General features: G+C 43.0%; 1 protein-coding gene across 1 annotated transcript; it reads left to right on the forward strand.

The window, feature by feature from the left end:
* The first annotated feature begins 30,395 nt into the window (after positions 1 to 30,395).
* Positions 30,396 to 79,824, forward strand: LRRC3C (leucine rich repeat containing 3C). The gene is made up of 2 exons (XM_073608016.1): positions 30,396 to 30,724; positions 71,797 to 79,824. The coding sequence occupies exon 2, from the start codon at positions 71,874 to 71,876 to the stop codon at positions 72,654 to 72,656; it is 783 nt and encodes a 260-aa protein (XP_073464117.1). The 5' UTR covers positions 30,396 to 30,724; positions 71,797 to 71,873; the 3' UTR covers positions 72,657 to 79,824.
* Positions 79,825 to 144,179: the final 64,355 nt, after the last annotated feature.

Raw genomic sequence — 144,179 nt, forward strand, 5'->3', positions numbered from 1 at the left:
CCTTACATCAGGGTCCCCAGAGAGTCCCCCCTTACATCAGGGTCCCCAGAGAGCCCCCCTTACATCAGGGTCCCCAGACAGCCTCCTCCTTACATCAGAGTCCTTAGAGAGCCTCCCCCTTACATCAGGGTACCCAGAGGGCCCACCCTTACATTAGGGTCCCCAGAGAGCCTCCCCCTTAAATCTGGGTCCTTAGAGAGCCTCTGCCTTAAAATCAGGGTCCCCAGAGAGCCTCTCCCTTGCATCAGGGTCCCCAGAGAGCCCCCCACTTACATAAGGGTCCCCAGAGAGCCTCCCCTCCCCTTTGGGGACCCCTGCAGAGACTCGGGGCTATTGGCCTCAGATTCGGGGCTATAGCCCCAAAAGCCACCCCCTAGCAACGCCCCTGCCTTTGTGACATTATCTTCAAATAAATATGTGAAACAAATCTATTTGGAGTTCTGGTGTGAATTTGCATCTTTGTATCTGGTGTATGGTTACCATAAATAGCAGATCACTTTGAGTACCCAGGTGTTAACTAAAGTCCAAGTGCTGTGAGGTGTTCAGCTTTTATTTTGATTGTATTAATGTACCTACAGAAGTCATAAAACGTGTGTCCATTTACGTCATTTATGGTCATACAGCAGAACTTTTTTTTGTCTGTAGGCCTGCCCTGATGGCAGCAAACATCCTTTTTTTGCCCAGAATAAGCAATAAAAAAGTGCTTGCTGTGGATTTATATTGCATATTTATTTTGCTATACTGATACTGAACTAGTTGAGATAAACAGTTGACTGTTTTAGTTGTAGCTGATACTAAAACATTATTACAAGCCTTTTTGCAAGTCAGAAGTAGCAGTTGCATGTGTGTTTTCACAGAACAGTTACCTAGTAAAAAGCTCATTCAGGTAGCCCCAGGAAATGCAAGAGGTCAACAATAATGTGCTTTCCTTAGCAACTACCGTTTCAACAGACCTTCCAGTTCTCCAGTATTACAAAGGAGAGCTGAAGTGGCCTATTGTATTATTGTAGATAGCCTAGTCACGAGAGTGAGAACTATAGACAGGCACAATCATACAGGAAGCCATATAGAATATAAGTCTAGCTCCTGACATTCCCTTCAGTTTTATGTTCACTTCCATTATTGAACATTCATATAATAAATACCCTTCAACACTCTATCCAAAAGTTAAAAAAAAACTGAGTCCCTGTCTGTAAAATCTACTGACACTGTCCACTGCACTACTAACACCAACCTCTGCCCTATTGACACCATTCTTTTCAGAGGAGGGGGGGCACCGAACTGAGTCTTAGCCCGGGTAAAAGAATGTCTAGCTTCGCCACTGAGCATCCGGATGGTGATAACTGGGAGCTTCAATGGCTGTCTGTGGAGGAGAGGAGGAAAAGGAGCCATTTAAAGGGTGGTGATAACATAACGCTTCACAAGATATAATAATGCGAAAATAAGGCTTTGGCAGAATATTGTTCAATTCATGTGAAAAAATAAAGATTACACATCTTGGTGACATTTATATTTATGAATTTAACACTTTTAGGTGAAAATTATTTTGATGTAAAATAAATAGTGGTGTTATAATAACTCACGTGATGTACACATAGTCCGTGCTACAGGTTTGACAACTTCCTGGCAGTCCAATCTTCATGAAGCTCAAATGGACAGATCTTCCACCTTGAACACCAAAATGGACCACTGTACTGTAGGTTTCCCTAAGCTTGAACCACCAATGTACAGTATGCACTGAGGCCTTGCTGCTCTCTTCAATGCGGGGAAAGCCAATGCTAAACCACAAACCTTCTTTTTTTGTGTTTTAGCATTTGTCATCCATCGTAATGAATCAAGCCTTCTGTCACAATCAGTAAATTCTTCTTACCTGCCCACTCACAGTGAGCTGTGCATGGGCATGCCTCCTCATTCTGAACCAGCCAACTTAGATGGCCAAAGATCCCAAACTTGGAAAAAACCTGGGCGAAGATGGTGATGGATTGAAGGTGAGGAGAGAGGTGTGGGGGGGGGGGGGCAAGTGCCCTAGTGCAGTGTTTTTATGTTGATGGTGGGACGTGCTGGGAACCTTCTAGCTGCCTGATTGACAAGAGTGATGGGGCAGCGGCACTCCTCCTAGGCAGAGCAAGGGCAATTCAAGCTGGTGGGAGACTTCTGTTCTTTGCTCCTTCTAATAGCAGTCCACTCTGGGCAGAAGGAAGTGGGGGGGGGGGGGGGCACTGAGAACATACCTCCTCCTCAGTATGTGCACCCACTGAGGAGTGAGGGCAGACTGCCCTTTTTCCTGTCTTCCTTTGCCATGTGCCATATGACATGAGCAGAGACAGGAAGGAAAGAGAAAGTGGACAGCCAATTAGGGTTCAGTATTCTCCTTTCTCTCCCTGAGCTGTCCATCAAGCAAAAAGGAGAAAAAAATACCCATACAGCCTGGGATTGTTTCAGTGCTTGTTGGGCAAAACTCAAATAGCCCAGTTAGCGCTACACATAGAAACAAGGTTTTTAAAATATTAACACAATTAATAATTAAATCATGCTCATCGTTTTTTTACATATTTAACACTATAAAGAATATTACATTCTGTAGCAGTGGAAAGACTCACACAGAAACTAGCAGGATAAATACACAAGCAGATTCCCCTGATGAGTGACGTGGGCACACCTGAGGCACGAGGTCTAAGCACTAACAGGTCTTCACCAGAGCTCCTGATGGTGGAGATGGGTTTCACTGTGTGCTAGTGCCAGTACACAGTCCCCTGGAACAGATGGTGAGCAAGCCGGGGTGCAGTAGCAGATATAACAGGTAGGGATCAAGCAGAAACGTAGACAATAAACAAGCCACAGGGCAGCAAGAAGGGGTTGCAGGTTGGGTTTAAACAGAAGCATAGTCAAGGAACAAGCAAAGGTCAGTAACAAATGGTTGCAGGTTGGGATCAAGCAGAAGCGTAGTTAAAGGAACTAGCTAAAGGTTGGTAATGGATAGTAATGAAGATGCAGACGGCAGCGGGAGTGTAAGGTGCAAGATATTGGCTGGAGAAGAGCACAATAATCTGGCAAAAAGGAAATGCAAAGGCATGGCTTAAGTAGGAAGTTCATGGGATGCACAAGGAATTCAAGGTTCACCAGAAACAAGAAAGAAAGTAAGTTTGTCCAAGAGATCAGGCAGGGAGCTGCATAGCATCTAAGGTGACTAAACAAGAATTACTGCAAGATGCAACAGAGGTCCTAGGTTCAGATCCAAGTCCTGACACAGTGGCTGTCAATTTAACACCAAAGAAACAGTTGCTAATTGGTATAATATGCAGGTGCCTACACATCCCACCAGCAGCTTTTAGTGTCCTTACTCTGCCCAAATGGCAGGGTTCTGATTGATAAATAGTGTTTTGTATTTGTGATAGGGTTGAAATATTTTGTCCTTTAGTCCAGAGAACTTTGAGCAGTTTTCTCCTCTAATAACCAGGGATGAGAACCCCCTTGTTGCCGGTGAAAGTTTATAGCGACAAGGTTTTGTCATTTATGATGGAGGTTCATGGATAGTGATCTGCACAGACATGATTCAGCATGCCAGCCAAACAACTAGTATTTGCAATGGCAGTCTACATATTTCTCTCCAGAAAGGCTTCCAGTGTGAATGGAAGGAATAAAACCCGGTATTACCTGTGCCTATACCTTACCAATGAATGGGTCTTGCAGCTCCCTGCTTCTTTCCAAAGATCTGAATGCAAAACACATTCGGAATGGATGCAGACTGTAAAACTCTCAACTAGTGCAGCTGCTGTCTTTATACAAGCTATGCATCAAAAATCCTTGGTTTCCATGGCAATCCTATTTTGATGTCACCTATTACCTCCCAGCTCCGGACCATATGTGACTAATAAAAAAAATTTCCAGCGGGTGTGTTCATAAAGCATTACAAAGAGCAAAGTAGTAGTAGTGGAGTGCGGTTAGGGGAAAATGAGTTTTGACAGCTAAAGTCAATCCCGTTAACGGCTAATGTTTTGCAGAAAGCTGTACAGATGCACCAAAGAGAATCAATATAAAGGATTTACCTGTTGACTGTTGGTTTGTAATACTGATGCTTATTTTCAGCAGCTGTCAGACAGCAGAAGGCATGTGTGTGTATGTATGTATGTATATATGTGTGTATTTTTATTTATTAAAAACAAAAAAACGTAACATTGCAAAAAGATTTGGACCCAACACTAAAGCCATTTACTGGCTAACGGGCAAACTGGCAGAAACAGATGGCTGCTAATGCCTAAGGAGGAAGATTGTCCGGAAAATTATGCAAGAATCAGAAAACATCACTCTATCAGCATTCATGATTATTTGGAAATATTATATTTGAGTTATTAGGGCACTTTTATTGTATTTTTTCTTTAAACTAGTAACAGTGAACCTGTATTAATGTAGTTACTACTAGTTTGTTTTCCTCTTCCCTAATGCCATGAAAATTCAAGATTTGCAGCCCTGAAAGGAACATATTCTCTTTAGCTACATGGAGTAATTTTTTTATGTTGGTGACCATGTGGCCTATTTTGTAAGTCGCTGGGAAGAATATTCTCAGCTGAGCAGCACCTGTATTCAATCAGGTGCAGGCAATGTTTGGGTATTCTGACGCCTCGAGTGCCAGCTCTTAGAATACAATACCCGGCACTGCAAATTCGTCCATCCACCCTGTTTAGCATGGATGGAGAAATTAAGTGATCGCTCTCATTTGGCCCTGTTGCTCCGGGAGCCTTCTCCAGCTTTTAGATGAAGATGATACAGTGTTATTGGTTATAAGTGTTTTTTTTTTCATCCTAACCAATCACTAGAGGGTTTATTGGCAGTGATGTGGGTTGGGAATGGAGATAAATATTCAAGTCCTTCCCATCCTGGAGAGGATGTGGTTATGGAGGCCTGCAGCCTGGGGAGAAGGTAGCTTTAGATGAGGCCAGTTGCCTGGGGAGGAAACCATTCAATTGTATGCCTGGGGAGGAAACCATTCAGTTTGCTGATCCCTTGTTACCTCTTTCATGCTTGCCTCCAGGACTTCCCCAGAGCCTCTTCCACCCTCTGGAACACCCTGTCCCAGTATGTTCGGTCAGTCTCTACCCTGTTTGAGTTTAGGCGATCCATGAAAACTCACTTATTCATGGAAGCCTACCCCACCTCCACCCAAGAACCGTACCCGAGTCACCTCCATCAGATCAACCAACAGAGCCTTTTCTACCACCTTCCTCTCTCTTTAGATTGTAAGCTCCACGAGCAGGGCCCTCCTATTCCATCTGTATCTCTATTGAACTGTATTGTAATTGTACTGTCCCCCATCTACATTGTAAAGTGCTGAACAAACTGTTATCGCTATATAAATCCTGTATAATAATAATAATTGTCAGGACCCAAGGATTGGACATGGACCTATGCTAGGAAGACAGGAAGGTGGCTGTTAATGAGGAGCCCCCTGAGAAAGAAAATTGCTCAGACCATTGCCAGTCTTGACTTAAAGACATATGATTAAAGATTGTCGATCTCTGATTAAAGGCACACCAATAGCCTGCAAGATGGCCCACAGAAGTTTTTTTTGACAGGAGGAATTACTATGCCACTACTTTTGAGTGTGCTATAATTCCTAACCCTCTGCCTCCTAAAGATTGAGCCAATAAAACCCTGCAAGAAGAAAGATGAAGTGGGTGCCAGTCATTGGATCACTATGGGTGGTTTGCTGAGTGCTTTGGGGCAAGAGTAAGCAGTGAGGCTAGGAGGGACCCAACATTCCAAAGACTCCTTAGGTGTAGAGTTCTAAATTTGTAAAAGAGATCATTTAATATACTGTACCTGAAGCTAGCAATACATGTTTTTAAAATCATAGTTTCTTTGCATAATTTGCAATTATATGTGAAAATTAAATATGCAGGCTCTGCTTTCTGTTTTAATGTGCTAAACAAAGGTTGTGCTTTCTCACAATGCAAGTCATTGACTCATTGAAAACAATGCACTCTTAACGTGGATGATCTCTTAACAACTGACAAAAGGACAAAGTAATTGTACTGTGCCCCTGATGGCATTGCAAGCTTGTAAATATGTCTGTATACAAAGATTTACTTTAAAAGGATTAGTTCACATTTACCAAAAAACTGCCTATGCATGTCAAGCTGGGTACAAAAATTGGTTCGGCAGAAGCCGACTAACTTTCGGCCCGTGTGTACAACCCCCTGTCCGACAGAAGCTGGTCTTATGACCAGTTTCTGTGAAATGAGCATGCTGATCACTGTGTTCTGGGGGGGGGCAGTAAGTCCCTCTGTCAGAACACAATAGTTCAACGGGAAGATCGCCGCACTAATATCGGATGTGGTAGTACAGCGTTCGGTAAGTTTTGATTCATCCAGCCCGCTCGGTTGAACGAGAAAAAACTTCCTGTGTGTACCCAGCATCAGGGGCACCTGTAAATAAAAAACAAACTGTGCAGCTTTGACTAAAGTTGAATAATGCCCTTGCTCTAGGTGTAGGCCACAACTCTCAGAGATGACATCCCTCTGTCCCGTGTTGTTGCTGGGACATTGATCAGACACTCCCAGCTATTACTGCTCACCTCTACCATCACAGGAGGGAGCTCTTTCTCCGATTCAAATCCCCTCACATGCAATTTCCCTCCCCTGACATAAGCATTTGAGAGCTTGCGCCTGTGATGGTGGAGGTGAGCAATAACACTGGGAGTGTCTTAGCAACATCCTAGCAACAAGGCAGGACAAGGGGACACCATCTCTGGGAGTTCTTCAGGCAGATCTAGGGAGGTACGTAAATGGTCTACATCTATAGCAAAGGATAGTTAAAGGTTAGGGTGGTTGCCATTTGTTTGCACAGTTTGTGAATTGGTGTGATACCTTCAGCTGCCATTGTGCCCTTGCTGGGTGTCCCATGTGTCCCTATACTTTTAAGGAGGGATGGGCTCCCTACAGGCAAACCTGCCCTTAATCTACTGCTATGTATGTGCTCCAATTTGGGAGACCCTCAAAATTATAGAGTTAAGACCGTAGTAAACTGGGGTGCCTTGACGTGGCCACTGTGACTTACACATATGTTTGCAAATGCGTGAGACTAAACCCCTTGTTCTTACCATGAACTGTTAGAGTCAATTTGGTTTTATTGCAGGCTTGCTGGTAAGTGAAATGGGAATTTTTGTTTGTTTTTGATGTACGTTGCCCTTCCATGTGCTCCTTGTTGCAAAGGCTAGTTATAGGTTGGGGTGGTTGCCATTTGTTTGTATCTATAGCAAGGGTATTATTCAAAGCTGCACAGTTTGATTTTATCGACAGGCACGCCTTATCTGCATAGGGAGATTTTTGGTAAAGGTGAACTAACCCTTTAAGGCAAACATTGCAATAATACACTATATTACCAAAAGTATTGGGACAACTGCCTTTACACGCACATGAACTTTAATGGCATTCCAGTCTTATGCCGTGTACACATGATCGGAAATGCCGCCAGCAAAAGACCCATGTGAGCTTTTGGTCGGAAAATGCGACCGTGTGTATGCTCTATCGGACTTTTGTTGGCGGAATTCCAGCCAGCAAAAGATTGAGAGCATGTTCTCTATTTTTCAGTCGGGAAAAGTTCCTATCCGAAAATGCGATCGTCTGTATGCAATTCGGACACGCAAAAAATCACGCATGCTCGGAAACAATTTGAAGCATGTTCAGAATCATTTAACTTAATTTTCTCAGCTCGTCGTAGTGTTGTAAGTCACCGCGTTCTTTTGTGTGAACGTGTGTATGCAAGGCAAGCTTGAGCGGAATTCCATCGGAAAAATTATCCAAGTTTTTTCTGGCGGAATTTCTAATCGTGTGTATGGGGCATTAGTCCATAGGGATCAATATTGAGTTGGCCCACCCTTTGCAGCTATAACAGCTTCAACACATCTGGGAAGGCTGTCCACAAGGTTTAGCAGTGTGTCTATGGGAATGTTTGACCATTCTTCCAGAAGCGCATTTGTGAGGTCAGGCACTGATGTTGGACGAGAAGACCAAAGGTGTTCTATCGGGTTGAGGTTAGGACTCTGTGCAAGCCAAGTTCCTCCACCCCAAACTCGCTCATCCATGTCTTTATGGACCTTGCTTTGTGCACTGGTGCACAGTCATTTTGGAACAGGAAGGGGCCATTCCCAAACTGTCCCCACAAGAGTTTCCTTCAATGGAACTAAGGAGCCAAGCCCAACCACTGAAAAACAACCCCACACCATAATCCCCCCTCCACCAAATGATTTGGACCAGTGCATAAAGTAAGGTCCATAAAGACATGGATGAGTGAGTTTGGGGTGGAGGAACTTGACTGGCCTGCACAAAGTCCTCACCTCAACCTGAACATCTTTGGGAGTAATTTGAGCGGAGACTGAGAGCCAGGCCTTCTCCTTCAACATCAGTGCCTGACCTCACAATGCGCTTCTGGAGAAATTGTCAAACATTCCCATAGACATACTCCTAAACCTTGTGGACAGCCTTCCCAGAAGAGCTGAAGCTGTAATAGCTGCTAAGGGTGCACCAAGTCAATATTGAATCCTATGGACTAAGACTGGTATGCCATTAAAGTTCATGTGCGTATAAAGGCAGGCGTCCCAAAACCTTTAGTAATATAGTGAACCTCAAACTATGCAGTCACTGCAAATACACTATATGTTGGCTTTAAGATAATTGTAAAATGAATGTAAATTGTAGGCCCAAATGCATGGCAGTATATGGAACAGATGGACATTTTCAACTAGTTTACATTTTATCCTAATAGACTGTAAGCTCCTTCATCTTTTGTATTACTCCTTATACACCTGGTAAGCTCTATTGAATTCCTGTCTTTAGTCCTCTGTATTGTTTTCTTATACCCTTATGGATTTGTGCTTTCAGCCCTCAGTAACCCTCCCCTGTACCCTAATGAGTTTATACGTTTCATCCCTCTGTATAGCTTCCTAATATCGTAATGAATTGATGTTTTTAAGTTCTCTGTATCACACCCCTATTCCCTAAAGGATTTACACTCTTCAATCCTCTCTATCACCCCCTATTTCTCTAATGGATTTACACTCTTAGATCCTCTGTATGGCACCCAGCACTTATACTCTAACGGATTGAAACTGTTCCATCTGGGCAACAATTAATTAATTAATATCTATGCCAATCTTCATTTCCACGTAGCTTCACACATCTGATGCCACAACCATCTGCCCTTTTACCCAATACATTCAGCTGGAAATATTGTTCCTGTGTCTGCCTCAAATACATGCAGGTAAAAAAAGAGACACAAAGTTACCATTCAGCTCAGGTAACATAATAGCTAGAAGCTCCGAGCCTCGTAAACGGTATGATACGGGTGGATGGTAATGTATTTACTTTCATTCATATTTTAGTACTGTTAGTACAGCTGTGTCGCACAATACTCAGAACAGCAGAAATCAATCTGGAAGTGAAAGGTTATGTAGCAAGCTGGATCTATTCCACTGGAGGTAGACTTGTCTAGACATAGAAGCCTCCATAGCTACATGCTTTAAATAGTGGTGTATACTTCTGGGTATACTATGGGTATACTGGGTATACTTCTGGGTATACTATGCAGCATAGGTGTCTAAAGGATTAGTGCGGCACCATAGAACTACACATTTAGAAATATAAAGTAGTAACTGTCCCTCGCGCCCAGAAATGGCAACAGCAAGGGACTTGTATAACGGACTTAGATAAGTAAAACATGCTTCACAAGGTTTGGTCTTACCATTACCCTTAACAACCTTCCTTTTGACTTGGATTTTTTTCTTAAAAACAACAGTGCACTACCCATGCCTAAGCTCTCCTGTTCTGTAGCCTCATAGTTGTACAGGAGTTGGACAAAATTATGGAAACAATTATGGTAAAAGAACAAAATTGTTACTTAATATAGTGTTGAACCACCTTTGGCATCCAAGATGGCCTGAATTCTCCTGGGAATTGACAAATATAAGTGTGACGCTTGCAGAGCAGCCTTGTGTGTCAAGCTAGGGACCCAGCAGAGAAGCAGGGGTGACGCTTAAGGAAGATACTACAGTGTAGATTGGAAGAGCTCAAGGGATTCAGTGGCAGAGAATCATCTAGTCTAGTGAGAGAGACTGGGGGCTCAGTGATCTGAAGAACTACAAGAAGTGATTGTAGTGGCATTGAAGAAACTGTTACAACTTGAGTTAGGAACTGTTAAAGACTGTGTCATAGGAGACAGCATTCCTACACATGCAGAAGTGGTGTCTTGCTGGATGCCTCTCCCTGCATGGCTGTTCTCCTGTTGAAGTCTCAGAGTCTGCCAATTACTCTTGCAACTACCAAAGGGTGTCCTGGCCCTAACCCTCTCTCCCAAAGTTCTATTGAGAGAAATAAAAATAAAAATCTCTTTTGCATTCAAGAAGTGTCTGGCGCCCAATGACTTTAACTACTTTGCACCCACTATGCCTCACAACCCACCACATACAGAAGGATGTCAGCTATCTCTGGCCCTGGTCCTTATTAGACCGAAGGAGGCCTGTAACCTTGCTATATTTGGCGCCCAACGTGGGGCTAAGGCTTTATTCTCGCAGCAGTCGCCCACAGCAACCGCCTTCAGATTCTTAAAGATTTCATCTAACTCTGTGGGAAGGTGGCAAGTAACATCTATACTTCTAATAGACTGTGTTGTCGTGTGTACTACCAATGTGGGGAAGAACCAACCAGTCTCATTGCTCATGGGAGAAGAAAAATGGACTCCAGTACAGTCCCTGACAAAAGTCTTGTCGCTTGTGTACAAATTGACCTGAAGTGCCGCTAAAATATATTTCTAATAAAGATGTTGTTACAAGAAATGGGTTATTTTAATCCCAACAGCTTTTGTAATAATGTTTCAGTGCAAAACGAAACTGACAAAAAGTATTCTAATATTCACAGCTTGGTAAAGCCCATTGAGTCAATTTTTGCCAAGACATAAGTGTTGTCGCCTTGTTATATGAGCTTCACCTGTGACTAATAATGAATCTCAGGTGTGTATAAAAAGAACACCAGTACACTAGGCCTTCTCAACTGCAACTAGACCTCTGCAAACATGCCTAAGATTCACCCGGAGACTAAAGTGTTGATTATCAAGAGGCTGAAGACCAGATCCACTGCTGATGTGGCAGACACCTTCAATGTGTCTCAGCGTCAAGTTCAGAGGATAAAAAAAAGATTTGAAGTGACTGGAGACATTTTGGACAAGGCCAGGTCAGGCCGACCCCGCAAGACAACTGCTCGAGAGGACCGTTTGTTGGCTCGAAAATATAAGGCCAGCCCATTTTCCGCTGCAGCAGAGCTCCACGAAACCTGGTCACCTGAAGTCCCTGTGTCAACCAGAACAGTTTGACAGATTCTGTCTCGAAATGGCCTCCATGGTCGAATCAGTGCCCACAAGCCAGCACTAAACAAAAGACAATTGAAAAACCGTGTGGCATTTGCCAAGGGTCACAGCCTGCTAAGAGGATGGACTCTGGAAAAGTGGCAGAAGGTGGATTTTTCAGATGACTCTTCTGTTGAATTACACCACAGTCGCCGCAAATATTGCAGGAGACCTACTGGAACCCGCATGGAGCCGAGATTTACCCAGAAAACAAAGTTTGGTGGAGGCAAAATCATGGTCTGGGGTTACATCCAGTATGGGGGTGTGCGAGGGATCTGCAGGGTGGAAGGCAACATCAATAGTCTAAAATACCAAGAAATCTTAGCTACCTCTTATATTCCCAAACATAAAAAAGGCCAAATTTTGCAGCAGGATGGTGTTTCATCGCATACTTCCATCTCCACATCAAAGTTCCTTAAGGCAAAGAAGATCAAGATGCTCCAGGATTGGCCAGCCCAGTCACCAGACATGAACATCATTGAGCATATGTGGTGTAGGATGAAATATGAAGCATGGAAAACGAAACGAAAGAATATTGATGAACTCTGGGGGCATGCAAGACCATGGATGCTGTCCTTCAAGCTCATGGAAGTCATACAAGATATTAAATTTGGATCTCACAGCACCACTACTTAATTTGCTGACATATTTTTGGATTTTCAGTAAAGTTGTTCAATTTCTGTATAGGCGACAAAACTTTTGTCTTGCCAAAATTTGACCTGTCTGTCTTGATTAAATGATAAATCTTTTTTCAGTGAAACTAATTTATTTCAGTGCATTAAACATAATTTGGGAGGGCTTTAGCTTTTCATATGTGCTATTTCTAATACCAATTGATTAATCAAAAGTCAGGTTAATAGCAGGAGTTTCTACAAAATAGAGAAGCGACAAGACTTTTGTCAGGGACTGTATGGTTTTTGCGTGCCGCAGCATGAAGTAGGTGGCACCACAGTTCTCTGAGAACATCCGCACAAATCCATTGGCAGGGGGAGGAGTTCCCGCTCTGCAGAGGAGGATAAGGAAGTGCTGCCACGTGTATCTGATGGTGGGATGGAGAGAAGGATGGCGCAGTTCGGAGGAGATATGGCGGATTGGAAGAAATATGCTCTGGGTGTTTGTTTCGGTCCGAGTGATGTGAAACCTGTCATAACAGACACCGGAGTGCGGTATACACCGAAGGGTAAGCTTGTCCTGTATATGGTAGACATGTACGATTAGTTACGTACAAATCGAAAATTCGTACGAATTTGCGTAAATTCGTACAGGATCCGAAATACGAATTGCTATGCTTCCGAATTTTGTATGAAATACGAAATTTCGGTTACGAATTTTGGATCCAAATTACTAACGAACATTCGTAATTGTTACCAAAAGTTAATGAACCTAAAAGTTAAAAACCCAGTAAGGCAGCACAGCACAGGGATGTTGGGAGCCCCTCATAATGATAAATTCATTATAACGAACATTCATAATTGTTACGAAAAGTTAACGAACCTAAAAGTTAAAAACCCAGGAAGTCAGCGCAGCACAGGGATGGTGGGAGCCCCTCATAATGTTAAATTCATCATAACGAACATTCGTAATTGTTATGAAAAGTTAACAAGCCTAAAAGTTATAAACCCAGGAACTCAGCACAGCACAGGGATGGTGGAAGTCCCTCATAATGATAAATTTATCATAACAAACATTCGTAATTGTTACGAAGAGTTAACGAACCTAAAAGTTAAAAACCCAGGAAGTCAGCACAGCACAGGGATGGTGGGAGCCCCTCATAATGATAAATTCATCATAACGAACATTCGTAATTGTTACGAAAAGTTATGCACCTTTCGTAACTACATCCCGACCGAAGAGTGCTCTACTATTTCAGATTCAGACATCCCGTCTAAAGGTCTATCTGAACTCTTTTCTGGTACGCTGTCTTGCAAGGGGAGTGTCGGGAAGGGGAAGGGGAGTGATAACGATGAGGAATGATTAAGTGATGTGCAGGAAGGTGAAGTTCCCCCTGTTGTCGCTGCCAACGTAGAGATTAAGCTGTTTGCCAATGCAGCCCCACTGATCAGCATTTCCAGATCTTTTGGGGAAGATCGTTGGGCTCAATGGATTCCACCCTATTACGGCCATGCCTAACATTAAGCCTGATCATAAGCCGGTTGTGGTTGCTGGGTGCTCGGTTCAGCATGCTCCAGATGCCCGGGTTCTACCCAGATATGGAGATCCCAAGACCCTGCCTCAGCTGTCAAAAATACAGTAGATAATCATAAAGAAAGTGGCAGAAGAATACGGGTACCTATACCTTACATACCTTACATACCCGCTCATCTAGAAGAGGAAATCTTGAAGAAAGAAACTCAATGGGTGGATGAGGCTGTGCGCAGTTTCCTCCAGATCCCTTTCAACACAGACTTTCTGAAATTGTCACCCAGGATGGCTGGAAAATACCTGTCAGTATTAAACACCTGGGGCTACGGCATGAAAATTAATCTTTGTCAGCGTGGTAATTCGCAGACCAGACAAAAAAGACATCAAACGTTTTTTCCACTACAATGAATGCCAAGGGAGAGTCAGTAATTTTGCCTGATCCCGGGTACTATTGGTAAATGCCATCCAGATGTTCCTGTTACCTTTACCGTGGATTACAAATATGTGTTGTGTGATGTTAAGGACGTTATGCTGACAACCACTTCACACTCACATTCAAGTTGCTGCTTGTGGAGAAAATTGCAGAGAGCTGTATTGCCCAAATTGTGCTAGACTGAAGGCTGCTGGCAGATACCTGGAGTGCCCACCCTAGCCATGTTGGCTAAAGTTGAAGTTGTTGGGGTGATCCTCCCTGAAGGGTGACCTGTGATCTTCAGCAGGTTGTTGCTTCTCAAGTGATGAAGAAAATCTTCTTTGTCCCCGGCTGTCATATGGACCTATGTCCCAAAGTGCGGTCCCTTGCACTGTGGCCTAGCTGCTGGTTGCCTGAAATGCAGCTTTGCCCTCTTGTCCCCGGAGCTGTCCCTGAAGAAGAAGGGAAACTGCTGGGAAGTATAGTCCATCCTGAGTGAAACTGATGGACTGTGACACGTCATGGACACTGGGTGTATAGTCAGTTAGACTAGGCTGTAGTAAAGGGGTAAATTCCCACCATTCATGTGAATAATGGACTAACCCATACATCTGAACTGTTTCTAGTGTTGGTCACCAGGTGGCGTGAGCAGTGCTGACCTGAGTGAATTTTATTCACATTATGTGCTAAGTAAAAGTTTTTCGGATTAATGGAAAGGGGGTGGCATCCTCCGTTGAGGATGGGGCCTGCTTTCACTGTGTAAATAATGCAGATATTTTATGTATATACACTGTTATGCTGTCTTCGGCTGAAGACAATTGAAAACTATTTTATCACGTATGTGTATATATATATATATATATATATATATTGCACCATGTTAACATAGGATAGGATGCCTTCGCATTGCTGTTGATCTTTCTCTTTCAGGTGCTGCTGTATCAGTGTGTCTTCCTTGGCTAAGGAGAGACAGGGGATCCAGCCTGTTAGCAACACTAATCCTTTTATATCGTTATTACTGTATATATTAGATAGATAGTCAGGAAGTAAGTAAGGTCATTGCTTATGCTTGGCTTTAAAGTTGTACATAGATATTTTTGATATTCCACTGTCATATGTGATCTACCATTTTCCATGTGTCTGATATTTATGTTTATTTCATGTGGCACGCCACATACAGTATATTGTTACATTGCTATTCCTTCCCTGTTTCTTCACCCATCCCATTTTTTGCCAGTACATTCGCTCTCAGGCTTGAGAGCTTAAAATTATTATTGCAAACTCTGAGACATAGGCAGGGGGAGGATGTAGCACCCTGGAGTTTAGGCAGGTTTGCACCTAAATTGTAGTGGAAGTGAAGGAACTGTTACAACTTGAGTTAGGAACTGCTAAAGACTGTGCCATAGGAGACAGCATTCCTAAACATGTAGAAGTGGTGTCTTGCTGGATGCCTTTCCCTGCATGGCTGTTCTCCTGTTGAAGTCTAGAAGTCTGCCAATTACTCTTACAACTACCAAAGGGTGTGCTGGCCCTAACCCTTTCTCCCAAAGTTCTTTTAAGAGAAATAAAAATCTCTTTTGCATTCAAGAAGTGTCTGGCGCCCAATGACTTTAACTACTTTGCACCCACTATGCCTCACAACCCACCATATACAGAAGGATGTCAGCTAGCTCTGGACCTAGAGGTCCTCATTAGACCTAAAAACAACCCCACATCATAATCCCCCCTCAACCAAATGATTTGGACCAGTGCATAAAGCAAGGTCCATGAAGACATGGATGAGCGAGTTTGGGGTGGAGGAACTTGACTGGCCTGCACAAAGTCCTCACCTCCACCCGATAGAACATCTTTGGGATGAATTTGAGCGGAGACTGAGAGCCAGGCCTTCTCTTCCAACGTTAGTGCCTGACCTCACAATTGCGCTTCTGGAAGAATGGTCAAACGTTCCCATAGACATACTCCTAAACCTTGTGGACAGCCTTCCCAGAAGAGCTGAAGCTGTTATAGCTGCTAAGGCTGCACCAACTCAATATTAAACCCTACGGACTAAGACTGGTATGCCATTAAAGTTCATGTGCGTGTAAAGGCAGGGGTCCCAAAACTTTTGGTAATATAGTGTACCTCAAACTATGCAGTCACTGCGAATACACTATATATTAGCTTTAAGATCATTGTAAAATGAATGTATGATAAATTGTAGGCCCAAATGCATGGCAGTATATGGAACAGATGGACATTTTCATCTAGTTTATATTTCATCCTAATAGACTGTAAGCTCCTTCATCTTTTGTATTACTCCTTATACGCCTAATAAGCTCTATTGACTTTCTGTCTATAATCCTCTGTATTGCTTTCTTATACCCGTATGGATTTGTGCTTTCAGCCTTCGGTAACCCTCCCCTGTACCCTAATGAGTTTATATGTTTCATCCCTCTCTATAGCTTCCTAATATCTTAACCGCTTGCCGACCGGCGCACGCCGATGTACGTCGGCAGAGCGGCACGGCTGGGCAAATGGGCGTACCTGTATGGGCGGCTGGGCAAATGGGCTTACCTGTATGGGCGTACCTCCATTTGAATTTCCCGCCGTGCCCGTGCGTGCGTGCCGCCGGAGCTCCGTGAGTCGGGTTGCGGGTCCCGCGGACTCGATCGCCGCGGGGATACCCGCGATCGCCTCACGGAGCGGATGAACGGGGAGATGCCGTTGTAAACAGCATCTCCCCGTTCTGCCTAGTGACAAGTGTCACTCGATCTCTGCTCCCTGTCATCGGAGCAGAGATCAGTGACGTCACCCACACAGCCCATCCCCCTACAGTTAGTAATCACTCCCTAGGTCACACTTAACCCCTCCCCGCCCCCTAGTGGTTAACCCCTTCACTGCCAGTGTCATTTACACAGTAATCAGTGCATTTTTAATCGCACTGATCGCTGTATAAATGACAATGGTCCCAAAAATGTGTCAAAAATGTCCGACATGTCCGCCATAACGTCGCAGTCACAATAAAAATCGCTGATCGCCGCCATTACTAGTAAAAAAAAAAATTATTAATAAAAATGCCATAAAACTATCCCCTATTTAGTAAACACTATAACGTTTGCGCAAACCAATTAATAAACGCTTATTGCGATTTTTTTTACCAAAAATATGTAGAAGAATACGATCGGCCTAAACTGAAGAAAAAAAATGTTTTTTTTTATATATTTTTGGGGGATATTTATTATAGCAAAATGTAAAAAATAATGCGTTTTTTTCAAAATTGTCGCTCTTATTTTATTTATAGCGCAAAAAATAAAAAGTGCAGAGGCGATCAAATACCACCAAAAGAAAGCTCTATTTGTGGGACAAAAAGGACATCAATTTTGTTTGGGAGCCACGTCGCACGACCGCGCAATTGTCAGTTAAAGCGACGCAGTGCCGAATCGCAAAAAACGCTCTGGTCAGGAAGGGGGTAAATCCTTCCGGGGCTGAAGTGGTTAATGAATTGATGTTTTTAAGTTCTCTGTATCACACCCTTATTCCCTAAAGGATTTACACTCTTCAGTCCTCTCTATCACCCCTATTTCCCTAATGGATTTACACTCTTAGGTCCTCTGTATGGTGCCCTTTACAGGGGCGGATCCAGAGTCTAGTCTCGGGAGGGACACTGCCAGGAAATAAGGTGTTGCTTACAGAACTGTATGCCATTTTGTGCAATAGACAGCGAAGACACGTGCTCTGATTGGCCAGAGGAGGAGCCAATCAGTGGGTCTGGTGGAAGCGATGTCCACCGGCCACCCGTGATCACTCCGCACAGAGATAGAACAGCGGTCTGACGATGTAAACAAGGCATATCGCCGTTCTGTCAGATATAATCAGAGTGATCTTGTGTTCCTGCTAATCCAGAACACGGATCACTCCATTCATCTAGTGAATCCATCCCCCACACAGTTAGCAAGCATCCCCTAGGGATACAGTTAACCCTTTGATTGCCCCTGATGTTAACCCCTTCCCAGCCAATGCCATTAGTACAGTGACAGTACATATTTTTAGCACTGATCACTGTATTAGTGTCATTGGTCCCCAAAAAGTGTCAAAAGTGTCAGTTAGGTGTCCGATCTGTCCGCTGCAATGTTGCAGTGCCGCCATTACTAGTAAAAAATAAATAAATAAAAATGCCATAAATGTATCTCCTATTTTGTACATGCTATAACTTTTGTGCAAACCAATCAATACATGCTTGTTGGGATTTCTTTTTTACCAAAAATATGTAGCCGAATACATATTGGCCTAAACTCATGAAGAAATTTTTTATAGCAAAAAGTAAAAAATATAGCTTTTTTTTCAAAATTGTTGGTCTTTTTTTGTTTATATCGCAAAAAATAAAAACGGCAGAGGTGATCAAATACCACCAAAAGAAAGCTCTATTTGTGGGAAAAAAAAGGACATCAATTTTACTTGGGTACAGCGTCGCATGACCGCTCAATTGTCAGTCAGTTAAAGTAACGCAGCGTAGTATCGCTAAAAATGGCTTGGTCATGAAGGGGGGTAAAACTTTTCGGAGCCGAAGGGGTTAAGATTGAACAAGACTAGAAGGGCATTTTTTTTTCATACATAATGGCACTCATGTATTTTGTGATTTGACACATGACATTCATTCATTCTTTTACTCACTTTTAGTAAAATATTTTGGTGCTCAGGTGGGGGGAGGGGCTCCCATGCATGAGCAATGGAGATGGATCCGGTAATTGCACTGTCTGCAGCCACAGGCAGTATTAGATGACTGCTTCTTCCTGTGTTCACGCTGCTCTGCAGTGTGGAGAATATGGAGGGAGGAGGTACCGGTGGGTGGGGCCAACACTCTCACTGAGGGGCGGAGAAGGAAGAATGCTGGCGCTCCCACTCTCCTCATCAGCAGCGGCTCCGACGTGACTCACTGATGTCACTGGTTGCTAGATGCCAGGTGGCCCAGGTGCTAGCAACCAGTGCAGGGAAGGAACACAGAGGCCAAGCCAGTGGCGCAGCTCTACCCACCTTCTCCTGGTCCAGGCGTCCAGCGTGGCATAATTATTACACTAACACAGTCTCTCTCTCGGCTCAGCTGATCGGCTGATGTGAGACAGAGAGAGAGACTCGGGAGTTGGGACTGCAGTCAGTGTCAGTCTGATGAGTGATATTTCCGGGGGGGGGGGGCAATTACCCCATTGCCCCCCCCCCTGGATCCGCCCCTGCGCCCTTATACTCTAACGGATTGAAACTGTTCCCTTTGGACAACAATTCATTCATGTCTCTGCCAATATTCATTTCTACGTAGCTTTACACATCTGATGCCACAACCATCTGCCCTTTTACCCAATACATTCAGCTGGAAATACTTTTCTTGTGTCTGCCTCAAATACATGCAGGTAAAAAAAAAAATATTAATGTGAAATTTTTATCTTTTTGTGCTATAAATATCAAGTATGTTGCATTTCTTGGGGCTTCTAATGTAAATGTTGAAAAAGAGACACAAAGTTACCATTCAGCTCAGGTAACATAATAGCTAGAAGCCCCAAGCCTTGTATACGGTATGATACGGGTGGATGGTAATGTATTTACTTTCATTCATATTTTAGTACTGGTAGTACAGCTGTTTAACACAATGCTCAGAACAGCATAAATCAGCCTGGAAGTGAAAGGTTATGTAGCAAGCTGGATCTATTCCACTGGTTACTGGAGGTAGAGTTGTCTGGCCTCCATAGCTACATGCTTTAAATAGTGGTGTCAACTTCTGGGTATACAATGCAGCATGGGTGTCTAAAGGATCAGTGCGGCACCATAGAACTACACATTTAGAAATATAAAGTGAGACCCATAGGAGAGAATGGACGCAGGGGCTGCATGACTATGGGAGGAACAGGGGTCAGGTAACGGTCAGTCAGGTCAGTAGTGGGGACATGAAGCATCTCTTACCTGATTGGAGGTAGAAGGCAGAAGGGGCAGGGTCCAGAGGTTGGGGTCCGGTGTAGGGGGTGGATTCTTCATCACTCAAGAGAAGTTGGAGAGGAGACATCTTCCCACCCTCCCGCCCTGGTGTTAGGGGTTAGAATGTTGGACAGGTTGGGGGCGTGTTGGTATTTAGGAATGGTGGGTAAATGTGTTTTGCTGTTTCACGTTTTGCTTTAAAAAAAAAAAGAAAAGGAACACACATAAGTTAAAAAAAAAAAACATAAAAAAAAAAAAAAAAAAGAAAAACAACTATAGTCATGGTTATGGTATAATTTCATGTTAAAGCGGGGGTCCACCTATCTATTGTTTTTTTTTTTTTTGAGTTCATTCACAAACTTTTCTTCTCAGCATTACATACTCACATATTGTGTGTAATATGTCCGCCTGTGTCAGATTTCGTCGGAAAGAATAACTTATATTATTCACTGCAGGCAGTTTCCATCTTCATTGTGGGCATTTGAAGCCCACAAGCATTTATTTCCTGGATGTGGTGAATGCTGTACTCCCAGCATTCACCGCTCATTCCCGCACATGCTCAGTGGCATCCTGGGAAGCCTGAGACTAGCTCCCAGGAGTCTGGGAGAGGCTAGAAACACGCCTACTCCCATGGGAGGAGAACCAGGAAGTGCAAAGAAGAATAGAAAAATAAAAGGTAATTACGGCGATTTAAATTTTTTTAAACGGCATGTCAGCATCTAGGCAAGGAAGAGAATACATACAGATATTGTTCAAAATTTGGGTGGAACCCCGCTTTAAGGTGTATTGTTTAATTTTGTCGCAGCAGTCGGCGGTTCAAGGGGTCTTTGGGGGGTCAGTGAAAATTTTGCATGGTCACAGGATTAGTGGGGCCCATCTAAGGATGGCGCTTACCTTTGATTAGCGGTGGTTCTCCCAGGAGATAAGTCCCCTGGGGGAGGTGAATATGGAAGTTGGTGTGATGTCCGAGCGTCCTCGAGCCAGTTGGGGCTCAGCTGAGGATATAGACCATTAAAGTCATTAAGTGTGCCTTTTTAATACACCCAAAGACCTCTTGCTGTTGGACATTATTTTTGTTCTTACGGGTATGTGTTACGTGTTTTTTCACGTTATGTTATTTATTATTTTGTTAATAAATTGGGCTGCTGTGGCCGTTAAAACCCATGTCATGCGGTCTGTGTCTTTAATCTAATGGTAAGGAGCCAAGGTTGACGAATCCTTTAGTCAAGTAGTAACTGTCCCTCGTGCCCAGAAATGGCAACAGCAAGGGACTACCTTCCTTTTTGACTTGGATTTTTTTCCTAAAACGGCAGTGCACTACCTATGTCTAAGCTCTCCTGTTCTGTAGCCTCATAGTTGTACAGGAGTTGGACAAAATTATGGAAACAATTATGGTAAAAGAACAAAATTGTTACCTAATATAGTGTTGGATCAACTTTGGCATCTAAGATGTCCTGAATTCTCCTGGGAATTGACAAATATAAGTGTGATGCTTGCAGAGCAGCCTTGTGTGTCAAGCTAGGGACCGAGCGGGCCAGTAGTGTGAAGCTTGAGGAGTATCTTGAGTGCCAAGCTAGGGACCCAGCTGAGAAGTGGTGGTGACGCTTGAGGAAGATACTACAGTGAAGATTGGAAGAGCTCAAGGGATTCAGTGGCAGAGAAACATCTAGTCTGGTGAGAGAGACTGGGAGCTCAGTGATCTGAAGAACTACAAGAACTGATTGTAGTGGAAGTGAAGGAACTGTTACAACTTGAGTTAGGAACTGCTAAAAACTGTGCCATAGAAGACAGCATTCCTACACATGCAGAAGTGGTGTCTTGCTGGATGCCTCTCCCTGCATGGCTGTTTTCCTGTTGAAGTCTCAGAGTCTGCTATTCCAAAGTTCTATTAAGAGAAATAAAAATCTCTTTTGCATTCAAGAAGTGTCTGGCGACCAATGACTTTAACTACTTTGCACCCACTATGCCTCACAACCCACCATATAAAGAAGGATGTCAGCTATCTCTGGCCCTGGAGGTTCTCATTAGACTGAAGGAGGCCTGGGACCTTGTTACATAAGTCTTGAATGGTGGATAATGCAATCTAATAACACGTCACAATCATGCACAATATCCTTTTGTCTCTTTCGGTCAGTTGACCATGTTGACCGCACTTATGCTTATCAGACGACGTTTTCCTGGAAACTGTATAGTAATAACCTTTGATACTGTACCTAGCGACACTGCAAATAAATTTGGCAACATCAGTCACAGAGACACCAGCTAAGCGGACACCAACAATTTGCCCTCTTTGATACTCAGTAAGCTCTGACATGACTCCATTATACTAGCAGTGCATGCAGTGAAAGACCAAAGTGAGGATTCCGATCTGTTAGCTAGATGTCTCATCACACAGCAGAAGCAAAAGAATGTTACATCACTATCGCTTTCAACGCAAAACATGTTGTCACAATCACACCTACAAATCATGAAGTGTTTCCATATTTTGTCCAACCCCTGTATATCTTCAGTGTGAGATCTGTCTCTGGCTGCTAGCCTGACAAAATTTGAAATGAGATTTGGTGATGTCACTATTGTGCTGCTCACTGTTCTTCTTGCTGGAGAGAAAGCTGTTTGTGAAGACTTGCACTGAAATGCTCTCCCTACCTCTGTTCCTTTCATTCTGTGGATCTGTGCTTCCTACAACCACCACTGCTTCTTAATCATAACTTCACCAGTGATGAGATCACAGATTACAGGGAGCACCCACCAGCATAAAGGAAACAAAGCTCTGCACCTCTATGAAGATGGCCATCTCCACACAGAATACAAGAAAATGGCACCCCTCTGCACTCAGTACTGTACATTGTGAACTCATCAGTTAAATGTGAATGGCTTCAACTCTCATTCCCCATCTATAGAGAGGTCCCCTAATATGTTTCACCCGTGTGGGGCTTAGTCGTAGAGGCTTCTCCATGCAGAGTCAGCATGGAACAAGACATAGTAAGTCAGTAGTGGAGAAGAAATCAGCTGCAGGTGCCTACAGGTAATGTTGTTGACTAACCCTTTTTTTCTTTGGCTTGTCTTTTTAAGTACAGCTTCCAGAGTTCAGGTCCTCTTTAATTAAACAGGTTTAAACTTTTATGGTTTTGTGATGTAAAACTGAATATGATAGCATCCATTAGAATAAATCATGCTTGAGAGGACCTGTTGAGATGTTTGCCTTGGGTTCACTAATGTCTTAAAGAGAATGTCCAGCCAGCCCAAACTTTTTTCCTGGTTTCGGACAAAGATTTTACTGCTATCTAGGGCTCTGACAGCAGTTTCATCAGACAGGAAGTGAGAAAAAACTACAACAGAAACACAGAAATAAAAATGTTTTTATGTGGCAGAGTAGGGGAAACCTAAAACCTTGGTCAGATTTTAGTTTTTATCCCTGTTGCAGACTTTCCCTCACTTCCTGTCTGGTAAAACTGTTATAACAGGGCAGGAAATAAGTGTACACAAGGCCAGGACAAGGGGAGGGCAGGAGGAGTGGCTACCCTGGGCACTGTGGTATCATGTGAAGTGGGGGGGGGGGGGGGGGGCACAGCAAGGAGATTGAGATGGAAGGGGTTTTGTGTTAAGAAGAGGAATTTTGGAGGCAGTGGGGGTAATTGTTCTAGGAAGGGAATTTGGCTGGGTGTGCTAGGAGTGGTGATTTGTGTTGGGAGGGGGATCGGAGAAGAGGATTTGTGCTAGGAGGGTTGATTTGGGGGGTTTGTGTTAGAAGAGGTGCTGTGGTAGAGGGGGGACGGGATTTGTGCTAGGAGGAGAATTTTTTTTGGGGGGGTTTGTGCTAGTAGCGATGATTTTGGGGGTGGAGTGTTTGTGCTAGGATGGGGGATGGGGAATATTTGTGCTAGGAGGGAGATTTGGAGTGGGGGGGGGATTTGAGGGGTGGAGGATTTGTGCTAGGAGGGGTGATTTTTTTGGGGGGAGGGCGATTTGGAGGATGGAGGGGCCAAGATTTGTGCTGGGAGGGGGGATTTCAGCAGGGGGTGGATTTGTACTGGGAGGAGGATGAATTTATGCTTAGGTGGTAATGTAGATTAGTGTCCAATTTTTTGGGGGGAGAGGGGACTTTTGCTGACACATATACTCATACATCTTGGTGGGGGGATGCGGCATGTTTGTCCTGGGCTCTAGGTAACCTTGTCCTGGCACTGTACATTTCTCCAATGGAACTCAAATCCTTCATCTACAGTATAATTACCTTTGGACCCTGTCCCCACTGCTAGGAAAAATAGTTTTTAGTAGAACTCTTCAGCACTATGTTGGTATCTACAGAGACTGATTGGTATCAAGAAATTGCGGTTTTATGACCTCCACTAAAAATAGTCAAGCACCGGCCCTGACTGTATGTACCCTCCTTCGCTTCCTTGGTGCTTGAGTCATAGAAAATACCCAGTACTTGCGGGTATGGGAGAGCATGTGACTTATTCTGTGTTTTAGAACTGGGGTAATCAGCAGAGCAAAGGTTTACTCAAAAGAGAAGTATGGGAATCTCCCAAAAAAATCATACTCACCTAGATGGTTGCAGCATGAATCCCAGCTACAGCTGTCCCCTGCTGACCAAATACTGAGCAATCAATTGTAGCACTACCCCTGCAGGAGCTGCTGATGAATAGGGATCCCCCACCCTGCACAGCCAGGCACACCAAATTTTCCACAGCACTCTAGAGTCAAGAAACAGTCCTTGCAGCTTTGTTTTTTTTTTGTTTTATTAGGGGTATTGAACTTGGATTGAATTAAGGGTATTATGGGATGCCCACTTGACTTTTCCAAGGACAACTTCTTCTGTACAATCTATTTACACACTCCTCAGCTCCACCAGCACAACACTTGCTTGAAGCACTACAACTTCCAGGACCAGCTGGCACACTTTTAGGCGATCTGACAATAGGGTTCTGTCAGATTGTAGCAAATACCCTTTAAAGGCAGGGACTGTGGGCCCCTTCGTTATGTAGTAAAGTCCTAGTGTCCCAGCTAGCTGTCCCTCTGTGGCTACTGATCTCAGCACCACCTCTTCAGGCACTGCCAGCCCACCTGGCTGCAGCTGCCCCTTTCTCAGGCCCTCCTCCTTAATATTCCACAGTCCTCCCAGACTGACTCTGCATCCATCTAAGACTGCTCTCACCCAGTCCTCTCAGGCTGCCTCTCAGTCCACCCCGACTGTATCACTTACCAGCCCACCTAGCTGTGTTCTCCTTGGAGATCTCTCAGATGTGCTCTCTGGCTCCTGCTAACACCTGCTGCCGTGCCACTGGACAGGATTCTTCCTTGGGATATCAGAGGATCCCTCCTGCACCCGAGCTCCTGAGGTCATCAACCCCGGACTAGGGGGTTACCTTTAAGGGCTCCCCGATAGCCTCCTAGCACTCCATCTCCAACTTCCACCCAAACTCCCTGCCCATCTGGGGATTGGTCGGGGCCCTCGTGAATACCCCAGGCACCTCCTCCTAACCTCCCTCCCATTCTTCTGGAAGTTTCCAGCAATTTCCAGAAGTAGGGGGAGGTACCAGAGATGCTGTCTGCTGAGTCATACAAGCCCTCAATGGATCACTCACCAGATTGACCCTAGTCAAGCCAAAACATTTTACCTACGCTAACAAAAACCTAACACTACCTATTTTAGCACACTACAGGGTGCTACACAAACACAGCTGATCACTCAGCTCTTGGTCCTCAGTCTGCAGAGAGCTGGGAACTGTCAGTCACTGGATCTCTGATCTGCTCCTCCAGCGCTCACTGGAGCCCTGGGCTGTGGAGGGGGCAGGAACACCTGGCTCAGGCTCTCGGCGGTTTGTTGAGAGCCTGAGCTAGCTGCCAGTCCAGGCTTCTGGGTGGATCCCAAACATATGCGTGGGATCTTTTCAGAGCCTGGACCGGGTCTGTGACGTCAGCCAACAGCAGGCTAAAGTCTGGATCACAGGAGTGCAGGAGAACTAATTGCATTCTTACCCCCAAGGGAGAAGTATAGCCAAAAAAGCTTTGGCTGTACTTCTCCTTTAAAAGTGATTATATGCCTTACAATTACATTGTACAATTATAAGAAGCAGAAAGTGCAATCAGCACAAAAATATAAATGTGAAGAATTATAAAACAAACCCCCCTCATATGCAAGCTGAACACTAAAGAATTTTCACAACAAATCCAAAGAAAAAATTAAGTAGGGTATAAGTGCAGCGCAAAACAGAAATTCAAAACATTGGTGAACTACAAGTCCAAAAATGATAACAATAATTTTCAATATAATAATGAACAAAATGATGAAAAAAAAAGTCCAGAAAGATGATGGACAATAAGTCCCAGAAAGCCTTCACCAGTGAGGAAACATTGACATTAGGTGACAGTCCCTCCACCTCTGGTCTAATTATCTACTCTCACCTCAGGGTATGGACTCCTGAGGTAACAGGTAGTCATAAAGGCAGATCCCAATATAACGAATGGGTTGAAGCAGATCATATGCTCATTTTCAGATTCCTCAGAAATAGATACGGACGTCCAACCATAAATGATAAAAAGGAAAGGATCAAAAAAGGAAGTGCTCACTGTATGTTAATAAAAGACTTTTAATTTGTCCAAGCACCGACTAGTCACATTTCAGCAGTTTGGTACAAGCATAAAAACACACACATATGTCGATCTGATTCTGAAGGGCAGCAGCGGGTGACGTCAGAAAGGGGGAAGGCTGCGTCTGACGTTACACCCTATCACACTGTCTTTCTTGGTATTGTAGCAGTACCCTTGTAGGGACTACTGGTGATTGTGATCCGTCTCTCACCCTGCACAGCCAGGCACACGAATTTCCAGACATACAGAAGTCAAGAAATAGTCCTTGTACTTGTTTTTTTTATTTTTTTATTGAGGGGATTATAACTTGGATGGGGATAGGGTACATATGGGATGCCCATGTGATTAATAGCAATTCCTCAGGGACACTATATACATTCGGTATATACACACTTCTCCTCTTTTATCTCTAGCACAGACTTGCTTGTAGAACTACAACTCTCAGAACCAGCTAGCACTGAATTACAGCTCTGACACTGGCTCAGCCAGGCCCAAAGCAAATGCCCTTTGCAGGCAGGGATCGCGGGTCCCTGTGGTGTAGCAAAATATGATAGTCCTAGTGCTAGCTGTCCCAGTAACACCTCTTCAGGCCCTGCCAGCCGTCCTGGCTGCAGCTGCCTCTTTCCACTGCCTATGCCACCACAGTCCTCCTGACTGGTTCTGCACCCATCCCAGACTGCTTGCACCCAGTCCCCTCATGCGTGCCTCCCAGAGCTCCTGACTGTGTGTCACTCACCAGCCCTCCAGGCTGTTCCTCCTGGAGACTTGCCTGGCAGTTTTCTCCCGCTGTCCTCTTTGCTCCCGTGCCTCCTGTCCAGAACATCCCTGTGTGTCCTGAGAGGATCCTGTCCGCACCCGAGCCAAGGCCCAAGGTCACCCCCCCCAGACTGGGGAGCTCCATCAAAGGCCATGACAGCCTAACACTCCATCTCCAGCTTCCACCCGAACAACTCCTCCCCAGCTGGGCTGACCCTGAATATTTGAGGGGGCCTGCCCTCTGCACTCCCAAGTTGGGGTTTGGTCAGGGCCCGCAGCATACTTTAGACAACTCCACCTTACCTCTCCTCCCATCTTTCCAGAAGGTTCTAGTGCATTCTAGAAAGAGAGGGGAGGTCTTAGTGCTTGCCTGTGAGTCATCCAGCTCTCCCTGGATTTTGGCCAAAACAGGAAAAACACAGACAGGCTTGGCTGCCAGCCAAGCCTGCATAAATTTAAGCCTTCCCAGAAGAGTGGAAGTTGGTATTGCTGCAAAGTGTGGGCCAACTAAATATTAAACTCTACGGACTAATGCCGCGTACACACGGTCGGACTTTCCGACGTAAAATGTGCGATCGGAGCTTGTTGCCGGAAATTCTGACCGTGTGCAGACAAGGAGTGCCTCCTTGTCTGCGATGTAAGTGGTCTCCTCACTGTTAGCCTCTTAGATGTTGCCCACATGTAGAGAGGAAAGAGACTCCATAGTGTGATACCGTACAAATATCCAAAAATGTATTAATAATACTGATGGGTACGTCCTACGCGTTTCATCAATGGGACGTCATCTGGAGAGCTCCAGACGAAGTCCCATTGACAAATCGCGTAGGGAGAGACTATACAGCGTCATTGCATCACTTCCGGTTTCAAGCATATCGCTCCTGTTTCCTGTTTTTGAACACTGTTTTTGCTTTTAATGATTTTTATTGAATGTGAGTACCCATCAGTATTATTAATACATTTTTGGATATTTCTACAGTATCACACTATGGAGTCTCTTTCCTCTCTACATGTGGGCAACATGTAAGAGGTTAACAGTGAGGAGAACACTTACATCGCAGACAAGGAGGCACTTGGAGAACACAGGACAGGAAGTTTCCTCGCACTCCACAGGCTACACAGTGGCTGATACTGTGAAGGTGAAATACCTCCTTGTGGGGTGAATAATAGCGGTGAGTGCGTTTCTTATGGGGCACTGTTTTCCAAGAAACACAGAACAATTTGAAGGAGCACATTGTCACTTTATTGGACTTTTTTTATACACCAGGGTTTAAGGACGGTATATGCATATTTCTGAACCCAGTTTCACAGCAACAATATGCACCAGTCATATATGTTGGGTTTTTTTGCACAGAAATGTCACTTTGAATTTCAGGTTTTGCACAGGATTGTGTTTATTTTATTTTCGTTTGAACATAACAATGTGTATTATATATAAGCAGTTAGGAAGTTTACACAGTGGATTTTTGTGAATATACAAATGTTTATTTTCTGCACTTTTATTGTCACTTTTTGCACTAAATGCACCTGTGACACGCACCCCTCAAATATTTAGAGGTTGTAGGTCACCTCTTAATAAGAGCAGCGCCATACCTATCCACTCTTTTTCATATTTCTTCTAGATTTACCTTAGAGTGAATTTATTGATAGAGGCTGCAGCTCCTCATTTTTCATTTTCACCATAAGCGCTGGGGTCTAATAATTTTTTCAAAAAATACATTTACCTCCTGCAAGGCTATTTAAAACACCTAAACATTTTCAAAAATATGAGGATTTGGTCACACCTTGTCACAGTAAGTGGGCTTAAGCACCATATAGTAATATGGTGTGACCAAATCCCCATACTTTTGAAAATGTCTAGGTGTTTTAAATAGCCTTGCAGGAGGTAAATGTCTTTTTTGCATGTGTGCGCTGTAATATTTTGTTGTGTTGTATGGTCTTATGGCTGCACCATCTTTGATGCATCTTTTGGGGTGTGCCCTCCAAATATTTTGTTTGTCTATTGTATGGATTCTGACCAAATCCCTTTGGGCAGGAGCACCCCACTCCCTCATCAGTGCCTCTCGTTAGTGTCCACCTATGTCATAGGTGGAGTCCTTTAGTTCTCCCATATAGAGGAGTGTATTGCTCCCATGGTTCACAGAAGCAGGATCTTCCATTCTATGGATAGCGTAGGACCCACTAACTATGGGGTACTTTTTCCCAGTAAGTGGGCTTAAGCACCATATAGCAATATGGTGTGACCAAATCCCCATATTTTTGAAAATGTTTAGGTGTTTCAAATAGCCTTGCAGGAGGTAAATGTCTTTTTTGCATGTGTGTGCTGTAATATTTTGTTCTGTTGTATGGTCTTATGGCTGCACAATCTTTGATGCATCTTTTGGGGTGTGCCCCCCAAATATTTTGTTTGAGCTTAGGGGTGCACACCCTAATGCAATACCTATGGTAGGGTCCCTTTTTTCACTCTCGATAAAAGGTTGCAAAGAGGTCCCTGAAAATCAGCCTGTGATGCTGATTGGTTTACATGAGTATAGGACAAGGTTGACACTATACCAAGGTGTGCTGGTGAATATCCTTATTTTCCTATACAATAATTGCATAGTGGTGCTATCCACCAATTCACTACAGCACCCTACACAAACTGTGGGCGAGCCTGTAGGAGTGCGACTGTTACAATACAACTTCTCTGCTTTCATTATCTAAAGTACAATTCCTACAAAACAGACAAGAAATGTAAAGAACTGCATTTTTGTATGCAGAAGATTACATACACAAAGTCATCAACCACACATACATTGACTCTTACTATTACACTTATTGTATTTTACTCAACAGTAGAGCAGAAAGGGTACTAGGCGTAACATTGGACTGCGTGAATCTTTGTGGTACCCTGAGATGCTGCATAAGTGACCAGAGCCAGTGCTATTATTCAAGGCTTATTATTCCCATTCCCAGTTCTCGCTGAACGTGACTGCAGATAAATCATTTACATATCCCCATCAGTTTTAATCCCACTCTTGAAACCTCTATTCTCCATGTTTCTGCTTTCCTTCCCCCCATAGACTCCTATCCAGTGTCTCCTGTCTTTTCTCCTTATCCACCTCACTCCCTCCCTCCTTCCTTTTCTCGCATCAGGCGGAGTTTCCAATCCCCAGCTGAGAGACCTCATTCTCGTGCAGGAAAACACACACACAGCTTGTTAGGAAGAGGTGAGGATGGGCCACAGTGGAGAGATCTGTGACTTCCCCTCAGCACTCTAATATTCCCAGCAGGACCTGGGAGGAACAGGCAAAGCTTCTGCTCTCACACCATCTCCTTGGTTGTCAGATGGATGCTCCGTGATCATGACTCCAACTTTCTATCTGCTCAATGCTTGTAGGGAACAAACCGCCTGTTGCTTATGAGTCAATCGGTGGGGACCAAGATCTTGAAGACCTCTGCTCTACTCTGCTTTCCTGGTCTTCTAAAGCAGCACCACAGGAAAAGATGTAGGTAATGCACTTGTTTTTTACTTATTGGTATTTTTGCGTATCAAGTCGGTCCACTTATACAGATTTCATTATTAGGGCATGAAATGTAGACATAAGTAAATGATTTTTCATGCAACAGTTCCCATGGAGCACAATATAATCTATTGCTTGATGGGCTGTCTCATAGATGTTATTCCTAGTGAAGGGAATTCCCTAAGGGATTGTTTCAACAGACATGAGGTGAGACTAGTCTTTCATGAAACGAACAATGATGATGCGAACAACCAATACTGATTGCTCCCGATCCAAGTTATTAGAGTAAAATCAGTTAAAAGCTTATTTCTGATTGGTTATCACACTTTGCGCTTCATTTTGGTACTAGATTTTCCCTATAGCCCCATAAACAAGAGCTCAAAGTGGAAAACCCTTGATTGGCTACCAGGAATGACAGTTTTGCTTCAGTTCCGGTTAAATGACAGTTTGTCTTTTTCCGCCAGGGTTCATAAATTAGATTGACATAGTAATATCTCAGTATATATCTCTGCTTTGATGCAAACTATTACCCCTCCCCCCCCTCCCACATTCGCACACATGAAAATAAGAGTCGGCAAGAATCGGAGGAGGTGGATTTGTGTCCGATAAGGTCTTCCCTTTCATTTGCTGTGAAAATGAAACAAGAAATCTAAATGGTTGCTATGGTTAGCTCCTCATTTTCCTCCCGTTTTCATCCTCCCAGGGTGTGCCTTTAGCCGGGGAATCTACTCTTAGACTTATTAGACTTTGAAGATGGAGCAGAGGCAAATTTAAAGAAGGCTTTCCAATTTAAAAATGGTCTGCTTCTGAATGTCCAACCCTGGAACCATTGTTTCATGGAATGTTGAGAGTTAATCCTACAGCCAAGTCAGGAAAAAAAAAGCAAGCAGCCATCGAACCACTAAATATCCAATTATACATTAATGAATCCATCAACCTGTCAGTGGTTACTGGCTATTACAAATCACTGTGCTGAACCATAGCAGGAAGGCTATACCCATGTGTACAAAAAAATGGAATAAGGAAAGGAGGAAATATCTGGATCCATGACATTGCAGTTGAGGGCTTAATTCAGAATTTGCTAACTAATCAACGGAAAGCCTGTCTCTAACATGCTTTAATTCGTTCCTTATTCATATGCCTACTGTCCCCTGTCCATTGCAGATTCTTCCTAGGCTACGCACAGTGACAGTTGTGGTAAAAACTTCTCCAATTACTCCTTGCCTACATGTTTCATGCATTCATTCTTCTAGCTCTTTACCGCAGATCCTTTTTAGATTCATTGACTCCTTAAAGCACTTTCTTAAAGTAGACCTTCCTGTATTTTGAGAAGTCTGTATGATTAGATTCATAACATCATGACATGTCACAATGTATAGTAACAGCATACTTTTTTCAAGCGAGCTCTACTTTTTTTTATCATTCTAAAGCAGCCCTTAACTTTGCCTAGGCTAAGATGATATCATTAAGATGATATCATGAGTCTGCTGCAAGTAGAAGAAAGCATTTCCTCAATCTTCTGTCCTCTAGTCATCAGATGGTAACACGGTACCTCTGTCACAAGGTGCAAGATTGCAGCAGAGAGAATGATCTGTTGTCAAACAGTTATGAACACAGCCGATAACTGCATAGACACCAGGGTTCATACAACTGCATATTCTCTGAGCCAGCATCTCAGTTTAGGATGTAGGTGCTGACCCTGAATGATGACTAAACAAACATGGTGCTGCCTTTCTGGAGAGAAAGGCAGTTGAAGGTATTATCTGAGGAAGACTGTGTTTTTATAATAAATGCTTTTAAAGCCCATATCTGAGCAAAAATAACACCCTCTACATAGCTCCCAACTGTCCCTGATATGGAGGGACTGTACCTGATTTGGAGCAATGTCCCTCTGTCCCTCTTTCCCCCTCATTTGTCCCTCATTTTGGTCTGATGCATATAGTTGTATAAAAAATGCACTTTTTTTCTTTCAAAAAGTGTTTCCCAGTGCTAAACCTTTCATCCAATTTCTAAATTGCTGCATTTGTACATTTTAAAAGCCAATATAAAGGGATAGTAGTGGTAAAAAAAGCCCTTGTGGATTTGATTAACCTTTTTTTTGTTGTTAATTCTCCTTTAAAGGGGTGTAGCAGGGGGCATGTCCTATGCCTACATACATTTGTTAGTAGGTGTCCCTCATTCCCATCGCAAAATTTTGGGATGTATGCTTCTATCCCTCCCATGTGGCTGCCACAGGACAGCCAGGCCCTTTCCAACTTCCACTGGGCACTCTTCAGTAAGCTCTCCAGACAGTCTGGAAATTCCCTTGATTATCTTCCAAAAATAATTTTAAGAAGTAGGCCCCCAGCTATGCCACAGCTGGGACTTCAATGAAAATGCAGCATACTCCAGTAATCTGACCAGAGGGACAAGGCCCCTTGGGCTGGGGACTCCTCCTGCAGGATTAGACCAAGAACTACTGTATCTCCCTCCCGGCTGCTCCAGGCTTCAGGCTATTTATGTGCTCTTCAGCCACCTACATTTTTTTATGTAGGGCTACCCCCAAAAGAGCCACTGTGTTCCACCTACTGGGCACACCATTTTTTGTGTAGTTCTACCCCCAAAGTAGTCACTGTGATTTAACTTGTAATTTTCCAAGATTAGGGCAGCCAGGCACACAGCAACAGTTCACTCACTCCAGCTCTATAATCAGTCTAGGACAGGGGCCTCCAAACTCTGGCCCAAGGGCCAGATGGGGCCCTTTGCTAGCCTTTATCTGGCCCTTTTGGTACTATTCCTCCCAATGATATGAGCCTTTATTCCTCCCACTGACACCTACTATGAGGCACTATTTGTTCCACTGATACTATTGTTGGTCTACTATTCCTCCCACTAATACCAATGATGAGGCACTACTCCTCCTCCTGCTGACCCCCAACCCTGCGGCCATGTTTATTCTCACTGTTGCTGGGCGCAGAACATTTTCTACCCCAACTGGCCCCCCTAAAGTCTAAAGGATAGTAAACTGGCCCTTTGTTTCAAATGTTTAGAGACCCCTGGTCTAGGGGATATCTTTTTATAATTTTTTTTGCTGAAGAACTTAGAGAGGGTGTAGGATGATATGGGATACTCCAGAACTACGGAATACTAGCAGGAACACACTTCATTTTGCTAAGCCTCCCTGAACAGTCTTTATGCAGGAGCAAATAAAGATGATCAGAGCTGAGTCCTTGTAAAAGCTATCTCAGTTAGAGCTCTACCACTAGCACTTCCACTCAAAGAAAACAGCACACAGTCACTAGGACCCTGAGTTCAGGTCAGTAATCTCAAAGTCATAGGATCACCAGATGCCTCCTTCCAGTACCTACCCACCAGATACTCTTCAGTGAGGGAGGGGTTAATGTCCACAATGCCACAGGACAGCCAGATCCTTTCCAACTTCCAGTAGGCACACATCAGTAAGCTCTCTACACTAAGTTCTTAGGAGAAATTCCCTTGATTAGCTTCCAAAAAGGATTTTAGAAGTACCCCACCCCCACCTTCAGCTATGCCACAACTTGAACTTCGATGGACACGCAGCATACTCCAGCAATCTGCCCAGGGGAACATAACCCATCAGGCTGGGGACTCCTCCTGCAGGATTAGCCCAAGAACTATCCCCCTTCCAGTTGCTCTAACCTTCAGACAATTTATGTGCTCTTCAGTCACCTACTGGGCACACATTGGCTGAAGTCCCATACATATTCAGACTGCCTATTTGTCATTCCAGCCCACTATGATTCTAGAATCCTCTAAAGTACAAGGGAAAACAATAAATCCTGAACCTTGAGAAACACAACAGCCCTTGAATGTGAACATGTGCTGAAAGGAAACATTTGGAGGGGGGAAGATGGGTACTGTGAGGGGGATTTCAGGGAGGGAATTTGTACTGCAAGAAGAAGGGAAATGTAGCATTTTTGTTTGGGGAAAATTTTGGCCTGCTGAAGCATTTTGTGCTGGAGGGGCAAGTGTGCAAGTTAATGCTGGATTTTGGTGGTAGGAGAAGGGGTATTTTTACTCAAAGTGGGGCATAATATTGCTTGCGTGGTATAATTTTGCACTTCCATGACCCATGTACTTGGTGCATAACATGCTCCTGATCCCTACACTTCCTGAGTTATATGCCCCTGACTTCTGCACTCTGTGCATTATGTAGATCCAACCCCTGTACTCTCTGCATTAACACTCCTGACCCCCGAACTCTGCATTATGTACTTCTGACCACTACACCTTGTGTGTTATGCACTCCTGACCCCTGCACCCTCCATGTTATGTACCATTGACCTCTACACTCTGTGTAATACATACCTCTGACCCCATACACTCTGTGCGTTAAGCACTCCTGACCCTTGCACTTTCTGCGTTATGTACTCCTGACCCCTGAATTCTGTGCATTACATATATCTGACCATTACACTCAGTGCATAATGTGCTCCAGACCCCTTCACTTCTTGTATAGTTTTCCTCTGGACTTCTGCACTCTGTGCATTATGTACATCCAACCCCTGTATTCTTTGCATCAACACTCCTAACCCCTGCACTCTCCATGTTATGTACCCTTGTCCCCTACACTCTGTGTGTTACATACTCCTGACCCCTACAATCTGTGCGTTAAGCACTCCTGACCATTGCACTCTCTGCGTTATGTGCTCCTGACCCCTGAATTCTGTGCATTACATATATCTGACCATTACACTCAATGCATAACGTGTTCCTAACTCCTACACTTCTTGTATAATTTTCTTTCGGACTTCTGCACTCTGTGCATTATGTACATCCAACCCCTGTATTCAATGCATTAACACTCCTGACCCCTGCACTCTCCATGTTATGTACCCTTGACCCCTACACTCTGTGTGTTACATACTCCTGACCCCTACAATATGTACGTTAAGCACTCCTGACCATTGCACTCTCTGCGTTATGTACTCCTGACCCCTGCATTCTGTGCATTGCATATACCTGACCACTACACTCAGTGTATAACGTGCTCCTGACCCCTGCACTTTCTGTGTTATATATACCTAACTTCTGCACTCTGTGCATTATGTATGTCCAACCCCTGTACTCTCTGCATTACATACTCCTGACCCCTGCACTCTGTACATTATGTACTTCTGACCACTACACACTGTGCCTTATGCACTCCTGACCCCTGCACTCTCCATGTTATGCACCCTTAAACCCTAGACTCTGTGTTACTTACTCCTGACCCCTACACTCTGTGCGTTAAGCACTCCTGACCCTTGCACTCTCTAATGTTACGTACTCCTGGCCCCTGCCTTCTGTGTGCTACTCACTACTGACCCCTGCACTTTGGGTGTTACATATCTCTGACTCCTGCACTCTGTGCTTTATACATTCCAGATGCCTGCACTCTGTGCATTATGTACTTCTGTCCCCTGCATTCGTTTTTTAGTGTACCTATTGCAGGCATACTATCACTTTAAGATCCATTGAACAAAAAAATGGCTCTTTTATAGAGTTCTTGTCTTTGGTGCCACAAAATCTGAAGTATGCCATTTTGTGGGGCAGCAGAGTGGTGTAGTGGTTAGCACATTTGCCTAGCAGCAAAAGTACGTAACGCAGAGAGTGCAAGAGTCAGGAGTGCTTAACGCACAGATTGTAGAGTTCAGGAGTATGTAAAACACAGAGTGTAGGGGTCAAGGGTACATAACATGGAGAGTGCAGGGGTCAGGTGTGCATAACGCACACAATGTAGTGGTCAGAAGTACATAATGCAGAGTTCAGGGGTCAGGAGTGTTAATGCAGAGAGTACAGGGGTTGGATTTACAGTGCAGAAGTCAGGGGCATATAACACAGAAAGTGTAGGGGTCAGAAGCATGTTATGCACCAAGTACATGGGTCAGGGAAGTGCAAAATTCCACCACGCAAGCAACATTATGCCCCACTTTGAGTAAAAATACCCCTTCTCCTGAAACCAAAATCCAGCATTAACTTGCACACTTGCCCCTCCAGCACAAAATGCTTCAGCAGGCCAAAATTCTCCCCAAACAAAAATGCTACGTTTCCCTTCTTGTCGCTGGTTTAAATCCCAACCACAACACTACCTGCCTGGAGTTTGCATGTTCTCCCTGTGCCTGCATGGGTTTCCTCCGGGTACTCCAGTTTCCTCCCACACTCCAAAGACATGCTGATAGGTTAATTGGTTCTTGTCTAAAATGGCCCTTGTATGTGTATGAATGAATGTGAGTTAGGGAATTTAGATTGTAAGCTCCTTGAGGGCAGGGACTGATGTGAATGTACAATGTATATGTAAAGCGCTGCGTAAACTGACAGCGCTATATAAGTACCTGAAATAAAATAAATAAATAAAATGTGCACTTCCCCATTTATCTGCCAAATTATATTCCCTACTATAGTAAATATAGCTTGTGAAGCACATACAAAGCAGTTCACAACACAGCTCCAGTGGGAGACGATTTTGTGTGCATGTGCACACTAATGCCCCATACACACGGTCGGATTTTCCGACAGAAAATGTGTGATAGGACCTTGTTGTTGGAAATTCTGACCGTGTGTAGGCTCCATCACACATTTTCCATCAGATTTTCCGACACACAAAGTTTGAGAGCAGGATATAAAATTTTCCGACAACAAAATCCGTTGTCGGAAATTCCGATCGTGTGTACACAAATCCGACAGACAAAGTGCCACGCATGCTCAGAATAAATAAAGAGATGAAAGCTATTGGCTACTGCCCCGTTTATAGTCCCGACGTACGTGTTTTACATCACCGCGTTTAGAACGATCGGATTTTCCGACAACTTTGTGTGACCGTGTGTATGCAAGACAAGTTTGAGCCAACATCCGTCTGAAAAAATCCTAGGATTTTGTTGTCGGAATGTCCGAACAAAGTCCGACCGTGTGTATGGGGCATAATTGTTCATGAATTCCCATAGAACTTTGCCACATGTTTGGAAAATGCTCCTCAACAATGAATATAATGGAAACACCATGTATTAACCCTTTGCCAACCGTATAACATAGAAGTGACCCTGCTGCGCCAGATCACATACCTAGTACATGATCTGACACCTTTGCGGTGTGCACGCCCCCGGGACGCCCCCAGCGAACTGGCTCTGCTGTGATTTTACACAGCAGATGCCAATCAACGGGTGCTGGCCAATAGATTACCGCAGGCACCCGCTGATCATCCAAAACACAGGCAGGACTGGGCTCTGCCTACGTAAACAAGGCAGAGCTCTGTCCTGTCAACAGGGAAGTAATGGATTTACTTTCCACGCAAAGCAAGGTATGAAATTGATTACTTTCCCTAGTAAAAGCACCTAACTGTGTACATATAAACACTGGCTAAGCACACATATAACCCTTTGATGACCCTAGATCTTTAACTCCTACCCAGCCAGTGTCAATAGTACAGTGACAGTGCATATTTTTAGCACGGATCACTGTATTAGTGTCACTGGTTCCCAAAAAGTGTCAGCTAGTGTCAGGATGTCCGCCAAAATATTGCAGTCCTGCTATAAGTCACGGATCGCCGCCATTACTAAATAAAAAAATAAAACAAAATAAACAAATAAATAAAAAATATCCCATAGTCGGTAGAAGCTATAACTTTTGCGCAAGCCAATCAATATACGTTTATTGGGATTTTTTTTTACCAAAAATATGTAGCAGAATACATATTGGCCTAAATTTATGAAGAGATTTGATTTTTTTTTTAAATTTTATTGGATATGTTTTATAGCAGAAAGTAAAAAATTGTGTTTTTTTTTTTAATCAACATTGTTGATCTTTTTTTGTTTATATCAAATAAAATAAAAATTGCAGAGGTGATCAAATACCACCAAAAGAAAGCTCTCTTTGTGGGAAAAAAAGGACATAAATATTATGTGGGTACAGCGTCACACATAAGCGTCTGCGTACCGCAGTGCCGCATCGCAAAAAATGGCCTGGTCATGAAGGGGGGGTGGGGGGTGGGGGGTTAAATCTTCCAGAGGTCAAGTGGTTATTTGGAAAACTGTTTTTTAAATTTTAGATAGGATAGACATTTTTTGTAGTTTGTGTCCCCACTTGGAAAAATCATCCCTGGAGACTAATCTTTCTGAGAACTCCTAAGGCTTGGAATTGTAATGAGAGGAAGAGGTGCGGGGAAATCTTCTAATGGGTACAAATATTCTGTGTGGGTCAGGCATTTGTGCATAATCACTTGTGTTCCTGATCTGAAGGCAAATAGCACTGCTCTGTAGCATATGCGTGGGGGAGCCACTAATTCTTAATGGTACCCCCCATGCATCGGAAAATGCAGTGCGTTTTCACAAGTGAAAAACCGCATGGTGCCGCTGCACCATGCCGTTCCGTGTAGCGGGTTTTATAAAAAAGTTTCGGGAACTTGCTTTTCTTGTGGGTACAGCAATGGGCTTCCTGGGAGAACTATGACATTGTTTGAATATGCTATTAAAGAATCCCAAATCCCCATCAAACCTCACAACGTTTGAAAACTGGTGCAGAGGGGATCCTTATTCTCCATGATTGATATCACTTAGCCTTTTCCTTAGTCATATCGGTTAGCTTGAACACCCATGACCGAATTTGCTGAGAAGAAGAATTAAGGGCTAGGCCACTTGATGGGGATTGGTTGGATATCTGGACCTCTATGACAAAAACTCTTTGAACATCTTAGCATTGGAAAATTCATAAAAAGTTTAATTTACATGGTATTACACTCCACTTCATTTAGCAAAATGTATGCCAACATTTCTCCTAACTTTTTTAGAGGATGTGTCGAACTAGATACCATAACACATGTGGTGACCTTGCCTGAAAGTTCATCAATTCTGGATCAAACTACCTTAAGAAGCGCTTCTCAATAAACAAATCTCACTGACATTCCTAGTAAACAGTGACTTTTATGGTCAATTAAATTTTGACTGCTATTCTTAACCACTTCAGCCCCGGAAGGATTTAACTCCTTCCTAACCAAGCCCTTTTTTGCGATACAGCACTGCGTCGCTTTAACTGACAATTGCGCGGCCGTGCGACGTTGTACCCAAACAAAATTGATGTCCTTTTTTTTCCCCCACAAATAGAGCTTTTTTTTTGGTGGTATTTGATTATCTCTGCGGTTTTTATTTTTTGCACTATAAACAAAAAAAAGAGCGACAATTTTGAAAACAAAAGCAATATTTTTAACTTTTTGCTATAATAAATTTCCCCCAAAAATATATATAAAAAAAAACAAATTTCTTCCTCAGTTTAGGCCAATATGTATTCTTCTACATATTTTTGGTAAAAAAAAAATTGCAACAAGCGTATATTGATTGGTTTGCATAAAAGTTATTGCGTCTACAAATTAGGGGATAGATTTATGGCATTTTTATTATTATTTTTTTTATTAGTAATGGTGGCGATCTGCGATTTGTATCGTGACTGCAACATTGCGGCGGACAGATCGGACACTTTTGACACTATTTTGGTACCATTGCCAGTTATACAGCGATCAGTGCTGTAAAAATGCACTGATTACTGTGTAAATGTCACTGGCAGGAAAGGGTTAAACGCTAGGGGGCGATCAAGGGGTTAAGTGTGTTCCCTCAGTGTGTTCTAACTGTCGGGGGGATGGGCTCACTAGAACATGACAGAGATCACTGCTCCCAATCACTGGGAGCAGTAGATCCCTGTCATGTTGCTAGGAAGAACAGGGAAATGCTTTGTTTACATAGGTATCTCCCCATTCTGCCTCTCCGTGTCATGATCGCGGGCCACCGGCAGACATCGGGCCCGCTAGCTGCCGATGACGGAGTGACGTACGGGTACGTAGTTTTGTGCACCCATGCCACTTTGCTGACGTATATCGGCGTGAGCCAGTCGGCAAGTGGTTAAACTAGAACTAAAGACATTTTTTCACCTTGGATCGGGTAAAGAATGGTAATAACCCCTTTAAGTTTGTTTTCCATTCGTGTCCAATTGGGATGTTTTCTCTTCACTTCCTGTCCCATAGCCAAAACAACAAATGAGAGGAAACCTCTCCAAAATGAGGGAGTCCCTGGTTGTCACCAGAACTAGTGTCCCTGTTCCTCTTCTGGTGACAACAGGGGCATATTTACCACGAGGCAAACAAGGCTTTGCCTTTGGCGGCATTTTTCAGGTGGGCAGCACCACCCCCAGGCAGAAGGGCAGAGACGGCTCTTTAACCACTTCCCATTCTTTTGGTGGCTGTACCAGATGATGCCTGCATCTTCAGGCATCACCCCAGTATGTTTTTTTTAGAACTGGCGGCTGGCTCTCTAGTGTAATAGCAATTGGAGCGGCTTACTAGCCGCTCAATTGCTATTACAAGCAGCGGGAGGGGATGAAACCATTGGCGCCAGTTTTTCAAAATCTAAGTACAAAAGAAGGATTTGGGGTCTTATAGTGCCCAGATCTCTTCCTAAAGAGTACCTACCACATACCTATTACTGTCACAAGCATGTTTACATTCCTTGTGACAGCAATAAAAGTGATAAAAGAAACATTGTAAAAATTAATAATTAAAAAAAAAATAGTAAAGTGCCCATGTCCTCCCGTGCTCGTGCGCAAAGGCGAATGCACGTGTCGGTCCTGCATGCACACTAACAATGATCATCCCACACATGTAAGGTATCACCACAAATGTCAGATCATGGACAGTAATTCTATATATGGCACTTGGACAAATCTTGTCTCAGGGTCTAATGAAAAAGCCGCAGCTGTTCACTGTGAATGGCTGCAGCTTCCCCATCAGACCCTGAGATGAGAACTGTATACCGTGGCTGGGGTGGGACAAATTTAGATGGGGGGGCTCCCAATTTTAATCTTGAATAGGGCATCACAAAAATAAAATACATCACTTGGTGTGACGACTCAAAATTTGGGATTTACGTTCACATTCAGCAATAACAGTAAACAAGACAAATAGAGAGGGTGAATCTTCCTAATTGGGGCACAGACAGCAATACAAACCAGACAGGTATTGTAATCCCTCTCCACTCTATCCAAAACAAAAAAAATGCCCTTAATTGTACTTTAGAGATTTCCATTTTTTAGGAGCATGGCAAGCTTGGATAGCTTCATCAAACCATTTGGGTGACAATACAGTCCTCTTGGCATTTGTATGAGATAATACTTTTCTTAAACCACACCTGAATTCTTCCTCAGGAGAACGCCATTCATTTACTTATTATGTTGATGTTAAAAAGGCAGGGGCGGATTAATGCACAGGCTGGTCTAGGCTGAAGCCTAGGACCCCACGTGTGCAAGGGCCCCTGATTGGCCATGATATTTTTATTAATCTATATATATTTATGTATATGTAGAATAAAAACCATGCCTGCATGTTATACGAATACGCCGATAAATGTTTTTTTACCAACAGGGGGGCGGGGATTGGGCGGTCCGCCCCGGGTGCCACCCATTGGGGGGGTTTCAGGCCAGCTGTACCGCCTCTCCTGCCCTGGTAAAAGCACTGCCAGCATACTTTAAAGTTGAGAAAACATTACTGCCAGCCCTTTCTCATGCACAGCTCCTCGTGTGTCGCTCTCAATGTAAATGGAAATCTCTTAATACCTCAATTAAAGTCGCTCTGTCTGGCCACTCTCCTCCTCCCGCTCCACCTCCTTCCCAACTGTAGCTTTTGATTGCAGGAGGAGAGCGGTCATGTGACCATCAATGAAACAGCAGAGGAGAGCAGTCACATGACCGGGTCACGAAGAACGGCGTTAATTGAGGTATTTAAAAGCTTTGATTTACAATGAGTGACACAGGAGGAGCGGTGTATGAGAAAGGGCTTTTTGTTTTCTCAACTTTAGAGTATTCTTTCCCAGGAGACTGGGGGTCTCCTGGGAGTGCAGGGGGGCTTTATAATGAAAGAGGCCTGTGTGATATGCAGGTAAAGGGGTCTGTGTACTATGCAGATGTCTGTGTACTGTGCAGGGAAAGGGGTCTGTGTACTGTGCAGGGAAAGGGGGCTGTGTTATGTGCAGGGAAAGGGGTCTGTGTACTATGCAGATGTCTGTGTACTGTGCAGGGAAAGGGGTCTGTGTACTGTGCAGGGAAAGGGGGCTGTGTTATGTGCAGGGGGGTCTGTGTACTGTGCAGGGAAAGGGGGCTGTGTTATGTGCAGGGGGTTCTGTGTACTGTGCAGGGAAAGGGGGCTGTGTTATGTGCAGGGGGTCTGTGTACTGTGCAGAGGGTTGTGTACTGTGCAGGGAAAGGGGTCTGTGTACTGCGCAGAGGGTTGTATACTGTGCAGGAAAAGGGGGCTGTGTACTGTGCAGGGGGGCTGTGTACTGTGCAGGTGGCTGTGGGAAGTTTTTTTTCCTGAAACTTCCCTCTTAATGTTAGGGTGCGTGTTATATGCACTCTGAAAATGAAACAAAGGCGCCACTCTAAGTGCAGTAAAAAACATGGAGTTTAATAAAACTGTAAAAAGATACTCACAAAGGTACATAGTGAACAAGCATGTTGGCAAAAGCTGCCGGATATCCTGGGAGTGAGTCTGGTCCGTTTCCTGGATTGCAGTGGTGTCCGATGGACAGGCTGCGCCGATGGATGCTGGCACTTCCTGCCGTTGGAAGGTATGATTGTTCTGCTGTTGATTATTGCTTGCTTTTATGTGCTGCTGCTGCTGTTTATGGTATTTGTATGGCTTTTATTTTATTAGAATATTACACAGTGTTTCGATTGGTCTCTGTCAGGATGTTGTGATTTTGCCTCAGTTAAACAGGAGCTGCTACAGACGTTTTTGGCCTAACTGTTGGTTTAGAAAGGTAAAATCTGTTACCAGTTTGCAGGTGTATTTTGAATGCTTTTTTTCTGTGGCATTGCTGTTTATAGTAGGCTCATGTCAATGTGTTTGGGCTGTAGACCTGAGAGTTGCACTTAAATAGGTCTACCCTTTTACACATGGCACTAAATAATTTATTTTCTGGTAAAGCATGCTTAGGAGGGGGCCACACAAAAAGTAGCCTAGGGGCCCATGACCACCTTCATCCTCCACTGTAAATAGGATAGGATACAATGTCCCACCTTCCTTTTTTTCTTTCTTCCTTTTCACCTTACACTCTTATTGTTTTTGTATTCTCTCCCTCTTTCTCATTTTTTAACTCTCCTTTCCCCTTCTCCTTTTTCTTGTTTGTTCCTACACTCTAATTTTCTTTCCAGCTGCCAATTCTTCCTGAATATCATCTTATTTTTATTATTTACCCTCCCTCGTGCTGTGGAAAATTCCGAGTAGGCACTCAAAGCTACATCAAGCCTACTTATAATAAACATTTTATTGCTTTGGATAAATATTGTCTCATCAAGGCCGGTTCCAACCTTTTTGATTTGAGGTGAGGCCAGTCTAACTCGATTGACCTATTTGCATGGTGAGTATCTTGCCATTTCCTTATTTTTTTTGTTATAGTCTTGCAATAGTTTTACTTGGCAACTAAATATTTACAGCAATCCTTTCCTTTATTAATATTTACAGAAACGGCTGCAAAAAAAAAAGAACTATTAAGTTTATAAATAGCAGTGCACGATCAATGAACATGGACTCTGGTTAAGTCTCTCCCCAGAGAACCAGTAATTTCCATTGGGTATCCCAAGCACATCAGAGGTGAAGCCAGGTTGTCAATCGTTGAAAAAAGAGACTCATTTGACTAAATGTGTTATTGCCACCATCCCTCCTAAATGTAGTTGTTATATAAACCTCACTATTGGGATTTTAAAGGCAATTCAAACAAAATTGATTATTCTTAAAAAATGCCTTTAATTATTAATTTTACATTTTTTTAGAGGATATTGTAAATATTAAAAACAGTAAACAATCTCTACAGAATATTTAATCGCAATATACATGGTGATATTCATGGTAACAAAACATGAGAACATGCTGAAGTGGTATTCCCCAGCTACTTGCTGTTCTGCCATCAATTGTGTATTAAACATGGTTTCCAATAGGTGGGGGTGTCAACACGTTTCAAAATATAGACATAAGTAATTTCTTCTTCAGGGATTAATACCACTTCTGAAATACAGAGTAATTATATTTTAACATCAATGCTTCTCAGATTTGTATATAGGTTTTTTTTTTCAGTGCATATATATATATATATATATATATATATATATATATACACACACTTCCATTCCATTCCAAAGATCAGCCAATAAGGTATATAGTGGCATTATTTGAATGTAAAAAAGAAGATTTATAAGCCGTGGGCACTGTAGGTGGGCAGATTAACTGTTTTCATATTACTGGGTTTAGTAACACTTTAAGGAATGTCCATGTTCCTCTTTAATCTTGGGCCGTCTCCCAACCATCCAGGTAGGCGGCACCAACTGAATTTTTTGTCCACATCTACGGTAGAGAGAGTAAGGGCGCCGACTGCAATCCTCAGCTTCCCTCTAAATCGTGCTTGTGTGTCGTGATGACGTCATGCGTTGCGGCACCATATCTGGTCTCAGTGATGATAACATCCAGAGACCGTTATAGTGGCCATATTGGAGACAAAAAGCCGCCGACACAGAGTGTCTCCAGTGTCTGGGTATGGACAATCTCTCCATTAGCCCCAATACATATTGGAGAAAAAAGCAAGCCCCAAACAAAATTGTAGGGTCCTTTCTGTGCTAGGTATGTACAGGAGAATACATAGATCCAGGAGATCCCTGCACTGAGGAGAGCACTCGCACTAGTACATCAAAACATTGATATTGATCATTTTACATATAAACATGTATGTGAAAAAAACCCCAAAAAAACAACAATATAGTATATATTCGTAACCCAAGGGTGTGTCATCTATTTCTCCACTAAAGGTACCCAGGATGCAAAACATCTATCATGTGAATGTACAAGGGGGAGTCCCTATTCAGATGTTTTATATTCCCTAACCATCAGTTAATTGAACTCAGAAAGAGGACTCTCAAAAGGAGTTTCATATATTGGTTAATCTATCTTCCCTGAGTTAAAACCCTCAAGGAATGGTCTTTATGCACATATCTAATCCAGTGCATTTTGCGCTGTAGTAGAATCTTATTCCAGTCCCCCGTCCCCCCGGGTGGAATATGAACACGACTGTAAAATTTATCTCGGGCATTCGATAATTGTGTTTCTTGGCAATATGTCGGCCTAGAGGCAGATATAAATTGCCAATTCTTTCGCTATGCATGTGTTTGCTGACACGAGGTCCAAGTTCCTGCTGTGTTTTGCCAATATAAAAGGAACCACACTGGCACTGCATTAGGTAGACTACACCCTCTGTTTTGCCATTTGCAAAATGTTTAACACCATTTGGCAGTGTCAGATGTGTCCTTTTGATTATAACTGAACATCGTGCACAGGATCCGCAAGGAAAGGTACCCCAAGTTTTGCAGGGATCCCTCCTTGATTCTCTTTTGTATTCACTTTGCACAAGTGATTCTCCAATGGACCCAGCTTTTTTATATGTGATTTGTGGATTTTTTGTTACTAGATTGCCAATGACTGGGTCTTCTGTGAGGATAGGCCAATATTTAGTCAGGATTTTCCTCACTTTGTCATGTTCCTTTGAATATTGTAATATTACTCTAGTGGTATTATCTTGCTTCTTTTTTTTGGGTTTAAAGTCCTGTCTCTTAGTGTCTTTTACACAATCGAAGGTTTTTTTTAAAGTTGATTTCTTATAGCCCCTTGCTAATAATCTCTTGGTCAGTTCATCTGCTTCCTGTTGGAAATCTTCATTTGTAGTGCAGTTTAGTTTAATATAAATATAGATATATCTATATAGATATAGATATATCTATATATATAGATATATATAGATTTATGTATAGATTTTATTAATGGTTCTGGGTGGAAACCATCGGCATGCAGCAAAGTGTTGCCGGCAGCCTCTTTTCTAAAGAGCCTACTAGTCAATTTACCATTTTTATCTTTAGAAATATCAAGAAAGTCCATCTTGTATTGGTCATACGTCATTGTGAAAAAAAAGGTTAAAATCATTACGGTTCATTTGGTAAAGACAGAGTTTTAATTTGTCTTCCGAGCCATTCCACACAAGTAGTACGTCATCTATGTACCTTTGCCACAAAATTATGTGTTTTGTGTACATAGATAACTGATCACTGGATAAAAAATCCTTCTCCCACTCCCCCAGGTACAGGTTTGCGTAGGAGGGGCACAACACATCCCCATAGCTACACCCTGTTCCTGGAGGTAGTGGGAGCCTTTGAAAAGAAAGACATTATGTTGTAAAAAAAAATGCTAACATTTGTATTATAAATCTATTGAATTTCCATTCTTGTGTTGCCCTTTGTTGAAGTACGCGTCCCACAGCAGTGATCCCCAGATCATGTGAAATGCTGCTGTAGAGCGATTCAACATCAAACATTACTAGTATTGCAGACTCTGGAATTTCTAGATTTTCCAGAATATGCAACAAGTGAATTATGTCTTTTGTGTAGGAAGCCAAATTCATGACATGAAGTTTCAAGTGTTGGTCAATGACTTGACTAATCCCCTCCAAAATGCACCCATTTCCCGAAAATGATGGGTCTTCCTGGCGGGCTATATACATCTTTGTGCACCTTGGGAAGTGTGTAGAAGGTGGGTGTATGGGGATGTTTGATACAAATAAATTCCCACATATCATTAGTGATTATGCCTTCTTTTTAGGCCTCATCTACCAATGAATAAAAATCCTGATTAAACCTATCAACTTGTCAATCATAGTCTGCATGTCACATCTGTCCTTTCTGTGATTATCATTTGTCACTGCCACTGGTGGAATTACCAGGGTCGCAACAGTCGCACTTGTGACAGGGCCCTGGCATTCCGTCACTGTTGGGGGGGGACCAGTGGGGTTGCGATTCACACGGCTCTGAGCGGAGAGTGTGTCTCTCATGGAACAGCAGCACAGACTCAGAGACACCGGCATTGACAGTTCTATTTCCCTCTATGTCCGCCCTCTCTCGCACAGGATGACAGAGGACACACAGCTGATCTGCGCCCCCTTCTCCCCTCTCCTGTGTGCTCTGCGAGCAGTCAAGTGTGAAGCTAACTTGCTCACATTTCCACACAGGAGCGGGGAGGGGGGAGAAGGGGGAGCAGATCGGCTGTGTATCCTCTGTCATCCCGTGCGAGAGAGGGTGGACAGAGAGGGAAATAGAACTGTCAATGTCTCTGTGCTATATATATAAAACAAGTTAGCGCTAAAGTGATGTTAAAATAAAAAAATTGTGAAATAAAAATATGATGTTTAACAAATATCTTTAAACATTTGATACATATCCATATTGGATAATTAATTAAAAGTCCATCTTTGTATGAACCGTTGTGATCACCACGTGAAAAAAACTGAATTAGTGGCAGTAATGTCCCAAAAGTGGATGAAGGTGTTCCAGAGATAATGGACCCGAAGTTGATATATACCATATGGGTCAAACAAACTTGACAGCACTTTGAAACACATATGCAATCATGAAGGCCTTCAAGGGGATCCAGTGTGTATAAACATAAAATTGTGTAAATACCACCACCCGAATGAATGGAGGCTTACCAGAGAGTTGGGACCCACAGAGCATATACTGTGTGAGTCAAACAGGCTTAAATTGCCAACTGGCAATACCAGGGGAGCCCCAAAGGCGAACTGAAGATGGAATCCTGGTGGTTCTTTCACAGGGATATCTTCTCCATATAGAGGTCAAAACGTCCTCGGACATAACCCACATAGAATGAAGAAGGGGCCATATAGTGTAATTCCGTAAAAAACGTAAATTTATTTAAAGAGAAACACTTACATTTCAGATGTATAAAAAAGCGCTTGGGTATAAAAATGGCGGCAGTGGAGTCCTCCCGACGCGTTTCTTCACACAGGACTTCGTCTGGGGTACTTACCCACTGCAGCCATACTCCTTTATATAGATGCCAAGACCCCTGTGATGAGAATCCAGCTCTTGAGAATTTTTTTAATTGGCACTTCCGGGTCCGTCAAAATGGCGGACCCGAGTGCGTTCCAAGCCTCTATATCAAATAATTCATCCCCCCTTGAGCTCCATGGCAACATGGCCGCGTGTCCCCGCGGCCGGAAGAATGCGACCTGACGTTGCGGCGTCTTAATTGTATTGCGGAATACATATCGTCTTGCATTCCGCAATACCTCGTACTGCGCGTACGCGCGGCGACGTCACCACGTCGTGGCGCACGCGCACAGCATACCATGACTCTTGTGTTTTGAAGAGAGAGCCGTGCGCCGGTCCGGAACAGGCAAAAAAAAGGAAGACAAGGGGGCGGATCACGCAAAGGACAACAGCCCGCCAGACCGGAAACCCCACAAAAGTGTACGCAATGGCTGTATATTATAATCGATGAGGATTGCTCAGGAAAATAGAGTGTAAATGAGAAGAAAAATTGGGTAATTTAATCCATATAATTAAAAATTATCCCAGAGATAAAAAAGGGATAAAAAAATGTTTAGAGTTAAGTTAAGCTAAGGTACAAGGAAAAAGAGATGGATTCTCCACAGATCAAATGGCTCACTCTTTAACCTATTGTGATGTATACATAAACATGTAAGATCAAAAATCACAAAAAAAATGACCATAAAAAATGAATTGGAAAATAAATTGAAAAAATATATGTTAAAAATTAAAAAATGTTTGTACAATAAAATAAATCACTAATAGAATAAAAAATATTATATAGGTATCCAACTGATGGGAGAATAATGTCCCGCATGTATTAGTTATGATTCATCTATAAAGGCATTGATATCTACCTCGACATTCATACCTTGTAGAGAAAAAGTCTGCAATTCGTATGCCCAAAACATTTCAAGACGGGAGACCCCTCTAATTTTGGCTCCCCCCCTCCATGGTGGGACATATTTGTCTATAATGACAAATTGGGACCCTGCAGGATTACTGTTATGGAATTGTTTGTAATGCCTGGGTACTGTATGCTTAGGGTCCCTGCCCTTGATTAGGGCTATATGTTCCCCCACTCTAGTGGAAAAGGTTCTGGTGGTGCGACCTATATATTGCTTGCGACACGGGCAAGTAATGAGGTACACTATGTATCTTGTACTACATGTGCAAAAAGATTTTACGGTATATCTCTTCCCAGTAACTGTAGAGGAGAATTCTGTTATTGTACGTCTATCAAGTGTGTTATGTAAACATACCACACACTTTCTACATGGATAGAAGCCTACCATGTTATGAAAGAAGGAGGGGCGAGAAGGTGGATTAATCACATTGGGAGCTATACGACCCTGTAAGGATGGTGCCCCCCTGAATATAACCTTGGCTTCTTCTGGCAATAATGTACCCAGTATGTTGTCCTGTCTCAAAACATCCCAATGTTTTTTCACGATGTTTTTAATCTGTTTGTGCTGATTTGAGAAGGATGTTAACATAGCCCATTTAAGTTTTTCATCCGGTTCTTTCTTTGGCTTCACTTCAAGCAAAGTTTTTCTCTCTATATTCGCAGCTCTTTGGATCTCAAGGTCCAAATTAGCATTATCGTATCCTTTGTCGATAAACAAAGGGAGAAGGGGGAGCAGATCGGCTGTGTATCCTCTGTCATCCCGTGCGAGAGAGGATGGACAGAGAGGGAAATAGAACTGTCAATGTCTCTGTGCTGCTGTTCCATGAGAGACATGCTCTCCCCTCAGAGCTGTGCTGTCCTGAGAAGGCAGACGGCACTGATGGGCACTGATAGGATTCACTGATGAACACTGATAGAAGGCACTGATGGGCACTGATAGAAGGCACTAATGGGCACTGATAGAAGGCACTAACGGGCACTGATAGAAGGCACTGATGAGCACTGATAGAAGGCACTGATGGGCACTGATAGAAGGCACTAATGGGCACTGATAGAAGGCACTGATAGGAGGCACTGATAGGAGGCATTTATGGGCACTGATAGGAGGCACTGATGAGCACTGATAGGAGGCACTGATGGGAGGCATTTATGGGCACTGATAGGCACTGTTAGGATTCACTGATGTGCACTGATAGAAGGCACTGATGGGCACTGATAGAAGGCAGTTATGGGCACTGATAGGAGGCACTGAGAGGAGGCACTGATAAGAGGCACCGATGAGCACTGATAGAAGGCACCGATGGGCACTGATAGGAGGCACTGATAGGAGGCACTGATGAGCACTGACAGGAGTCGTTTATGGGCACTGATAGGAGGCATTGATGGGCACTGATAGGCACTGATGAGCACTGATAGAAGGTACTGATGGGCACTGATAGGAGGCACTGATGGGCACTGTTAGGATTCACTGATGAGCACTGATAGAAGGCACTGATAGGAGGCATTTATGGGCATTGATAGGAGGCACTGATGGGCACTGATAGGAGGCACCAATGAGCACTGATAGGAGGCAGAGATGGACACTGATAGGAGGCACTAATGGGCACAGATAGGCCACATTAATGAGCACTGATATAAGGCACTAATGTGCACTGATAGGCTGCACTGACAGGTGGCATTGATAGACACTCATAGGTGGCACTGATGGGCACTAAGGAACAGTGATAGGCAGAACTCAGGCAATATTGATGGGCACTGATGGGCAGCATTGAAGAGTGTTGATAGGTGGCACTGATGAACGCTGTTAGGCGGCATTAATGAGCACTGATAAGTGGTGCTGATAGGCAGAATTGATGGGCACTGACAGGCGGCATTGATGAGCACTGATAGGCAGCATTGATGGGCACTAATAGGTGGCATTGATGAGCACTGATAGATGACACTGATGATTGGGGCACGGATTATCAGTGTAAACAATTTACTGACATTCTTGACAGTTAATGGCAGTCCTTTCCTAACACAGACACAGCGTGGAAGGAAAGGGCTGTGGATAACTGACAAGTCTGTTTACATGTGATCAGCTGATCACATGGTAAAGGGCTGCTATGATTGTGCTGGATGCATGTCCCAGTGGGCACGCGGGTAACACAGTTTTGGGAGGATGTCCATGGACACCCTCCCAAAATTGGAAGCTCAGAGCTCGGATGGAAGGGGGGCAGGGAGGCCCATCATGGTTTCTTGCACCGGGGCCCTAAAGGTTCTAGTTACGCCTCTGGTCACTGCCCTTTGTAAATGTCAGTGGCCAGGGAGAGTGGTTAGAGAAGACAAAGGTTTACCCGGAGACTGTTTCATTTTCATATCCTTAAAGTGTTACTAAACCCACAACAGTAAAAACAGGCTGTATATGCAGTAAAGCATTCTTGTTATACTCACTGTAGAACCTAAGGGGTTAATCCTCTGCATTGTGTAAAAAGGCTGTTTGATCCTGATCCTCACCTTCTTGCACAGTCCCCAATCCATCTCCTGATAGAACCAGAGGCTAGGGAACAAGCTGCACATGCTCAGTTTGGTGTGTATTGCTAGAGACTCTAGTTTTTTTTATTCTTGGGAGATTGCATGTGATCAGCACAGGACCAATCAACACTGTCCAGACAGAGGGTCAGGGGTCCTTCAGCCTCACAGGACAGTCAGAGCAGAAAGAAAACTCCTCCTACAAGCCTTAAGCAGACACTGATAGAAGTCACAAGACTGCTCTAACCATACATCCCATCTATTAGAAAAATGATGTAGGCATAGGACACACCCCATGTCACGCCCACTTAAAGGAGAATTATACAAACAAAAAAAGATTAGTTAAACTGCTTTTTTTTACCACTACAATTCCTTTATATTGGCTTTTGAAATTTACCAATGCAGCAATTTAGAAATTGGATGAAAGGTTTAGCACTGGGAAACGTTTTTTAAAAGATAAACAGTGCATTTTATATACAACTATATGAATCAGACCAAAATGGGGGCCAAATGAGGAGGAAACAGGGACAGAGGGACTTTGTTCCAAATCAGGGACATTCCCTCAAAATCAGGGACAGTTAGGAGCTATTCTCTAACTGCTGATGAAAAAAGTTTTTTTAACAGTTTACAGTATCTCACAAAGTGACCTCTAAGACGACCACTGCCTTGCTAAAGAAGCTGAGGGTAAAGGTGATGGACTGGCCAAGCATGTCTCCAGATCTAAACCCTATTGAGCATCTGTGGGGCATCCACAAACAGAAGGTGGAGAACCGCAAGGTCTCCAACATCCACCAGCTCCGTGATGTCGTCATGGATGAGTGGAAGAGGACTCCAGTGGCAACCTGTGAAGCTCTGGTGAACTCCATGCCCAAGAGGGTTAAGGCAGTGCTGGAAAATAATGGTGGCCACACAAAATATTGACACTTTGGGCCCAATTTGGACATTTACATGTAGGGGTGTACTCACTTTTGTTGCCAGTGGTTTAGATAATAATGGCTGTGTGTTGAGTTATTTGCCACTGGTGGAATTACCAGGGTCGCAACAGTCGCACTTGTGACAGGGCCCTGGCATTCCGTCACTGTTGGGGGGGGACCAGTGGGGTTGCGATTCACACGGCTCTGAGCGGAGAGTGTGTCTCTCATGGAACAGCAGCACAGACTCAGAGACACCGGCATTGACAGTTCTATTTCCCTCTATGTCCGCCCTCTCTCGCACAGGATGACAGAGGACACACAGCTGATCTGCGCCCCCTTCTCCCCTCTCCTGTGTGCTCTGCGAGCAGTCAAGTGTGAAGCTAACTTGCTCACATTTCCACACAGGAGCGGGGAGGGGGGAGAAGGGGGAGCAGATCGGCTGTGTATCCTCTGTCATCCCGTGCGAGAGAGGGTGGACAGAGAGGGAAATAGAACTGTCAATGTCTCTGTGCTATATATATAAAACAAGTTAGCGCTAAAGTGATGTTAAAATAAAAAAATTGTGAAATAAAAATATGATGTTTAACAAATATCTTTAAACATTTGATACATATCCATATTGGATAATTAATTAAAAGTCCATCTTTGTATGAACCGTTGTGATCACCACGTGAAAAAAACTGAATTAGTGGCAGTAATGTCCCAAAAGTGGATGAAGGTGTTCCAGAGATAATGGACCCGAAGTTGATATATACCATATGGGTCAAACAAACTTGACAGCACTTTGAAACACATATGCAATCATGAAGGCCTTCAAGGGGATCCAGTGTGTATAAACATAAAATTGTGTAAATACCACCACCCGAATGAATGGAGGCTTACCAGAGAGTTGGGACCCACAGAGCATATACTGTGTGAGTCAAACAGGCTTAAATTGCCAACTGGCAATACCAGGGGAGCCCCAAAGGCGAACTGAAGATGGAATCCTGGTGGTTCTTTCACAGGGATATCTTCTCCATATAGAGGTCAAAACGTCCTCGGACATAACCCACATAGAATGAAGAAGGGGCCATATAGTGTAATTCCGTAAAAAACGTAAATTTATTTAAAGAGAAACACTTACATTTCAGATGTATAAAAAAGCGCTTGGGTATAAAAATGGCGGCAGTGGAGTCCTCCCGACGCGTTTCTTCACACAGGACTTCGTCTGGGGTACTTACCCACTGCAGCCATACTCCTTTATATAGATGCCAAGACCCCTGTGATGAGAATCCAGCTCTTGAGAATTTTTTTAATTGGCACTTCCGGGTCCGTCAAAATGGCGGACCCGAGTGCGTTCCAAGCCTCTATATCAAATAATTCATCCCCCCTTGAGCTCCATGGCAACATGGCCGCGTGTCCCCGCGGCCGGAAGAATGCGACCTGACGTTGCGGCGTCTTAATTGTATTGCGGAATACATATCGTCTTGCATTCCGCAATACCTCGTACTGCGCGTACGCGCGGCGACGTCACCACGTCGTGGCGCACGCGCACAGCATACCATGACTCTTGTGTTTTGAAGAGAGAGCCGTGCGCCGGTCCGGAACAGGCAAAAAAAAGGAAGACAAGGGGGCGGATCACGCAAAGGACAACAGCCCGCCAGACCGGAAACCCCACAAAAGTGTACGCAATGGCTGTATATTATAATCGATGAGGATTGCTCAGGAAAATAGAGTGTAAATGAGAAGAAAAATTGGGTAATTTAATCCATATAATTAAAAATTATCCCAGAGATAAAAAAGGGATAAAAAAATGTTTAGAGTTAAGTTAAGCTAAGGTACAAGGAAAAAGAGATGGATTCTCCACAGATCAAATGGCTCACTCTTTAACCTATTGTGATGTATACATAAACATGTAAGATCAAAAATCACAAAAAAAATGACCATAAAAAATGAATTGGAAAATAAATTGAAAAAATATATGTTAAAAATTAAAAAATGTTTGTACAATAAAATAAATCACTAATAGAATAAAAAATATTATATAGGTATCCAACTGATGGGAGAATAATGTCCCGCATGTATTAGTTATGATTCATCTATAAAGGCATTGATATCTACCTCGACATTCATACCTTGTAGAGAAAAAGTCTGCAATTCGTATGCCCAAAACATTTCAAGACGGGAGACCCCTCTAATTTTGGCTCCCCCCCTCCATGGTGGGACATATTTGTCTATAATGACAAATTGGGACCCTGCAGGATTACTGTTATGGAATTGTTTGTAATGCCTGGGTACTGTATGCTTAGGGTCCCTGCCCTTGATTAGGGCTATATGTTCCCCCACTCTAGTGGAAAAGGTTCTGGTGGTGCGACCTATATATTGCTTGCGACACGGGCAAGTAATGAGGTACACTATGTATCTTGTACTACATGTGCAAAAAGATTTTACGGTATATCTCTTCCCAGTAACTGTAGAGGAGAATTCTGTTATTGTACGTCTATCAAGTGTGTTATGTAAACATACCACACACTTTCTACATGGATAGAAGCCTACCATGTTATGAAAGAAGGAGGGGCGAGAAGGTGGATTAATCACATTGGGAGCTATACGACCCTGTAAGGATGGTGCCCCCCTGAATATAACCTTGGCTTCTTCTGGCAATAATGTACCCAGTATGTTGTCCTGTCTCAAAACATCCCAATGTTTTTTCACGATGTTTTTAATCTGTTTGTGCTGATTTGAGAAGGATGTTAACATAGCCCATTTAAGTTTTTCATCCGGTTCTTTCTTTGGCTTCACTTCAAGCAAAGTTTTTCTCTCTATATTCGCAGCTCTTTGGATCTCAAGGTCCAAATTAGCATTATCGTATCCTTTGTCGATAAACAAAGGGAGAAGGGGGAGCAGATCGGCTGTGTATCCTCTGTCATCCCGTGCGAGAGAGGATGGACAGAGAGGGAAATAGAACTGTCAATGTCTCTGTGCTGCTGTTCCATGAGAGACATGCTCTCCCCTCAGAGCTGTGCTGTCCTGAGAAGGCAGACGGCACTGATGGGCACTGATAGGATTCACTGATGAACACTGATAGAAGGCACTGATGGGCACTGATAGAAGGCACTAATGGGCACTGATAGAAGGCACTAACGGGCACTGATAGAAGGCACTGATGAGCACTGATAGAAGGCACTGATGGGCACTGATAGAAGGCACTAATGGGCACTGATAGAAGGCACTGATAGGAGGCACTGATAGGAGGCATTTATGGGCACTGATAGGAGGCACTGATGAGCACTGATAGGAGGCACTGATGGGAGGCATTTATGGGCACTGATAGGCACTGTTAGGATTCACTGATGTGCACTGATAGAAGGCACTGATGGGCACTGATAGAAGGCAGTTATGGGCACTGATAGGAGGCACTGAGAGGAGGCACTGATAAGAGGCACCGATGAGCACTGATAGAAGGCACCGATGGGCACTGATAGGAGGCACTGATAGGAGGCACTGATGAGCACTGACAGGAGTCGTTTATGGGCACTGATAGGAGGCATTGATGGGCACTGATAGGCACTGATGAGCACTGATAGAAGGTACTGATGGGCACTGATAGGAGGCACTGATGGGCACTGTTAGGATTCACTGATGAGCACTGATAGAAGGCACTGATAGGAGGCATTTATGGGCATTGATAGGAGGCACTGATGGGCACTGATAGGAGGCACCAATGAGCACTGATAGGAGGCAGAGATGGACACTGATAGGAGGCACTAATGGGCACAGATAGGCCACATTAATGAGCACTGATATAAGGCACTAATGTGCACTGATAGGCTGCACTGACAGGTGGCATTGATAGACACTCATAGGTGGCACTGATGGGCACTAAGGAACAGTGATAGGCAGAACTCAGGCAATATTGATGGGCACTGATGGGCAGCATTGAAGAGTGTTGATAGGTGGCACTGATGAACGCTGTTAGGCGGCATTAATGAGCACTGATAAGTGGTGCTGATAGGCAGAATTGATGGGCACTGACAGGCGGCATTGATGAGCACTGATAGGCAGCATTGATGGGCACTAATAGGTGGCATTGATGAGCACTGATAGATGACACTGATGATTGGGGCACGGATTATCAGTGTAAACAATTTACTGACATTCTTGACAGTTAATGGCAGTCCTTTCCTAACACAGACACAGCGTGGAAGGAAAGGGCTGTGGATAACTGACAAGTCTGTTTACATGTGATCAGCTGATCACATGGTAAAGGGCTGCTATGATTGTGCTGGATGCATGTCCCAGTGGGCACGCGGGTAACACAGTTTTGGGAGGATGTCCATGGACACCCTCCCAAAATTGGAAGCTCAGAGCTCGGATGGAAGGGGGGCAGGGAGGCCCATCATGGTTTCTTGCACCGGGGCCCTAAAGGTTCTAGTTACGCCTCTGGTCACTGCCCTTTGTAAATGTCAGTGGCCAGGGAGAGTGGTTAGAGAAGACAAAGGTTTACCCGGAGACTGTTTCATTTTCATATCCTTAAAGTGTTACTAAACCCACAACAGTAAAAACAGGCTGTATATGCAGTAAAGCATTCTTGTTATACTCACTGTAGAACCTAAGGGGTTAATCCTCTGCATTGTGTAAAAAGGCTGTTTGATCCTGATCCTCACCTTCTTGCACAGTCCCCAATCCATCTCCTGATAGAACCAGAGGCTAGGGAACAAGCTGCACATGCTCAGTTTGGTGTGTATTGCTAGAGACTCTAGTTTTTTTTATTCTTGGGAGATTGCATGTGATCAGCACAGGACCAATCAACACTGTCCAGACAGAGGGTCAGGGGTCCTTCAGCCTCACAGGACAGTCAGAGCAGAAAGAAAACTCCTCCTACAAGCCTTAAGCAGACACTGATAGAAGTCACAAGACTGCTCTAACCATACATCCCATCTATTAGAAAAATGATGTAGGCATAGGACACACCCCATGTCACGCCCACTTAAAGGAGAATTATACAAACAAAAAAAGATTAGTTAAACTGCTTTTTTTTACCACTACAATTCCTTTATATTGGCTTTTGAAATTTACCAATGCAGCAATTTAGAAATTGGATGAAAGGTTTAGCACTGGGAAACGTTTTTTAAAAGATAAACAGTGCATTTTATATACAACTATATGAATCAGACCAAAATGGGGGCCAAATGAGGAGGAAACAGGGACAGAGGGACTTTGTTCCAAATCAGGGACATTCCCTCAAAATCAGGGACAGTTAGGAGCTATTCTCTAACTGCTGATGAAAAAAGTTTTTTTAACAGTTTACAGTATCTCACAAAGTGACCTCTAAGACGACCACTGCCTTGCTAAAGAAGCTGAGGGTAAAGGTGATGGACTGGCCAAGCATGTCTCCAGATCTAAACCCTATTGAGCATCTGTGGGGCATCCACAAACAGAAGGTGGAGAACCGCAAGGTCTCCAACATCCACCAGCTCCGTGATGTCGTCATGGATGAGTGGAAGAGGACTCCAGTGGCAACCTGTGAAGCTCTGGTGAACTCCATGCCCAAGAGGGTTAAGGCAGTGCTGGAAAATAATGGTGGCCACACAAAATATTGACACTTTGGGCCCAATTTGGACATTTACATGTAGGGGTGTACTCACTTTTGTTGCCAGTGGTTTAGATAATAATGGCTGTGTGTTGAGTTATTTTGAGGGGACAGCAAATTTACACTGTTATACAAGCTGTACACTCACTTATTATTGGCCCTGGTGCACAGGATGATTAGGGTGTGCCCTGGCACACCTGGCAAACCCCCTGTGCATGCCTATGGTAGTGTGTATGGACACATAGGATAAAACTATTTTGCTTCTAGGAGCAGGAAAAAATGCTAATAACAGCAGAGCTTAAAATAACACTAGTGTGCATGGAGCCTAAAGCTGAAATCCAGGAGAAGAAAAAATACTGCTTTTTAGGGGAGCTGCTCCTGTGCTGCAAAGGTTAAATGCTCTTTTTGGTCTAGGGTACTGGAAAAAGCAACTTTACTTACCCGATCCTCAGCTTCTGCAGGCTCCCTCCACACTGCTAAACTGGTCCATGCAGCCTCTTCTCCCCGAAACTCCAGTGGTCACAGGTCCTCCGACGTCATCAACTACAATGCAGGGACCATTGCTTTCTTGCAGCGGGAACACTGACTGTATGTAAATGGTAAGGGGTGCTGGGGTGTGCTGCAGGGTCTATTGATGCTGGCTGCTGAGGGAGCTATTCTACCTGGAGGGGATCTATTTTTGCAGGGGGGTCTATTCTTACTGGTGGGGGACCTATTGCTAGGGGTGGGTCTTATATCGCTGGGGGTCAGTTATGGTTGGGAGAGATCTACTGTTGAGGGAGGGGACTATTGTTGCTGGCTGCTGGAGAGTCTATTGATACTGGCTGTGAGGAGATCTGTTGTTGCTGCCAGGGGATTTAGTTTCAGGTGGCCCATTGTTAATGGGGGGCTCTATTGTTGCTAGAGGGGGCTTTATTGTTACTGGCTACAGGGGATCTATTTTACTGCTTTTCTTATTATCATTAACAAATTCCATATAAATTACTTATCACCACAAAATAATACTTGTTTCTGTATTCTCTAAAAGGACATTAATGGGAGGTAGGTAGGGGGTGCTCGGAGGTGGGTAGAGGAAATCAATAAGGCAGGGATTGGCAGTGTGTGCATAAACATTTAGTCCATCTGATCCAATGTATCAGCAAAAGAAAAACCTAGTGCTCAAGGCACGGTATAACCCCTCAGGATTTTAAATGACAGACCAAATGTAAGATAAAAAAGTATTTATTATACACAATATATAATTCCAATATCAAAAAAGTTTGTCATTAAAAGTATTAACATATATAGACATGAAACTTAGCTGCCCTATACAGAGATTTTGGCTTAGCAGGGATCCATGCCGAAATTGAATGTTTTTCGGACGATGACGGCCTTTCCTCAGAGGCTTAATGTCAATTAGAACAATCGTGTTATGTTGTTTGTTTTTCTACAATATGAATATGATAGAGATTACTACAACAAAGTAATAATATAAATCAAAATAGATTACTCATTGGAGTTACACTTTCAACAATGGTCTACATGCTAAACCATAGTTTTAAACCATTTTTTAAAATCCGGGAGAGCTAACCCCCCTCAGTTTTAATTTAGTGAGTAGGGCTCGTGAGATGCGGGTATTTGAACACCAATGAGGTCAGTGCAGTAAAGAAACCCGGTCAAACCCTGTAAGGAATCATTTGGAATAAGAACAGCAGTCTGGGTAAGATGTTCATTTTTACAAGGCTAATTCTTCCCAACCATGAGTGAACTAACTGGTTCCATTTAAGTAGGTCTTGACGAATAAAATTTAATCAGGGGATGTAATTCTCACGGAATAGTGACGCTGGGTTAGGTGTGAGAGCGATTCCTAAATATTTTGGTTTGTGAGGTTGCCAAGAGAAGGGTTTCAGGAGGGAGACTGTTGTGTGTGGTACAGACATATTAAGAATTTTGGATTTAGATAAATTGATTTTGAAGTTGGACAGAGATTCAAAGGTTTCAAAAGCTGACATAAGGTTAGGTAGAGTGACATTAGGCTGTTGGACATAGAACAATATGTCATCAGCAAAACAAGCGTACTCGTGTTCATAGGTCCCAACTTTGATCCCATGGATACTGGTGTTATGTCATACTGTCACGAGAAAGGGTTCTAAGGAAAGGGCAAATAGAATTGGGGAAAGGGGGCATCCCTGTCTAGTACCATTGTATAAAGTAAAGGCATTACTCAGAGTACCGTTAAAGCAAAATTGGGCCGTGGGGGAGTTATAAAGCACCAAGAGCCTGCTTAGCATGCTAGGGCCTATACCCAGAAAAGATAAGGTCGTCATTGGATATTCCCAGTTCATCATATCAAAAGCATTTTCAGCATCAGTGGAGAGTAAAAGGGTGGACTGGAAAGATCGTGCTACATGTTTTTGATAAAAAATCCCAATAAGTGTATATTGATTGGCTTGCATGAAAGTTAAAGGACGATCAAGGGGTTGGATATGTGCCTAACTATGTGTAATGTGTGTAATGTGTGTAAAGTGTGCTGCTTTTTACTAAAGATCTCACAGTTTCTCATCCCTGTTTTGCAGGGATGAGGAACTGACAGATCACTCCCTCTGTAAAGAGCTCTGTATTGTCTACCAACATAGTGCTCTGGGCTGTGATCATACGCAGCCGATCAGCAGGTCCCGGCCGTGAATCATTGGCCGGCACTTGCTGACAGGCTCCCGCTGTGTACGAGGGTGTGCATGTGCATGCCCAAAACCTGAGGTCTATTTGACCCCAGATCTCATATTTAAGAGGTCCTGTCATGCTTTTTTCTATTACAAGGGATGTTTACATTCCTTGTAATAGGAATAAAAGTGACATAATTTAAAAAAAAAAAAAAACAGTGTAAAAATAAAAAATAAAAGGTAAAATAAATAAGAAAAAAAAATTTTTTAAGTACGCCCTGTCCCGCCGAGCTCGCGTGCAGAAGTAAACGCATACGTGAGTAGCGCCAGCTTATGAAAACGGTGCCGCGATCGGTAGAGCGAGAGCAATAATTTTAGCCCTAGACCTCCTCTGTAACTCAAAACATGCAACTTTTTTAGACGTCGCCTATGGAGATTTTTAAGGGTAAAAGTTTGTCACCATTCCACGAGCGGGCGCAATTTTGAAGCGTGGCATGTTGGGTCTTAATTTACCAGGCGTAACATTACCTTTCACAATATAAAAAAAATTGGGCTAACTTTACTGTTGTCTTTTATTTTTTAATGCAAAAAAGTGTATTTTTTCCAAAAAAAAGTGCGCTTGTAAGACTGCTGTGCATTATATAATGTTTGGGGGTTCTAAGTAATTTTCTAGCAAAAAAAAATGTTTTTAACTTGTAAACAACAAATCTCAAAAAGAGGCTTGGTCCTTAAGTGGTTGAAACTACTTTAAGTATTTATTCCCACACTGAAATTCATCTATAGAATGTAACCATTAAAAAGGGCTGGATACATTTTTGAATACACAAAATCTATGTGATATTAATATTTATCGGAAATAACACTAGAGATTGTTGATCCAAGAAATATCCAATTGCCTCCTGGGGCAAGGAGGTTTTTTTTCCAGTGCCCTCACTGGAGCACATTGAACCATGCGTTATTGGGGTTTTGCCTTCCTCTGAATCAACTGTGGCTATAAGATTGTGTATATGGAGGTTTTCTATGTTTTTCTTTTTTTTTTTCTATTGGTTGAACTAGATGGACATGTGTCTTTTTTTTCACCCTGAATAGATATGTAATAATGTCTAGATAAGTTAGAGCTGATTTTGTATATCTAACGCACTCTGTACTTTACTTTGTTTGACCTGAAATCAATAAAACATTTGTAAAAGAAAAACTGAAGGAGATTTGAGTACAGGAAGCAATAGCAAGAAAAAGCACGTACAGGCCCAGGAATCTATATCTCTTATTTTGGAAAAAATAGAAGAAAAACAACTATAGAAGCAATGGGCAGTGTTTTCCGCAGTGGTATATTTTGGGTCACATGGGAGACTTGGCTGCCTGTTCAAACGAGTGAAAATATGATTTATATGGCTTTAAGTTTGATTTATGAATGTGCTTATATATTGATGGTGTGGAATGACACTGGTACAGTCTATTAATTCTAACTGAGGGAGTTATCCATTCATCATTTTATTCAGGTGGGCAGGGTGTCAGTTAAAGTGTTACTAAACCCACAACAGTAAAATCAGTCTGTATATGCAGTAAAGCATGCTTGTTATACTCACTGTGGAACCAAAGGGGTTAATTATCCGCATTGTGCAAAAAGGCTGCTTGATCTTGTATGCACAGACTCCCCTTCTTCCACTGTCCCCTGATAATTTCCTGATAACACAGAGCATATGGAGTCAGGCTGCACATGCTCAGTTTGGTGTGAGTTTTTTGTGCATGTGATTAGCACAGGGCCAATCAGCACTGTCCACACAGGGAGTCAGGGGTCTTGCAGTCTCATAGGGCAGTCAGAACACTCCTCCTACAAGCTTTAACCAGTGCTTGGCTGGACAATTCTAGAAGTCACAAGACTGCTTTATACTGCTAATGAGAAAAGGTATTTAGCAGTTTATATTCACTAAAATAATTGCATTTCCATGTTCTGTGTACTGTGGGAGACCTTATATATTAAATGCAGGGTCCTGGGTTTAGTAACACTTTAATGGTTGTTAATAAATGTGGCCAGTTCACCCCAATCTGTAATGTATTATTTTGGGGGGATGCTGTTGTGTGATTGTAACATCAAATGGCAGTGTGCATGGTTTGCTTAAAGGGTTAGTTCACCTTTACCAAAAATCTGCCTATGCAGATAAGTGGGCATCTGTAGATAAAAACAAACTGTGCAGCTATGTCTAGAACTGAATAATGCCCTTGCTATAGGCATAGGCCATGGGTGCTCAACCTGTGGCCCCCCAGTCGTGCAATACCTCATGGGACTTGTAGTTTTGCAACAGCTGAAGGGCCACAGGTTGAGCACCCATGGTGTAGGCTATTTACGCACCTCCTGAAGCCTGACTGGAATACTCCCAGGATGGTATTAAAACAGAGCTCCACCCAAAAGGGAAAGCTCCTTTTATCTGCCTCCTCCCCCTTCCACTGCCACATTTGGCACCTTTTGGGAGGAGCAGGTACCTGGTTTTCACAGGTACCCGCTCCCACTTCCAGCTCAGTTTGCCGTGGTGAAGTGAGCCGGAAGTTCGGCTCCCTCCTCCCGCAACCAGCCCATTGAGAAAGCTCAGTGCCATTCATGCATGCGCTTTAGGAAACCGGCTGTGAAGTCGCAAGGCTTCACTGCCAGTCTCTCTCAGCTAGAATGGCGGCTGCAGCACCTGAGGGCCGAGTCAAGAAGGACACCCCTGGATGCCTGGACAGGTAAGTACCCTAACAGTAAAAGTCAGCAGCTATAGTATTTGTAGCTGGTGACTTTAATTTTTTGGGGGGGCCTCGCTTACCGACCGACTCCTGTACATATACGTCAGCACTTTGAAGAGGGATATCTCGGTAACGGCAGCAGCTGCTGCCACAACCATGGTATCCATCTTTACAGGAGCCGGTTCTGTGTACGATAATGGTGGTCTCTGCGACGGGTTCGCCGCACGATCACCGTTATCGGCGGAGGGAGAGGTGCCACCCCCCCTCCTGCCGCTCTCCCACACTCTCCGCCGCTTACCGGAGCCATCAGTAGCGGCGGAGGCGATCAGGACCTTTCTGTGCTGTGGTATGGAGACGAGTGAGGCTAAGATGGCCGCCACCCGTCTGCATACCGTCATTACGTCAGCTCCGCCCACTTTTTTTAAAGGCATATTTTTTTTATGTAATTTTTTCAAACGACTTTTTTTTTTTTTTTTTTTGCATTTTAGTCCAAATATGAGATCTGAGGAAAAGTAATCCAAATTTAAAAAAAAAAAAAAAGTGCAAAAATAAATGTAATAAAATAAAATAAATAAGAAAAAAAAATTTTTTAAAGCGTCCTGTCCCGATGAGCTCGCGCAGAAGCGACGCATACGTGAGTAGTGCCCGCATATGAAAACGGTGGTCAAACCACACATGTGAGGTATCGTGGTGACTGGTAGAGCAAGAGTAATAATTCTAGCCCTAGACCTCCTCTGTAGCGCAAAACATGCAACCTGTAGAATTTTTTAAACGTTGCCTATGGAGATTTGTAAGGGTAAAAGTTTGACGCCATTCCACGAGCGGGCGCAATTTTGAAGCGTGACATGTTGGGTATCAATTTACTTGGCGTAACATTATATTTCACAATATAAAAAAAAATTGGGCTAACTTTACTGTTGTCTTATTTTTTTATTCAAAAAAGTGAATTTTTTCCCAAAAAAGTGCGCTTATAAGACCGCTGCGCAAATACGGTGCAAAAAAAAGTATTGCAATGACCGCCATTTTATTCTCATGGGTGTTAGAAAAAAAACAATATATAATGTTTGGGGGTTCTAAGTAATTTTCTAGCAAAAAAACCTGTTTTAAACATGTAAACACCTAAAATCCAAAACGAGGCTAGTCCTTAAGTGGTTAAGTGAGGCCTAGTCATTACTGCTCACCTCCACCATCACAGGACTGAGCTCTCAAACGCTGAGCTCAGAGCTACTGCGTCAGGGGAGAGAATGAATATGTGAGGGGATTTGAATCAGAGAAAAGGAAAATTCCTGTGATGGTGGCAGTGATCAGCAATGACTAGGCCTCACTTAGCAACGTCCTGGGAGTATTCTAATCAGTCTTCATGTGGTATGTAAATGGCCTACACCTATACTGTAGCAAGGGCATTATCCAACTATATTCAGCGCTGCACATATTGTTTTTATCTACAGATACCCGTTCTCTGTAAAATCCCCTCCTTATATGTGAAATCTCCTCCACCATTACTAGTAAAAAAAAATGAAATAGATAAAAATTCCAGTATACATCTCATAGTTTGTAGATGCTGTAACTTTTGCACAAAGCAATCATTATACACTTATTGGGATTTTTTTTAATCAATAATATGTAGCAGAATACATATTGGCCTAAAATTATCAAGAAATTCGATTTTTTTTACATTTTTTCCATTGGATATGTTTTATAGCAGAAAGTAAAAAATAAAAAAATATTGTTTTTTTTTTGTTTTTTTTTTAAATTGTCAGTCTTTTTTTGTTTACAGGGCAAAAAAAAAAAAAAAAAAAATGCAGTGGTGATCAAATACCACCGAGAGAAAGCTCTACTTGTGAGAAAAAAAAAGGTCATACATTTTATTTGGGTACAGTGTCGCACAACCAGTAACGCAGTGCCGTTTAGCAAAAAATGGCCTGGTCATGAAGGGGTAGCAAATCTGAATCTAAATGAAAAAGTATTCATACCTTTTGAAATTTTCCACATTTCGTCATGTTACAACCAAAAACGTAAATGTATTTTATTGGGATTTTATGTGATAGACCAACACAAAGTGGTACATAATTGTGAAGTGGAAGGATTTAGGGCCCAATTGGCCTAGTCTTTGGCAATCTAGGATGATAAACCCCTCTTGTTACTGGGACTTTACAACAACGCAAATATATGAACAAATTTACAAAAATGTCTGCAATCTTTCTTTGTACAAAATTTTAAAAGCTATTTAAGACCATACAGATTGATTACGGTTGTTAATTCATAAAATGTACATCACAGTATGAACCAATAAAGTGAGACATTCCTAAATCTGTCGTCAATAGATTTTAAAATTCCCCAAAATTTTGAAGCAATGAGAAAAAAAATGTTTTTCTTTGTTTTTCTGGAAAAAATTAAAATTTTCGGGAAAAAAAAAAAATTCAGTGTATTGTAGTTTACAAATTGAAAGTCATTTTGTTACACTGGGAAGGTGAAATGCAATTTATATTAAAGTATTATGCTTGAAATAAATGTACAGCTTTTTCAGTAAATAAACTAAACTTGCTTTTTAAACTTGTATTTTTTATTTCAAATTAATAACAAGAACTGTATATGTTAAGAACACTTAAACTATACATGAGAACAGGTGACCACCCCTTTCTCGTACAATAATGTAAATGCTTCCTACCAATATGTATTTTCTGTTATTGACAATGCTGATCCAGAAGCATATATTGAGATTGTGTATTTTTGTGAGGCCGTGATTTGCAACACTTCCTTACGTGAAGATGCTGCTGGTGAAGAAACACTTTGAGGTTGATTTCTTGAAAAATGGAGAGTGCAAAATCTGGTGAAACTGTGCATGGTAGCCAATCAGCTTCTAACTTCAGCTTGTTCAATTAAGTTTAACAAAAAAACAAACAAACTGGAAGCTGATTGATTCCTATGCATGGCAGCACCATATTTTGCACTCTCTATATTCCAAATGGAATAACAAGAACTGTATATGTTAAGAACACCTAAACTATCCATGAGAACAGGTAACCACCCCTTTCTCGTACAATAATGTAAAAGCTTCCTGCCAATATGTATTTTCAGTTATTGACAGTGCTGATCCAGAAGCATATATTGAGATTGTGTATTTTTATGAGGCCGTGATTTGCAACACTTCCTTACGTGAAGATGCTGCTGGTGAAGAAACACTTTGAGGTTGATTTACTGAAAAATGGAGAGTGCAAAATCTGGTGAAACTGTGCATGGTAGCCAATCAGCTTCTAACTTCAGCTTGTTCAATTAAGTTTAACAAAAAAACAAACAAACTGGAAGCTGATTGATTCCTATTCATGACAGCACCATATACGCTCTAGTTTTAGTAAATCAACCCCGTTGTGATGATCCAGAAGCGGCTGAAAGAGTGTTACTGTAATGGGAACTCTGGAGGGAAAAGCTACTCGCACTTTCATTCTGGTCCTCATCATTTTATTCCATAAATTATTTTTTAGTGTCTTTAGAGCACCCTTTGTCATCCTTGTAGCATTTGGAAAAGAATATTTCTTCTCATAATATTTGCAAATTGCAGCTTTGCTCTCAGAAAAGAGAATCCAATTTACTGATCAGACTATAGGTAAACATTATGTTGTGATGGTGGAGAACATTAATTGGAATCATTTAAAGGTTAAATAAGATAAACTAATTTGTCAGTCAAATGTACCCTTACCTGTGAAGTAAGGCCTGAGAGGACAGAAACTATCATCTACTGTATTCCAACAACCCCCCCAACGGTAGGAGATACAAGATGGAGCCCACAAGCAAACTAAACTGGAGATTTTCCCCCTAGCGGCAGAAATACATGTTTCTCCTGTTTGAGAACTGCATTAAAAAGTACAGTGTTACTTGAACTCTATTCAACGATTTGCTTGTCTTCAGATGAGAGAACTTGCAATAATTTAAGACTTTACATGTTATATATTTTAAAACCATGTCATACTGTAGATTTATTACTTATTGTAAAAGAACATATTGCACACATTTTTTCCCCAATTTTCCCAGAAAAAAAAACGGCTTTGAAAAAAAACTTGTTTTTTTTCCCACTTTTTCAGTTTTTTTTTCCAGGCCTTCCCATCTCTAGTTGTCAGCACTGGACCGAAGAACTTAAAAAAAATTCTATGACAGAAACACCCTACACGTTTTAAAATACAAATTTCTTTTTTCTTCCTCCACCACATTTGTATTACACACTATGTACTTCAAAACGCGTTGTCACAGAAATTTTTCAAGTTATTCCGTCCATTGTTGATAACAGATGTAGGAATATCTCACTTTATTCGTTCATACTGTGATGTTGTAGGTTATATGAATGAACAGCCGTAACCAATCTGCATGATTTTATTATTTTTAAAAAATTTTGTGCAAATAAAGATTGCAGACATCTTTGTAATTTGTTTACATAATTGCGTTACTGTAAAATTCCACAAACAAAAGGGGTTTATTGTCCTATATGTACTGTATAGGGATGATGGCAACATAAATGTAAGCTGCCTATCTGATTTATTATTGTCTAGTCTTTGGCAACAATTGGCCCATGTATGGGCTCCAAGGGCTTGTTAAGGCAACATGGAAGCTGAAGCAGCTGCTTTACTGCTTTGCTTTCTCCTTATGAATGAGAGGCTTCATTTATCTTGATGGATAAATGGAGCTGGAATTCAGTCACAGCTTGCCTGAGAACAGAATCAAATATCAGTGTACGCAGAGATACATTTCCTGACCAATAATGCCCACCCTACATTTAGCCCTGCAAGTGAGTTGCTGTATTTTCTGCTGGTGAAGAATTGTGGGATGCTGATCAACTGACATACCAATTGGTTAGTAAAATATCAGAGGGGTGAATCAAGGCTTTGTTTTGGTTATGTAATATAAAATCTACCTCTACATAATCATGTTGTCAGTTGCCGCTGGTGCTTGAAAATACTTAATATATATTTCCCCTTTTGGAAAATAAATGTCTAGTCAAATCACAGTATAGGAAAATAGTTGTATCTCATGCATATGGCATACAAAAGAAGGGACACAACTTAACTGGATGTGCTCAGAGAAGATGAAAAAGCATATGTTCTGATCTTTGTGTATTAGGAGGAGGTGAAAAGTACCTGTGTATTTACAGAAGAGAGGTTTCCTGATATTTGTGTATTAGGAGGAGGAGGAGAGGGGTGGCCTGATAACTGCATAGTTGCCAACATTGTAAAAAATGTATAAGGACATTTTTTTGTCTGTGGGTGGAGTCTTATTATAATTAGGGGGCGGGGCATGCATTTTAAGGTGTGGTGTAGAGGGGGAAGAAAAATGCGGCGTGCGCCGATGCGAAAAAATGGGTGTGGTTTCAATGGAATAGTGGGCGTGGCTTAAAGGGGTATGGTCTGAGTCTGAGATGAATGAGGGATGGAGGGAGAAAGAAAGAAATAGGGAGAGAGGGAAGGAGAGAGAAGGAAGGAAAGAAAGAGGGATGAGGGACAGCAGGCCCAGATCCTACACCACAATAGAAATATGTGTATTCCATATAGTTTAACAATTAGCAGATAAAGATACTCCAAACACCTGGTGTTAGTGCTTCGATTATCCAGCACCATGGCTGTTATGGTGTGTGGATGATTGAAGCGCATTATTATTATTATTATTACATTGTAATATAAAATGAAATAGTTCAACTCACCATAATGTAGAATCAGTGGGAGCCCCGAGCATGTCCCCTGCCACCAGATGCCATCAGGTATCCCCAGTGGAGTCCCTCCTTCCATCAGGCATTCCCAGTAGAGTCCCTGCTTCCATCAGGCATTCCCAGCAGAGTCCCTCCTTACAACAGGTGCCCCCCAGAGGAGTCTGTCCTTACATCAGGCATTCCCAGCAGAGTGCCTCCTTACATCAGGTGTCCCCAGCGGAGTGCCTCCTTACATCAGGCATTCCCAGTAGAGTCCCTCCTTCCATCAGGCATTCCCAGCAGAGTCCATCCTTACATCAGGTGTCCCCAACGGAGTGCCTCCTTACATCGGGTGTCCCCAGTGCAGTTCCTCCTTACATCAGGTGTCCCCAGCGGAGTGCCTCCTTACATCAGGTGTCCCCAGTACAGTACCTCTTACATCAGGTGTCCCCAGCGGAGTGCCTCTTACATCAGGTGTCCCCAGTGGAGTGCCTCTTACATCAGGTGCTCCCTGCGGTCAGTGTTCCCAGCAGAGTGCCTCTTACATCAGGTGTCCCCAGCAGAGTGCCTCTTACAGATTGGTGTGTTCTGTCACAAGCTCCAACCTACTCCACAGCCGAGACGGAGGGTGGGCTGCAGCTCCAGGTGTCTCCTCTCGTTCCTCGTGTTCAGTGGAGAGGGGAGGGGCTGATCCGTGCAGGTTAACGCCGGTTCAGTGTGCAGGAGAATTATGAAGAGAGAAGCCGATTCATTGGCTGCACGAATTGAGCCCCCTCCCCTCTCCACTGAACACAAGGGGAAAGAGATCAAGCGGCCATTTTGTTGGAGTCAGAACTACTGCTGAGCCAAAAACATTCCCGATTTCCCTGGACAAAGGCAAAATCCTGAATCGGGGCGGCCTCCGATTGGGACGAGGGTCCCAAAATCTGGATTGTCCTGGGAAAATCGGGACTGTTGGCAACTATGTAACTGTATCTGTGTATTAGGAGACATGAAGAAGTATGTGCCCCTACATTTGTTTATAAGGAGGAGGGGAGAGGTAAGTATCCTGACATCTGTGTATAGGAAGGTGCAGTCTGTACTTCCACTGAAGGCGGCACTCAACCGCAGTGACAATGCAGATGGGAGAGAACGTTGAGAGAAGCTGGGTTTCTCTATGACTTCCTCGGTCATCAGGTGCAGTGACCTGGTTTGATGCACATGCACCATGTGACCCCGGAGTCCATATTCCCTTGGAATTGGCACGTTTTATGTGAGTAAACGGGGTGAGGACAGGTTCCCCGTGTGTCAAGGAGAGTGCCAGTGATATGGAGAGATTCCTGAGAAATAGGGAGAGAGCAGGGACCGTGTCTACCTTCTAGGAAACTACTTCCCTGGGTCGGTCCAGCCAGGCCGCAGTTCACTCCTTGTGACAGACGTGGTCGGCATCCCTTGTCTTCAGATTGCTGTCTCCCTACAGCACAGTTGTAAGTAGCACCTGACAAGTGAGCTTCCCTGCTGGACCTGTTTGTACTGTTAAACTGCTGTTTCAATACAACATTATTTACAAATGGGGACTCTGTGTGTTTACTGCCTACCACACCACACTGCACCCAACATGTGTATTAGGAAAAGGGGAAAGGTAAGTGTTCTGACATCTGCGTATTAGGCAGAAGAGATATATGTCTGGGTATCTTTATATTAGTATGAGAGGGAAGGTACTTGTCATGATATCTGCATTAGGAGATAGGGAGTGATATGTGTCATGATATCAATATCTTAAGAAGAGTGGAAAGGTATACATTCTTTTATCAGTGCATTATGAAGAGTGGAGAGTTATATGTCCTTATATCCTTGCATTAGAAGCATGGAAGAAATATGTGTCCTTATGTCAATGCATTAGGAAGAGTGGAGAGATATATGTCCTGATACCAATGCATTAGAAGGATGGAAGAGGTATATGTCCTTATAACAGAGCATTAGGAAGAGTGGAGATGCATGTGTTCTGATATCAATGCATTAAAAGAATGGCAGAGGTATGTGTCCTTATATCAGTGCATTAGGAAAAATGACCAGGTATGTGTCTTGATATCAATGCATTAGGAAGAGTGGAGAGGTACATGTCCATATACCATTGCATTGAAAGGATGGAAGTATGTGTCCTGATATCTTGTAATGTCATTTTGCCCGTGTAATATCATGCATGCTACTATACTTACTCCTTGGTTCCTTTGTTGCAGGCTTCATATGAACACCCAATAAGTCCAGAGCATCATCTTTCCAACCACCTCTCTCTTGAGTATGCTGCTGGCCGGCCATGCCTTTCTTGGACTGGTACCTCCGGCGCTCATTAGCAACATGGCTATTGTTACACAGCTTGGTCCTTATGTCCCTCTGCTTCCAGTCAGCTACGACTTTCCCCAAGGGCTGTCATGCCTCCCAGGAGGATGGCTACAAGACTTTGCGTTGCAGCAATGCTCAGCTTACAGAAGTACCCAAAGACATTCCCAATGACACCAACAGACTGTACCTAGACTTCAATCAGATCACCTACCTCCCATCAGATTCTTTCCGCAATCTCCCTGTTCTTATGGAGCTAGACCTGTCCCACAATTTCCTGGGTCGTTTGGATGTTACAGCTTTCAGGAGCTTAAGTGACCATTTACACTCCTTAGACCTGTCTTCCAACAAACTAGTGTCTGTCAATAAGGAGGTCTTTGCTAACCTTAAAGCAAGAACAAATCTTTCTGGCAACCCTTGGATGTGTGACTGTGATCTTCAAGAACTCATAAGGATGGTAGAGTTGGACCCCAGTTCATCCAGTGGAATTGTGTGTGCTAGTTCTGTACTGGAGGAACATGCTGGCAAGCCCTTCCTTCAAGTGGTCAAAGATATTGACCTGTGCAATGCTTATAAGAAAACCACGGACGTGGCCATGCTTGTCACGATGTTTGGTTGGTTTGCCATGGTCATTTCCTACTTGGTGTATTATGTACGTCAAAACCAGGAGGATGCTCGACGTCATCTGGAGTACCTTAAATCCCTGCCCAGCAAGCAGAAGAACACAGAGGAGCCCTCAACACTTAGCACTGTGGTTTGACCTGTGGACAGAGCATAGAACTTTATATTTATGGACAGGTCACTTAGATAAAGTATAAACTTATTTATCTTTTGCTATTTACAACTTTAATACTTTTTGGCTTAAATATCCTCCTATTGAAACATCCAGGTGGGAAAAAAGAATAGCGATTGATCAATTGATTTGTACAGTCAATATAATTTTTTTAGTAAGGATGATCCTTGACCCTGGTTAAATATTTTAAAGAACACCTAGCTTATGTAAACTGAATATGGTATAATCTAGACATGGAATAAATTAAATGTCAGAGTGAGCAGAAAGAATATGAAAAAAAAACTACTGGGCATATTATGGCCATAAATGTTCTGGTTCTCCTCTCATCAAGCTTCCCAATGCGACTCTTGGGCAAATTAGGGCTGCTTAGGGGTACCTTAGGAAGTACTGTAGTAACATGGGAGAAATAGTGCCCCATTGCTGTGGTCAATAGCTGGAATTGTGCCCCATTGTTTGTTTCAGTGGGAGGAATAGTGTATTGTATCAGTGGGAAGAAAAGTAAAGGAAAGCAAAGACCTGAATCTGGCCCCTGGGCCCAAGTTTGGAGACCACTGGTTGAAAGCATGCAAAACTAGAAAAGAAGGTTAGTTTCTCTGGGTTACTGCAACATACTGTACAGGATGCTTTTTGCCTTACTAAAGAAGCCTCTTCTGCACTATTCCCTTCATAAACTGTAATTATATAAATACCCTGAGAGTTAATACTGATGGTACAGGTATAGGTATAGGTACTACAGACACATTAAACAGGTTACCCCACAGCAAGCACTGAAATCATAAATTATTACTAATTATAGGCATTTCTTTAAGCCAAAGTGCAATACATATATAACAGCCAATCATTTTTCACTGACCTGATTACATCACAGCTAAACTCTGGGATAAGCAAATTTTGCTTAAATACAAGAGACGTGTATGCTTACTTTAATCTTGGTGGCTTTGTGCACTGTTTCCTTATCTGAGCAATTACCCAGCTTGAAACTGCCTCTGTGCAGGAGCTTCCTGTAGCAAAGACCAGTCACTGCTGATCTCTTTCTTTGTGTAATATGATTGGTCTTTTCTTCGCCCTCTCTTGTAGTTTTCTGTATTCTGCCTGTAGTGGATGGACCTGCCATGTCCCTCTTACAGCTCTGCTGTCAGCACAGGCTATGTGCAGTATGTTGATGATGGCATTGTTACTTTTGGTTCATTTGGCAGTATCTGGGTTGGGAAAGGCAGTTGGTGCACACAAAGTGGATTTATATCCTTTGTGGCTATTGAGGAATATACTTATATGAAATTTTTGTGGCTGGAGTTCAGCTTTAACCAACAGAAAATAAAATCGAATTGCCAGTTAGCCAACTGCACGCTGTGCAAAATAAACGGAGCCCATAGCTTGTCTTTATTTCCTTCCTTTAGCTTGATACATGTGTGCTTAAAGCATAACTAAAGCCATTGATTTAAAGCAGTTACATTCAAGGCATGCCGTAATTTATAACTGTCACAGTTGCTTGTGTTCTCAACCAAGTTGTCAAGACATCATATGGCTGCTGTCATAACTGGTCATATGTGCAACTGCAGATCAAAGGGAGGTTAGAATAGCGGCTTACTTGGCTGTAAAGGACAGGAGGGTTTAGTTCTGCTTTAAAGCAGAGTTCCACCCATATAAAAGTCAGCAGCTACAAAAAGTGTAGCTGCTGACATTTAATAATCGGACACTCACCTGTCCCACGGTCCAGCGATGCGGTCGAACAAAGCCCCGCTCCTCTCCCCCTCCTCTCCGCGGCACCGGCATTCTGACTGTGGGCGCCCGGCTGTGGCTTCACAGCCAGGCACACACTGCACATGCACAAGCCGCGTGCTGTGAATGTACGGGCAATCTTGTGGGACCTGTGACATGTCCCAGAAGATTGCATGGAGGGAGGGGGGGAGAGGTGAACTTCCTTCCGGTGCCGCGGAGCCCCAGGAGGAAGTGGGAGCTGGATGCCTCTAAAAAGAGGCTATCTGCCCCCCCCAAAAAAATGACATGCCAAATGTGGCATGTAAGGGGGTCACTTTCACTTAAAGCGAAAGTTCCATTTTTGGGTGGAACTCCGCTTTAAGTCTTTTCTGTCTATCAGTTAACTGAAAACAGTCTTGCCTCTAGTGTAGGTTACTTACCTGACATACAGTAACTGATAACTGGGATAGAAGCCAGGGTTACATGAAAAACTGATATTTATATTTACTACAACAGTTTTCATTTGGGGATTCTTTCTTGGGCATTAACGATGTGTACAAGAAAACAACTTTAAAGCCTTTACAAATAAGCTTAATGCTGCCACGTCCCCCTAACTAGGGTCGGACTTTTTTTCTCAGTGGATCTGGCCACAGAGCCATTCAGTGGGCCATTTAGATCCTTGTGCCTGCCACTGTGTACTCAAGAGATAGGACCTACGTCTTCAGCATGATATCATTCTGTTTTGTATTTGTGAAGCAACCCAACCAAACACCTCCAAAATTGAGATTAGTATGTTTAAAACATCGTATTTGTATAAGAGAAATTAAGTTTTGTGCAGTTACTTCTGTCCATGTGGCATGTACACAGTTGGATTGAGTGAAGACACCCTAAGACAGGAAGTGTGTTACTAGGCGGATCACCAGGTAAAAATAAAAGGAAAAAAAGCCTAAAAAAATGCCACCATGTTTAAGGAATGGTAAGCTGCAATATCTTCAATGTATTTGGTTTTGGGTTTATTACTGCTTTAATTGTCTAAGCCAGGGGTCTCAAACTGGAGGTCCTCCAGCTGTTGCGAAACTACAAGTCCCATGAGGCATTGCAAGGCTGACAGTTACAAGCATGGCTCCCACAGGCAGAAGCATGATGGGACTTGTAGTTTTGCAACAGTTGGGGGGACCAGTTTGAGAACCCTGGTCTAAGCTATTATACATGGATTATTTGCTGTAACAATATTTTCAGCCATATGACTATTTTTGCTCTCATTGCTGAAAATAACAGTAATTATAGCAAAAAAAAAAATATTGTAATAGCTTAGTTAATTAAGACGTATGATTCACACCACTTAATGAAAGTGCTATTTCTAAAAGGTGAGTTCCCATGTGTGTGTCACTAATTCTGGAATTCCCTGTTTTTGAGCTATCATTGGGGACCCCAATGGGGGTCAAACCATCTAGTTACTCTGATCTGTGAACAAGCTTTGCTTCTCTAAAACAGAACATACATATCCTTAGGGTGGTATACACAGACCTCCATTATTGTACCATTACACATGTCTACATCTTCTTGCCATTGCGGCATCTGTCTACTGTCCTAGACAAAAGGTGTTCAGTGTACTTGATCTTCCTAAAATTCACCATACACATTACATTCTGATTATACAATTTATCAACACCTATGTAATACAAGGGCCTGCCTGATTGGCTACAGATTGATTGGATAGTTTAGGAAGGTGCTTATATAACATAGTTTTGGTATATCTAAAGTTAATTTGACAAGGATTATATGGTCAGAATGTAACATGTATGGTGACCCTAAGTGAAGTGCTTTGCTTTCCTTCACTCCTTCCTCTGTCTTACCACTCATTGACTAGTCTACATTGGCCATCTGCTTACTGACATCACTAGGGCCACCTCCTTCTCTTTTAATGCAACCTGCTTTATGTTAAGTTCCTGGTATCACTGGTTCCTGTCTGTCCCAAGCTCTCAGCACATAAACTTTGGCTGCCCATGGATGCATATGTGTAGTGGGTGGGAATAAAAGACCACATTATTTGCTGCCGCACATACAGTATGTGTTACTCGAAAGGACAACAGGCTAAGTGTACAGTATCTAAACCTAAAACTTTTTTTTGTCTTACTTTGAATAGAGAAGTGAATGGACAAATCCCCTGCCATATTTTTTTTACAACTGTCATCCCCATTGGGGACCTTCCTTTTTGTCCGCGACACACAACAAGAAGTGAAAGGATATCCCTTCAAAATGAGAGAAATTCACCTATGAGATGAGTTGTCAGCAGAACAATTGTGACTGTTGGAAGATTTGCTCTCTATTCTTGTTCTAGTGATGACTAAAATTTTTGAGTGATCCTCACTCAAGAGAGTGTAAATCACCCCAGTGGGGATGTAGATATTAAAAAAGTAAAACAGATAGGGGTTAAAAAAAGGTTTGGTTTTAAATACACATAACATTTTTTAAGAATTCTCCTTTGCTGTGGGGTTGCCCCTGTGCTACAAGGGTTAAGTGGTCGTTTATGTCTAGTAAACTGGGAAAGTGCTTAGCTGATCCTCAGCGCCCTGGCTGCAAGACCGGCCCCCACAACCTCTTCTCCCTCTGCAGGGTTCTGGTGGCTAGATGCCCTGCATTGGACATAAGGACACAGAGGAACAGTCCACTGCTGGAACATAGGGGAGTGCCATCCACCTGGGGAGGTGGGGATTGGCAATTTAAACAGATTTTCCTGTCCCCTAGATATTAAAGCGATACTAAACATAAACTCTTTAATTTACATTTTCCCTTCTATTTCTGTATATGGATGATGGCACTGTAATTATTTTCATTAAAAAAAAATCTAAGTACCATTTTCCTAATTGAAATACAGCTGTCACATGACCCAGCTCTTTCATAGCCTGTCTGCAGGGAAACATAAGCAGGAGGAACTTAGTTCTCTGCCGCTGGTCACAGGTTAAAAAAAAGAAACAGCCTTTGGAATACAGAGTAAAAATAAATGATATCAATAAACTGTATTAAATTGGCATACAAATATATATTTGAAACAAAATCTTTATTATTTTGTAGAAATAATGTGGTGTGGGCGGATTTCTGCCAGTTACAGGCTGTAATATCCCACCCTCATTGTGTTTAGTTGCTTAGTGGGCATGGAGGAGAAGGGAGGCAGTGGGCTGCCATTTACCACTGTGTATATCCTCACATGTGTGACTCTATAGTTACATGGGCTGCTCAGATGTGATAGGGAGTAAATGCCCAGCATAGAAATTGAATGAAAACTACGCATGTGCAGAGTTGCCACCACAGCTGCAAAATCCCTCGCTGAATTGGGAACATGAACAGAAGGGGGAGATAGAGAGCAGCAGGATCAACCAAGTTTTTTGCAGAATACAGAAAACAAATCTCACAGTGACTGAGTGAGTATGAACAGCATGTAATACACCATTTATTGATTTTTTTTTTTTGATGATGTGAGTTTAGTGACACTTTAATGAGCAAATAACCCTTGAGTGCAGACGTAGCCCTACTACAAAGCAGGAGTTTCACTATTCCCAGAGTTGGGCTTTAAATATGTTTTGTACCTCACCATTACTGTACAACAAATTTGTAAACTTGATTCAATCAATAGAGTATATGTCAGGACTAAGCAAATGGACAGGAGGGGGATCCACAAACCACAGCATAGCCTGCCAAAGGCTGGACAGCAGGCTGTTATTCATACATGACCTGTGGCTTAGCCTGATCATTTTTAATATAATTATTCATGTCACAGTAGATGATTCACCTAAGTCTTCCCATGCCTAGCTTCTTTCATTATACACGGGACATCATAAATAAACATAAGTGCACTTTTCTCTGCAGTATTGACTTTTTACCATGCATAACCCCCAACTTCAGGCTAACATCATTATCTAGCTTTTTCATAATGCGCAATACAAACAGCAGGCACCAGAGGTCAGCACTGCGAGCAATTTTTTGTATTCAATAAGTAATTTCTATTTCTTTCCTAACAGATTTTATACACTGAGTGTAACTAATAGATTTACATAAGATTTACATAATATTATTACTTCCCAGTATACACACTGCTTATAATGGATGGTGACACAAACCCAAGCCTTTAAGCATGAATGGTAATGGGCATCTTTGGGTTACGGGGGATTCAATCTTTGTACAACATTTACAGAATTTTGTAAGCAATTTATAATCAAATGAATGCCGATATTGACCAAAAACTGTGAAGCTGTATACTGCAAAACACCATTGGGTGTCATTAAGAATGCTTGATGACTCCTTTAAATAACTGGAAACAGACTCTCTCTCTCAGAAATATGAATATATCCATTGGTTATGTAAGATGTTCTCTCAGCATTCCCCACTTTGTTCTCAACTGAAAAATGTTTGAGTATTGTAAAGAGGCACCCTCAACTTGTGGATAAATAGTACCCTCCTAATGGAGTGCCCTTACCCCAGTTCTAGGGCTGTTCTGTCCTTACCTACTGTTTGTTGGAAAGTTGAATTGGTTGTTTTCCTGCCAGATGAAGATCCCAAAGACCCAAAGACAGCCTGCTTCTGTCTGTGGTTACCACTATTGGGTCGAGTAATCTGCCCATGTATCTGCTGTGCAGTTGGGTTAGTCCCAAAAATTGGCAGCCTCATAGCCTGGTAGGATTGGGTTTTTAACCAACTGAGCTATGCAGCAAACATATTTTGAAACTTAAAGTAGAACTAAACACATCGATTTAACTCTTTCCCAAAACAGTTATATTCAAGGCATGTTCTAAATAACAGTCACAGATCCTTTTGCTTTCAACCGAACCATCAAGCCATCAAACGGTTGGTGTCATGACTGATCACATGGCAGGTGAAACAGAAGCTAAGATGGCATCTACCTTGGCTGTAAAGGATAGGAGGGTTTAGTTCCATTTTATTTAGGTTATGCCAGTGACATGAGGCAGAGAGGCAAACTCTGAAGGTCGGTCATTAGTTACCAATGTTCTTGAAGACCAGTCAACTTTCCGCAGTAGGCAAGAATAAGCAGCCACCCACCACATTGGAGAATTATGCCCTTTATTGGAGGGGAGCAGCATATATTAACCTATAGAAATGGGTACTATATATCTTTATAATACACACCAAAACTTTCATGGGTAAACCTCTTGAAATTTGTAAGTATTGGATGGATCTGGTCACAGTTTCAGCAGATTATGGGCTGAACTTAACCGTATCCTGGTAAGACTTAAAAATTTGCTAGGGACCTATTAATGTAACAAAATCACTGTACATTATATAGAAACCCAGCTCTGTTGGCATCTATTCTTAGGTATACATAACATTTTAGGTTCTGCTGAGGCCGTGTTCTATGTGTAGAAGAAAATGTGTGAAACCAGTTAATAATGAAAGATTCTTGCCTTAATTATTAGATATATGAATAAATAGATATTTTTTAATGAAATTAAAAACAGAATTGTGGTGTTTATATTTTTTTATTGTGTTCTGAATATATTGTATTTTTGTGTGGCATCATAATGGGTATGAAAGCATTTTCCTTGTGTAGCCAGAAAATGAATCTACATAACGGCAAGAAGATCTGTGGCAGAGAACAGTTTTTTAAAGGGCATTCTGGATTATACCATGTGCTTCTCACACCGAGGCTGCCAAAGCTACCATATTGTACATTGTAATGCCAATGTGGTTATAAATTAAAGTGGCTGTAAACCTCTGAAATGTAAAATGAACAGGGTATATCTCTCTGTAGTGTGTGCTTCCCTCAATCCAAAGCACCAAGTGTGACTTCTGTCTCCCAACACTCCCCTGTCTGTATTAGTCCCTTCTTATGGGATATCCTGACATCACAGAATCTCAGGAGACAGCCCAGCTTCCCTTCCAGCACACCTCCACAGAAGGTGATAGACTGCCTTAGCTGTACATGTTTCCCTATGAGATTGTGTAGAGGGGGTGTGTCCTTTGCCTACACTTAGTTCTCAAATTACACTGAGCTTACTCATGAAGGCTGTACAGTGTGTGACATCAAATCTCTGCCCCCTGCCTGCTGGAGCTCAAAGAAAACCTTTGATTTGTGTGTTTTAGGAGGCTTTAGATAAGAGAGGGCTGCAGATAAATAGATACAACTTATGTGAGAGGATGTTTTCATCTCTGTTTATCACCTGAAGCCAGTCACTTCAATAGGTATACACTGATGTAAAGGTTTACAACTATTTTAACCACACCACCCTTCAAAATGATTTAAGATAATAACACACCAAGGATCTGTTTGCATTGTTCTGGTGCCTTGTAGCTTTCCTCAAATGCACAATTCACCTTTGTTTGGTCATGAGATTTCCTTAGTCCCCATTTACACTTGAGCATTAGCATAGCAGGGTGAATTAGAGGTGTTATTTTCTTTATGTATGTTTGTACATGCAACTTGGGGTACAGAAGTAAAATCACATGTTTTTGGCCCCATAGATTTGAAGGCATGTTTTTCAAGCGTTTTTCAGGTGCTCCCATTAAAGTCTATGGGGCCAAAAACGCATGATTCTGTCCCAAAGCTATGAGATGTCATAGATATTCATAAGTTATTGCTCTGTGACATTCACAGAATAGTAACTAGCACTATCAGGCAACATGTGCCTAGTTTGTAGCATTTTGGGGGAAAAAAAGGCCTCTCATTTCCCATAAACTCTGGCATGCTGCCTCATGGTGCCTAACTACTGTGGGCAGAAGAAACACGAACAGCAGGAGGGGACTTAAAGGCAACAGAAAAAATATAGGTTACCATTACTCATTTCTTCCCCAAAAAATACTAATTCTTTGACTGTTGTTTTGGGGTAATAGCTTTAATATTTTCTGAGTCTCTGATTTGAAACATGAGCATATCAGGACTTCTACTTCCAGACTGGAAACCCTGATCCGGATGCTTGCTTAGGTACCATGACTTAAGTAATGAAGCCACAGACAACCAGGCAATGAGCTCTTTCTGAAGGTCAAAATCTAAAGTAGAAATTTATTTTAAAACACACAGAAACTCAAAATTAAAACCTAACATAAATAATGATATTTGAAGCGCTTCACAATGTGCATAAAAGTTAATATATATGAATAAATATAAATAAATAAATATAAATACTCAAATAAATCCAGCGGTGAATAAAAATTCCTAAAAAATCCAGCAATCAAAATAGTGTAAAATTAAAAAATTAGTGCCACCAAATGTATAAAAAAATCCACAAAAAAATCAACATAAAAATAAATATATAGGGATGTATTCAGAAGGTTCAATTATACAAGTGTAGAATCCGATTGGTATAAAGCTTTGATCCGATCCCACTAGCAAAGCTGTTTAAAAACACTTGCTTAATTAAGGTGCTCATTGACATTTATAGTAACAATGTTTCTTTTGCTTCTGTTCACAACCAATGTGAGAATCATAAACAGATCTCATTTGACAAGCAGATAAGAGAAAAATCCAATCATTGTGCAATAGTTAGGATACCAAGGTACACAGGCAAACTTCAATCCACTCACGTGTGCCTTATAATGATAAGGCATATGCAGGTTTTACTATAGCAGTCAGCCGCCTTAGACAGGAGCAGATTCACTGCAGTACACTGTGTGATACTGCTGATCTGTACAGAGCGTCCTTGGTTCCTCCAGTTGGAGGAGCCAAGGACGCTCTGTGCAGATCAGCAGTATCACACAGTGTACTGCAGTAAATCTGCTCCTGTCTAAGGCGGCTGACTGCTATGGTAAAACCTGCATATGCCTTATCATTATAAGGCACACGTGAGTGGATTGAAGTTTGCCTGTGTACCTTGGTATCCTAACTATTGCACAATGATTGGTTTTTTCTCTTATCTGCTTGTCAAATGAGATCTGTTTATGATTCTCACATTGGTTGTGAACAGAAGCAAAAGAAACATTGTTACTATAAATGTCAATGAGCACCTTAATTAAGCAAGTGTTTTTAAACAGCTTTGCTAGTGGGACCGGATCAAAGCTTTATACCAATCGGATTCTACACTTGTATAATTGAACCTTCTGAATACATCCCTGTATATTTATTTTTATGTTGCTTTTTTATGTGGATTTTTTTACACATTTGGTGGCACTAATTTTTTAATTTTACACTATTTTGATTGCTGGATTTTTAGGAATTTTTATTCACCGCTGGATTTATTTGAGTATTTATATTTATTTATTTATATTTATTCATATATATTCATTTTTATGCACATTGTGAAGCGCTTCAAATATCATTATTTATTCTTTTTAAGTGACTCTGAAAACACTCTCTTTTGATAGCAGCCTCACTTGGTTTTATGTGTAATTATCAGCTATTTAGCATCACAGCGCTTTGTGTTTTATATATTCTAAAACCTAACATAAGCTTTAATATGTTTAATATAATTTTAAAAACAATTTTCAATATTTTTAATCTGCAGCTTTCATTAAAATAATGCCTAGGGATCTTGCCATGGAGGTCCTTGTTCAGGCGCTTTCTGTTACAGGATGAAAATGCTCTTTTCCTGTCCCTCTGCATTGTCCCTCTGTCTGGAACATCCAATAAAGACTGCAAGTGGCCGTTTTAACACATTTTCTTTCTGGTTCTTCTAATGCAGTTGTGTTTCTGAGAACAGTAATGCCCAACCTTTTGCTTTGTCAGTGAGTACATAAGTGGTTTGAACTTTTGAAGGGGATGATGAGCGCAGTGACACAGCCTTTGCTTTCTCAAGTCATAACAATGAACAGAAGAAATCATCAATAAGTGTCAGATATCCCTGACCCAAGAATAAGATTTTAAGCGTTTATTGTTTTTTTTAGCTGAAACTTTGACAAGTGCAGTATAACTGTTATGATGTCCTTGAGATTTGATTAAAAGCATAATTTTAAAGGTACACATCAATCAGAATTGAAAATGAAGCCCTGGAATGCACACAGAGAGCAAAACCTACCTGCTCAAGATTTTTTTTTCTTTTTTATCCAGGCTTTGGTATAATAAACCACCCCAAACTGCTTTGTTGGTAGTTTATTGACCTGTTTTATTTACCCATTTATAGTGAGGAAACATATTGCAAAACAAGTCTTTTCTATTTTCCTTGCTGTCTTTAACATAATTCGTAACTGCCAAGTTCAACCCTTTCATGTATACAGTTACTGCCATTAGGGTCTTCCCCTTACTTAGCTACCCATCTGCCATTTCTTGTGTACAGTCTTAAATGGACACAGCTACATGTGCACCGTCTATAGAAAGGCCCCGGTGAAAGCCGCCAAACACTGACAGGCACTAGGTACTTTTCAGTCACCTCCAGAGGTACCCGTTTGTTGGGAATCCATACACCCACTAAAGGGACACTTTTTGAATAGTCATTGCCAAGAGTTACAGTGAGGCTTTTTCTTTTTGCCATTCATGCTTGCACAGTTGATACAATTCTTACTAATGCTGTTTGCTAGTTTAATGGGGTTTAGCCTTATTGTGGTGTAAGTCAATGGCCTTAAGACAGGCTAATATTTCCATCAGTTTCTATAACCAGGTGTGTCAGTGGGGATCAAGCAGTTGAACTACTTCAGGACCACTTACCGCTACTTATACTGTGGCAGAGTGGCCCTGCTGTGCTGGATATTGTACATATACATGATTTTGTATTTCCAGGTAGGGGGACGAGAGCCCCAACTGTGCTGCTATTTGCTTCAGCACAAGCCTATCAGCGGGTCCCAGTCATTGTTTTATGGCTGGAACCTGCTGATTGGCTGAGCGAATGACAGAAGAGAGCTCTTTGTAGGCAAACAACACAGAGCTCTTTACTGACAGCAGCAATGTACTGTTTTACTGAGTCTGTCAAAATGGGCCTGCCCCGTGTGAAAGGGGCCTAAGTGTTAGATTGCCCATCGCACTAGCACAGTCCCCTTATGAGTCACTCATCCCCGCTATTAGTAGTATCAATCAATGTACACTTAGACCCCTTTCACACTGGAGCCACAGCCGCGTTAGGGCTAAAGCGCCGCTCGTTTTAGCGGCACTTTAGCGCTGTTTAAGCTGCCCTTTTCAGGACGCTAATGGGGAGCTTTCAACCCCAAAGAAGGAGTTAAAAACTCCCGTGTTGCAGCGCTTCCGAATCGCTTTTCAGGCTCTTCAGAAGCAATGCCCATTCATTCCAATGGGCAGGGCGTTTTGGGAGCGCTAAATGCAGCATTTCCAAACGGCCCCAAAGATGCTGTTTGCAGGACTTTTCGGAATGTCTCACAAGCGCACCACCCCAGTGTGCAAAGTCACACTTGAATGAATGGGAGGCAGTTTTCAGGAGCTTAGTAGAGGCTATTTCCAGTGCTAAAGAGCCTGAAAACCGCCCCAGTGTGAAAGGGGTCTTATTGGGATTTTTTTTTGCCAAAGACATGTAGCAGATTAAATTTTGGCCACAATTTATGAAGAAGTTAGATTTTTTAATTTTTTTTATTTATTGGATATTTTTTATAGCACAAAGTAAAAGTATTGTTTTTTTCCCTCCAAATTTTTGTTCTTTTTTCAAATATATTGCAAAAAATAAAAAACCCAGTGATGGTAAAATACCAGCAAAAGAAAGCTCTATTTGTGTGGAAAAAAATGATATAAAATTCGTTTGGGTACAGAGTTGCATGACCACGCAATTACCAGTTATGGAACCTGGTCATGAAGGGGGTAAAATCTTCTGGAGCTCAAGTGGTTAAAGAGTGACAGAGCAGAGGACCCATCATCATCAGCGGCTCCTGTGGGGATGGCGCTAAAAAGTGAAGAAATACATGATGATTGTGTTAGAAATCCTGAGCTGCCCTCTGTTTTGTGCACACTTCATGTGTTATACAGTATCAAGGAGATTAATTATCCCATCTAGTTATGATCTTGGGGCTAAAGAATGACAAATGTTAAAAGGGTTGTAAAGGCAAAAGGTTTTTTTATCTTAATGCATTTTATGCATTAAGATAAAAAAACTTTCTTTGTGCAGCAACCCCCTAATGCTTACCTGAGCCCCATCTCTATCCACTCCACGAGTGCCTCGGCCTTCCGGGACCCCCCTCCTGATTGGCTGAGGTGCAGCAGTGGAGTCATTGTCTCCCACTGCTGTCAATCAAACTCAGTTAGCCAATCAGGAGAGAGGGGGCGGAGCCAAACCACAGCTCCATGTCTGAATGGACACATGGAGCTGCGACTGGGCTTGGGTGCCCCCATAATAAGCTGCTTGCTGTGGGGGCACTCGAGAGGAGGGAGTGCCGAAGAGGGACCCGAGAAGAGGAGGACCCAGCCTGCTCTGTGCAAAACCATTTCACAGAGCAGGTAAGTATAACATGTTTATTATTTTTAAAGAAAAATAGCAAGACTTTAGTATCACTTTAAGGATAATAGGATAGGGGGCAGTTAAGTAGTTTAACATAAGACAATTGGACAAGGCAGAAAATATTCAGTCCACACATTTTCTGTGTGTTGTCAGTCCACAACAGAAATAGTAGCTGAGTGCATTGCTGGTAGATCAACATGTATGTTTAGGGCTTTTAAAGGGAGAACAAGGGGGAATGTGCATATACTGCAGAGATGTACTGTCATGTTTTTTTCTTTTTTTTTAACATGACTTACATTTTGCTCACTTTCCCCTTCCCCACCACTCCATTCAGCTACCAGTAGCAAAGAGAAGACCTCTTGTGCAAAGTTGTGACAATCACGAAGCACCAGAACTATCACATAGGAGTAAGGGGAAGGAGACAAATGACCCTTCATATCTGGAAGTACTGGGTATTTCTCTTTGCTCCCAGCAGTCAAAAAGATGGAGTGAAGAAAGGTGCACATGCTTTTCTGGGCTCATGGGGGACAAGTGAACCAGTTTCTTTGCACTACGTTGAAAAGGAAGTGAAGAAAAGGTAAGTGTATGCTGGAGGGGAGTTGTGTGGGAAAGGGGTTAATGCAAACCAGTTGCCTGGCCCAGGATGGGCAAAACACAGGTCTCCTTATGCCATGTACACACAAGCGGAATTTCCGACAGAAAGAGTCCGATGGGAGCTTTTCATCGTATATTTCGACTGTGTGTATGCCTCATCGGACTTTTTCTGTTGAAAATTCAGATGGACTTAAATAGAGAACATGTTCTTTATTTTTCTGATGGAACAAATTCCTATCAGGAAAACCGCTCGTCTGTATGCTGTTCCGACACACCAAAAACGTTGCATGCTCTGAAGAAAGTACAAGATGGAAGCTATTGGCTACTGGCTATTGAACTTCCGTTTTCTAGACCCGTCGTACGCGTTGTAAGTCACCGCGTTCTGGACGGTCGGAATTTGGTGTGACCGTGTGTATGCAAGACAGCTTGAGCGGAATTCCGTCAGACCTCCGTCGTAAAAACCTTCAGAGTTTATTCCGACGGCAAAACCGGTCGTGCGTACAGGGTATTAGAATAATTTTTCTGGAAAAACAATTTTTATACAGCATGTGTGTTGAACTGTTTTGCTAGAATTCAAACTGTACCATCTTATTCAATGGGCAGCAGAGAGTTAACCTTGGCACAGTTAGTCAGCAGCAGGAAGCTGACGAGATTCCTTTGGCTTTGAATAATAGATGTGGACAACGTTGAGTTGAGAGATAAGGTGGCGTATCTCCGCAGCACACAAAACCTCCAGGTAACTAAATCTCAACTGCTTTGTTTTCCAGCAGCCGCACCAGCGCTGTGAGGTCACCGTTGCTGTGCAGCCGGATATATCTATATCAAACACTTGGGAATCCCACTTCCCAACAGGATCCATTTACTTAAACAGTTCTGGCCATTGATAGATGATCCTAGCAGGCCTGCTGTTGCTTAGATCTGTTAAATACCATACCAGCTTTACTCTTACCAGGGGACACATAAGAAGTAAATTGGTCATGTGGTTTGCTCAGCCTAGGCTAAGTAAGCTGTAAGGACAATTACATGCATTGGGTCTAAGGAACATTAAATGTGTATTTACATCCCTTCTTAGAAAACACAGCATAAGAACTGGCAAAGAAAAAAAAGCCTCTGAAATCAAAAGTGTAATCTTGCTTTGGAGTGCCCTGATGTGACAGAGGACTCCCCAAAGTTTGCCAGTATTCTTTGACTCGGGAAGAGCTGGTCTTCAGCAGGGGTGCAGGGGAGGCAGGGGAGGCATCTGTGCTAAAAAAAGAGTTATGTTTACTTATAGTGGCTTGGTCACTGAACAAAAAAACACTACAGGTGTAAATTGCAAATGGCTAGAGGGGTCTACACATACTTTCAACAGCCACGAAAAAACTCAAGTTTGGCCAAATGTTTGGCTGTTCGGCCTGACAAAGCTCTGACTCTTTGTATTTGCTGCTACCTTCCACCTTCAAACATTCCTATTGGATTTCTCATTGGCCATGTTTTAGACATATCAGGACACTCAAATGCTTTGGCTTTTGGAACAGGCTACCATTTGGTCATAACCCAAAGGAAACTACTGGAGATATGTGCAGACATGTTATACCAACTATTCTCAACCAGGGTTCCATGGAACCCTAGGGTTCATCCAGAGGTTGCTAGGGGTTCCTGGAGCTGTGGTTGATTGACCTCCCATTTGAAGGTGTCTGCATAGTTGCAGGACCAACAGCAAAACCAGCAGCATGATACCAAAGATATTTTTAGCTATCTGTCAATGTGGCATTCTGACCACCACTGTAATGCCACGTACACACAGTCGGATTTTCCAACGGGAAATGTTGGATGTGAGCTTGTTGTCGGAAAGTCCGACCGTGTGTATGCTCCATCGAACATTTGCTGTCGGACTTAAAAGCAGGTTCTCAAATTTTCCGCCAACAAAACTTTGCTGTCGGAAAGTCTGATCGTGTGTACACAAGTCCGTAGCACAAAAGTTCACGCATGCTCGGAATCAAGCAGAAGGAGCCGCACTGGCTATTGAACTTCCTTTTTCTCGGCTCGTCATACGTCTTGTACGTCACCGCGTTCCCACGTTCGTTATTGTTGGACAACATTTGTGTGACCGTGTGTATGTAAGACAAGTTTGAGCCAACAACCTTCGAACAAAAATCCACGGTTTTGTTGGCGGAAAGTTTGATCGTGTGTACGCGGCATAAGGGTTTTATTCTTCCTACTGACTACGAATAACTATGAATAAGGCAGTTTCTTCATTTCTCTGTGTTATACCATACTACATAGTTACAAAGTTGGGTATACTCATACTGAACACAGCTTAACTGAACCATGCCAAAGTTTGACTGTCTCTTCTCTCCACTCTCTTTCTGGTCTACACTCGTACTGTGCTTTAAAACAGAAATATAGCCAAAGCTTGTTTGGCCATACTTCTCATGTGGGTCACAGGAAGACACTTAGTTCTGCACTTCTATGACCCAGATTCATCCAACCGTGGGCTAAGGTCCGCTGTTGGCTGACGTCACAGAGCTGGTCCAGGCTTTCCAAAGATCCCAAATTTAATGTCGGGGTCTACCCAGATGACTGATTGTCAGCTGGCTCAGCCTCTCAGCATGCCTCTGAGAGCCTGAGAAAGCTGCTCCCGCCCCCCCACAGTCCAGCATTCCATTGAGCACAAGGGGCAGAGAAAAGAGCCAGTCACCGACAGTCAAAGCTCTCTGTCAAGAGTGAAGTCATGTGATCGCTCAGTTCTCGGTCTTAGAACTTAGGGACATTCTAATGTCGCCAAAAGATTTTCTTTGCTTTTAACATTTGATTTTGGAGTGAATGGATTTTACCATACACTGTATGGTAAATTCGTTCATTCAAGAAAAATTTTCCATCCTGCTCCTTCAAATTTTCTGGGCACTTTGGTCAAAAATGAACGATGATTTGACCCACTATTGATGAGAAAAATGAACAAATTTTCTTAAAACATTCTTTCCCTAAGAATTTTCGTTGGAAATGTTACCCATCTATGGCCAGCTTTAGTGTAAAACATTACTCTTTTTGGGAGCTCTGTGCCAAAAACCAGTACAAAGCGCCTGGAGTTGAAAGGTAATGTGTTGCAAGTCAGGACCTTCCAAGAGAGATAATGGTATTGATTGGTTTAAAAAGGGATTATACTGATTGGAGCTTCCACAATAGGATTTGTAAGTGGCTAGGGGAGAACATGAGCTTACTTTTTAGCATACACAGGTCAATACTGTCACACATAGCAAAGTTTTAGTGCAATCATTGTACAGAGCATGAACAATTGTTATTTGTGTACAGAGAGGAATATTGCTGGTAATGGGAAAGACTGAGATTTTTTTTCTCATATATTGTTGATCTCTCTTGATAAATTAGGAATGAAAGATACCTCAACATTCTCCAGTACTGATTTTCATGCAGTAATAGGAAAAAGTTGTCCCGTCATCACTGAATAGCTGAAATGCAAATTTAGTAAATGTGTGACCCTGTTTCTAGTGACTGAAATAGACTATCGAATGGGTATGTTGTATACTAACACCAACTTTTGACATCACGTACACTTCTGTACCAAAATCAGCCTGTAGCACCTTTTAAGTTCATCTCAAGGTATGGATACTGCTTAACAGAAGACATTAGAACAGTGATATGATAACTCCTTTACTAAAGACTGAAGTGTCACAGCTACTTTCACCGATTTGCAGCCAATATGTGTCAGAAGAGTTAAGTCTTGCATCCACTTTGAGAAGGTCACAGAGCTTTAAATTCTACTTCATGGGTGCTAGAGCTGCAACCTGTTAGTTGTCCTCCATTTAAGGTTAACTGCAGCTCCCGAAACAAAGAGAAGAAGCCTTGTGTAGAATCGAAATAGCACGTTGGAGCTTAGGCAGGGACAAAGATCCTCTCATTGACCAAACACCAGGTCTATAATGTGAGAGGAAGGTGAATAGGTTACGTGCTTCCACATACTCCAAAGTATTGGTTTCCATTGCTCCCATAAGCCGCAAACAGCAGTGGAGGTGCAAAGGAATGGTGAGTGAGTATGTACTTTTGGGTGGTAAGAAAGTTGCACAATGTACTGATTCACTTTAAACTTGTGTAGTGCTTACTCCCACAAGAGCTGCTGATGATGCAGGATCCTCTGTTCTGCCATGACTCTCTTAAAGGAGAAGTCCAGCCTGAGCTTTTTAGGCTGGGCTTCTCCTATGGGTCACAGGAGGGCAATTCATTTGGCACTCCCGTGACCCGATTTCAGCGGTCTGAAGTCCCCGCCCCTCCACAGCTCAGTGCTCCAATGAGCGTGGAGGAGCAGAGCGGGAGAGCTGCTGACTGACAGGCATCAGTCTGATGCTGAATCTACCTAGGTAAGTATGAATAGGCAAAAAAAAACCATACTTCTCTTTTAACTGCTTCTCTTTTCTCTTTTAACTGCTCGGTCCCCACTAACACACTTAGTCAGCCGTTTACACCTGTGGACTTAGAGCATGAGTGTTCAACCTGTGACCCTCCAGCTGTTGCAGAACTACAAGTCCCATCATGCCTCTGCCTTTAGGAGTCATGCTTGCAACTGCCAGTGGTTTGCAATGCCTCATGGTACTTGTAGTTTTGCAACAGCTGGAGGGGCACAGGTTGAGCACCCATGACTTAGGGGTTAGTAGGCTACCATTCTAGGAATGAACAAGAATAAGGCCACAAACAGCTTGGAGATAATTAATTAAAGGTATTAAAACAATGCCAACAAACAGAGGGTAAATCAATAAACCTGTAATTACACAGATTTAGGAATAATATGAAGGGTGAAATGGTAATTTACGCACTAGCTGGCACTCAAAAGTAATAACAAGACTGAATTAAACTAATACCGAATAACTAGTGTCTCTAAACAACCTCAGCTAAGGGTCTTGGTGCATACAACCCCAACCGTGGGTGGGTGTAGTATGGGGGTACCCCTGAAGGTGGTGGAATGTACCTGGTGCCTAGTAATTAACGCTGGCTAGCTTTTGGGGGGGGGGGGCCTTCTTTAGATTCGTGAGTAAGGGATGGCAGGTGGGCTGCTAAGTAGGATCAATCTCTACTTGGATTAACAGTGTGTGTCGGGCATTTAGGATGTGTAGCTCAGCTCACCACTTCCATGCAGGTGACTAATCCGGTCCCAATGAGTTGGCAATCAACAGTCCCCAGCGATCAGATCTTGGCACCTCACACAGGCCTCAGTCTCTCAAGTTCAGCCCTGAAGATGCAGTGATTATCTCAAACTAAGTCTCTGAAGGCAGCTCTAGCAGGCTCAAGTGCTGGTCCATTCCTTAGTGTTGATGTGAGTAAAATGGCACAATAACAGGTCTTCTTAGCTCCTCTTTAATGGCTTTAATCCTTCAGATGTGAGGCACAGACCCTGACCTAACCACAGCAGATCTGTACCTGGTCGCTCTCTTGCATGGACTGACTGCATTCAGGAACAATTTTCTCGGGAACCCAGTGGAGCTCTCCCCCTCCATAGCCTTTTAGCCTCCATCACATAGTTACTTCATTGGTAAGGTTGAAAAAAGACACCAGTCCATCCAGTTCAACCTGTGGTGTGTGAATGTACTTGTGTTTATGTCAATAGTACATTGTATATCCCTGTATGTTGTGATTGTTAAGGTGTCCATTTAATAGTTTTTTAAACTATTGACGCTCCCCTTTATAATACATGCCAATACTCTGTTGGCTTTGCTTGCAGCAGCTTAGCATTGCATGCCATTGCTGAGCCTGTCATCTACTAGGACCCCCAGGTGCTTTTCCATCCTAGATTCCCCCAGAGGTTCTCCCTCTAGTGAGTAACTTGCGTTCGTATTTTAAGCACCCAAATGCTTTGCTTTACATTTTTCAACATTAAACCTCCACCCACCCCATTATTTGATTTATGTCTTCCTGTAAGGTTTCCACATCCCACTCAGAAGTTATTGCGCTGCTTAACTTTGTATCATCCGCAAATATTGAAATTGAGCTGTTTATCCCATCCTCTATATCGTTATGAATTAATTAAACTGAATTTGTCCCAGGTTAGATACTTGGGGGACCCCACTTACCAGACCAGACCATTCCGAGTACTCGCTATTTATCACCACCCTTTGGACTCGCACCTCTAGTTAGTTTTCAAGATAGCATCATGAGCAGGAGGGAAGGAGTGTGGGGGAAAAGCAGGAGAAAGAAAAAGCCGGCCCATGCAGCGCAAACACAGAATCCCAGCACTGAAAATATTTCCACAGCACATCCGGTGCGAGGGCGAGCTGGGGCAGAAGAGCACACAGAGGCAGCTGCACTGGGTTACACTTGTACTTCAATGGTCTCCGTAACTCTGTAGATTCTCACAGCTTTGTTTAGTTTAAGATCAGGGTCAGCTAGCAGCTCTTCTTCAAAGCTGTTTTTTTTAATGCTGAATACATTTTTTATCTTCAAGTATAAGATCTTTTGAATCTTTAAAATCACAGCCTCTAGCCTTCATCTAGAGATAGTAATGTACAAATGTCTGATCTTAGAGGACACCATTTTTTTTTCTTAAATTGCTGAAGCTCGTTAACGTTAGCAACACTTATTTCATGGCTGATGCTTTGGGAATCCTCAGATTATATTCATAGTGGCTATACAGCCCTAAAATTGGACATACTGTGAGCGAATTTTGGTTCCTATCGAGCTAGTCAAAACTTGTACATTGGGTGCATGCAGACTGTCTGTATCCAGGGCTTGATGTTCACAGGTAATCTCTCTACGAGCAATTTCATGGGAGCTGCCATGATTAGCTGCAGGAGTTGTCAGCCTCCAAATGCTTTCAATGGGATTCCACCCACAGCTAATCTCCAGAACACCCATTAGGACTCCTGCATGTAATCGTTAACCGTCTCATTTGCAAGTGTGAAGGGGCCTTAAGAACTTAAATGTTCTTCAGTCATTGTCAGTTTTGCTGTTGCAGAAGTGAGTCATCCACTAAAGCCCTAAAGCTGGCCATACATGGTTAGATTTTCTTTCAAATGCTCATAGGAAATTCTGAAAAAGAGTTTGGGAGAGCATTCGATGATGCCATCGAGTCAACTAATTTTTTTTGATGGCCCTTAAAAATTTTATAGAGACCTGCTAAGTGAATGAATTCCCAGATTCAGTAAACAGATCTCTTTTATAGCTTATGAACTCAATGAAAGAATAATGTAAAGCAAATGTTATTTCAATTTATAAGTATATGACATATTTTGAAGGATATACATACATACAGTACATTATCAGGATGCTAGTTGCCAAAAAATCATGTACTGGGCTTTCAAAGCTTCATCCCACCAAATACTCTACAAAGCTTCCAGGCTCCAGAACCCCTGGGATTTTCCAAACTAGAGAAAATTGAAAGGCCAGTTTATCCAGGAACCCTCAGCCTGCATGGGTGAGAACCCTGGGTAACAGCCAAACTCCTCTAACAACATGGCTAGAAGCAGCATTGTCACATTATACAACTAACAGTACATTGATATTTTATGATCTACTAATGCCGCATACACACGACCAGTTTAGCCGTTGTAATAAACTCTGACGGTTTCTCAGACGGAACTTCCATTCAAGCGGTCTTGCCTCCACACGGTCAACCCAAAGTCTGACCAAAGTCCGACCGTCCAGAACGCGGTGACATACAACACTTACGACGGGACTAGAAAAAGGAAGTTCAATAGCCAGTAGCCAATAGCTTCCGTCTTGTACTTGCTTCAGAGAATGCATCTTTTTTGGTCCGTCGGACCAGCATACAGACCGATAGGAATTGGGTCCATCGGAAAGATTTAGAACATGTTCCATTTCTAGGTCCGTCAGATTTTTTGATAAAAAAAAGGCCGATGAGGCCTACACATGATCGGTATATAGGATGAAAAGCTTCCGTCTGACTTTTTCTGTCGGACAGTCCGCTCGGCTTTATACATCCAATTTTACATACACTTTACAGAAACCTGTGTTTGTATTGTTCTTTCAAACATTACTTTAAAATACACGTGCAACTAGTGTAGGTAAATGTATTTTGTGACTCATGGTAGTTGCATGAGTCTGTTAATTGGGTCAGGGTTCAGAATTAGGTCAGGCTGGAAGGCTCTGCAGACCAGTCCTCTATTGCCTCCCCCTGGTTCTGGAGGTCCCTGGAAACTTCTAGAAGCTAGTGGGTGGAGGTAAAGAGGCTGAGTCTGAATGTTAATTGGAGTTTGGACTAATCCCCAGGCAGGAGGCCTGGCATTGTGGCTGAACTTGTCCATAAATATAGCGGAGCCTGGCCAGCAGGGAAGTTGGGTGGAGGATGGAGTGCTGAGGTTGCTGTCGTGTGGCCTGGGAGGGGAGTCCGGATCTGGGGCTTTGCCTCCAGGCAGAAGCAGAGGAAAAGAAGGAGAGGAAGCATAAGGGTGGAGCCATCATTGCCTTTGGAAATCAGGCTGCCATGGGAAGATCAGATCAGTTAGAGGCCTGAACAGGAGTCTTGCCCAGTGCAAAAGGGAGCAAAGGACAGTTTGAGTCCCTCAGCACACCCAGGGGAATACTATTGGAATGACTTCCAGATGTAGCACACTTTCCAAGAACAGTGTTGTGCTAAATCCTGATCGCTTGTCCTGGGGAGTTCTTCAGAGCAGCCAGGCAAACTAGTAGTCAAGGCTGAAAAAATGTATATAATAATATTGCGCCAACTATATAGAACAAGCAGCTAACATAACCAATAGACAGATTGCGAAAAGATATAAAAAATGTAACAATGTGGCGCTAAGAAGAAATGGTGTCCATTATCGGGCAAAAACCAACCAGAATGTTCGTCTGGAGATTGACTGCACAATAAAGTGTTACTAGAGCAAGACTCAACTGAATGAGCCTAAGAACCAGCTATAAAGTTAGACGTGTGTAGACAAAAAATCAAACATTGGTGCTTGACGCATGTGACTAGTGCTCTTCCCTATTTAAATCATACATATGAGTGTAATAACTTTCTAAAATCATAAACTAGTAAAACATGAGTACTCCCCAAAGAAAGTACACACAAAAAATATCAATAAACATGAATGTGCACACATCTAAAAAATAAACAAGTGTAACAGCAAAAAGATGATACACTTTCATAAGACCACTAATAATGATAAAATTAAATAAGTGTAGAATCAAAACAGGTGAATATTAAGTGTGCTCAACACATCAAAGTTAATCAGTGTTCACCAAAATATTATATAGTGCATAGATCGAGTGTTGAAAAGAAACCGCTCCAATGCTTTCAAATGGATTGGATCCCCTTGATCTATAATAGCTGGGATGGACCTTGGAGTGAAATGGCACCGGAATATCTGATGGATGTATATAACGGTTAATATACCCTTACCAGAATAGGTGGACTCACTAGCCGAAGGCTGCGAGTCAGACAAGCTTGTATCAAGACCATCCGAGGAATGGTTATCCCACAGGAGATAGGTGCGGAACCAGATCCAGGCACGGTGAAGCGTGGTAGTAGTTACTCACCGATCGCCCCGATCGTAATCATACAATCTTGAAATCTCTCCGGTGCAAGCAGGCATACGCTGATACATACACTCCAAACACAGGTCGGTCCATAGGGTGTATGTCCCTCAAAGGGAAAGAATGAAAAAATCCTCCACATAGTGTGAATCCGCTTCATAAAAGATTTAATGAAATAAAATGGTATTCTGGTACCCACACAAACAGGGCCCAGGTAAAAACTGACAGTATAAAAAGAAAAGAAAAATTGTGGCTCAGCAGGCATATCGGACCGACGCGTTTCGTCCTCATGGACTTCAACTGAAGTCCATGAGGACGAAACATGTTGGGTCCGATATGCCTGCTGAGCCACAATTTTTCTAAGCGCTTTTTATACTGTCAGTTTTTACCTGGGCCCTGTTTGTGTGGGTACCAGAATACCATTTTATTTCATTAAATCTTTTATGAAGCAGTTTGTGTGGGTACCAGAATACCATTTTATTTCATTAAATCTTTTATGAAGCGGATTCACACTATGTGGAGGATTTTTTTCATTCTTTCCCTTTGAGGGACATTCACCCTATGGACCGACCTGTGTTTGGAGTGTATGTATCAGCATATGCCTGCTTGCACCGGAGAGATTTCAAGATTGTATGATTACGATCGGGACAATCGGTGAGTAACTACTACCACGCTTCACCGTGCCTGGATCTGGTTCCACACCTATCTCCTCTGGGATAACCATTCCTCGGATGGTCTTGATACAAGCTTGTCTGACTCGCAGCCATCGGCTAGTGAGTCCACCTATTCTGGTAAGGGTATTCTAACCGTTATATACATCCATCAGATATTCCGGTGCCATGTCACTCCAAAGTCCATCCCAGCTATTATAGATCAAGGGGATCCAATCCATTTGAAAGCATTGGAGCGGTTTCTTTTCAGCACTCGATCTATGCACTATATAATATTTTGGTGAACACTGATTAACTTTGATGTGTTGAGCACACTTAATATTCACCTGTTTTGATTCTACACTTAGTTAATTTTATCATTATTAGTGGTCTTATGAAAGTGTATCATCTTTTTGCTGTTACACTTGTTTATTTTTTAGATGTGTGCACATTCATGTTTATTGATATTTTTTGTGTGTACTTTCTTTGGGGAGTACTCATGTTTTACTAGTTTATGATTTTAGAAAGTTATTACACTCATATGTATTATTTAAATAGGGAAGAGCACTAGTCACATGCGTCAAGCACCAATGTTTGATTTTTTGTCTACACACGTCTAACTTTATAGCTGGTTCTTAGGCTCATTCAGTTGAGTCTTGCTCTAGTAACACTTTATTGTGCAGTCAATCTCCAGACGAACATTCTGGTTGGTTTTTGCCCGATAATGGACACCATTTCTTAGTAGTCAAGGCTGCCAGGTGGTCTGATAATATTGCAAGCATCAGAACTGGGTGAAGTTCTACAGAGGAAGCAAGATACTTCTGCATACAGTTTGCAGCTTTGTGCTAATTCTTTAAAGGGGTCAGAAAGCTCCTGGTCCATAAAGGATCTTGTCACTGATCCATAGAGACTGTGTTTATTCCTGAGGGAGTACAGTCCAGGATTTTCATCTCTTTTTGTACATAGAGAGGGAGGTTTGTCATCCGTGGTTCTTCAAGTCACATTGGGCATCATATAATCCCTATACTCTATCCACGTTGATTTCCCCAATAAAACAACAAAAACAAGCCCATTGACTGATTTCTTGTGTCTGTATGCAAGTTGGAAATGCATGTTGCCTGGCCGCGCAGGAATAGGGGGAACCAGTAACCAGCTGTTCCTGTAAGGGTAGAGCTAAATACATAATTCTTTAAAAGAGAAGTATGGGTTTGGGGGTTTTTCCTCCATCATACTTGTAGGGAATTTCGGCTTCTAAGACCACCCAGGTAGGTTCAGGTAATGCAGGAAGACCTCCGTAGACCCCCAGGCCTGGAGATATCAATAATGTGACACAGGAGACTGGTTGCTTGTCCACTTTAAAGATATCTAATTGCATTGCAAGAAATTACAGTATTTATGCAGTTGAGGGGAGAGGAGGAGTTTTACTAAGCTTGTACGTGTCATTAGTTCAGTTAATATTTACCTATTAGCTGGTGTCATAAGACAAAATCTTGCATCACTTTCACTATAATGCCCCGTACACACGGTCGGATTTTCTGATGGAAAATGTCCGATCGGAGCGTGTTGTCAGAAATTCCGACCATGTGTGGGCTCCATCGGACATTTTCCATCGGATTTTCCGACACACAAAGTTTGAGAGCAGGCTATAAAATTTTCCGACAACAAAATCCGATCGCGTCAATTCCGACCGTTTGTGGCCTGTTCCGACGCACAAAGTGCCATGCATGCTCTGAAGAAATTCTGACACGGAACAGCTCGGTCTGGTAAACTTAGCATTCGCAATGGATACAGCACTTTCGTCACGCTGCAATGTTAAAAATGGTTTAATACAGCGCACTCTCTTCTTCTTTATAATGTGAGAAGAATGAAGTAGTTTAGCTGCTCATATTCACACAGACTTCTCACAAACTTCTCTCTTTATTATTTATCGGGATTCCCTTAATATATTTTGATTTGTCACATCTGACAAAAATATATATATTTTTTTTTTTTAAAGCCATTTTTTTTAATGATTTTATGTTTGTATTTTTTCAAAGGCTGATCTTTGTTTAATTTTATTTTTAGTTTTACTCCATAATATTTTTGTGTGTGTTTTGAGTGTCAAGTTACCACAACACCATTGATATCTTTTATTATTTAATCTCAAGGAGATTGTTTGGTGTTGGTGTCCCTTGTTAATTTCACATTGTATTTTTGAAATGTACCTGAATCCTCACAAACAAACTGTCCTTTTTGAAGGAAAACACACATAGGCAAGTATAATTCAAACCAAAATTCCTTTATTAAGGGCTCAGAACCAAACAAAGAGGGAGGCAACGCTGGAGAAACAGTTGAAATTAGCGAAGCCTGGGACCCCCAGGGCAGACATCAATTCTTGAAAATCAAAATTGGTGGCCTGAGGAGTCCATATGTAAGGGAGTGCAGTCTGGTCCAGAAGTCCCAGAGATCCGGAAAGCAGCAGATGACATCTGTGTCCCCAGGCTGTGGTACCACAAGAGGCTGCATCTTTTGCCAGACCAGACTGGATCCAGGGTCCTCACTTTCTGGTCTTTCTTCCACGCTTCCTTCCCGGCTGTGGCTCTGCTGTTGGAGATGTGGCAGGAGGAGGAGTAGGACCTGGAGGAGGAGGAGGACTAGTAGGACCTGGAGGAGAAGGAGGAGGAGGAGGACCATGTGTGAGGTCACAAAGGTGGGTATCAGATGTTATTTGGGCCCTCAACCCCTTATTGAGAGCTTCCAACATTAAGGACTCACACATGAGTTGTTGTCCCTCCTCCATCCACTGCATTTTACAGGCAATGATGGCAGCAAAGTCCTCCTCCACGGTGTGTGGTGCTCCCAGGGCCTCTGTAGCCTTCCAAAAGAGGCCTATGGCAGCCTCCTCTAAGGTACTCCTCCTCCTGCCACTTTCTCTTTGCAGGTGTAGGGGAGGGACCTGCATATCAGACAGCCTGCTCGGCCCGGCCACCTCCTGGCTGAGACTTCCCTGTGTATGAAAAAGGGACATGGTTTAATGTTTTGCATCATCAATCACAATCATAATTTAGTACTCCAAACTAACATCTAGTTAACATCATTGATTGGACAAGCAGAAATATTTAGAGGAATGCTATACCTGGCTCAATCTGGGCTCCTCCACATGTTGTTGCTGCTCTGGATCTCTGCGAATCCTGGACTTTCTGGCGCTCCCTTACATATGTGCTCCTCAGGCCACCAATTAGGATCTTCAAATAGGTGATGTCTGCCGTGGGGATCACCTGCTTCACAATTTCCAACAATTGATCCAGCGCTGCCTTCCTCTTTGTTTGGTTCCTATAATGTGGGTGGTTGATCTCCCACAGACAAGGCAGCTCCCTGAACATGTCAATGAATATTGCCATGAAGTCTGTATCATTCAAGATATCCATTTTCACTGCAAGACACAACACAAGACAAACCCTAATGTCAGGCCAAACTCTCCTAATCGTGTTACAATATAGGCCTCAATGTAGAAGCAGTATAGGCACAAGTATGTCTCTTACCTTCGTTCTTACGATCGGCGCCTCCAATGCTCCTTCCTCCGCTCACAGATCGTACGTAATACACACGCGTGTTACGCTTTATACACACTGCGCATGCGTGTAACTCCGCCCGCCCCTCACGTTCTTTCTAGTCTATTCCCAGTCCCTTTTCGTTCTGCGCAGTGGGGGAAGAGCACATGGCGGATACACAGCAGGTGCGTGCTAATTACAGGAACGAGGAGGAGGAGGAGGAAAGCCCGGATCCGGACACGTCCCGATCCAGAAGGAGATTTAAGGCCTCAAATATGTCCTTTGGGGAGATGTTGGAGATGGTGGACATCCTGAAGAAGGCCGACTATGATGGAAAGTATGGACCTTACCCCAACCCCAATGTCAGAAAGGCCAAGATCATGGCGAAAGTGGTCAAGAGTCTGCACCGGAATTTCAGGGTACGACGATCGAAAGATCAGCTCAGGAAGCAGTGGTCGGACCTCAAATTACGAGAACATGAGTAGTACAGAAAGATCAGGAGAGTGCTGCAAAAAAGTAAGTAGTTGTGCTGTGTTCCTATTCTTTATGTTTATTACGTTCGTGCTGCTCCATGTGCTTTTCTTAAAAGTGTACATGTTCATGGGCACATTATTCGTTCGTATCAAACATTTTTCTTTCGGCCTATAAAACACCATTGTTTTGTCCATATGCATTTGGCCACATTTTTTACGCCCTACTTGTATGAAACTAATTTGGTGGTGTAGATGGCTTTGTTACTAGCATGAAATGCAAACTAGATTCTGTGTAAGGAGAGGACACTCAGCAGCTGTTTTCACATCTGGACACTGGAGCACTAGTGTGGGACACAAGAACCCCATTTTTCTTAGGTGACCCACACAGGTGCTCCAGTGTATACTATAGGGGGGGTCTCCATCTGTGAAGCTTGTACAAAACAGGTAAAGTATTGTAGCTTGACAAAGGACACTGAAAATGCTACATCTTGGAACTCTGCTAAAATTGACAATTGTACCCCACTTCCAAGTAATGTTTCATCTTTATAGTTCTGCCATCAAATATCTGTGTGCTAAGTATACCATTTTTGTTTTACATAGGGGAGAAAAGACTCGGAGGACACCCCTCATCCGAGGAGACCAGAGCCCCCCCCCTGGAAGAAGGGGAAATACCCCCAACCCAAGAAGAGCAGGAGGAGGAAGAAGACGTGGTGGAACTAGTCACCACAACAGGTGAGTGTCTGCGACCACAGGCTCAGGTAAGAGATGGATGCCGGCATATTTTTCATACCTGTTTTGTTTTGCTCTCTTTTTAGGTGATCGTGATGTTGTGGATCCAGATCCTTTCACATCAGAAAGTGCGCAGATCCTGATTGGGGAGATCATGGGGTGTAATTTAGCTTTGGAAAACCTCAAGAAAAACATCAATGATGTTATCCAAAAAAATAAGAACATCATTGATGTTTTGGGGCGAGTTTAAAACCCCTCAAAATCACTTTCTTCTTTTGTGTTCTACAAATTTTAAAATGTTTTAGCGATTTTTCAAAAAGCTAAATTTGGAGGATGCACACAGTGTGCCAACATGTGCTATCTGTCATCACGGGAGATCAATGGACACATTTTGGGGGTGCAACCCCTTCCTCAATAATAAAGTAGCTGAGAGGAAGGGGTTTCTCCCCCAAAACACGTCCCTTGATCCCCCGTGATGGCAGGTCGTACATGTTGACATTGGGAAATTTGTGTGCATCTTCCAAATGTGGTTTTTCCTGGGGTGACTTCACCCCATCTGAACGCAATATCAAACACAGTTCCTAAATACTCATGTCTGATATTGCCTTCTAGTTCTACCAAATGTGAACTTTGTAAGTTCCAGATTTGTGTCTTTCTTGTTGGTTTTACACATGCCTGTTTTATCTTAAATGGACATTTATATTTGTGATAATGCCACCCCAAAAATTGTTATACAACAAACATGTTGGTTTGTTTTAAAAACCTTTTCTAAATGCACCTGTGATTGTGCAGGTATTAAAATGATTGTAAATGAAGAATGTGTGGATTATTGTGTCAACGCTACAACACTTTGGTGGTGATGTAATTGGTGCTTTCTGTGAAAATGGGGGTTATTTCCTAAGGGCAAATCCTCTTTGCACTATAAGTGCAGTTTCAGTGCAGTTGCAAGTGCACTTGTAGTGCAAAGTGTCTTTGCCTTTAGTAAATAACACCCAACAGTGCTTTGTATAAGGTTACACAATCACGCCATTTTCAGGACTCCCCACATTTCTGTCAGGGTCAGGTAAAACAAACACAAGCAGGAAATGTCACCAAAGATTTGCTTTTTTTTGGATTTTATTTGATAAAGGCTTCACAAATTGTCTGGCATATTGATGGCCCCCCTACCCGCAAAGAACTCAAGGTATCTTAACCGGACATCACGGGCACTCAGGGAGGGCAAGCCAGGACGGCCACTTTCAAGCGCCGTCAGGGTTGGTTCATTGATCATTCCGGCCTCAGGCCCAACCGAGCCAGCATAGTTGGCAGAATGTTTGCGTAAAAAGTTATGTAGAACACAGCACGCCAGGATTACATGATTAAGTTTATACTCCACCATATGGATGGGTGTCAGAAATAGGCGGAACCGGCTGGCCATGATTCCAAATGTGTTCTCCACCACTCTTCTGGCTCTGGCCAGCCGGTAATTAAAAACCCTCTGTTCTGGGGTGAGGGTCCCCATCGGGAATGGCCGCATAAGATGGTCCCCCAGCGCAAAGGCTTCATCCGCAACGAAGATGAATGGGAGTCCTTCCACATTGTCTTCTGGAGGTGGCAAGTCCAAGCTGCCATTCTGGAGACGCCTGTAAAACTCTGTCTGGGCGATGACTCCACCATCGGACATCCGGCCATTCTTCCCCACGTCCACATACAGGAACTCATAAGTAGCCGACACCACCGCCAACATCACAATACTATTGAACCCCTTGTAATTATAATAGTATGACCCCGAGTTGGGCGGTGGGACGATGTGGACGTGTTTCCCATCAATTGCCCCTCCGCAGTTAGGAAAGTCCCACCGCTGGGCAAAGTGGGAGGCCACAGTCTGCCATTCCTGTGGCGTGGAAGGAAACTGTTGAGGGAAAAAAAAAACATTATTATTTTTGCACATAACCATGGAAAGCAGATTAGACACAAACATTCTTGGCCAACATCCAGATCACATTTATTAAGGGGGATTTTACAACACCAAAGCATAAGGTACACCTATCATATTCCCCCTCTCACCCCCTCTCATGGGCCATTTCTAACATTATTGGGGGGGTCTTGGACAGGTAACCCTCTTCACTTCATTGAGAGATGAATGCCTAAATACAGGGTATTACTTGGAACGGCCCCTCCTTAGTTACACTATTGGCAGCCCACTGGACAGGTAAGAAGTGTCATAATACAAAGATATAAATACACATTGTACACATTAGAGCACATTTTGACATTCTGCTATTACCTATCAAGATAATAATAGGATAGAAAAACTGATGCCTGTTGAGAACTTCAAGTCCTGCAGGCTTCTCCCTGTCGCCAAGTACCGCAGGGTAGCGACCAACCTCTGCTCCGGAGTGATGGCTTGCCTCATGCAGGTATCCTGCCTGCTGATATAGGGGGTCAGCGAAGCCAACAAACGGTGAAACACGGGGTCCGTCATCCTGAGAAAGTTCCTGAAATCATCAGGATTATTCTCACGGATCTCACGGAGCAAAGGCATATGAGAGAACTGGTCACGCTGAAGCAACCAATTCTTGGTCCATGAACTCCTCCCCACCCTGTTCATGGACTGGACTTGTGTCAAGGTCAGGACCCCAACACCAAGCCCCCGCACAGCACGAACTCTACGAGGAGTACGTATACGCAACATGGCTAGAAAACGGTCGGCTGCTCAGAACGAAGTAACAGAACACACTGAAGAACAGCAAGGCCTGTGAAGAGCGACCTGAAAAACAGTAACGAATGAACAAGAACACAATGACTAATTAAAGTCACGCGGAACTTGCTTGCATGCACTGAAGAGCAGACACAAGCACAAACTGAACCGCAGAAAACGATCTGAAAGCCACGAGTCTGAAAAAGCGCGAATCGTCTCTCACCAAACTTTTACTAACACGAGATTAGCAAAAGGAGCCCAAAGGGTGTCACGCTTGGTTCTGAACTGGCCTTTTCTAGTCTCGTTGTACGTGGTTGACGTCACCGCATTGTTGGCGATCGGAAATTCCGACAACTTTGTGCGACTGTGTGTGCGCAAAACAAGTTTGAGCCAACATCCGTCGGAAAAAATCCTAGGATTTTGTTGTCGGAATGTCCGAACAAAGTCCGACCGTGTGTACGGGGCATAAGAGTATATATGTATTCTTAAACAGATGTTGAGGAAAGTACTTAGCTTATCTAGAATAAACACAAGCTAGGACAAACGCCACATTCTAGCTATATATAAATGTATACATAACCATGAAAAGACATTTCTATAGATAACAGCTTAAACATGATGTGGATTCAATTTAAACTCATATTTGAGTTTTTTCAATTTTCCTGTAAAACATAACATGGTGTCTTAGAATTAAAATGGAGTCCCTCATGATATATGCTATGTTCTTTACAATACTGACCTAGGTGCCGATGCCTCTACACTGAGAACCAAGTGATCGAACACCGCCGATGGCTTGGTTCTCACAGCTCCCTGAGCAAAGAGCTGCTGACTGTCAATCAGCAGCTCTCCGCTCTGCCCCTCCACGCTCACTCGAGCGTTGTGCTGTGGAGAAGCGGTAAACGGCTGTCTCAGGCTCACAGCAGCTCGCTGAGAGGCTGAGACGGGTATCAGTCCAGGTACCTAGTGTATCCAGACTTCCATTGTCGGGATGATGCAGTGCCTGGACTTATTTCTGTGACGTCAGCAGAGAGGAGACTTCAGTCCGCTCTCTCCTGAAAATGGGTCACAGGAGTGCAAAACAAATTGGACTCCTGTGACCCATAGGAGAAGCCCAGCCAAACAAGCTTAGGCTGGACTTCTCCTTAAAAAGAACGCATATTCATGACCATGAATCAAGTGACCAAAGTTTTATGTCCAGATTAAATTTTTCCTAGTGCATGTGCATTACAATAAGTATAACACAGTCACTCTTGTCAGCACTACAAAGGGAAAGGCCCTCAAGGCTACAGAACCACATGTGGGCTCAGAATAGATTCCTCATCAATCTTGTCTATACAAGTGGGACATTCACTACTGGAGAAGTCCAAGCAGCACAGGATAATGGTCTTGTTGCCCTCTTCAGTTAAGAGAAACCTGTACTGAAATAGAAACAAAGGAAGAAGGCACACCAGCCTAGTGCCAGGAAGAGAGCTTTTTCCTTGAAAAGCGTAAGCTGTTCCCCCTTTTGTGTATGCATTTATCTGTGTCTGAACCGGACCTTCTACATGAATTTGATTGTGTACTGTTGTGAGTACATTGGCATTTGGTTTTATATATTTAATAAAGAGTTAAAACCTTATTGCACTAGGCTAGTGCACCTTCTTCCTTTGTTTCTGTTACAATAAGTATGACAGAGGACCATGTTAACAGTCAGAGTTTTGTTAGTTGAGATACCAAACATTCACTATCACTATGGTCAAAAAACAAGTGTCAATTTGTCCCTTTTACCATTTCGAAATTGAACTAATTTTACAAATACAAATTTTTCAAATCAAATTCTACTCTTGTATGATCTATTGAAGACCATGTACTCAATGTAACATCATACTCTGCCACCTCAGAGACTAATGCCCCGTACACACGGTCGGACTTTGTTCCGACATTCCGACAACAAAATCCTAGGATTTTTTCCGACGGATGTTGGCTCAAACTTGTCTTGCATACACACGGTCACACAAAGTTGTCGGAAAATCCGATCATTCTGAACGTGATGACGTAAAACATGTACGTCGGGACTATGAATGGGGCAGTAGCCAATAGATTTCATCTCTTTTATTTATTCTGAGCATGCGTGGCACTTTGTCCGTCGGATTTGTGTACACACGATCGGAATTTCCGACAACGGATTTTGTTGTCGGAAAATTTTATAGCCTGCTCTCAAACTTTGTGTGTCGGAAAATCCGATGGAAAATGTGTGATGGAGCCTGCACACGGTCGGAATTTCCGACAACAAGGTCCTATCACACATTTTCCGTCGGAAAATCCGACCGTGTGTACGGGGCATAAGACTGGCAATAGACGATTCACAAATTTTTGATAAAAAAAAACAAATGGATTCCCCCATCTATACATGCAAGGTGGATAGGGGAACCCTCACTGCTTTACTATTGTATTCTGATAGCGGGACTTTACCGGTGTCAGAATACTCTGAGCAACTCGCTGATCGTCAAATGTTTGTCAGGAGATTTATTGATATGAATTCTGATCAAGGCACAGGAAAGCCTGGGACAGTGATCTGGAGATAACTCCTTACTAATGAAATTGCACAGGACAGATATTAAAGTGAACCTTTCAGTAAGTTATAAAAATTCAGCACTACATTGTCCACAAGAGATAAAAACTAACTTTATTGTGCACTAGACATAAAATCAATACACGCTGAGATCTTCACAAGAGGTTATTAAGACGAGACACTTTCTGCATTTTCTTACTAAAGGCATGATAACCTCCAAGGTTACGTTTTTGATTGAATATAAATTTTTAAATGCGGACCTTGCAAGAGAATTCCAGGTCCACTCACTCGATCAGGGCCCCCTCCCTCTGTATAAGAGTAGTACCAAAACATACCTGTGGGAAAAAAAAAAAGCACTGCAGTGGGTGACATCACTGTCCTTCTTGTGAGATCCCCGTTGAACGAAGAGTACCCTAAGGGCTCGTTCGCACCAGGTGTGTTGAGCTGCAATATTCTGCATTGATTAACACAGGGTCAACGCAAGAGATCTGGGATGATTTGGGATCCTCCTTGGTTTCAGGAACTTACTGGAAAAATTGTGACGTCACCCTTGCCTAGGTGCAGTAGGAAGAAGCCAGGGGTAATATATACCAGTAGAATTTTATTCAAAACAAAAAGTTTTATATTCGGAACTTTCATTAAATTTTCTAACGATTGGAGGGGTCAAACTGACATTCTTTTTTGACCATGGTGGTGGCAGCAAAATTTGATTTTTTTTCCCCAAACAGATTTCTAATGGAGTATATCATTATCATCTGGGAAGTTGCATTCATGTTAATGTTAAAAGCAAAAAAAAAGTGCTTTCAAATTACTTTTGTCAAGCTTTTGTAGGCATTATTGCCTCCTGAATGCCTGTCAGCCACACCTGTACCTCTCTGAGAATGATCCACTGCTGATCGCTCTTCACAAAGCGATGCATGTTTAGACGAGCCCTTGCTGAGTTATATCAGTTCTGTTATATATATACACTTTATTGACAAAAGTATTGGGGCACCTGCCTTTACACACACATAAACTTTAATGCAACCCAGTCTTAGTCCGGGGGTTCAGTATTGAGTTGGCCCACCCTTTGCAGCTATAACAGCTTCAACTCTTCTGGGTTGGTGGAGGGGGGATTATGGTGTAGGGTTGTTTTTCAGGAGTTGGGCTTGGCCCATTTAGTTCCAGTGAAGGGAACTCTTAAGGCGTCAGCATACCAAGACATTTTGAACAATTTCATGCTCCCAACTTTGTGGGAACAGTTTGGGGATGGCTCCTTCCTGTTCCAACATGACGGCGCATCAGTGCACAAAGCAAGGTCCAAAAAAACATGGATGAGCGAGTTTGGAGTGGAGGAACTTGACTGGCCTGCACAGAGTCCTGACCTCAACCTGATAGAACACCTTTGGGATGAATTAGAGCGGAGACTGCGAGCCAGGCCTTCTCGTCCAACATCAGTGCCTGACCTCACATATGCGCTTCTGCAATAATGGTCAAACATTCCCATAGACAAACTCCTAAATCTTGTGGACAGCCTTCCCAGAAGAGTTAAAGCTGTTATAGCTGCAAAGGGTGGGCAGCCTCAATATTGGACCCTACAGACTAAGACTGGGATGCCATTAAAATTTTAGTTTAAAGTTAGCGTGTATATTAAACGCTAGCTTTTTCCATTTTTTGCTATTTTGTATATGCAATTTCTTTGGATACATTTACATCAGTTTTTTATTTATTTTTTTGTTTTGTTTAATGTTACTTTAATGTACTTTTCTGAGTGTAAAATTGTATGATGTTAAAAACTTTGTGATAGGTGTTACTAGTAGGTAAATGTTTTGTCTCTGCAGGCTTAACACCATGTCCATGAATACACAGTAAGGCTGGGTTCACACCTATGTGAATTGGATGCGGATTTCCTCGCATCCAATTCGCATAGCAGGAGATTCTGACCGGCTCTCTATGGAACTGGTTCACACATCTCTGCAACAGCTCCTGAGCAAATTGCAAAGGAGTCCTGTGCGTCTTTTGAATTCAGCAAAAAATTCAGGATGACCTGAAACAGTGAATGGAGACGCACCGGACTCCTGCTGTGAGCCGCTGTGTGCTTAAGTGTGAACCAAGCCTCAGTCTTTTAAAAACTCCCACAAATAACAAAGTGCTTTGTGATTTGTGGCACAATTTAGCACAGAGATGATTTTATTAGAGCAGCATACTTTTTTTTTATTTTTTAGTTGCAATCATATGTACAATTTTACTGTACATAATTGGGTTTGTTATGACCTTGCTCATGAAGGGGTTAAAGAAACACAGATTTTAATACTCAGAGCTCCACACAGGATAGTGTTTATTATTTTTTTTTATCTCCAGGTCAATTCTTCATTAATACAGAATATAGTAAATTAGGAATATATTGCAATATAGCCACTAGATGGAGCTGACAATAGTAGGAAATAAATACGTATTACTATGATTATCAGCTTCATCTAGTGGCCATGTTGTGGTATTTTCCTGATTCACTTCATTGAGGACATTTGACCCGAGCAAAAAATAGACCAATAACATTTGATGTTGCCCCTGTTTACACAGAATAAATGTACATGCAGTTTTACAGGACAAGTATATTTAAAAAAAAATAAACATTTTTTTTTTTCTTATGAATCCACCCCTGGGGCTGTAGGTCGTGTTATAATTTAAAAATCTTTTTTGGAGAAACATATGTGTTTTTGAGATATGCTGTTGTTTGATTGAATTCTTTGACCCCCTTCTATCAAGCCCTGCGTGTGTTTTTCAAACACCCATATCCAGTAAGCTCCTGTTAGGTAACCCCTGTTAGCCAGCTGGCTCAGAAACATGTGCATGGTTCTGTACATAAAATCAAGCACCCGTGCACACAGAAATTCATGAGTCTGTATGCACAGACACAGGTTCATGTCCACAGCCAGTATTTCCTATTTAATGGAGGCTCTAACTCCAACAGCAATCAGTGCTGACTGGTCTTCAGCTTGTGCTCTGTGTCGTGCATCTTATTCTTGTTACTGACCTGGCTGTCCCCTGATCTGATCTCAGATTCTGCTCCATACTGCTGCTTAGCAGTTCCTGATTTTGGCTTCATTCATGCCTCCGATTCAGCTCGTGATTCTGTACCTTGCTGCCCGCTCACAGCTGGCTGTGGCTATCTTCGTGACTCCACTACTGTTTGGCTCCACACTATTAACCACTTCAGCCCCAGAGCCTTCTCAATGCATGGGCACCCCTGGGTACTGCCCAGGGGCCCCAGGTGCATGGGGGCCCCATAATAATCTTGCATTACATTGTACTTGCCAACTGTCCCGGATTTGCCAGGATAGTCACAATTTTCACTAAGCTGTCCTGAGATGACCATGTCTCGGGCAGCATCCTGGAACCTGTACTGTGCCCCTCCTGATCCCAGTACTGTGTCCCCCTGACCCCCCACCTGTACTGAACCCTTGGTGTTGATTGGTTTTTGATTTATGACATGTTTTGTTATTATTATGTTATTGCTTAAAATCTATTTTATTGAAAGCACTAATAAATACTGTATATATGTTTAATTCTATCAACTATACTTTAATTCTTGAGGGTAGGTGCGTAAATTGGGAAAGCTGGTAGGGGCCCCAGTGCATTACTTTGTCCAGGGGCCCATGATGCTGTTAAGACGGCCCTGTTCAGCCCCGGAAGGTTTTACTCCCTTCCTGACCAGAGCACTTTTTACAAATTGGCACTGCGCTACTTTAACTGGTAATTGCACAGTTATGCAATGCTGTACCCAAAATTTGCGTCCCTTTTTCCCCCACAAATAGAGCTTTCTTTTGATGGTATTTGATCACCTCTGTGGTTTTTATTTTTTGTGATATAAAGAAATAAAGACTGAAAATTCTGAAAAAAAAGATATCTTCTACTTTTTGTTATGAAAAAAATACAATAAACTCAATTTTAGTAATACATTTAGGCCAAAAAGCATTCAGCCACATGTCTTCGGGAAAAAAACAAAACAATAAGCATATATTTATTGGTTTGTGCAAAAGTTATAGCGTTTACAAACTAGGGTACATTTTCTGGAATTTACGCAGCTTTTTATTTTTTGTCATAAGTGATTGAAAAATGACAAAAACAAAAAAAAGATTACACAAAGTTGTCACTGAAATTATATATTGCTCAAACATGCCATGGGCATATGTGAAATTACACCCCAAAATACATTCTGCTGCTTCTCCTGAGTACGGGGATACCACATGTGTGAGAGTTTTTGGCAGTCTAACCGCGTTCAGGACCCCGAAAACCAATCATTGCTTTCAGGCTTTCTAATGGCGGAAATTTTTGAATTCAGTCTTCACTAATTACACAGTTTCGGAGGCCATGAAATGCCCAGATAGCTCAAAACACCCCAAATGACCCCAATTTGGAAAGTAGACACCCCAAGCTATTTGCTGACAGGCATGTTGAGTCCATGGAATATTTTATATTTTGTCACAAGTTTCAGGAAAATTACAATTTTTTTTTTGTTATCACAAAGTTGTCACTAAATGATATATTGCTCAAACACGCCATGGGCATATGTGAAATTACACCCCAAAATACATGCTGCTGTTGCTCCTGAGTACAGGGATACCACATATGTGGAACTTTTTGGAAGCCTAGCTGTGTACAGGACCCCGAAAACCAAGCACCGCCTTCAGGCTTTCTAAGTGCGTAAATTCTTGTTTTCACTCTTCACTGCCTATCACAGTTTCGGAGGCCATGAAATGCCACGATAGCACAAACCCCCCCCCCCAAATGACCCAATTTTTGAAAGTAGACACCCCAAGCTATTTGCTGAGAGGCATGTTGAGTATTTTGCAGATCTCACTTTTTGTCTCAAAGTTTTGAAAATTGAAAAAAGAAAAAAAAAAAAAACATTTTCCTTTTCTTTCTTCATCTTCACAAACAAATGAGAGGTGCAAAATACTCACCATGCCTCTTAGCAAATACCTTGGGGTATCTACTTTACAAAATGGGGTCATGGGGGGGGAGGGTTGTGCTATCTTGGCATTTCAGGGCCTCCAAAACTGTGATAGGTAGTGAGAAGTGAAATCACCATTTTAGTGAAGACTGAAATCAAAAATTTCCGCCATAAGAAAGCCTGAAGGCGGTGATTGGATTTTGGGGTCCTGTACACGGCTAGGCTCCCAAAAAGTCTCACACATGTGGTATCCCCATACTCAGAAGAAGCAGCAGAATGTATTTTGGGGTGTAATTTCATATATGCCTATGGCATGTTTGAGCAATATATCATTTAGTGACAAGTTTGTGAAAAAAAAGCGGCGACAAACTACATACATTTTTTAAAGCCCTTAAAAGGCTTTACAGGTTACCACTTTAGATTTACAGAGGAAGTCTACTGCTAAAATTACTGCCCTCGATCTGACCTTCGCGGTGATACCTCACATGCATTGTGCAATTGCTGTTTACAAAGGACACAAGACAGACGCTTGCATTTGCCATTGCACACAAGCACGGGGCCATTGCTTTTTTATTTTATTTTTACACTGTTCCTTTCATTTTTTTTTTTTTTTTATCATTTTTATTGTTATCACAGGGAATGTAAATATCCCCTATGATAGCAACAGGTAGAGACAGGTACTCTTTAAAAAAAAAATTCAGGTCTATTAGACTCTAGATCTCTTCTCTGCCCTCAAAGCATCTGATCATACCAAGATCGGTGTGATAAAATACTTTCCCAATTTCCCAATGGCGCGGTTTATATCTGGCAAAACCGAAGCCATGAAATGCTCGTAGCTTCCGGTTTCTTAGGCCATAGAGATAATTGGAACCATTCTAGTCTTCGATCAGCTCTATGGTCAGCTGGCATTCTCAGGTTCCCCTGTGGGACAGAAGAGCCTGAGAAAAACATGGAAGATGGGGGGGGGGCATTCCCTTGCACTGCTTGCAAAAGCAGTCTAGTGGCTAATTAGAACGATACCAAGATGATACCTAAACCTGCAGGCATCATTCTGGTATAACCACTAAAATTCCAGCAACATACCAGTATGTTGCTGGTCCTTGTTGGGCATATATTGTAATGTTCTTTTTTTTCAGGCAGCCTGTGGGCTGAACGAAAAAAGAGATTGATCGGTGGGTATGCCCACCATTAGAATACCACCCTGCATCCACCCACTTTTAATGATGGGCATACATGCACCGTTTTCTTTTTTTATCTGTGGTGGTGAAATCACCTCCTACAGCGCTGGAGTCGCTGATTTACTTATCGTGAGATCAAACGCTGTTGCTGTCAAGATGAATAAATCAGTGCTGCAGCTGAATGGTGTACCTGAAAAGCAAACAATGGTAACAATAAAAACATTAACTCAATAAAACAACAATCTGTGCTAAAAAAAGAGTAAAAAATATATGCCAAAGCATGGGGGCAAGCCGCCCCTAATGTTAGGGACAAATCGCCCCTCCACCCCTGCCCCCATGCTTCGGCATATATGCTCTTTTGTTTTAACTGTAGCAGTGAGATCACCTCCTAGAGCGCTCGAGTCGCGGATTTATGTATCGTGAGAGCAAATGCTGTTGCTGTCAAGCTAAATAAATCAATGCCTCAGCTGAATGGCGTACCTGAAATTAAAATATTGGTTAACAATAAAGCACAGTAAACAGTATAAAAGAGTTACATACCTGAAAAGCAAACACGATAAAACATAGTAACAATAAAACATTGCAGTTAAAAAATACAGTAAAACAGAGCAGAACAATAGAGAGAGAACAATACAGAGAGAATAGAGAGAGAATAAAACGACAACTATTTTTGGATTTTTTATTGTATATATTTATTTTTTACTTTTTATTTTTACACTTTTATTTGTAACTGTAACTGTTCCAGGTTTGGGTCTCTAAAAATGCGATGGCATCTTTGGAGACCCTGTGAAAGTGTGCCCTAGTCTGTGAAGCGCTGTACCCTATGTTAATGCTCCACTAGTGTGTGTTAGCGTTGGAAACATTCACCGATGCAAAGACTAGGTTGGCCAGGACAGGGGGGTCAACAATAGCGGGTGTCACGCCTATATCCACGCATGCTACAGACACGACATCTTCTTTGGGGTGATCGATTGGTAAGGGTACCAGGGAGGGCATACAAAAATGCCTCCCATACAGCTATCTCACTGCATTTGGATTGGGAAATTGGGCCACAGCCATGTCTGGAAACAGAAGGGCTGTGATGATCTCTTCCTGGAATTTAAGGAAGGATCCAGTTCATCCTGACGCTTTGTATAGCACATAAGCGTTCAGCAGAGCCAATTGGAATAAGTATACAGACAACTGGGAATTAGCGGCGATGAATTGACCAGCATACAAATTGCTTTGGTCCACAATAGAACTATAGAGATCTTCGGTGAAAAACAGCGAATAGAAATCAAGTGACGTAAAATCAACTGTTTCCACCTGAATTCTGTGTTGGCCAGTGAATGGGAGAAGTACGGGTGCTGCAGAAGTGGTGGGCTCCCAATTCGGATTGGCAAATGCAGCAGGAAGGGCACTATGGGCTCGACGGGCCTGTGTTTGTCTTCTTGGTGGCTGCAGGACACTACTTGTGCTAGCCACCGCACCAGCTTAAACTGCACTTATGGGACTCACCACGTCACCAAATGTTACTGCAGTGCTGGCTGTACGACAAGGATGTACTAGGCCGCTGGTGCATGCCAGTTCACTAGAAGGATAAGCGGCACTAGTACTGGCTCTCTGCTCCATACGAGAGCCCTGCGGTTCTTGCACTTCAACAACAGCAGAAGATCGGGGTCGGGTACGCCTGACCTTAGCAGGAACCACTACTCCGTCGTCAGATCTATCTGTCAGGGTGCCGCTGCTGTCTACAGGATCGTATTCTGAGCCTAAATCTGACAGATGGGTGACTTCCTCTTCACTCTCATCTGTCATGCTCAGAAACGTGTAGGCCTCTTCACTAGTGTACCTTCGATTGGACACTGTAGCCTCTAAATTTATTGGTACAACTAGTGAAACTCACAGGCAAAAAGAGCACCTGATTGTCGCTACCAAAAAAACTGTTAGCATTCACAGGGATCAGGCCTGATTCTGCGAACGCTGCAGTTATGTGTTTTGTGTTATGTAAGTGACAGTGATCAATTGATACTGCACTTGGGTGGGCTGGGCTGTTCGGAGGGGCTAAACGCAGGTGCTAGCGGGTATATGGGCTGATCCTGCTAAAGCTGCATTTTTGGGAACCCTAAACTATTGGGGACACTAGTATAGATCTGTTTAGATCAAATATATTGATCCGTTTAGACACTATACTACTAAGGGAGGTGTATGGTGCGTGCATGGGTGTTAACGCTACTGGCACTAATCTGACTCTGCCTGGGGCGACGCGGACCCTAACTGACGCTAAAACCTAACTGATGTCACCCGCCGGGTGATCAGGGGGTTAAACCTTTATTGGGTAATATACGGCAGGTACCCTGACGCTATAAAAAATAACTAACTACTAGTGACACTGGTGACAGAGGGTGAAAGGGTTAACTGGGGGGTGATCAAGGGGTTAAACCTTTATTAGGGGGGTTTAGGGGGGTGCCCTAAACCTACCTGGGCCTACCACTAACTGCCCTAACGCTGATTAGTGTCACAAATAACACCAGTACAGTGACCAGTGAAAAATCTGACAACTGCACTTGATGACACTGTGACAGGGAGTGAAGGGGTTAACTGGGAGGGGTGATCGGGGGGGTGACAAGTGTGCCTACGTGTACTGGTGTTAGTGTAGTGTTGGTGCAACTTACAGTTAGACGTCTCCTCTGCTCTCTCTGGAGCGGAAAAGAGTTCCACGAGGGGAGATGGCATCACTTCTCCTGCCTGTGTTTACATTTACAGGCAGGGGAAGCATTTCATTCACCAGAACCGATCAGCAGGTCCAGACAGAAATCATTGGCCTGTACGTGAAGCTTTATCTGTTCTGGAACGAATCCTGCCAACGAGAGCGTGCCCTGTACAGGTATGGGATTTTCACGCAGCGGTGCCATTGTGCCGCAGTAAAAAGATGTGAGCCGGTCAGGAACCAGTTAATGAGTGCCAGCTATGGATGCATCTAGAATCAGCTCCAGTGTAAGGACCAGGATCATCTTCTGGTGTCACTGTGCTTCCCAGTGCGGAGGTTGTAGTACCGGTGTCCACCCACGGGTATCTCCTAGCAACCAGCAGATTCCAGTAATCTGTCTCCACCTGTTGCTGGCTGCTGGGAGGGTATTTAGTCCCTTCTATACTATTACAATTCACTTAATTGTATTGCTTTGCTAGCCAGATACTGCTTGCCATTTATCCTGCCCCTGATCTTGCTCTTGCCCTGCATACTGCTGCCTTATATCTACTCCCCTTGTTCCTGATCCCAGTCCCCTCTTTCTCCTTGCATTTCCAGTTTTACCCTGTTTATCCATGTTCACCATTTTTGTACATGCTTCTGGCTTGCTAGTTAAGCATTTTGAATATATGGTTGTGGTTCACTTGTATCTTCGCATTTGCTGTGCTGCCTGTTTGCTGGTTTTTGGATTGATTTTGGTTTCACTGTAAATAAATCTTACTTAAAGCGTATACAGTCTGGTCTCACTTTCCTAAGGGTAGCCATGCAGATCTGGCCATCCCTGCTGCTGATTTCTTACATCCAGTCATCTATGTGAACTCCTGTCACTTGCTTGTTGGAATCGCTTTTGGACACTGCCCTCCTGAATCTCCAGCTTAACTGAAGTTACGCCTTAACCGCTGGTGGTTCCCCTTGTGGTGCTTCTGTTCCCTTGACTGACGTTGCAGGCTTGATGTTCTGCTTGATCTTCCGTGGTCCCCAGTCTAAGGTTCTGCTATCAACATCTACTGGCACTTGTGCTCACTCTGTCCTTTGGCACTGTCTGTTCTACTTCCAGAAGTGATTGTACTGGAGAGTCCAAGAGAGTCCAACCTCATCATTTTAGTCTCCTGTCCATGACAGCACCATACTTCTGTGGGTGAAATATGGAATATCCCAATAGATAGATCAGATGGCAGGTATGGAACGTAAATACTGTTTAATACAAAAAAGAGCTGGGATACTGTTGTATTAACTGATTTTTACAAGTCTGGAGCCTATTCACTATACCCCATGTTGCCATGTTGCATTGATAATAGTAAGTAAATTAGCGGGTCTAATTGTAGTTCAGCTTGCAAAATAGCCACCTTGCAATGTAGGTGACAAAAGCACTTTAAAATCACATCTAAAAACACTTAAGTGATATGAATCACATCAGTGTTCAAAATAATGTTGGCTTTAAGTCTATTACCCGCAGACTGAGCATTAATTGCCTGCTCTGCATCATCTGCCTTCTTTCTGGCACTGTCTTCTGTCCATTAACCTCTTCACCAATGGGAGGGAGGGGGTTACAGCATATGCTGCATTAGCAGTGTGCTGCTGACAGATAAATGACTGTTGGACTGAATAGAACTAATGGATGTAATGCTGAAGGGATTCACTCTGTATATCATATTGTACTGACCCAATGGACCCTTTAATTGCTGGTGAACTAGCTGAAGCCTGTGTTTTTCCGGCCTATACCTTGGAAAATTAATTATATCTGAGCCTGCTTTGTACATGATGTTAGAAATGGGGTTCATTATATGCTTGGTGCACAGTAAAATGATAGATTCAGTTCAATTGCTGCTACAAAGATAGCAGCAGCATCCACTTACTGTTATTAAAATAAATAAAACAAACTTAGGATTGCTCACTTCATAATAGAAAATGTAGGGTCTCATACACATAAAGGGATTGATTTATAAAGAATTTGCTCAGTGAAAGTGCATTGACATTTGTTCTATGAAAATGGGGCAAAAAAACTGCAAATGTTATTATTATTTCCTGTGCTGGTCAAATATATTTCATTGATTTAAAATGCAAAATAGCTCACTTGGCCACTAGATAGCGCTAAATATTATAGGAAAGTTCTATGATACTTTGCTTCATCTAGTGGCCAAGTGTGGTATTTTCCTTTTAAAATCACTAAATTACAATCCAAAAGCACAGGATTAAGCCTAACAACATTTGTTTTTTGCACATTGACTGCACCTACACTTTCACTGGGCAATTGGCTTTGCAAAGTTTTTAACAATCAACCCATGTGTTCTCTGCAGCATCCTCCACAGCCTAATGCCCTGTCAAACTTGTCTTGCATACACATGGTCACACATAGTTGATTGGAAATTCCGAACGTCAAGAATGCGGTGACGTACAACACGTACGATGAGCCGAGAAAAATGAAGTTCAATAGCCAGTGCTGCTCTTCTGCTTGATTCCGAGAATGCGTGGCACTTTGTACGTCGGAATTGTGTACAAGCAATCAGAACTAGCTCTCAAATTTTGTGTGATTTAAATTCCTATGGAAAATGTGTGATGGAGCCTACACGCGGTCGGAATTTCCGACAAGGAAAATCCTATCGTGTGTACTGGGCATTAGTATGTGTCTGTGTTAGTGGCTCCTGGGTAGGGTTTTAACAAGCATCCTCCATAGAAACAGTGAACTTTAAATAGTTTATCTTGCTGTCAGTCTATACTCACTTAACACTTTGCTGATCAATACTTGCAGCTCAGATGCTTTCAAAGCATTTTATAGGCATTCACCCTTCAATAAAGTGTCAAAGAGTCAACCATTAATGGACATGTATATGCAGATGTTGTGAGGTTTGGGAAGGTAGTGTAATGTCTGAAGAAATGTGAAAAAGAGAAATGATGCAGTAGGTATTGTTGAGCCGCCAATTGTTATTTACTGAAAACAATGTCCTTAAATAGAAATGGATAAAAAATGGAGAACATAATCAGATTACATCTCAGGTGTTACCCTGTCCATGGTTGCATGTGTGATCACACTGTCTTGGTGTGTGTTGTATAAAAGGCATCCCATTGACTTTGAATGGGCAATTAATGTGACTCAACCTACAAAAAAAGCACTGCTTTTGCAATGGAGTGCACCACAGTGCACGTCAGGTATTTTGTAGTGGGTTGCAGTAAGGTTGCATTGCCCACTAATAGGTTAAGGTTCCATTCAGAATGACTTATGTTATGGAAACACATGGTTATATTTTTGATTTAACATGTGTTACTGCAATGTATATGTGTGAATGAGCCCCTCAATCAAGTAGACCTCATGCTATTTATCCAAGTAGACCTCATGCTGTTTATCCAAGTAGACCTCATGCTCTCTCTACATCACCAGAACAGAAAACTAAAAAAACATAACAAAAGGAATTCAAAAAGCAGAAAAAAACCCCAAGAAAAAACCCTCCTTCTTCTACCCTGTTCTTGTATGGGCAAAGTAGTCCTGCTATGAACAGTTGTTTCTCATATTAACCACAGTTTCCTGAAGTAGGCTTGTTATCCTGGGCCTTGCTGATCAGGGCCGGATTAACATAGGGGCTAGTGGAGCTGCATTTAGAATGCACAAGTGTACTGAGAGGAGGTGAATAAAGATGCAGAGATTAGCAAGAGGCAGGGTCTGTCATAGTAAATACCCCTGTTACATATGTGAGGGGGTTAGCGGGTGTGTGTGACCCCCTGGATGGGTTCACCAAAAAAAAATTAGGCGCAGCAAACAAGAGTGAAGGTGAAAAAGCAAAGGTGCGGTTTATATTATTTACAATGGTCCAAAAACAGTAAAACAAAAAGAAACATAAGGAAGACATCCCACTCTCCCTTTTGGATTTTTTTCTTGTATAATCTTTATTTGTGAAAGACAAGGCATTACAGCTCAATGAGCAGTGCCAGTGGCAAAATAAGCAAATGTTGCACGAGTCATATATATCAAGGTATAAAACATGTAAAACATGAACAACATAGAATAGGTAGTACAATTGGAAGTATAAAAGGCTTATCAATCATGTAACAGGTCGGTGGCGGGGCACCCTTCCATACAAGGAGTGAGGTGAACCCAACCTCCCCGTTTTCTACAGTTACATGCACCATAAAGAAGAGTTGTAATGTGGAAGTGGACTAGTCAGCTTCCCAAACAACGAGTAATTATGGTGTTCTAAGAAGATTAAGGGCTGGGTCTCCTGGGCGGAGCGCAAGGGGAGGGGGGCAACTATAGGCCTCCAACTGACCGCCCCCCCCCAAACGCCACCCATACTAGGGCCACCCTAAGGCAGAGCATTTGCTCCATGGTGGCAAGGCTTTGCCAACTCCCGGTGGGCTGGTCTGCCCCATGGCAACAAACTTTCCAGCTTGCCTGTCCGGCTGGCACGTCTGCTTACTACCTACTTCCTGATGTGCAAACAAATGAGAAACCATTGGTCAGCGGATCGGGGGAAGGATAGATAAAAGTAAGAAAAGTATAGGGAACAAGAAAAGGAAGACAGAATAACAGGGACATACCTGAAATCTCGCATCCAACACCACCTCTCATGTCCAGCCTTCGGTGCCAAAGCAAAATATAGTAAGTACTTGAAAGAAAAAGATTTTTTCCCCACCACAGGTGGCTAACTTAGGTCTCTGTTCTTGCTTGTGGAGGCTGAGGGCGTCTCTTAAGGGATGGCTCTGCCAGTTCCAGTAGGGCCAAGTCCAAGCTAGAGGGCACTTGTCCTGGGTCGGAAACATATGCTATCCAAGCTGACCAAGTGCTGGAGAAGCGGTCTCAGGCACGCCTGCAGGTGGCGATCCAGTCCTCTGCATGCCTTATTTCACTCACCTTACACCTCCATTCCTCCCTGCCAGGGATTTGTGTTTGCTTCCAGTATGTGCGGAGCAGCCGCTTAGCTGCATTCAATAAATGAGGCAGTATGCTTTTCCTATATTGGCCAACCGGCATGGGAGGAATGTGCAAAAGGAAATGAACCGGGGAGAGAGGGATGTCCAGGCCCATGATGTCCTTAATCTGGCACTTAATGTCCTCCCAATAGGGTCTAACCACCGGACAGTCCCACCAGATATGCAAGAATGTACCCCAGTGACCACAGCCCCTCCAGCACCGGTCCAAAGTGGATGAGTAAATTTGTGCTAAGGTCACTGATACATGGTTCCAGCACAACAGAATCTTATAGTTAGTTTCCTGGGCTTTGGAGTCAATAGAGCTGGATTGGGTAAATTGGTAGAGGTGGGCCAGTTGGGTTGGGGTGAAAACAAGCCCCAAGTCTCGTTCCCAGGACCTGATATATGCAGGCTTAGCTATGGAAGCAGGCAGAGCCAATCAGATGGTAGAGTTCCGAAACCATATGTGGAATCGGTTCCTCTGCTATAAAAAGGCATTTAAAGGGCGTAAGGGTAGAAATATCCCTTATGTATCCATCCATGTATCTCAAAAAAGTGGTGAAGTTGCCTATACCACCAGAACGCCATAGGAAAACTCCCATGTCGGTCCCGTAGGGTCTCCAAGGGTAATAATTTACCATTCTGCAGAAGTTTACCACAGCTGGCGTTACTATCATCCACCCAGGGGCCGAAAAAAAACACCTGTTCCCCAGGAGGGAACCATAGAAACCCCCCCAACAGGGCCAGTGGGGATACAGGGGGTGCCAGGGCCAGCTTAGAGCTGAGGCGATTCCAGGCTGCCAGAGAATGAGTTGTCAATGGGGAGGTAAGGTCCGACAACCCTCTGTGTTCCCGAGCCAGCCACAGGGCGTAAGACAGGTTTCTACCCGCCATGTATTTCTCCAGGGAGACCCAGAGTTTGGACTGAGTGTGGAAGCGCCAGTTGAGTAGCCTCTGGAGGACAATTGCCCTATAATACCTCTGAATGTCTGGTAGGCCTAGACCTCCTGCGACTCTTGTCATGTACTCTGCTGGGAAGTGGAAGGGAAAGAACAAGAAAAAGACGTCTCCCAAACCGAAAACGAGTGGAGAAATCCACCTATATTTCTCGAATACTCGGGGGGACTCTCTGGCTACCAAAATGGCGGATCCCATGTTGGTCGGCCACCACAATGGCCAGCCATCTCAAGACCCCTCTACTTCCCCAACAGCCTCTTTTGCCTCAGAGGTGGGCTTTGATACCCCAGCAGTGTCTTGATCAGACCCCAAGGACCCGCATCACACGCCGCTCACTCTGAGAGCCGATGCCGAATTGAGGGCCCTGCTGCAGGCCTTACCCACGAGGTCTGACATTGAGGCCCTTGTTGGCAGACTTGAAGCATCTCACCGCAAAGAATTAACATCAGTCCGGAAAGAGGTGAAAATACTCTTGGATCGGGTGGGGTTGGGTGAGTCCTTGGTGGTGGCGCTGGAGAAACGTATGCTAGAGGAGACCCTACAGACATCCCAGGCAGCTGCGGTACTCACCCAGCAACTCCAGCTTGAAGAAATCGAGGACCGCAGCAGAAGAAACAAACTACGGTTGAGAGGCCTACCGGAAGCTACAGATACGGAGGACCTGGCGGCATCCACCCTAGCCATCTTCCATGACATAGCGGGGAATGCCTTTCTGATCAATCTATCCTTTGATTGGATCCACAGAGCCCAGGGCCCCCGATCCTCAGACCTGGATAGGCCATGGGACGTAATCTGCCATGTGCATCATTACTCCCACAAGGAACTCATCTTACGAAAGGCCTGGGAGAAGAGAGACATAGAGTTTGATGGCGCTACCCTATGCATCCTGCCTGATTTGTCCAGGGTGACCCTGCAATGGTGAGCACTGTTGAAACCAGTCCTGGAGGTGGCCCGACAATCAGGAATTACACATAGGTGGGGTTTTCTGTAACCTTCAGGAAAGCCCAGCAGTACTTCACTCTCCGTACTCCTGAAGAACTTCCCGCCTTGTTTGCCTTCATGGAGGTTGACACCATTGAGGTACCTGACTGGCTCCAATTGTTCCAATGCTTCACCCCCTCGGGACTGAGGAGGGCCCATTCGCCCAGACCGCAGAGGAGCCGTTGCAGATCCCGCATCACTTCATCTGAGGAGACAAGGGAGATCTAACTGCTGCTATCGGCGTGGGGAGCTGCCGTATATATAAGCTTTTTTCTGTTGCCCTTGGATAGCCCATCTCCCATGTCCCATCTCCCTGGCCAGTTTGCCAGTTAGTTACTCAGACACCACACTATGTCGTTTACAGGGGTAGGAGGGTGCCCAGTGTGGGAGATGATTTACCCAAACCCCCGGCTAAATTTTTTCTCCCTGGGCTCAGCCAGGTTCCACAATCTCCCTGGTCTGTCAATGGAGGACGTTTCTGGGATGGACTCTCTCCCCCCTCCGGGGGAATTTCTTTGCCCCAGCTGCAATTGTTTGGCTAGTGTCCCGGACATCACCCGTTAGACACTGACTATACATGAGGGATGCCTGACAAGCCCACAGGCTCTGCATCTCCTTGGGATGCAGGGGCCCCTTCTGCTATACCGGAAAGGTCTTTGTGCCTTAATGTTTTGCGGTTATATATCTAACTCATATATGCTGTACTCGAACATGTCTGAGGGCTCACAATCCTCTAGCACAATGCTCTCCGATGCCTGAAGAGAGACGTATCTGATCAGTGATTTAGCAGGTTGTTATGTGCCTTGTGTATTAATGTTTATTGCTGGGAGCTGGGCACCTTGGCAGAGTGGGTCGGCAAGCACTATTAGCCTCACCTATTAAAGGCCTTCATTTTTCCTTTTTTCTATTAGCTAATTATGGTTACAGACAGGCACTGCATGCCCATATGTACACTCTGACCTCTGTGTGCGTGCCCGCGGACTCCCCCTAGGTGCTCCTGATTGGTAGGGGGTGTATGATAGGGGCATTGGCGGTCTTGACCACACTGTTGACAGGTTGGGCGAATCTGGGGGAGCCGAGGGGCCTCCTCACCCTCTTCCCAGCACCCCATCGAGATGCGGGGGGGAGGTCCGCTCGGCTGTGGAGGGGTGATCGCTCGTTGGCGGTCATTTCATGTGTAGGGGTGGAGGGACCAGCATGGTCCCCATGGTGGAGTTGGGTCAGACATCCAGGACTGTGGGCGGGTACCTTCTTCGTCAGGGGACAAACTATGCACGCTTGAGATCCACAGGCACACCCCATTTCTTTCTGAATGCTGAGGGGCACTTACTATTATTATCCCTGGGCATTTGGAAGAAGTGACTGTAGCATGTACGGAGATACAGGGCATTGTCTGGGGTGACGGAAGCATCACCTCATAACTGATGCTCACAGAGCTGATTTTTGTTGTTCCTTTACAAAAGTTTATATATGACAATGGAGTTGCAATTACGTCTTGCTTAATACTCTTCTGTTATAGAGTAAATGTTTGTTTCATGTTTCCAAGCTGGGGGGCTGGACAGGGCCGGGATGACTCCTCTCGGTCTGATCTAACCTCTTCCCCATTAGGCCGAAGCACCTCACCCGGTGATAGTCGGGGTGTGCTTCTTTGCTAAATATTTTTGAATTTATTAGTAGGAAGGACAGTTCACACTGTCCACTCTCATTCTTCCTGATCTAATCTTGCTTGTTTTTTTCTTGTTTCTCTCTCTGCTATAATTTTTCTTCTCCTTTTACCCTTCCCCCTCATCTCTATCCCCCCCCTCCCTTTTTTTTTAAAGACCGTGAGACGATGGATTATATCAACATTTTCTCACTGAATGCAAAGGGTCTGAATATACCTGAAAAACGTTGTATGCTATTGAATGTTCTTAAAAGAGCCCACGCTGATGTGGCGTTTATACAGGAAACACACTTCAGAACGGGTAATCCTTCATGCCTGAGAAATCGATACTTTCCCTTGTCTTACCATGCCACCAATGTATCAGCTAAATCCAAAGGTGTGTCTATACTCCTTTCAAACAAGGTACCTTGGACATGTAATGATACTCTGGTAGACACTGAAGGCCGCTATGTGTTTATTAAGGGATCGATTGGGAGCACACGGGTGACACTGGCCACCATGTACACTCCTAATGATTGGCAAGATTCTTTTTCTGCACCGTATACTGAACTTATGGAATTTACAGAGGGTCAGTTGATTGTAGGAGGTGATTTCAATATACCCCTCATCTATTTTCTCCTCAGTTTGCTCTAGCATTCATAAACGCATAACACGAGACCTACACAATGCCCAACTGAAAGATTTTTGGAGACTACATCACTCTGGGGAGAGGGATTATACCTTCTATTCCTATCCACACAGAGTGTACTCGAGAATTGATTATTTTTCAGTCCCCCATGGTCAGTTGGAGGCGGTGCATGACCCTGTGATAGGAAATATCACATGGTCAGACCATGCGCCTATTACCATGCGCTATACCCTCTCACCAATCTGGACCACCAGAACTAGGTTCTAGAAACTGAACAAAAGTCAGTTACAGACAACGGTAGTTCTGACCGATGTCACAAACGAGCTGAAGCACTATTTCCAAACAAATGACAGTGCTGAATGTGACCCGGGTATCCTATGGGAAGCCCATAAGATCATGATAAGAGGGGTGTTAATTAAACATGGTGCGCACATCAAACGGGAATAAGAACAACTGCTTCAGCTTCTTCATAAGATACATGAAGTGGAATCGAGGCATAAACGAATACCTATAACCTCACTGGAAATATAACTATTGTCCCTTAGAAGGCAAACAGTGGATTTACTACATTATAGAGCTAAAGCAGAGCTACAATTCTGCCGGAAGCTTACTTATGAATCTGGCAATAAATGCGAGAAACTATTGGCTAAATCGGTTACAAATCACAGATTTAATACATATATACCCCAAATCATAGCACCCTCGGGCCAAAAAAGGGTCATGCCTACCCAGATTGAGCAGGAGTTCAGGGACTATTACTCTTCCTTATATAATCTCCCAGTGTGGTCTTCCAATGAAGCAGCAATGGAGGATTACATTGCCTCATCCCGACTTCCCCAATTCACTGCAGAGGTAGGTACAGAGATGGATGCCCCCATCACCCTAGAACAGTGGCGTAGCGTGGGTTGTCAGCGCCCGGGGCAAGGCAAGTAATTTGCGCCCCCCTAACGTGTGGACTTTTAGCACTCAATGAGTCCCTTCGACTAGTACAGTATAAAACCCCTTATCCCCTATGTCACAGATCAGCTGCAGAGCTGATCTGTGTCTTACCTTTACTGCTGTAGGTTGGCTGGCACCTGTTGTTCCACTTGCTTGAGCAACACTTATTCCTGAGCACCCTTCCTATAGCCTGCTTAAACTGACTTCTCGTGAACTGATCCCTTGTGTACCAACTCGGCTAGTTCTCCTGATTACATTGTCTGCTGCCCGCCCTGACCTCGGCTCGCTATCTGGCTCTCCTTTTGCTTCATCCATCCATCCATCCATCCATCTGTGTCTGACAGTGTCTTCTGGTACTCTCCTTGTGAACAGGGTGAACCCGGGGGTCGTGACCTGGGGTCAGCACGCAGCTAAGCCCAAACCCTTGTGAGGGGGTCCCTGGCAGAATACTGGCTGTCCCTTAGATTCCACGCCTTGGGGGATCCCGTGTCACCTGCTCGCCTCTGGGCTCACATCAGTAGCATTGTGACACCCTAAGCAAATGCATCATATTCTATGAAAAATACTGATGTAATTAAAGTAAAAATGCATTCAATACAAGTTTATTTTCAAACACTTTATTGAGTTTGAAAATGCATTACGCAATCTCCACATATTCAACAGGTCTATCAATACATTGCAAGTGAAACAAGAAATATAATAACTTTTACAAAAATAAGATTAGTGCACATAACGTTCCACTTTAAGATGGTACTAACAGAAAATTGTGGAACAGAAAGTTAAGCTCTGCTAGATCCCTTCAGGCTGGGCCATTTTGCAGGTAGAGCTACAGTGGGTATAAAAAAAGAATCACCCCACCTTTGAAATAATCACACTTTGTTCCTTTGCAGCCTGAAATGGAGACAGACAATTTTTGTTTTATCTAGCTGTATTTATTCAGTTCAATTTATAACAAAGTGTTGGACAAAGGATCCCACCTCTCCTAAAAATGACTTGTAAACTCAACCAGGTGTAGCTAATCATCTTGCCAATGGCACACAAAGCCATTTGACTTTCAGCTGTGGTCATTTTGATTAGTTCAGCATGTAAAATAGCTTTCCTGGAACATTTCAGTCCCTGGTAGTGCAACTGAATAAAACAATCAACTATGGGTGGCAAGGCACATACAGTTGTGGACATGTACAAATCAAGAGATGGATCAAAAAATAACAAAAATAAAACGAAAGGCTTTATCAATGCCTAGAAGCACAGTGAAGTCTATTAAGAAGTGGAAGGAACTTGGCACAACACAGACCCTCCCTGGATCAGGATGTTGCCCCAAACTGGATGAAAGAACTAGGAGGTCAGAGAGGATTCAAAGAGGTCTACAGCATCTGGGACTGGAGCACTGGTCCAGGTTAAAAGAAAAAATAGATGGGGCAAAATACCATCAAATTCTTTATGAAAATCTGCTTTCTGCTGACAGAAAGTTGTCAATGGGAAGAAAGTTCACCTTCCAACATAACAATGACCCCAAGCACACAGTGGTTGGAGGAGAAAACAGGGAATGTCCACCAATGAGCACACAGAAGGTCCGTTTTAAAATCGCCTGCTTTTAATTTGTGCAAATTTTTCAACAACAGAATTAAAATCTACATTGAAGTCTCTCTCAATGGACAGTATTGCTAGGTTACTCAGTCTTTCTTGGCTCATTGTAGATCTTTGATATGTTTTGATTAGTTTAAGTTTTGAGAAACTTCTTTCACAACTGGCAGTAGAAACAGTAATAGTAAGAAAGATTCTTAATGTCACAACAAAGTTAGTTAAACTCTCTTGCAACTTCCACTTGTACACCCACCGAAGCAAATCTAAAGCAGACCAGTTTTCAACCTGCACATCAGGATTGACTTCTTTATATAAGACAATGTGGTGCCGAAGTCGACTTATTTCAGTGATCATAGATGCAGCATTCAACTCCGTGTACTGATCACACGTGTGCTGAATTTGTTCATTAATGAAATCATCTTTTCTGGTATCCAACAATATTTGGATTTGCAAGAAAGCAAATCGCTGGTGAAGCATATTCATCTGCATTGTTCGTTTTGTAATTTCTGCATTAAGCTTATCAATTGCTTCCAGTTGTTCTCTGCTTGTTTCTTGTATTAAGGTCAAGCCAGCATCGCAACTCCGCTCTCCAGCCATCTTCTTACGTCTTCCAATTCTTCTCTCTGTAGAAATGCAATATGTGTTGCATACCTGCAGAGCTTTCTCAGTTGCCTTTGACACCAGACAATCTCGTTTTTCCTGGCAAAATAAAGCCAATGCTTTCAACTTTTGCACACATTGATCAAGCGCAAGTCCTTCTTGCTGCAGGTAGATCTGAGTATCATTCACTTCGGTTAGTACTGGGCTCCAAAAATGCAAGAAAGAGAAAAAAACATAGGTCATGATGCAAACTAACAGACTTCCTGCATCACCCTTGGTTTCAGAGGTTTCTTCTGGCCCATCTCTCAACACTTCCAAAGCTTCTATTATTTCTTCTGGGTGCTCAGCTAGTACGCGTACAGCTTCATGCTTTGAACTCCATCTTGTGTCACATGATCGCTTTACATGAATTGGTACATGCTTCTTAAGGACATCCCACCTATGGGTGGAGCTTGAGAAGAATGCATACACTTTTTCCACAGTGCCAAAGAAAGTCACAGACTTTGTCCCAACACCAACTGCATGAACCCCAGCAAGATTGAGAGAGTGATTGTTACATGGCACAAACACTGCTTTGGGATTCATATCCAAAATACGTTTCTGTACACCACTAATGTGTCCAGCCATAGTTGCAGCATTGTCGTATCCCTGGCCATAGCAATGCTCCAGTTTAAGGCCATCTGCTTGCAACTTGTCACAAATTTGTTTAGTAATGACATCAGCCGATTTCCCATATAACTGAATAAAGTCAATGAAAGACTCTATCACATTGACTTCTGTATCTGCAATGTGCACATATCTAATCACTTGGGACATTTGGTCAGTGTGAGAAATATCCGGAGTGCTGTCGAACATCATAGCAAAATACTTGGCCTTTGTGATTTTTTCAAAGATGGCTGTTCTAATGTGATCGCCGAGCAGGCTAATAAACTCATTCTGGCTCTGTGGAGAGAGATAGGACACAACGTAGCCATCTGTCTGATTAACCTTATGAAGATGTTGTTTTGCAACTGGGTCGTATTTGGCAAGTAACTTGAAAGTTTCTAAAAAATTTCCACAGTTACCATCGTTGTTTAGATTTTCGGAGTGACTACGTAAGGGTAAGGTTTGCCTGGCTAGATACAGCACACAATCCAGTATTCTGACTAAGATTGCCTTCCATTTGTCAAATGACCTCCGTTGTGCAAGCTGGGTAGCAGCATCAATAGTCACCTGTTTCTGCAGCCGCATTTCAAATTCCTTCCACATTGTAAATGCACTGAAGTGATATGAACTGCGCTCGTGCTCTAGTAATCTGGGGTTTAGCTTTCTCCATGCATTAAAGCCACTTGACTTTCCAAAACAACTTTTCCCTTTAACCTTCTGAAAAAGTATGCAAGGAAAGCAATATGCAGCGTTGTTTACTGGAGAAAACACCAACCATGTCCTTAACACAGTCTCACCATTCTCCAAATTCATGTAGAACCAGTCTTTGGAAAATGACCTGCCATGACTGTCTCTTGGAAACAATGCATCCTTATTCTGCAGTTCCACTGTTCCTCGCTTGACAAGTTCAGTTTTCAAAGTTTCATCTACAGTTTTAGGCCAATAGCCAATATCAGTGAAAACCCTTTTGTCAATATTTTCTGGCAGAATATTTGGCTGAGTAGAAACATCCTCAGGCAAGGCTGTCTCTGCTCTTAAAGCAAGAACAGGAATGTCCACAGAAACTGGATCGGGGACATGAGTCTCCTGTGGTGCTGCTGATGAGCATGCTGTAGTTTCAGCAGTGTTCACAACAAGAAACCTGTTAAGGCTTCCAGCTAGCTTAACCTGTTGCTCTTTCTCTATCTTCCTCCTTTTCCTGCCTTGTGCACCTGATTCTTTTTTGTTTGGCATGGTATATATTGAGTAGTATTTTGAAAAATCTAAAAAAAAAAAAATAAGTGTAATCACTTTCTTGCCTTGCTGCACTTTCACCACTCCTTCATTGTATAACTATTTCTTTTTACTTTCACTGTAATGTTTATCCCTTTCATGACTAAGCCTATTTTTGAAATTTGGTGTTTACAAGTTAAAATCCGTATTTTTTGCTAGAAAATGACTTAGAACCCCCAAACATTATATATATTTTTTTAGCAGAGAATCTAGAGAATAAAATGGCGATTGTTGCAATATTTTTTATCACACGGTATTTGTGCAGCGGTGTTTTAAACGCAAATTTTTGGAAAAGTGACACTTTCATGAATTTTAAAAAATCCAAACAGTAAAGTTACCCCAATTTTTTGTATAATGTGAAAGATGATGTTACGCCGAGTAAATAGATACCAAACATGTCACCCTTTATAATTGCACGCACTCGTGGAATGGCGACGAACTACGGTACCTTTGAATTTCCATAGGCGACGATTTAAAAAATGTTTACGGTTACCAGGTTTGAGCTACAGAGGAGGTCTAGGGCTAGAATTATTGCTCTCGCTCTGACGATCGCGGCGATACCTCACATGTGTGATTTGAACACCGTTTACATATGCGGGCGCGACTTCCGTATGCGTTTTCTTCGCTGCGCGAGCTCGCGGGGACAGGGGCACTTTAAAAATTTTTTTTTTTTTTTTTAATTTATTTATTTTTGTACTTTATAAATTGTGTTTAAAATTTTTTTTTTTTTTTACTTTTATTGCTGTCACAAGCATGTAAACATCCCTTGTGACAGTAATATGTGGTGACAGGTACTCTTTATGGAGGGATGGGGGGTCTAAAAGACCCCCCATCCCTCCTTTACACTTCAAAGTATTCAGATCGCCGAAAACGGCGATTCTGAATACTGTGTACTTTTTTAAATTCGGCGCCATTGGCAGCCGAGTAAACGGGAAGTGACGTCATGACGTCGCTTCCGCATTTACAACAAGAAGGCTGGAACGAAGCCGCTCGCAGCTTCGTTCCAGCCCGCCCCCAGCCGCCGAAGGCAGCCGAACGGACACCGGGCCTCCCGATCGCACGGGAGGCCCGGTAACAGCGGCGGGAGGCGGCGGGAAGGGGGGATGTCCCCTCCCGCTCCTCCGGTATAACAGCCGAGCGGCTTTTAGCCGCATCGGTTGTTATACTCGGGTAGCCGATCGCCCGCTGAAAACAACGGTACCGGGATGATGCCTGCAGCTGCGGGCATCATCCCGGTATAACCCCAGAAAGCCGAGTACGCATATGTGCGTTCGGTCGGCGGGAAGGGGTTATTCACCTTTATGCCTATTGCCTTGCTCTTTTTGCTGCTTAAAAAAAAAAAATAAAGTACCTCTTCAGCCTGTGTAGACCACTGGGACAACTCACATAAAATACTCCACAGGTGCTACACACTATAGACCCCACATTATCACCATTATGTTGGAGGGAATGCCATCACAATGGCAACCTGTTACATATAATATGGCACTGCAAAGCCTTACAAACCTTCTGGAAGGATGTATTCTCCCTACTATCGAAGACTACCAAAACAATGTGTGCTCCCTCCCCAGCACTAGCGTTAATAAGCCTGGGGATAGACACTTTTCCCTTCCTACACAGGAAAGTCATGGTACACATTCTGTTGCAGCACGCATTTCCATAGCGAAAAAATGGAAGTCAACTACTCCCCCCAACATTAGAGAGGTTATTAATAGAGTGAACTCACAAAGCCTCATGGAAAGAATGCTAGCACATAAGGAAGGCAACTACTTTGTATGTCTTGTATACCATGAAAACTGAACCACTTTAAAGGCCGAGCCTCTTTTTCAGACTCAGTGTTTACAAGTTAAAAACAGTTTTTTTTTCTAGAAAATTACTTAGAACCCCCAAACATAATTTTTTTTTCTAACAACCTAGAGAATAAACTGGCGGTCGTTGCAATACTTTCTGTCACACCGTATTTGCTCAGTGGTCTTACAAGCGCACTTTTTTGTAAAAAAAATCACTTTTTGAATTATAAAATAAGACAACAGTAAAGGTAGCCCAATTTTTGTTTTAGATTGTGAAAGATAATGTTACGCCGAGTAAATTGATACCCAACATGTCACGCTTCAAAATTGCGCCCACTCGTGGAATGGCAACAAACTTTTACCCTTAAAAAACTTCAAAGTTTAAAAAAAAAAAAAAAAAAAAGATATTGTGTGTGTATATATATATATATATATATATATATATATATATATAAAAATATAAAATTTACTAGACCACTGGGTCAACTTCTGTCAAGCCGTAACAGCCACATATGGATCAAAATCTGGCTGGTCCCTGCTGAACCAAACAAACTTCAATCCATCTATGCAGTTTTGCGGATGCTCTGATCCAGTTGTCTAGCCAATACACACATGGCCCTGTCCCTTGTCAAAGTCAATTACTTTTCCATTGTTCTCCTCTCAACACATCAACTACAAAGACAACATCATGTTCATTTGCTGCCTAATATGTCTGTTCCACCCACTTTCAGATGCCATTGTAAGGAGATCATTTGCACACAAGATCTGGTCTGCTGGTGGCTCAACTATACTGCCAACTGACCGCCTCCTCCCTGGACAGCGTCCCCTGACAATGCTCACTTAGAGCTCTAAAGGATAACTACAATGTCAGTACTGAGGGTCAGGATGGCCTGTCCCCCTGGAAGTGCAGGTAGGATGGTGGCAGGAGAAGTGAGACTCACCGGGCGGAAGTTCCCTTAAACTTCTTCTAGGTGCACACACTGACTGCAGTCCCAGTAGTCTTTGTCTGAAGAGGGCCTCGGCTGCTGCTTCGGTCTGTGGAGAAGACACACAACAAGGTCTCATCTACTGGTGGCTGACTATACTACACTATACTGACCACCATACTGACCACCATACTACACTACACCGATCACCATACTACACTATACTGATCACCATACTACACTACACTGACCACCATACTACACTACACTGACCACCATACTACAGTACACTGACCACCATACTACAGTACACTGACCACCATACTACACTACACTGACCACCATACTACACTACACTGACCACCATACTACAGTACACTGACCACCATACTACAGTACACTGACCGCCATACTACACTACACTGACCACCATACTACAGTACACTGACCACCATACTACACTACACTGACCACCATACTACACTACACTGACCACCATACTACACTACACTGACCACCATACTACAGTACACTGACCACCATACTACAGTACACTGACCACCATACTACACTACACTGACCACCATACTACACTACACTACACTGACCACCATACTACACTATACTGACCACCATACTACACTACACTGACCACCATACTACACTACACTGACCACCATACTACACTATACTGACCACCATACTACACTATACTGACCACCATACTACACTATACTGACCACCATACTACACTACACTGACCACCATACTACACTATACTGACCACCATACTACAGTACACTGACCACCATACTACACTACACTGACCACCATACTACACTACACTGACCACCATACTACACTACACTGACCACCATACTACAGTACACTGACCGCCATACTACACTACACTGACCACCATACTACACTACACTGACCACCATACTACACTACACTGACCACCATACTACACTATACTGACCACCATACTGCACTATACTGACCACCATACTACACTATACTGACCACCATATACTACACTACACTGACCACCATACTACACTATACTGACCACCATACTACACTATACTGACCACCATACTACACTATACTGACCACCATACTACACTACACTGACCACCATACTACACTACACTGACCACCATACTACACTACACTGACCACCATATACTACACTACACTGACCACCATACTACACTACACTGACCACCATACTACACTATACTGACCACCATATACTACACTACACTGACCACCATACTACACTACACTGACCACCATACTACACTATACTGACCACCATACTACACTATAGTGACCACCATACTACACTACACTGACCACCATACTACTCTATACTGACCACCATACTACTCTATACTGACCACCATACTACACTACACTGACCACCATACTACTCTATACTGACCACCATATACTACACTATACTGACACCACAATACTACACTGACCACCATACTACACTATACTGTTGTCCACTATATACTACACTGACTGACCACCCCCTGCACCCCCCACGCTACGCCACTGAGAGGGACAGGGGGACTTTATTCCAAATTAGAGACAGTCCCTTGAAATCAGGAACAATTGGGAGCTATGCTATAGGTGCATATTTTATGCAGGATCTTCTGCTTGCTCTGCCAGGAAGAATCTTTATTCATACAGAAAATGCACATAAGCCTGTGTAAATGAGCCTAAAGCAACCAATCCATTTTCAGCTCTTCCCTCCAATGACTGCAATAAGCTGAAATCTGGTTGAATATGAGCCATGGCCCAACTTAAAAACAAATACCCCAGATGTGGACACCCCCACATTTCACCCTGACATAACTCATCATCACTGTATTGAATACAACAAGCCAACCAGCTCCTATATCTTTCTTTTAGCATCTGTAGGGGGTTATTCACAATGGTGGGCCTGGGCATTTAAAAAGGATCAAGATATTATAATATTAAGCCTCTATGTAGGTAAGCATATAGACAATGCAGTCAAGACCAGCTTCAAAAACGAGCCTAAGCCTTTTGACCTTCCTGGGTGACATTGGATAAATTGTCTTGGGTCACACATAACATACACTAACAAGGAGGATAATGAAAAGGGAAGAACTCCGCGCTATGGGTGAAATGTACAAAATAGCTGCTCCCCTCAAAGTGCTTAGTGAGCAAGCTTTGAGCTAGTGGGGGGTGTATAAAAATAAGGGGGCGCTTAGTAATAAATAATAAATTAACAATTAATTGATCAATAATACATAATCGTTGTGAACAATACTTAACAGATATCAACATGAAATAAATATAATATAATGTGTATTTATTTCATGTTGATATCTGTTCAGTATTGTTCACAACGATTATGTATTATTGATCAATTAATTGTTAATTTATTATTTATTACTAAGCGCCCCCTTATTTTTATACACCCCCCAACAAGGAGGATAAAACAATCCAAAATTCTATATACAATACTTTGCGCTCCTGGAAGTAAGAGATACACTGACCAATATTATTATGGTAAGCTGCTGATTAACCACTTCCCGACAGGCGTGCGCAGATGTACGTCGGCAGAATGGCACGGTTGGGCAAATGGGCCTACCTGTAAGTCCCATTGAATTTACCGCTGTGCCATTGTGTTTGCGCCGCTGCCGGGAGCTCTGTGAGTCGGCTGGCGGGTCCCGCGGACTCGATCGCCGTGGGGATACCCGCGATCGCCTCACGAAGAGGATGAACGGGGAGATACTGATATAAACAAGCATCTCCCCGTTCTGCCTAGTGACAGTGTCACTGATCACCGCTCCCTGTCATCCGGAGCAGAGAACAGTGATGTGTCACAGCTAGCCCATCCCCCCTACAGTTAGAATCACTCCCTAGTACTGACTTAACCCCTCCCCGCCCCCTAGTGGTTAACCCCTTCACTGCCAGTTTTATTTACACAGTAATCAGTGCATTTTTATAGCACTGATTGCTGTATAAATGACAATGGTCCCAAATATGTGTCAAAAATGTCCGATGTGTCCACCATAATGTCTCAGTCACAATAAAAATCGCTGATCGCCGCCATTACTAGTAAAAAAAAAAGATTAATAAAAACGCGATAACTTTTGCGCAAACCAATCAATAAACGCTTATTGTGATTTTTTTTTTTACCAAAAATATGTAGAAGAATACGTATCGGCCTAAACTGAGGAAAAAAAATGTTTTTTTTAATTATTTTTTGGGGGATATTTATTATAGCAACAAGTAAAAAATAATGCGTTTTTTTTAAAATTGTCCCTATTTTTTTGTTTATAGCACAAAAAATAAAAACTGCAGAGGTGATCAAATGCCACCAAAAGAAAGCTCTATTTGTGGGAAAAAAAGGACGTCAATTTTGTTTGGAAGCCACGTCGCACTCCCGCGCAATTGTCAGTTAAAGCGACGCAGTGCCGAATCGCAAAAAGTGCTCCGGTCAGGAAGGGGGTAAAATCTTCCAGGGCTGAAGTGGTTAATTAAAGCAAAAAAAATCCACACATAGAGCAAATGTCAAAAATCACCCTAGCAGGCGCATCACTTAACCTAAGGGCCCTTTCACACTGGGGGACTTGCAGGCGCTATTGCGCTAATAATAGCGCCTGCAAACCGTCCCGAAACAGCTGCTGCTGTCTCTCCAGTGTGAACGCCCCGAGGGCTTTCACACTGGAGCGGGAAAAAAGTCCTGCTAGCAGCATCTTTGGAGCGGTGAAGGAGCGGGGACAGCGCGGCTATACCGCTGGCAAAGCGCCTCTGCAGAGGCGCTTTGCAGTGGTTGTTAACCCTTTCTCAGCTGCTAGCGGGGGGGTAAAACCGCCCCCGCTAGCGGCCGAATACCGACGGTAAAGTGCCGCTTACAATAGCGACGCTTTACCGCCCCCCCGCCCCAGTGTGAAATGGGCCTAAGAAAATGATAAAAAACGCAGTGGTGATATATTGTAGTGATGTGTTTACTATTTTATTTTATGTCATGATGTGCATTTTTATGGACACTGTCAGTGAATGAGAGAAAGAGATAAATACTGTATGCAGCCACAGGACAGTGTAGTGAAAGTCTTTCACAACGTTTAAAGCCATGAGAAGGGAAGAGAAACTCCTTGGAGGACTGGCTGATCCCACCATACATACTACACTGTCCTGCTCCTGCAAAAAGTATTTATCTCTTTCTCTCCCATCCCCCGGGACCCCCCCCGCCCCTGGGGCAAGTAACACGAATTGAGGGAGTCTCAGTCACACACACCTTGTGGGGCGGCTTGTCCTGCCTGCGCCTGGATCGGTCCCGATTCCCCGGAGGCTAAGAGAAGAAGACAGCGGCCGCGATAGGGTCATGTGCGGAGGCGGGACTTCAGGAGCGCTCACATGACCCCTATGCGGCCAATCACAGGGCGCCAGATATTTAACATGGCGCCCGCAGCGCAGGGGACACAGGAAGATAAAATTAGGAGGCGGCAGCCGGTAATGACACTACTGGCACAAAATTGCGCCCCCCCAAATGTCGCGCCCGGGGCCACGGCACCCCCCGCACCCCCCACGCTACGCCACTGCCCTAGAAGAACTGCAACGAACGGTGGGGGAGATGAAACCTGGCAAAGCACCGGGTCCTGATGGGTTCACCCTACAGTATTACCAATCCCTCTTACCACTTCTAGGCCCTTATTTGGTGAAGCTGTTCAATGCCCTCAGTGAAGGAGTGCATTTTCCTAGAGATACCCTGAGGGCCCACATTTCCCTTATACCTAAAGACGGTAAGGACCTAGCCGCCTGCAGCAGCTATAGACCCATCTCCCATCTGAATATAGACCTTAAGCTTTTTACGAAGATATTGGCCAACAGATTAACTCAACACATGCAGTATATAGTCCATCTAGATCAGATGGGCTTTATACTCTCACGAGAGGCGAGAGATAATACCACCAAAGTGCTCAACCTTATTCATGTGGCCTCTGTGTCTAAAACGCCATGTGTCTTCCTCAGCACGGATGCTGAGAAAGTGTTTGACCGCGTCAATTGGGAGTTCATGTCCTCTATCCTTAAACACATTGGTCTGGGACACAAAATGTTGCAATGGATTTCCAATATGTACTCCGCACAAATGGCTCAGGTTAAAGCTAACGGTGTCCTCTCAGATCCCTTTCCCATTACAAATGGTACCAGACAGGGGTGTCCACTCTCACCTCTTCTTTTTGCCCTAGCCTTAGAACCCTTTTTGTGTACCATACGCTCAAATCCAGACATATCGGAAATAATTATAGGTAAGGCCCAATACAAGATTTCGGCTTATGCGGATAACCTCCTGTTTTCATTAACTAATCCTGTAGTGTCCCTGCCAAGTCTCCTCAGAGAGTTTGATAGATACGGAGCTCTGTCCAACCTAAAAATTAACTTTGATAAATCCGCAGCAATGGGGATCAATGTAGCACCAAATACACTGAGCTCCTTACAATCCCAGTTCAAATTCAAATGGTCAGACTGTGCCCTCAAATATTTAGAAACCCTTATCCCGAGTGACTTGACAAGCACCTTTGAACTTAGTTTTCCACCTCTGTTAACCAAGACCCGTTTGCTGCTAGAGGAGTGGAATAAAGGACTCCACTCCTGGTTCGGCAGGTGTGACCTCCTTAAGATACTTTTTTAACTTATTTCAAGCACTACCAGTCAAGATCGCACCCCAATATTTCAAGCAAGCGCATTCCCTTTTTATTAAATTCATATGGGCACACTCAAAACCTTGTTTACGCAGACGTTACCTTACACTGCCTAAACACAATGGAGGGTTAGCTCTCCCAGATCTATGAAATGACTATTTGGCGGTACACCTTGGGAGAACCTTGGGAGAATTATTGACTGGAATCAACATGGTAAGACCAAACTCCTCAATGCAACTAGAATGAGCCCAGACAATTGCTCAGTTGAAAGGGGCTGCATGGGGCTTTGACCAGTTACCTTCTGCTCTGAAATCCCATCCCGTAATAGGCACTACTCTGTGCGTAGGTTCGACGATTATATTGACAACTTCCCTCTCCACTAGAGACTCTCCTCTTTTCCCAATACTGGGTAACCCTGCGTTCCCCCCTGGACTTGAATAATCAGAGTTTCAAGTGCTTCTATCAGCAGATAGAGATCGTGCCTCGCACTTCTTAAATGGCAATCAGTGGCCTTCCATCTATTCGCTGATAAGTGACTTTCAACTTCCGTTGTGGAAAGCAATACGTCTACACCATTTCCTGCATTCGATCACCAATCGGCTCAATTTAACCGTACCCTGACGACCTTTGAGGATTACTGTAGGGACGAGGGAGTCTTACCTCAAGTGCTATCTAAAACCTATGCTTTGCTTAACTCCCCATCGGAACAACCTGACTTGTCTTTCTTATGGAAATGGGAGATTGATTTACAGTGCTCTTTTACAAACGCCCAAAAACAAATGATAATCAGGTTCTCCTTAAAAACATCTATTTGTAAAAAAAATACAAGAATAACTATAAGATTTTGACCAGGTGGTATTATACACCTCAGTTATTACACAAGTACTTCCCAACCACCTCAGACAATTGCTGGAGATGCCAGACGGACAGGGGGGACGCTTCTCCATATCTTTTGGTCTTGCCCTCTGCTGCAACATTTCTGGATGACAGTTCGGACAGTTACTCAGAATTGTACAGATCATACGATTCATAATGATCCAGCTTTCCTTCTGCTCCACGCTACCACGATCCCGGCACAGAGCTACAAAAAATCAATAGTGCGACATTTATTGAATGCCGCTAAATCCTGCCTTCCCCTTATGTGGAAAAAAGCACACCTCCGTCTATTGGGTTGTGGTTGCGCAGAGTAGAGGAAGTAAAAAATTAGAAGACTTAGTCCTTACGGCACAAAATAAACAGGAAAAACATTCTAAGGCATGGAGGCTCTGGAATATATTTATTCTATCCAATGAAGGTGTGTCCCTGTTTGAATCATGAAGAGCTAATCAATACAGACCCGATAGGGCGACACGCCCACCTGTTTGCGGGTCAGCACACCCCCCTTTTTCTCTACCCCCCCCAACACTCTCTCTTTCTTTACTTTCTCCGGAACCATTCTGTTTCCCCTTCTTTATCTTTTCTGATTTTTCCGATTTAATGTTGTTCGGGGATCGGGCAGTTCAATTGGGTTTCTGATTATGGGGGCATTGTGACATTTCTCACTCAATAACTCATGATACTAGTGTTGTGTGTCTAACAATGTCGTTGAAAATGCTATCACAAGTCTTATTGATGTTACCGATATGTGTTTCAAACGGCCGGGCAGATAGCTGGCTATTATCAAAATAATTACCCATTTTCTGCTATGGTTGTCATTGCGCTGTACCTTCCCTGACTTTTCTCTAAAAACAATAAAAATTTATATTTGAAAAAAAAAAAGAAGGTAAGTCTGTAGGGATCTGCGAGGAAGGCGTGGGAGTGAGAGGGGACACCGGTGCAACGTGTCAAGCAATGGTTCTGGACTAATGTTAAAGTTGCCCCCCAAAATCAAAGAGCCTCTCTGCAGTCTGCTAAGCTATCTAGAGTTTTGTCTATAAAGGTAAGTTGATTGGTATTGGGGGCGTAAATAGTAGCAAATGTAAACTTCTGTCCCGCGATAGTCCCCTTTAAGAAGACGTACCGACCCTGAGGATCCACCCTGTTCCCTGTGGCTTGGAAGGGGCAAGACTTGTGTATAGCAATAGCTGTGCCCCTGGATTTTGCGACCGGCGAGTTGCTCAAGAACCACTGGGGATCTCAGATGCCACGAGTTGCTGCTGCTGGGCTACAGCTCGCTGTGCAGCCTTTGCAGCCTTAGAAGCTTTTGGCGTCTGTGCCATCATGGAGGCCTCATGTCCCGATCTGCGGGTCCCGCTGAAGAAAGCCTCCAGCTGCTCTTGCCGGGTCCCATCTGTCCTCAACTGCTGGGAGAGTACCCTCCGTCCCTGGGACATGTTCTCTGCCGTTTTGGGAGTGATATCTCTCCTGTGTGCTAATGATATAGCTGCGGTGGACACAGAGCTGAGGAGATGCATGTCCTCACTACTCCATAGTCAAGCTACACCCCCCCTTTTGGATTTTTTAAAGTTACATGGTTAATAAGGTTGAAGAAAGATAGATATTAGGTGCAGTCTCTCAAAACTTCTACAATTGTAGTGAGGAGAAAGGCAAACAAAACCCCTAAAGCCAATTGTACCAATTGTGCCACACAGGAGGAAAAAAATCATTCCAGATCCACCCAGAGGTAGTCGGATCAATTCCCTGGATTAAAATATTGTCCTCTTAACCTTTGTTAAGGGCCTATTCCCACATGAATTACGGTACCGTTACATGCGGTGTTGTGATGTGGTGCCATTCATTTTGACGTGCATGCAACGCAGTTTTTTTGATGTGCATGCAATGTAGCACAACGTACTGCAACACATTGATGTGCATTGCATTGTGGTGTACTGCCACAAATAGTGCATACATCATTCATGGTGTGTTTTGCTGCGTTGGGAGCCTATTCATTTTGAATGGGTTGCCTTAATGCATAACACATTGATGTACGAGATAACATGCATGCGTTAATGCACCGCAGTGGTGTAAATAGGTCCTACTTTTGGCATGGGTCCTTGACCTTTGCACAGTCTTTCGAATTAACACCTCAATAACCAAATCGTTATAGTGGCTGGATATATGGCTGGATATATTTAAAGAGTAACTCCACCCTTGTTGAGAAAAAACATTCCCCCCTGGGTGATCTATGTACATTGCAAGGATTTTGATAAACTTTGTTGCAGATTCCTACCTTTTGTTATTCTGAAGAAATCCCTATGTGTTTGTCTGTGTCCATGTTGTAAGTGAATCTAAAGGGAGTGGTTTCTTAATTATCAACAAGCTTCTGCACCTGCAGAGCTCTAAGGAAAATTGCAGGGTCTGCATCCCTTTAGATGTGATTTCCTATTGGAAGTATCTCACCAAAAATGAAATTTTTGTTGCAGGGGGTGCCTGATATCTGACTTGTATATTAGTGTTGACTTCTGGGAAATTCAGTAAACCAATCACACAAGCAGGAAATTATGTTTCGGGGGGGGGGGGGGGAGGGGGAGGGTGCTCTGTACGCATTCTGTGTACAGAACACCTCCAGGTAGCCATAGTGCATTGCATTTTACAGAAAACTACAGAGCTGCAGATTGAAAAAGAAAGGTAATTTTTAATAACATTCAAGTACAATATGACTTGTGTCGCAATTGTATATGCTATTTTTTTTTTTCTATTTGCTATTTTTTCCCACGAAAGTGGAGTTACCCTTTAAATCTGCTAATTAAGTCATCACTGAGATCTAAATGCTCCAAATGTTTTAAATCTTTCCTAATAAATAAGGCTTTCTTCCCTTTTATGTATTAAGGTGCGTTCCTCTGAACTCTTCTTAAACTTCTATATACTGAAAACGAAAATGCATGAGTGGGAGCACCCCATGATTGACAGAACACCTAAAAATCCAAAGAGGGCAAGGACAGAGTTAGGATCTATGGCAGGGAGAACTTGATGCAGCAGTTCTAATGCCCCGTACACATGATCGGACATTCCGACAATAAAACCGTGGATTTTTGTTCGAAGGTTGTTGGCTCCAACTTGTCTTGCATACACACGGTCACACAAATGTTGGCCAACAATTACGAACGTAGTGACGTACAAGACGTACGTGATATCTCCATTACGAATGCTATTTTTTTTCAAGACCGAGCGCTTCTGGCTTGTACTTGATTCCGAGCATGCGTGGACTTTTGTGCGACAGACTTGTGTACACACGATCGGAAAGTCCGACAACAAAAATTTGTTGGCGGAAAATTTGAGAACCTGCTAGCCAACATTTGTTGGCGGAAAGTCCGACAACAAATGTTTGATGGAGCATACACATGGTTGGACTTTCCGCCAACAAGCTCACATCCAACATTTGTTGTCGGAAATTCCAATTGTGTGTACGGGGCATAAGAGTATATAAGAAGTCAGAAAGTGACCCAACCCATCAGACTCCATCTATAATATAAATATCACTTTTGAATGGACTGTCCATTGCAAATACAGTCTTAAATACAGTCACAATGAAAATGATAACTTGCCTGGGGACAACCTTGTACAAGTTAATCACATTGATGTATGTGTGGCAATAGAATTTATATTCTATTTCTATTCATTGACTTTTCTAAAGCACCATATTATTAGATTAAAGATTTAATAGCCTTTTCACTGGACCTGGTCAGAGAATTTAGCAGTTACATTGTAAAAAGTAGGCACATAGTATGCTACCAAGAGCAAAAATGCTACTAAAGATGAAGGAGGCCTAGTCAAGTGGTAAGTTAAAAGCAAGGGGCTTTTTTAAATTAAAGTATGTACATTTTCAGAGCCTAAAGTGAGGACCAAAATGTTGCAAAGTGCCACTTACTCCAAATTGAAGGTACTTATACTGTAGGTGTCTACATACCGGTTTGGATCTCATGTAGAGTACCAGGAACTTTACAAACCCAAGCTGGTCTGTTATAAAAAGCAATCAGTTGGTGGACTTGCCCCATTGTACGTTCCTTTTGGGAGGACATTTTCTCAATTCTATCTTCGTTGTTTGATAAGCCCATTCCACCCAATCCACGAATAGCCCTATTCAATTTTACGCCCTTAGAGCTGACCAGGAATCGACTACAGACTACAGCTAAAGGCTGGAAGATGCCTGTACTTTGCATAGTAGCTACAAAGATTTTTGTCACTCGATGATAATACATGCCAAGATTGAGGCAACTTTTGTGGACAGGGTGAAACAGTACACTAAAATTTGGCAACCTTGGGTTGACAACTTTTTACCTCCTGATTTTGATGCCTCAGTTGACTCTACATTTTGGCCTTAAGATTGTATTCTTGGGACTATTGCTGGTTCAGCCCCCTGAGCCATTTCCTTCCCTTAACACACCCCCTTTTCTAATTCCTACCATCTTTCTATCCCCCTTGTTTATTGATTTGAACGTTGTTGCATATTTCCCTGACATTGCTTGGTCCCCACTACTCCCCGGGCCATGCCTGGGGTGGACCATCCAATTGTCAGCTTTCTAGCTTTCACTATCTTTAAATTGTACAATATGTTGCTGTGTGCCATCATCTGTCAGATTTTCACTACCCATCTATTGATTGACCCCCTGTGTTGGGGTTCCTGTATGATCCTACCTATTCACAATGTTTATTCCTGTATCTCTCCTTATGTGGAGCCAATCCTTACTAACAATAGACGGTACTTACATGTGATGGCTTTTGTGTTGCTCAATAAAATATCTCAATATGAAAAAGCAATCCGTTTTCATTACTGCTGCATTTTGCATTTTCCCTTTTGTACATAGTAAAGTGAAATAAGTGACCTCATTGACCAAGTGAAAAGTACAAGTAGTGGAAGGAATGGACCAGAACAAGCAACCACAGATGTTTTGATGCTCTACAGTAGATCCACACCAACCATTTTTTGGAGTTCACTCAGAAGTTTTGATTCTCACTAAAGAGAACACTTTTAATTATGGAGAGACATTAAAAAAAACATTTCAGCTTTTTCAAGTAACCATCATGCCCTTCTAGAAGAGGAGTGAACTAGCTTTAATCGGAACTGGAACTAGTGAGAACTCACTGTGTATTGGGCTGATGAAAAGGAAGATCCACACTTTGCCCAGGCTAGGTCTCTCAGATAATTGGTAAAATGGTCCTAAGAATCAGTTCACTCAGATTCTATTGGAACTTGGACTTACGTTCTATTGGAGAGTGGGCTCGCTGACCCTTACCGGTAACCCCCAATGATCACAGAAATGGGGGATATCCAATGAAAATCATGCTTAATATGGCACAAGTAATTAATGCTCCCTGTGACATGACTACTCTAATAAAGAAGTACTATTCTTATTAGGTTAAATAAACAGAGTAAATAATAGGGTCCGAAGTCAATGTAAAACTATCAAACAAGATAACTGCAGATTTCCTGTTATTCAATCATTCACTCATAC

This window comes from Aquarana catesbeiana, linkage group LG12, assembly GCF_042186555.1.
Source record: "Aquarana catesbeiana isolate 2022-GZ linkage group LG12, ASM4218655v1, whole genome shotgun sequence".
NCBI lineage: Eukaryota > Metazoa > Chordata > Amphibia > Anura > Ranidae > Aquarana > Aquarana catesbeiana.

Bases quoted from the DNA above. Each gene is read 5' to 3' on its own strand.
- LRRC3C (XM_073608016.1), top strand. From the start codon at position 71,874: ATGCCTTTCTTGGACTGGTACCTCCGGCGCTCATTAGCAACATGGCTA.